Source organism: Heloderma suspectum, chromosome 4 (assembly GCF_057233095.1).
Source record: "Heloderma suspectum isolate Gila_16-S chromosome 4, 16-S_ref, whole genome shotgun sequence".
NCBI lineage: Eukaryota > Metazoa > Chordata > Lepidosauria > Squamata > Helodermatidae > Heloderma > Heloderma suspectum.
In genome coordinates this window covers 247,189,852-247,333,508 of record NC_139461.1, presented here as the reverse complement: position 1 = coordinate 247,333,508, position 143,657 = coordinate 247,189,852, and the positions used below count along the sequence as shown (strand labels likewise).

Sequence of the window (143,657 nt, the reverse complement as noted above, 5' to 3'; positions counted from 1 at the left end):
ACCGCTGTCCTGCCGACCTTCCAGTCTGCAATTCAGCGTCTTAACCACTAAGCCACCGCGGCCCCTAAATGTCCTGGTAACTTCAGACTTACAATCTGTCCAGAGGTTAGCCATATTCAGGCATTCCTCCACATGTTTAGTAAAACGTGGAGAATGGAGAAAGGCTGTGCATCCTGACTCCACCAGCCACCAATGTCATGCTCTGTGCCCCAAGCATTTGTGCACTGAGTGCAGATATCTGCAGAGGGCCCCCTTCACATAAGCAGCCCTCACGTAATGACACTCCACGTGATCTGCAGTCCAACACTATTTGGGCTCCCAATAAGAACATAAGAAGAGCCATGCTGGGTAGACTGCTGGCCTGATCCTGCATGGCTCTTCATGAGCTCAAGCATAGGTGTCCATCCACAGCAGGGATGGGTCCAGGAGTGGTGGTCCTGCTATGTCCTCCTTTGTATTTAATACATTAAATTAAACAGCATTAACCAGAGTTATATTAGGATACTTCCAGATGAAGGGCTCCTAGAACTACTAATTAAAACACATTGTACAGCTATTCTGTCTTTCCCTTATAAATGGATTTTCTGTAGGAAGGAAAAAGACAGAAGTGGGGGGGGGATGGGAGGATTATGAGAGGAAGACTACAGTGTCTGAACACACACCCCCAATAAAATTCTGTGACAAAGGGCTTTTCTACATGAGGCATTTATCATGCACTCATCATTCCCTACTCACAGCTGTTTACAGGTTCTTAAGATGATATTGTGACCCTCCAGTTTTGCTTCTGTGTCTAACCAGCACTTTCGGCACGTTTTTTAGAGCAGGGGAAATGAGGCATTTAATTGTGAAAGAAAGTGCCATTTCCTCTTGCATATTTGTGCTATTCTGCTATACCACAATGCCACCTAGAGGTTGCGGGTGCATAGGGGGGAGAAATGACGAGACAACACAAATAAGAGTTGGGATAAAACGGGGCCACATTTATTGACATATTACAATCTGCGAAGGAAGCACCGGCGGGCACATAGAAAACAAGTAATCATGACAGGTATAGAGTGAGGCATTCGTCGTCTGAGGCATGGCGTCTACTGTAGCCACCCTGCAGATCGATCCACCCAATTCTGGGCTGGGAGACCTTCCCCTGTCACCACCCCTCGAGCCACGGAACCCGAGTGGGTGAGGAGGGTCAGCCTCAAAGGTAAGCCTTATCTCCCAACTCGGGGCCACAAAACCCGGAGCCGAGAGCCTCGGGCCTTACCAGTCACCTGAAATGGTGCCCACGAATGCTCACCTGTCCTCTCCCGCAGTGGAGTGCCCACCCGGAACCGCCACAGGAGGGCGAAAAGCCTCTGCTTAGTCACCCTCCCCCCAACCTACGCAGCAAAACACTCCAAGATGCCCCTTCGCAGATACTCCTACAAGAAAACATTGCCTAGGTCAGAGATGACCACCATCTTCAGGGATCCCAACCATCATTCCAAGCCCCTCTCGGCAGCAGGATGGACCCAATGATGGCAATTCTGGGCCAGTGGCACCAAATCAGCTGTAAATCTCAGGCTTGAAGAATCAGGGCCTTGCCCTTCAGCAGGCATAAATTGTTCCCCCCATGTGCAGAACCAGAATCTGCAGGGGAACCTTCACCAGCCCTTGCTGGAAGAACGTGGACAGGAGGCGCACCAACACATGCCACGTCTGCACAGCCACTGGATGGTGGCACACCGGCTGAGCCCCAGCTAGGCTCCGCCACTTGAGGAGGGACTCTGACTAGCCCAGAGAACCATGCTGTACCCCCAGATGAGCACGCATACCGGTTCCATCGCACCCGGACATCTGAAAAAACAAGAGACAAACATGTGAACCCAGCGTCCTCATGTCCGAAAAGGCCCAGCAGAGGCCTTGCGGAGGCCCAATACGCCTTGGAGCTCCACCTGCCACCAGCCTGCACATTGTCTTATGTGAGCCCCAGAGACACGGCGCAAGCCCAACACCTTCAAGGCCACAGAGTGACTACCCAGAATTGATGTTTGGTCAGGGGAGAGGAGTTACTAAGGCAGAAGAAAGGGCTGGGGAGACTCCTCCAGACCTAGAGAAAAGGCCCCCAGGGTGGTGACCGGACAAAGGTCCAGCACCCTGGCTGGGAACAGCAACGCGCTAACCTCACTCCCGACCTTGTCGGTTTTGGACTTCCTCAGCGGAATAAAGACCACCTGCTGGGGAAATTGCACATCACTAAACTGCAAAGCTTCGTGTGGTGAGGTAACCAAAGGCCACAGAGCCCGTAAACCCAGCAATATGTCTGGCAGCAGAAGGGGTCTGGAGTCTGGAGGTGCCAGGGATCCCCGAGACCAACCCTGGAGCACCTGCCAGACCAGGAAGTCAGCAGTGTTGTCAGCCACACCCTTCATCTTTAGCCCAGAAGGCCAGTGCAGTAAGCCTGCCCCAATAGTCTGGGCAGTCCCTTTGATGTTTAAAAATTGATCGTAGTCCTGAATCAGTTCCAGCTGAACAGGATGCTGAGGCCTTTGCTTGGGAAGAAGCTGAAGCCAAAACTATAGTTACTCTAGCAGGATACCCTATGGGTAGGGTAAGAGAAGAGAAAAAGAGCCTAGACTAGATCTTACTTAAAGGCCAGGATTGGACACATCTCCTGTACTGCCATAGCACTGGGCATCGTACAGGAAGCTGAATAATAAGAAAAACTCCTGCTATACATATAAGCCCAAACAGCTCCCACCAACTGCCACAGAGAAAATCTTAACAATTTGTCATCTACTCTCCAAGACTGTCTCCATTCAAAAGTCACCAGGGGGAGCAATGCAAGGTAAGTTAGAAGCCGCACAATGAAACACAAAATGAATATTAGGACCTGCGTGTAGCACTCTAAATGTTTGTTAACCATTCTGCTACTTAATGCTGAAGCATAGCACAGCAAACTTCTAAGTTTTTAAAAGAAGCTGGTTGACTTTTATTTTCTGATTAACACACGGGCTTATAAATATCCAATTCAAAGATCAGGGGAAAAATTAACAACAGGAATTAGCTGCTGGGTACAGCTAAAACTGGAAGACATCAGCTTTTGCCACCCTCGAGGTGATGCCACCCTGGCTTCAACACTGGCACACCAAGTTGGTGTTCTGAGCTTTCCCTGGCCTGTCCACCTTGAAGGTGGACTGAGGGGCCTGTGATTGTTCCAACCCATTGCCCCTGGTCGGCAACCAGTGAGGCAAATTCTGCTAACCACACCCTCCAAAGCTGGCAATGATATAAGCTGGGTTAGCAGCCCATTACCTTCTAGGAGGTTCTCCAAACGCATGCCACATCTGCCAATCACTGAATGGTGGCATACCGGCTAAGCCCAAGCTGGGATCCACTGCTTGAGGAGGCCCTCCGACAGGCACAGAAAACCATGCTGCGCTCACAGTCGAACACCCACACCGGTTTACAAACACTCCGACCATCTAACCAAGCGCATTCCTCCAGTAAAGTTGAGGAAGCAAGCTGGACCGATGATCATTATAGCTGGCAAATTGTGCCGCATGATCTGGGAAAGGTCCTTGCCTTTCCCACCCACACAGGTTGTTCCCTCCTAGATGCAGCACTGGAACCTGCAGGGGAACACGCACCAACCCATAATGGAACGGAGTGGGAAGAAAGCACTCTCGCTACAAGCTGCGCCGGTCAATCCACGAACACATGCACCGTGGAACAGGCTGCTCCAGGAGCTGCAGCTTGACGTATATGTGCTACGACCAGCTTGAAACAACAAGCTGTGTCCGGACATGAGAACGCATGCACACGGGTTGATGTCCAATACATTGATCAAAGAAAATAAATAAATAAATAAATAACTGTAAGGACAAGAAAAGAGATGCCGAGCAGTAAAGTCCACACTTTAGGAATGGACACAAGACCATAACTGTAAACTACCGGGAGGGCTACTGTTGCAGCTGAATGAGAGAGCAACACCTCAGGGCTCCCTGTCAACCCAGGTACAGAAGGCTCTTGTCCTGTGAGACATGAAGCGCAGCATGGCTTACACTACTTAAATACACAACACTCAACGAGAGCCTCTTAGCGTGGTTTCTGGAATTTCCAGCATCCGGGTATTAGATGAAATGAAACATTGGCACTGGTGCTCAGCCTGCCGTTTGTATGCCTCATGAGAAAAACAGGCGTTACGCAGGAGGTGTGTTGCAAATTCAATACTACTACCCAATCCATAAGGATCGGATTGCGGGAGGACTGTGGTTTAATAACCTGAATGGAGGCCTACCCCTCACACACAAGGAATTTAAGAAAGGATGTAAAGCCTTGAATCAGCCTGCATGGGCAATGCTGTGTATAAGAAAATTTTGAAAAACGGGATTTCAAGAGATCATAGGGCAGCCCTTGGGCGTGTCACCACGCACCAGATTATCCTGTACATTGACCCTAACAGGGTAGTGTTTCATACCTCCCGTGTTACTGCACAGTTGTAACCTTAAAAAATTTAACCAGTTAGCTGAATTGGCACAGACTCCTGCCACTGACTGTGGAGTAAACAAAAAAGGTGGGGGGGGGGCAACCTTGTTTAGCTTCAGCAAAGCAGAAGCTACCTGTTCCTCCCGAGCATGCCCTTGGAGTGAATGCTAAAGCTGCTGCCTTGCAAGATGAGCAAAGAACAACCCTTACAATCATCAACCCAGTGAGGTGGGTTACACAGAGAGCCAGGGATTGGCCTAAGTCACACAGTGAGCTTTACGGCCAATTGGGGACTAGAACCCATATCTCCAAGTCCCATTATGGCACTTTAACCACTGCACCAAGCTGGTACTCTAAGCTGCCAGGGAGGAGTGAAAACAGGAGAACCCCAAACCCACATAGCTACCAGTCTCCCCTCGCGGGCAATGGCTCTACCAGGGGCGTGAGTCGGGATTCTCACCACGCCCTACCCAGGGAAGCTGGGTATCAAGCCCCAGACTTTGTTAAAAATAAGGGGGCTCTGTGATATGCTCAAAGGCCCGAGTCTGAAACTTAGGCAAGGCGGAGGGCCTTCCCCCTTCCCCCCTGCTCACTTTTCTTCTCATTTCCTTTTGTCCCTTTTCCTCCCTGTCTATGGACCTTGCACTCCGACCTGAAAAATTAAGACCACAATTTGAAGCTGCCTCCCTGCGGAAAGGAGACCTTCTATGTGGGGTGGGAATGGATGGAAACAACCCTTTGAATTGTAGAGGGGGATCTATGTCTTCACCTCCCCACCCAAACACAACTTCCCCTGCAGCAGTGGGGCCACATGCACATGTCTCCATTCCTTCCTATGAGGGTGAGAAGGAAGAAATCTGCTCACAGTGCATAGCTCTGATGCTATGTATTCATTTGGCCAAATAAAAGAAAACCCTTATCTCTTCTTCCAGAGATCGTCTAAAAGATCTCTCTGGAAGAGAGGGAGAGGCTAATAAAAAACAAAATACGTGGACTTCCCATGCAGAAAATAAGGCCACCAAAAATCATAGAATCATAGGGTTGGAAGGGGCCTACAAGACCATTGGGACCAGCCCCCTGCTAAATGTGGGAAGCCTGATTCCCATGCGGTCACCCAGCCAAGTACAAACCTGGGCTGACCCTGCTTAGCTTCTGAGATCAGGAAAGATCGGGCACATCCAGCCCTTTGACTGATTGCTTGGAGGTGTGGGGAAAGAACTCCGCTGCATGCTTCTTCTTCTTCTTCTTCTTATTATTATTATTATTATTATTATTATTATTATTGCACTGCAGGCCGTTCAGGAGGCATGGGCGAACCCCCCCACCCCTCTCTGGGCTGGCAAGGCCGCTCTGCTGCCACCCACAGCAAAGGCAATTCAGGCTGCTTCGTAGCACTGAAAACTCCCCTTCCCTCTGCAGGGGCGGCAAGGCCACTTAGCTGCTGCCCACTGAAATCCCCAGCCCTAAGGGCCTCACTGGAGGTGCAGGAAGCGCCCGTAGCGCAGCACGTCCATGCTACTCAGGGATGATTGCTAGCTGGTAGGCTGACCTGCTATACTGGCCAAACAGGCCACACTACCCGCAAAATGGGAAGAACCCTCAGGGAATGAACCCCATTGGCTGCAGCCACTCCAGGATGCGGGGGGGGGGGAATTCCCCCAAGAAAGGCAGCAATAGAGGGGCCTCAGTCAGCGGCAAATGGGCTGCTCTGAGGCTCAGGAAAAAGCCCGTGAAAAGGCGGCAATTTGGGCGAGGCGGGAGAAAACTCCCCCCTCCTCCAGTTGGAGTGGGAGGCCGTCGCTGCCACCGAGAAAGGTGGCAATTCCAGGCTGCTCGGGGCGAGGGAAAACTCCCTCGTCGGGCAAAATGGGGCTCCACAGAAGGCGCAGGAAGCCCGGAGGGAGCAAGCTTGTGAAAATCCCACTGCTGGGCCGGCAAGGCAGCGCTGCAGCCGCCTGCTGCAAAGCGCAGCAGAATCCGGGCCATACAGGGCATGGGAAACTCCCCCCCCCCTCGATAGGCATGGCGAGGGCCTGCAGTCAGCGGCCCTAGGGGCAAGCGGGTGGGGGATGCAGGGAACTACTCCCTCCCCCCACTCGAGAGTGATGGCCCCACGAGGTCCGGGGAAAAACAAACACAAACAAACAAACAAAATAGGGTTGGCGGAGAATTTCTCCCCGAAACTTCGGGGGGCCGAGCGCCAACGTGTTCGGCCCCCCGAACAAGTTTCGGGGAGAAATCCTCCGCCCCCCCCCGGGACGGGACTTACCTTCGCTGTATGTCCCTCCCGGCGGCGGGTCTGGCCGGCGGTTCGGCGGGTGTTCAAGCGGGGCGGGAGCAGCAGCCGGTCTTTCGACCGGCTGCCGCCACCGCCATTGCAATGAAAGAAAGAAAAAAAAAACGCCCCCTGATAGGCTACGTGACGATTCACGTAGCCTATCACGGCTAGATTTGCAAAGTCAGCCGTGATAGGCTACGTCAATTGTCACGTAGCCTATCACGGGTGACTTTAAAAAAAAAAAAGTGTGTACGGATAATGGCAGCCCCCATAGGGAGCCACCATTCCCGTTCCTTATTTGGTAGCTGTAGTCTACGTAAAGATTTACATAGACTACGGCGAAAATAAGGGCAACGCTATTTGCGTTGCCCTTATTTTCGCCGTAGTCTACGTAAACATTTACGTAGACTACAGCGACTAAATAAGGAACGCGAATGGCGTCTCCCTATGGGGGCCGCCATTAGCGTACGCGCTTTTTTTTTTTAGTCACCCGTGATAGGCTACGTGACGATTGACGTAGCCTATCACGGCTGACTTTGCAGATCTAGCCGTGATAGGCTACGTGAATCATCACGTAGCCTATCAGGGGGCGTTTTTTTGGTTTTTTTTAACTTTCGCGTTCGCGGCCGGGCGAGGCGGGAAGCCTCCTCCCCGGCCTGAATTTCGGCCGGGGCGAGGCGGGAAGCCTCCCCCCCGGCCTGAATTTCAGCCGGGGCGAGGCGGGAAGCCTCCCCCCCCCCGGCCTGAACTTCGCGGGGGGACCAGCGAAGCGCCTCCCCCCCACCGCGAACGTCCTTCGAGGACAGGTAAGTGACTTTCGTCCACCCCTAAAACAAAAACAGCCCGCCCTAAGAGTGGCTGGCACCCTCCTGTGGCTCGCTGGAGCCCTCGCTGCCGAGCTCCGTTGCTTCCTCCACAACGCTCACTGCCTCCTCCTCGACGCTGCTGCTGCTGCGAGAATGAATCCTGGCCGGCCAGCCCTCGTGGTCGCGCTCCCTCGCACGCTAATAAGCGGTGGCAGCACACGGACAGAGAAGAGTCTAGACAGAGCAGCACGGAAGGTGAGCCAAGGGCCCGCGCGCGTGAAGTCACCCCTCGCTCTCCTCGCCCCCATCCTGAGGCGCATGCGCTCTTCGCTCTGCTCTCCTTAGCCAGAAGAGCCCGAATGAATGAGGAAAGGGGGCGGGGAGGCCTAAATATCGGCCAGCTCAGCCCCCACCCCACCTGGACGTCAGGAGCGAGGGCAAACGGCCCTCGATCTTGTCCCGCCCTTCCCCCCCCACCCGCAACATCCCCCCCCCATGGCCAGGCAAGCCGGACGTGGGGTGAGGGGACTTATGTGGTGGAAAAGCAAGAAAGGAAACTCTCCTCGTGTAGAGCTTGGATCCCAATTCTGTGACAAAAGCAAACATATATACAGCAGATTAACAGCTGATTAACAGCCTCATGTAGAAAAGCATTAAAGCAGGGCCATGGCATGATAAAAGGCTCATCTGGAAGCACCCTTAGATGCCGTTGTGATGTATACCTCCGCCTGCCAATCACCCTACCACCCAACATGCATGGGTGGGCCATCATGAAAAATATCCCCAGATGTCTGTCCACTAACTATTTTTCTGTTTTATATATCTCATACCCTCCAACTGTCCTTATTTGGCTGGGACATCCCAATTATCTGAATCCTGTCTCTAGTAAATAATTTCCCAGAGAAAGTCCCAAGTAGCTGAGAAATACCCTGAGAACATCCCAAGTAGTTCAGCCTTTTGTTTGCATTTGCAGTTGAGAATCATTTCCCCCTTTAGGTTAGAAGAGCAGGCAGGCCCTCTTTTGTCTCCTTTCTGCCATTTCCTCTACTAGAGAAGGAGTGAATATGCAGGTCACATGTATATATGCACTTCACTCAAGGGGTATAGAGTGGGTGCCATATAGACCTTACCACGCTGTCATCCACACTGACAGTAACAGCTTCATCTTGTCCAACCTCTTTGTCCTTCCAGCTCCAGCCCCCAGGCTGAATGTTCTTTCCCCCATATTTCTATTCAGGGCCAGCCTTAGGGGTGGGCAAACTGGGCGGTCGCCCGGGGTGCCAAGCTGAGGGGGGCACCAAGCTGAGCTCAGTGGCTGGTGTTTGTTTTTTTAATGTACTGCCTTCAATGAGCTAGGGAGGCAAAAAGCACGTGTCTGTAACCTTTTTTTGAAGGTTCAACGGATTGGATATTAACTACAAAAATGAACTTCCTTCAATTAGCTTTAAAGGATGTTTCTTTTTCAATTTCCGCTTTGATGTCATCTGCCATACATAAGCCATACAACTTGGTAACCCTGCAAAGCTGTGGGGCTGCCCAAAGGTGCGGGAGGGCAACTGGGGCAATTTTCCCCCAGCCCCCACAAAGCAAGCCCCCCCCACCTTAGTTCCTGTGTGTACCATTGGCCCCTGCCCTGACCCTGCCACATTGCTCACCAGTATTCTTGGTATTTTGTTGAAAGTTTTCATTAAAAAAGGGAAATGGTATATTAGAGTATAAGATGACACTGAATCTCAGCATGCAGTTGTGACATCAGGGGACCTCTCCTGGCCATGATGAAATAAATATTTTATATAGTTGTATATGAAACAGAATAGATGCTAATTTGAGGCTTCAATTGGCTGTAAAATGTATCCTTGGGAGGCTGGAAGGGAGGAAGGGAGGGAGAGAGGGACCTATTTATTATAAGGGAGTCTAAACTCCTCACAGTAACATACAATCATGCTTTATGTCTGGGCAGCAACAGAGATAAGATTGGTCAGGCAGGCCAAGTAGCTGCTGTTGTAGAGTTTGTTGCAAGGAGAGAAGGAACAGGGAAGGCTTTCAGGAGGGATTCTCTGGCAGAGCAGGAGGCCTGTTCTGGTCACAGGAAGAACTCCAGGCCCGCTGGGGAAAGAGTTCAAGGAGGGAGGGAGTTAACAAACACCACCTAAGATTTCCAGGCAAAGTGTCCCTGGAGAGAAATTTTCCGTGGGTGCTACCACAGGGAAAGGCGTAGAAGTGGTGTGAGGCCGGGCCATAAAGGAGGAATCCTTCCTTCCTGAGTAGTGGAGTTGGCCAGCAGCAGGCCACAACCAGAAGACCTGTGAGACTGAGCCCCAGGAACCAGAAAGAAGCTCTGCTAGAATTCGGAGGAGGTACTCAGGAGAAGCACAACCCGATCCCTATTCCCTTATCCCCATGTAAGAAGAAATGAAGCACATCTATCATTCTGCTCAATCTCAGGGCAAGGAGGAGCTGCAGGCAAGAATGTTCCGATGCAGTCCGAGCATGCAATAATTCTCACATGTGCCCCCCAGCTTGGTACACATATGCATGGGTCCTTGTACGGGGCAATAGCATCACACCTGCACCAGGCCCCATAAACCCTCAGGGTGGCCCTACAAAGCTGACCACTGGGGGGCACCAAAGGCACTCCTCACTCAGGGCACTATTTATCCTATGGCCAGCCCTGTTTCTATTTGAAACTTTCTGCCTTCTAGCGGCTTCCTTTATGAACAATTTTCTGGCCAGAGTGAGCGGAATTTTCTCCACAGCATCAGCAGCAGCTCCTCACTGGCCCCTATTACTCCTCCAGGGTCACCATTCCTTTCTTTTTTGGAAAGGGAGTGAGGTTCGGGATCTGTGAGTGCTCCTAGGCAAACGGCTCCTAGCGCTACCAGTCAAAATACATTGTTGCAGCTATTCTCTTTCCCACCTTAATGGACTTCCTGTGGCGAAAGAAAAGAACAGAGGAAGTGATGGGCAAGCACAGGAGGGTTACAAATAGAAGACAAAGATGTCCAGACTCCTGGTAAAATTCAGTGAATGAGACTTCAACTAGAAGTACCCTATGTTTCGTCAGCATGTTATGAAGGTAGCAGCATCTTCTCTTCCTCTTTCACTATCTGCCACAATGGTCGAATTCCAGGAAGGGGAAACGATGTTAACACTGACTGCTGAAGTGAAAGTCTGCTTAATTCTCCTTCCCCACATGCATCACCTTTTCAACTGCTTCTGTTCCTTCTTTCTGCCCCCGCCTGTGTCTTTAACATCTGAATTTATGTGTTGCTCAGAACACTCTTGCTATCCTTTTGCTCTCCCTTGATGTTCCTCACTTGTAAAATGGGGCCAATATCTTCCAGAATCTAAATCGGATAGGCAACTTTGGGGGTGGGGGGGGTCCAAGTACCACTTTCACAGTCCTGCTGCCGCCACCACACTGCTGAGTTTGGCAGCTGTGGCAGCAAAAAAACATTGTTTTTCTACCAGATTTTGGTTGTTGTTGTTGTTCAGTCGTTCAGTCGTGTCCGACTCTTCGTGACCCCATGGACCATAGCACGCCAGGCCTTCCTGTCCTGCGCTGTCTCCCGGAGCGTGCTCAAGTTCATATTCATTGCATTGGTGACGCTATCTAGCCATCTCTTCCTCTGCCGTCCCCTTCTCCTTTTGCCTTCAGTCTTTCCCAGCATCAGGGTCTTTTCCAGTGAGTTTTCTCTTCGCATTAGGTGGCCAAAATATTTCAGCTTCAGCTTCAGTATCTGTCCTTCCAATGAGCACTCAGGGTTGATTTCCTTTAGGATGGACTGATTTGACCTCCTTGCAGTCCAAGGGACTCGTAAGAGTCTTCTCCAGCACCACAGTTTGAAAGCATCAATTCTTCGGCGCTCAGCCTTCCTTATAGTCCAGCTCTCACAGCCATACATTACTACTGGGAAAACCATAGCTTTGATTAGACGGACCTTTGTCGGCAAGGTGATGTCTCTGGTCTCTGCTTCTTACTATGCTGTCTAGGTTTGCCATAGCTTTCCTCCCAAGGAGCAAGCGTCTTTTAATTTCATGGCTACAGTCACCGTCTGCGGTGATCTTGGAGCCCAAGAAAGTAAAATCTGTCACTGCTTCCATTTCTTCCCCTTCTATATGCCAGGAAGTGATGGGGCCAGATGCCATAATCTTCGTTTTTTTAATGTTGAGTTTCAAACCAGCTTTTGCACTCTCCTCTTTCACCCTCAACAAGAGGCTCTTGAGATCCTCTTCGCTTTCTGCCATTAGGGTGGTATCGTCAGCATATCGGAGGTTGTTGATAATTCTCCCAGCAATCTTAATTCCGACCTCTGATTCATCCAACCTGGCATTTCTCATGATGTACTCTGCATATAAGTTAAATAAGCAGGGTGACAATATGCAGCCTTGTCGTACTCCTTTCCCAATTTTGAACCACTCGGTTGTTCCATGTCTGGTTCTTACTGTTGCTTCTTGACCCTCGTACAGGTTTCTCAGGAGACAGGTAAGGTGGTCTTGTACTCCCATCACTTGAAGAATTTGCCACATTTTGTTGTGATCCACACAATCAAAGGCTTTAGTGTAGTCAATGAAGCAGAAATAGACATTTTTCTGGAATTCTCTTGCTTTCTCCATGATCCAGCGAATGTTGGCCATTTGATCTCTAGTTCCTCTGCCTCTTCGAAACCCAGCTTGTACGTCCGGTAGTTCTCGGTTCTCATACTGCTGAAGCCTAGCTTGTAGGATTTTGAGCATCACCTTGCTGGCATGTGAAATGAGCGCAATTGTGCGGTAGTTTGAACATTCTTTGGCGTTGCCCTTCTTTGGAATTGGAATGTAAACCAATTTTACTTTTCCAGTCTTCCGGCCATTGTTGAGTGTTCCAAATGTGTTGGCATATTGAATGCAGCACTTTAACAGCATCATCTTTTAGGATTTTAAATAGCTCAGCTGGAATACTGTCATCTCCGCTAGCTTTGTTGTTACTAATGCTTCCTAAGGCCCACTTGACTTCACTCCCGAGGATGTCCGGCTCAAGTTCAGTGACCACACTATCATGGCTATCAGGGACATTAAGATCTTTCCTGTATAGTTCTTCTGTGTATTCTTGCCACCTCTTCCTAATCTCATCTGCTTCTGTTAGGTCCCTGCCTCCTTTGTCCTTTATCATGCCCGTCTTTGCACAAAACGTTCCCTTGAAAATCAATTTTCTTGAAGAGATCTCTAGTCTTTCCCATTCTGTTGTTTTCCTTGATTTCTTTGCATTGTTCATTTAAGAAGGCCTTCTTGTCTCTCCTTGCTATTCTCTGGAACTCTGCATTCAGTTGGATATATCTTCCCCTTTCTCCCTTGCTTTTCGCTTCCCTTCTTTCCTCAGCTACTTGTAAAGCCTCATCAGACAGCCACTTGGCTTTCTTGCATTTCTTTTTCTTTGGGATGGATTTCGTTGCTGCCTCCTGAACAATGTTACGGACCTCCGTCCATAGTTCCTCAGGCACTCTGTCTATCAGGTCTAATCCCTGAAATCTATTCCTCACCTCCACTGTATATTCATAAGGGATATGATTTAGGTCATACCTGAAAGGTTTAATGGTTTTCCCTACGTTCTTCAATTTAAGCTGAAATTTTGCAACAAGAAGCTCATGATCTGAGCCACAGTCAGCTCCAGGTCTTGTTTTTACTGACTGTATGGAGCTTCTCCATCTTTGGCTGCAAAGTACATAATCAATCTGATTTCGATATTGACCATCTGGTGATGTCCATGTGTAGAGTTGTCTCTTGTGCTGTTGGAAAAGAGTGTTTGCTATGATCAGCGTGTTCTCTTGGCAAAACTCTATTAGCTTTTGTCCTGCTTCATTTTGTACACCAAGGCCATGCCTGCCTGTTATCCCGGTGATTTCTTGACTTCCTACTTTAGCATTCCAATCCCCTATGATGAAGAGGACATCTTTTTTTGGTGTTAGTTCTAGAAAGTGTTGTCAGTCTTCATAGAACCGATCAACCTCAGCTTCTTCGGCATCAGTGGTTGGGGCATAGACTTGAATTACTGTGATGTTGAATGGTTTGCCTTGGATTCGTACTGAGATCATTCTATCGTTTTTGAGATTGTACCCCAGTACTGCTTTTCCCACCCTTTTGTTGACTATGAGTGCTACTCCATTTCTTCTAAGGGATTCTTGCCCACAGTAGTAGATATGATGGTCACCTGAATTAAATTCGCCCATGCTTGTCCATTTTAGTTCGCTGATTCCCAAGATGTCGATGTTCAATCTTGCCATCTCATGTTTGACCACCTCCAGCTTACCTTGATTCATTGATCTGACATTCCAGGTTCCTAAACAATATTGTTCTTTACAACATCGGATTTTCTTTTCACCACCAGACACATCCACAGCTGAGTGTCCTTTCGGCTTTGGCCCAGCCGCTTCACTCTTTCTGGCGCTACTTGGAAATACCCTCTGCTCTTCCCCAGTAGTATATTGGACACCTTCCAACCTGAGGGGCTCATCTTCTGGTGTCATATCTTTTAGCCTTGTGATACGTTCTATGGGGTTTTCTTGGCAAGAATACTGGAGTGGGTTGCTATTTCCTTCTCCAGTGGACCACATTTTGTCAGAACTCTCTGCCATGACCTGTCCGTCTTGGGTGGCCCTGCACGGAATAGCTTATGGCTTCACTGAGTTACGCAAGCCCCTTCACCACAACAAGGCAGTGATCCATGAAGGGGACCAGATTTTGGTAGCAAACTGCTACAGGGGGTTAAAAAGGACAAATGGAGCTTGTGTCAAGGTCAGTTTGTCCTTCTTAACCCTCTGAAACAGTTAGCTGCCAAAATTCAGCAGCAAAACGCTGATATTTTAGAGGAGCTGCATGCAGTCTACAGACCTTGTGTTGCTCACCCCTGTTCTAAATGGTATGAATGTTTAAAACGTGTATTTTATTTTTTCACTTGCTGTGGTCTGTGTGACTTAGCCCACCAGCTTATGTCATCTGAAGTGATTTGCTCTGCACGAAATGTATTAATTTCTGCATGTGACACATTTGTAGTCCAGATTGGGCTGGTCCCACCACCTGAGTTGTAATGGTCTGCCAGGCTCCAGCCCCTGGACTGCCTGACAGCACCTCTGGCCCCACGCAGGAATGTCCCGGTGAAATATTGGAGGGTATGAGATATATTATTTGTTTCTATATTTCCTATTTTTGGACTCTGTGTGTGTGTGTGTGTGTGTGTGTACACACACACACACACACACACATACAGTCAGGGCCAGAAATATTGGAACAAGGATAACTGTTTTGGCAGTTGGCCTCTGTACACCACCACATTGAAGTTGAAAGGAAAGGAAACACACCCAGATGGGAGCGAAGTCCAGACTTTCAGCTGTAATTCAAGGGGTTTGACAAAAGTGGGGCACTAACCATTCAGGAAGGACAGCCAGTGGCATACACACACACCCATTGTTGGTGGCTCATAAGTAATGGAACAAATGGCTGACAAGCAGCTGCATGGCCAGGTGTGGCCTGTTTCCTGGGTACCCCATGACCAATCAAGCAGATAAAAGCCCTGGAGGTGGTTCTGAGTGTTACCTTTGCATTTGGTAGCTGTTCACTGGAACTCCCAACATGAGGTCCAAAGAAGGGTCCATGTGAGTGAAGGAGGCCATCATTAGGCTGAGGAAACAAAATAAACCCATCAGAGAGATAGCAAAAACATTGGGAGTGGCCAACAGAACAATTTGGAACATCCTGAAAAAGAAGGAATTAACTGGCAAGCTCAGCAACAGCAAAAGGCCTGGAAGACCACGGAAGACCACTAAAGTGGATGACTGCAGAATTCTGCTCATGGTGAAGAGGAACCCTTTCACAACATCTAGCCAGGTCCAGAACGCTCTTGCGGAGGTAGGCATGTCATTGTCAACATCTACAGTCAAGAGACGGCTTTATGAATGTAAATACAGCGGCTTCACAACAAGGTGCAAACCACTGGTAATGCTCAAGAACCGAAAGGCCAGATTAGCCTTTCGGTTGGAGATGTGTGTGAGATCTCCTGCTTGAAGAAATGCATTTTTCTGCTTGCTTACTTGCATGTATGTGTGTCACCCTCAGCCTGTAACTATATGTATAGAGTGCTTGTATCTAGCCAGCCTTCCTCATACCCAAAAAGTGCAATATGGAAGGTGGGGTAACTTTGGAAATGGCTTCCAGGTCCCATAGTCCCCTAATAGATGAAGGATGGTAAGGCTGATTCACATGATGATCATTTTTAATGCAGTGGCTGCTGATGCCCATTGAGGCTCGTGGGGAAAAAGCAGGGCTACCAGAAGCAGAGCTGAGGGGGTCATCTGAGGTGGAGCAATCTTTTGAATCTCCAACAGCCAGCAACCCATACCACAGAAAGGGAAAACTGAGGTACATGAACTTTAAGATCATGAGTGCAAAGCGGTAGGGAATTCACACAGCCGCAGAAAAGCAATTCTTTGAATCCACATTCAGAGAAGAAAACTGAATCATGAGTGCAGCTGGCGGGAGGGAGCAGGGAGAGAATCACACAGCCCATGCAGAAACGTTCTTTTGACTTGCCAGTTGAAATGCACCTGCTGACCTCTGTGAAGGTTTTTAAGCAGGAGTTAATAACTTCATTATTCCGGCAGGACTTCCCTTTTTAGAACTCTTGTTCCTTTTGTAGAATGTTTTTAAGCTGTGTTGTCTTTATTGTTGGATTTTTTGTGAAATTCTTTTTAACTTTGTATGCCACCTAGAGTATTCATATATAGGCAGGTTATAAATTGAATTAATCATCATCATCATAATTATTATTATTCTTTGGACACACATTCTCCTGTTCCAGCAGCAACTCTCATTGGACAGAGAGCACTGACTTCAATACAATAAGGGCTCTGCAGGGACACCCCCCCCCCGATCCACTTTGGAGGCCTCAGACCAATTTGGAGCCGGGCCAACCCGCTTCGGCCTCCGGATCTGAAACAAGTTCTGGACAGCTGAAGCAGCCACCCACACTCAGCCACACGGGCCCCCTGGTCCTCCTTACCTGGACTGTGGGGAGCACCATCTTGGAGGGAGTCACTATTTGGGACTGTTCTGCTGGTAATTAAATGTTACGTAGATTGCAGCTGTAAAGAGGCCATCTACTCAACATTACAGGCATAAATGGGCAATTTACGCCTGTAATGTTGCATACATGGCCCCTTTACAACTGCAATCTATGCAGCATTTAATTACCAGAAGAAGAAGAGTCACCGTTTTAAAAGAAACTGGAGACTCCCTCCAGGAAGGTGAGGGCTGCGGGCACTCCCCACAGGTCCAGGCAACAAGCAAGAGGCTCGTGCAGCTGGGCAGGTGGCTGTCTGGATCAGGCCGAAGCACCCTGAAGTGCTTCAGATCAATCCGATGCACTTTGGGATGCTTTGGCCTGACCCCAACCCGCTCTGGAACTGGACCACTTCGGTCCGAATCACCCTGATCCACTTCAGGATTTGGACCAAAGTGGTGCACAGCCCTAAATACAACAGTACATGGGTGTCCAAGGTTGTCTAAGGCAGGGCAATTTCTCCATGTAAGTGGAGCAAGCAGGGGTGCTCTTTCTCCCCTCTGCACATATGGGCTGTACCAGGAATAGCACCATCCAGACCAGTTCCAAACTCTGTCTCCCTTTAATTACATCAGTCCATTAGCCACTAGGGTTTGAACTGAATGTTGGCAGATGATGATGGGGCCAAAGCATCTAAAGGAATGCCTCCTCTCAAAATTATCTACAAAGACCCTGCGGTCATCTTCGGAGGCCCTCCTCCAGGTGCCCCAGGTGAAGGAAGGTAGTGGGTGGCTACAAGATAGAGTGCCTTCTTAGCTGTGACACTCCATTTTTGGAATGCCCTCCCCAAGGAAAACTGCTTGGCACCTACACTGTTACCTTTTCACCATTATCTTCCTTCATCTTATCTTCTCCCAGCATTTTAGATTTTATGGCTGCTTTTATATATTTACCCTATGCTGTTTACTTTTTGGTTTTTGGTCGTGTTTTATTCTTTAAGCTTCGTGTAATCTGCCCAAAGAACCTTTGTTAACGAATGGATACAAAAATATAATAAATAAATGAATAAATAAAATGATCACATGCTAAGCAAGCGACCTTGGGGCTTTGGGTGATGAGTAGTGCAAAGCATGCAGCTAGAGCACAGCTTTGCCCCACCTCTTGTCCCAGCTGCAAAAACAGGTTTACTGAATGTGTGATGGGGCAACCAGATATGGCTGGTGAGCTGCGTTCAGCTTGGTGGTAAGCTGCAAATTGTGCAGGTTTGGTTTAAAAATGTATAGTAATAATCCACAGGAGTTTTTCAGCTGGAATTCTCTCAAAGTTGTCCATATAAAAAGTTTAAAAATAACAATACAATATAGTATCTATGCATCAGACTTAAAACCCCAAACTAATACCTGAGACCCAACAACAACAAAAACAAACCAGTGGAGGCAGCAGCAGTCAGACCAAACATCTCAGCAGGCATGCTGCTGCAAAGTTTATCTTCTCAAAGCTTTTCCTTAAGGCTGTTAACAAAGGCTTGGCTAGAAGGAACTGTCATGCAGCTTTGCGTTAAGGCTCAAATGTTCAATCAATGCCTGAGTGAGGAGTGAGTCTATGCCAGCTGGCCCCGCCCCTGCTATGCTGTCCATCCTGCCAGCTCTACCCTTCTTGACATCCACAAACAATTTATTTTATTTGTATTTCTGTCCTCACAATGGGTAGAATCCAATTAAACTCCTACTTAGAGTAGATCCATTGAAATGAATGGGATTAAGTTAATCATGACTCATTTAAGCCCCATTCATTTCAGTTAGTCTACTCTAAGTAGGATTTTTTTTGGATTCTACCCAAGGAGACTCATGCGGTAAATCTCCCGTGTAGATTGGGCCCAGGCCAGCTAACAACCCATATAAACAGTGCAACATATTAACACCATTAAAATCATAACTCTAAAATTAAAAACACATTGAAAAATACAATGAAACCATCACTAAAACACCAGAAAGCAGATAAAGGACTTGCTTATACTCCCAAAGCTTGTACAAATAAATATGTCTTTAGCTGGCACCTAACAATAGTGTTGGAGACAGCTTCATCTCTACTGGAAGGGAGTTCCACAGCTGGGTTGTCACCACCGAGGGCCGACCTACATTCGCGCCCACCATCACAATGAATTCGGTGTCCCGTCGGGTTAAACGCTCTCGCATTAAAACGTGATTATTCACACTCACCCATTTTCCCTGTTGCAATGCTTCATCGAATGCGCTAGCCCGGTTCACATTTAAGCGCTCTGCTGTTTTCCTGCTGTTTTCCTGCTCACGCTTGTCTGATCTCGGATGCTAAGCGGGGTTGGCCCCGGTCAGTAGTTGGATGGGCGACCGCCTGGGAATCAGGCTTCCTGCATTGAGCAGGGGGTTGTTCTACCCCTTCAAATGAGACTAAGTTTTACCCCCTCCTATCCCCCACTCCTGTTTGGTTTTTTTAAAAAATTAAGGCGTTATCCTCGCAGAATCGGGGCTTCTCCACGATGACTTTTTTTCTAATTCAGGCATGATCTTTGAAGATTCGAAGTTGTGAAGCTTCACATTCAAGATCAGACAAGCGCGCACACATCCAGCTCTTTGCTTGTTGCTGAGGAAATGGGGGCTGCTGAGGAAGCTATGTGATCAGTAGCTGGAAGAAGACATGGGGCCATCGAGAGCTGTGATTGGACAGGAGGAAAATACAAACACCACCGTATATGGACAGGCGGGGGAGGGGACTATGACCGGATACGGTAATGAAGGCGGAAAATCAGAGCACATTAAGGGGAAATATCGGGATATTAGGGTATTGAAAGTGGGAGCACGGAAGTGGGAAATTCTGGTTCCAATTCGAGGCGGGTGGTACTGTGTAGTGTGAAAGGTGGGCGGTGAAGCCTCATTGGAAGCGACAAAAGGCGGTAAGTGTAGATCCAGCCCGAGAAGGCTCTGCCAAGCACAGACACCTACAAAGTGTCACAACTGTACATGTGAAGACTTGCACACAATCAGAAACCCTGGATACTTGCGTGGAAGCCTTTGAATATACAGCTGTACATGTGAAAGCTCACCCTTTGCAGATGTCCACATCAACACATGGATATCAGGGGCAGGCCTAGCAGGGCACACATTATAGGAGCAGAACTAGCTGTCATGGCCCCATTCCCCCCTCACTCATTGGCTCAAGATGAGCTCTAATGTTTGAACAGGGCTTAAATATTTGGACTTAAGCGGGTTCTAAAGGGAGAGGGTCTTTTCAGTGGTGGTTCCCCAACTGTGGAACACTCTCCCCAGTGAGGCCTGCCTGGCACCAACATTCTCATCTTTTCAGTGCCAAATTAAGAATTTCCTCTATTCCCAGGCATTTGTTGGCATATAAGGGCTCTTTAATGCATTGGTTAATTGGTTAGAGTTGTCACTGATGTTCAGTTGTTTGGGGGTGGGTGGAGGATTTTAGTGGACAATTGTTTTTAGCTATTTTAAATTTTGTATATTTTAATTTTTGTGTAAAGCCTTTTTTTTTAGAAAGCCTTAAGCCTTTTTTTTAGAAAGGCACCTTAGGAAGCATTATTAGTATTGTTGTTGTTATTATATCTGAGTCAAAATTGGGCTCATAATCAAAGGGAGAGTATGGAAGAGACAGGAAGGCATATGAACCTTGTTTTGCTGTGTTTTTCCATTTTGGCATCAGCCAGCTTCAAACAGCAGGACGGGATAAATAAATAAATAAATAAATAAGCCCTACACCCACAATAGTGATTGCAACACTGTCCTGCAAGAGAATTGCACAACCATTCCAGGAATAGAGATAAAGGAAGGCAGACACGAACTATGTTCTTTCACTTCTAGCCTGCTAACTTTCTATAAATGAGGTTGGGAACAACAGTATCACTGGAAAAGCACAACACTGAAAAGGAAGCTGTGTTCGCATTGTACAGTGGAGCACTCAGAGCCAGGATGGGTCAAGTGTCCATATGGGTTGGTAAGTCTGCTTGCTGCAACTTAAGGTTAAGATCAGGGACTGTTGTGGGCTTTTCCCAAGTAGCCTTCCCAACGTCTGGGTTGGCGTGTCAACTCGTGACCAGAGCCCTGGGGATGCAGCTTAGTATGAACAAAATTTGGGGAGAGCAGGTGAATAATATTTTGAATATTTATGTTTATTAACCTTTTATGAGTCCTGCCAAGAAATCCTATATCCCAGTGGCTGGCTAGCTAAGGAGGTCTGAAGAGCCTTTTTGCCTAGTATAACAATTTCCCCTTCGTTAATTTGTATTGCTTTATTAATCAGAAGACAACACTTTGAACAGTGAGGGATGTAAGAGGGAGATGATGATGATTTGATGTGTGTGGCAGAACTAGCTGTGTCATAACGTAATGTTCTCTCGATTTTTTTGCAGTAGGTGTAGCTGGACTGCTATTTCTTCAATGCGGTATGTCACTGTTTCCTTGTTTCTTGGTTTCCAAAAGTCATGCTGGGTTTAGAACTTCCTTGTTTCCCATTCTCGTAGGGTTCCGATATGCGCACATCTTCTTTCAGTCATGCTGCAGAGAGAGAGAGAGAAAGAGAAGAAAGCTCTCCATGATGGGGCTTTAGCCATTAACAAGCACCCTAGGAGTCGGATTTCCAAAAGTGCCCTCTACTACTCTCCTTCCCCAATATAAAATTCAGAATCAAAGGCATATGATTTATGGAAAGTATGGTGTCATGCTCATAATTCATTTCTAATTTGCCCAAAATTACTCAGTGGATGTGGGGCATCAACTATATGCAGGCAGGAAGAGGATCACATCAGTACAAACCAGCCCCTGACCTATGAACAGTCTATAGCAGCCTTTCCCAGCCAGGTACCCTCCAGATGTGTTGGAGTACAACTCCCATCATCCCAGCCAGCATACAGCATGTAGTCCAACATATCTGGGGGGCATCAGGGTGGGGAAAGTTATCTTATAGATTGTGCAAACACTCTGCAAATTGCATGTGCATAGGCTTGCTTGTGCACATGCTTCTCTCATGGTTGTTGCAACTCCTAACAATTCTTTGATTAACACCCTTTTTTCATCTCTCTCTCTCTTAATTATCATAACAGCTTCTACCTTTAAGCTGGTTTGTTACTTCACCAGCTGGTCCCAGTACCGGGAAACTTCAGCAAGCTTTATCCCCGACGATATCGATCCACATCTCTGCACCCACATCATTTATGCCTTTGCCAACATAAAAGACAATGAGCTTGTGCGCTTTGAATGGAATGATGACACAACGTATGTGACTATCAATGAACTTAAAGCCAGGTGGGTATAGTAGCGAGGCACATGCAAGCTTTGAAACACATAGGAGAGCCAAAATCCACCACAGCCTCTAACATATGTTGTCTCTGTATGTATAAAGGTTTTTTAAACTAAGTTTAAAGGTTTTTAAACTTAGAATACTGTATTTTAATGGTTTTAATTTTTGTAAACTGCCCAGACAGCGTCAGCTATGGGGTGGTAGAGAAATGTTAATAATAATAATAATAATTAATTAATTTAAAAATTAATAATAACACTGATATAGGAGGGGGCTTGCATACCTGCTGCAGCCCATGTTGGGCAGGGCTTATGGATGTACAAGAATTTCATTTATGTTTGCAAATCATGTGAATATGTTCCATTTGCAACCCTGAACACTAACATGAGCAGGGGAGCATGTTCTCTGAAAAAGCTTGCAAATTCCCGAACTTGCTTCTGAGCTTGAAAGAATGTGCTTTTTTTTTTTTTAAAGTGCATTTTCACACTTTACTCTAGAGGGAGGAGTGTGCATTTTCAGTGTGCTTTTAAAAATGTGCATTTCCAATTCAAAATGCACACTTTTCCCATTCAAACCAAATGAAAAAAGAGGGCAAACAAACATGGGAAATGAGATGAGATGAGCTTCAAACTGGTGTTTGGAGAATCAGGGTGATTGCAAGAATCACTTGTTCGCCCACCCCTAGCTCACCCATCTTGCCAGAAACAATGTTAAACATGTGGCTTGACCGCTCCTGTATATTTTTAACAGCAGATGGCTGCCATGGGGAACCTGATCAGCATCATGGTAGGCAGGACAGGGGTGTTTAACCCTTTCTCATCTGCTGTGGGGGAAACATCACTCCCCTGAAGCTGCTGTTTGCATCGAGGGATGCTCCCACTGGTACCAATGGGAATTTCCCTCCCAACGCGAACAGCAGCTTGGGCGACCATTTTAGTCAAGGGCATGTCAGTGGGGAAAGAGACCCCAGTCATGATTGCCCTCCCCAGCAGCAGCTGTTTAAAAATCAGACACATGTGACATCAAAATATGTGTTTAACGTCACGTTCAGTGGAACCTCCAGACTCAGCATCTTTTCCTAGGCACCAGATGCTATGATTGGTTCTGCCAGTGCAAGCCAGTGCAGTTTTCCATGGTATAATCGAATCAGTAACGCTGATCATCACTATTTGACGGGTGTGTGGGGCTCAAACTTCACATCATGTAGATGATGTTTTATGCTCAGAAATAATCAAAGTTTGTTTCCAATGGAAGAGTTGGGAAAGTGTAAGACTCTGGACCTAATGGTATTTTAAAGGGGGGTGCTCTTTAGATCAGGGCTGGAGGACCTTGTCCCTCCAGATGTTGTTGAACTCCAGTTCCCCTCAGCCCCAGCCAGCCTGGCCAATGGTGAGGGATGATGGGAGTAGTAGTTCATCAACATCAGTAGTTCATCAGCTTCACTTGCTTCAGAATGTGGTGAGCAAGCCCTGCTGAGTCTGAGGGCCCTTCTCATTCTGCGGACTGGGATCCTGGACTTCTGCTCCAAAGCCCTGCCTGCTCCAAATGTACCACTGGTTGCTTCAGTCCTGCTGAAAGACCTTCTGAATAAAATTATGCCCATCTTTTTATGTTGACTTTCTTCATTAGAAATCCCAGCTTGAAGACCCTTATCTCTCTTGGTGGATCCAGAATGAGCCCTGAAATGTAAGTCCAGGAATACCCATTTCATTCTACTCTACTTTTGCCAGTAAAAATCAGATGCGACAAAACCATTGGCTTCCCTCCTGAGGCAGGTTACAGCTTCAGGGGAGCCATTTTCATTGGAACCACAGCCACAGCTCAGGATGGGAAGGGTTAATCTGAAACACTAATTAATTTTCTCTGCCAACAGTAGTAGTTCGCCTGTATATAGGAAGTTTTGGACCATCCTACATGGATAGGATACAAGCTGAATATGAGCCAACAATGTGATGTGGCTGCAAAAAAGGCCAATGCTATTTTGGGCTGCATTCATAGAAGTATCACTTCCAAATCCTGGGAAGTACTAGTTCCCCTCTACTCAGCACTGGTTAGGCCTCATGTGGAGTACTGTGTCCAGTTCTGGGCACCACACTTTAAGAAGGATGCAGACAAACTGGAGAGGGTTCAGAGGAGGGCAACAAAGATGATCAGGGGACTGGAAACAAAGCCCTATGAAGAGAGACTGAAAGAACTGGGCATGTTTAGCCTTGAGAAGAGAAGACTGAGGGGAGATATGATAGCACTCTTCAAGTACTTGAAAGGTTGTCACAGAGAAGAAGGCCAGGATCTCTTCTTGATCATCCCAGAGTGCAGGACACGGAATCATGGGCTCAAGTTACAGGAAGCCAGATTCCGGCTGAACATCAGGAAAAACGTCCTGACTGTTAGAGCAATATGACAATGGAACCAATTGCCTAGGGAGGTGGTGGGCTCTCCCACGCTGGAGGCCTTCAAGACGAGGCTGGACAGCCATTTGTCAGGGATGCTCTGACCTGGATTCCTGCATTGAGCAGGGGGTTGGACTCGATGGCCTTGTAGGCCCCTTCCAGCCCTACTATTCTATGATTCTATGATTCTATGATTCTATGATTCTATGATAACTGCCAATAACCTCTTGACAAGATAATTGGAACTTCTTCTCTTGACGTGCATTCCCATCCCAGGTCCTTAGCCGGGTGAAGGTACACACCAGGGACGTCGAATTTGGCTCTTGGTGGCCATACTCTGGGGCGGTTGCAAAGGCAAAATACCCAAATATCCCCAATACTGGTATATTTTTTCTTAAAGCTCTTACTGCCAGTAACTAAACCTTAGGAGAGGCATTTCAACCTTTGGGAAAGGCCGTGGTTCAGTGGCAGAGCACATGCTTGGCATGCAGAAGGTCCCAGGTTCAATCCCCAGCATCCCCAGGTAGGGCTAGAAAAAATCCTGCCTGAAACCCTGGGGAGCTGTTGCCAGTCAGTGTCACCAGTACTGGGCTAGATTGACTAATCTCCTGACTCAGTATAAGGCAGCTTCCTATGCTCCTATGTCCCGGGGGCGGGGGACTGCACAAAAGCTGGGAAACCACCAAATGATTGGTAGTTAGCGGGAAGGTGCCAGGGGAAGGGAGTGTGATCATCTGGGGAACCCTGAAAGGCTGGATTGGAATCCCAGGAGAACCAGATTTGGCCTGCAAGCCTGCGGTTCAACACCCCTGGTATACACATTGCTCTTGGCTCTGGCTTATGGCTGACAGGAACAAAATGGGTGTTTCTTGCACTACCTGTGCTAATGCACAGGTAAATAATGTAAATTAATAATAAATGCCACAAAATGGCTCCTAGCATGCTAATGCTTCACCTGCTATTGAGAAGCATTCAGGGGTCAAGTAGACACGACAGTGAGAGATCTAGAAGGTCTCCATCACTTGGGAAGGCCTCTATGTGCATAGGGTCTCTTAAGCATAGGTTAGAGGCACAAGCAAATGGTTAGTGCCTGCTCAACATCTACTGGATCTTCCCTCCACTTCAGGCATTTTTGAATCATGGTGATGATACGCAGCTTTATCTCTCCTGTTCAACTGATGCCAAGGAGACTGTGGAAGTCCTGAACGCAGTGATGGTCTCAATGTGAGCTAACAGATTAAAGTACAATCCAGACAAGCTGGAAGTTCTGTTGGTCAACAGACAAGTCAACATGGGATTGGGAATACAGCCTGTTCTGCATTCACCCCTGATGCCATGTTGCGTTATCATTCAAGCATTACTTTTCAGGAGCTTCCTAAGCCAAGGGTTTATGTGTAGGAAGATCAACATTTCACTATATACTTCGCTTCATCGCTCTGTCTGACTGAAACTGCCAACTGAACAACCTATCGCTATTCGGAACTCTCTGGGTGCTGCAGCATTTAAAGATGTACACGTGGTGGTGATGGCGGTGGCAGTCACACTGCAAACTCGCTCTCTGACCACACTTGATCATGGTCAGTCTGGTCTTTGATTGTTTCCACATTTCCTCCTGCCTCTCAATCATCCTTGGAGTGGCACAACCCAGTTTCTTCTTCACATTGCCAGTAGATCACTGCATAATCCCATTGTTTGAAGCATAAATCGTTGGAACTGTTCTGTCTTTAGGTGTTGGATTCTAATTCACTCCCACAAAAGGGGCTTGCGACACAATGTTACAGCGTATCCACACCCCCTAGCACAGGGGTGGGCAACTTGTGGCCCTCCAGGTGTTACTGGACTTCAGCTCCCATGACCCTTCGCTATTGGCTATGTGGGCTAACGGGAGTGGCAGTGCAACGATGTCTGGAGGGCCACAAGTTGCCTGCCCCCCTACCCTAACAGGAGTGCTCCAGGTGAGAGGTGCAGCCAGCCAGCTCTCAGAGAATCCAGCAAGCCTATTCACTCTTCCCAGGGGGGGTGGGGGGCTCCGATATCAGTGGGGTGGTGAATCTGCTCCAGGTTTCAGTCAGAACTCTAAAGGAACTATCTGAAGCCACCCGCCTCCACTGCTCTTCCCCTCCCTGTTTTTTGTTTCTGTTTTTCTGACACTCAGCATTCTGTAGTTCCTGGGGATTACTGAGCATGCTCAGTTCTCATTGGGCTAGTGAGGGTTTGCATACTTCGGGTTTCTTTAATGTTGTTTTGTACTCCGGAAAACCATGGGGTTCCCCAAAGCATGCTGATACCTTCCTCTTGTTTCTTGGTGGTCCTGTCTTCGCTCCATTTCTGTCAGTACAGAGCTACTGAGTTTGCTATTAGAGGGAGTGATACTTTTAATACTTTTTAGTCTGTAGGAACTCACCACCACCACTCCAATGATTAAAGAATGAATCCCTTAGAATGGAAAAAAATGACTGCCTTAGATTTGTATGAATAATTTAAAAAATAATCAAAAACCTGACTAACTTGTGTTTCCCACCTGCATTAGGTTTAGAAATATAACTGCATCTCCTGCCACCCGCATGAAATTTGTGACGTCAGTGGTGCAGTTTCTTCAGACCCATGGTTTCGATGGCTTTGACCTTGCTTGGCACTCCACAGAACTGAATTCTAAAAGACGTTTGTCTAACCTGATTCAGGTACATTCAATCACCTTTATGTCAGCAAAATTAACCAAGAAATGGATTCAAGAGACAATTGGACAAATTTACAAAGGATATCTGAGGGCTTCTATTCTGGTGTCTCATCCGTGGGCTTCAAGCTCCAGGAAGAATTTCCCTCCTTCCTTAGAGGGCAGACCCAGCCCTACCATTAGGCAGAGTGAGGCAGCTGTTCTGCACCTGATTTTGGGTATCATGAAAGGGAAGTAAATGATTAGTTTTTGAATATATTATTGTTGTTGCATTTTTACAGCCAAGGAACTAGGAAGGTGCTTGTGGGATTTTCTGCCTCAGATGCCAAAATAATTTGGCTTGCCTTATTTATTATTTGTTTGTTTGTTTAAAACATTTGCATACTGCTCCCCACCTAACACAGATTCTGGAGCAGTGAATATAAGAGGTACAATTGTAAAAAAAGATACAAGATTAAAACACCAGATTAAAGTTATTAAAAACAGAATGCCAATAAAAACCATGGCTGGTAATTTAAGGCATGCTTCATGAAACAGAGCTGTTTTCAGGCAGCACCAGAAGCAATAGAGTGTTGGCACCTGCCTTACCTCCAGGGGCAATGAGTTCCAAAGAAAGGGGGCCGCCACACTGAAGGCTCTTTCCTGGATGGACTCCAGTTGGGCCATAGGTCGATGTGGAACCACCAGGAGCAAGCCCTCTGATAACCTCAGTGACTGGGCAGGTTGGTAAGGGTGAAAGCGTTTTCTCAGGTATCCTGACCCAAGTTGTTTAGGGCTCTGTACACTAGTACCAAAACCTTAAACCTGGTCTGGTAGTGAATGGGCAGCCAGTGCAGTTACCTCAGCAAAGGAGTTGCATGCTGAAAAGGGGCAGCTCCCAACAACAACCAAGCTGCTGCGTTCTTCAATAGCTCCAGCTTCTGGAGCAGCCTTAAGGGCAGCCCCACATAGAGCACATTGCAGCAATCTGGTTTTGAGGATACTAATGCCTGTACCACTGTGGCCAAGCTATCCCTGTCCAGGAGTTCTATGCCTTGTGTCCCATGCACTTTGACTTGTGGGGCAGGGGTGCCACCTCAGGCAGTAAAGTTTCTTGGGCCAGCCCTAGGGGTATCAGGGTCTGTAGGATCTGGTTGGGATTATACTGGAACAATCAGGCTATAAGGAAGGAACTGAAAGCTGCCAACACACACCAAGATACAAATTATTCCTGCTATTCTGCACAGCCAGTGAACCTGAAAACGAAATCACTCAGCAAGTTCTTAAATCACAATAATACTTCCTAATTTTTTTTAGGATCTGTCTATAGCATTTAAGAGAGAGGATCAGAAGAATCCAAGGACACAAAAACCTATACTGAGTGTTGCAGTACCAGCGGGAAGGGAGGCCATCAATAAAGGCTATGATATCCAGAAAATCGCGATGTAAGTACTTTCAGCCATATTGATTACATACAAAGACAAATGTACACTAGGCAGGTAGTCAGAATGAATAGCATACTCTCTGGGAAAGTGCGCAGCAGGAAAGTACATTTCATATTGGCTCTGGTTTAAATGGTACAGGCAGCAAACAAATGCTATGAGGATTTAGGGCTTATTTGAGCAATCTTTTTTTAGGTCCTCAAAGCAGAATTGTTCTCTGGTTATTCAGACCAAGAAATGTGCAGTCTCCCACCCCCAGGTCTGCTCCAAGAAGGTTACGTGTAGTGTGCCAGATTTCCCATAGGAAGGTCTGGTGCAGACAGCTAAAGGACACTGTGTTTTAACCTTACAGACCTTGAATATACCATTACACAGTGCCTTGATTTTGTATTTTTTCTCCTCCTACAGGTTTGCAGATTTCCTTAATTTCATGACCTTTGATTTTCATGGGTACTGGGGAGATAGTCACAGATATACAGGCCATGTGAGCCCCCTTCACAAGAGCACAGTTGACAGTGGATCTGCATCCTTTTATAATGTTGTAAGTTGCCAATCCAAAGAGCATGTCAAATATTTCTGGGGACGTTTCTTTTCCAGATCTGTTAAAGTGCCTATGCTTTTCCATGAGTACAGTCAAGCTAGCCTGGTCATGCCTCTGATCCAGATATCTGTGACTGGAGCCCCAACTGTGATGCCCTCTTGTCCACTGAATTAACAAGTACCACAGAACAGATTTCGCACATGCGTACACACACGCACAAGCTCCATGCCCAGGGCCCATTCAAAAACTGTTCTTTTGGCCAGCCTTCCCCAAGCTGGTGCCTTCCAGATGTTGTTAGACTACAACACCAATTATCCCTAGCCATCATGGCTACTGGCCATATGCTGGCTATGGATGATGGGGTATGAGGTCCAACACATCTGGAGAGCACAAGCTTGAGGAAGGCTGCTTTTGACATCCATGAAATAGGCAGTTGGTGTTTGTGGCAGTATCACGAAGTTAGACTGGAGAACATTCAGAGACAACCGAAGCTTTGCTATTTATGTGAACATCTGGTTTGTTGCTCTTCAGTAACAGAAAGGGGAGGAGAGGCATTTGTAATATGAATGTGCAGTCTGGCCAATATGGACTTTACATTTGCATTACATACCTTATTGCAGCAAGAGCTATTTTAAGCCTTGTGAGTCGAAATGTCCCATTCTTATATGTCACAATTGTGCTGTCCCAGTGAGGTGGAACCAGAAATAGTAAAACAAAAATTGGCAAATCCCACATTTTTAAAGACACTTCAATTGGCATCGCCAATGATGAGGAATGCTGGGAGTTGAAGCCCAAAATATCTGGAGGGCACCAGGTTAGAAAAGTCTCAACCTGCTATAGATAATAGTGAAGCACAATAGAACTAAGACATGTACAGTGTCCCACATGATGTACACAGTGACTAATCTACCTTTTTTTCTCCAGGATGCAGCTGTGAAATATTTAAAAAGGAAAGGTGCCCCACCTGAGAAAATCATCATGGGAATTCCCACCCATGGGCGGACTTTCACTCTTTCTTCAGTTCTGACTGGGGTTGGGGCCCCAGCCTCTGGTCCTGGAACACCTGGTGCTTTCACAAAAGAATCAGGGGTGTTGGCCTATTATGAGGTAGGAAGGATTTTATTTGTGTTCCTATTTACGCTGCAGAAATGACAATCCCCCTCTGTTTCATAAATCTCAGTCAAGGAGATGATGGACTTATTCCAAAAATTAAGATGGGACACTTCAGCCTGAAGTTCTGTCATGCTCTGTCTTAGAAAATGGTCCATAACTACATAGGTATTTGGATATCTCAATACACACACACATATGGAATATAGATATGGAATACAAATTACATGTGATACATATTCATATAACTCTCTAATGCTCTTCATGCATTACTCATATGGAAAGGTAACATGAAAACAGCTGGGCTGTGGGCCATGTGTTTTGCCCACCCATAAGGTTGCATGGCCCTCCCAGGCCCTCACATGATGGGGCTGAATTTCTGCAGCGGGGAGCCTTTTTATCCACGTAGCCACCCCATCCTGATCATTTTCAAGGGCAGCTCCATGTATAACAAATTACAGTAATCCAACCTGGAGGTTGCGAGAGCATGGATCACTATGGTCAGGCTGTCCAGGAAGGGCTGCAGCTGTTGAAGCAACTGAAGTTGGTAAAAGGTGCTCCAAGTTACTGGGGCCACTCGAGCCTCTAGTGACAATTTTGGATCAAGCAGCACCCCCAGCTGTGTATCTGCTCCATCATGGGGAGTGCGACCCCATCAAGGACAGGTAGGACACCAACTTTCTGGATCCAGGAACCATCAACCCACTGTGCCTCCATCAGCAACCCACAGCTCTTGCTAGTGTGTGAGTCACAGGCAGGCAAAATGGAGATGTCAGGGCAAAACAGAGGTGACTTGCAACAGTTTTCTTTCTTGCAATATTATCCAGACAGTCATATCAAAGTTCTAGCATTCATATTTATGGCTTCCAATTTATTCCTGCCAGATCTGTGGTTTTAATCATGGTGCCAAGAGGGAAAGGATTGAGGAGCAAGCAGTCCCCTATTCCCATAAAGGAAACCAGTGGGTGGGATATGAAGACAAGACAAGTGTTCAGACCAAGGCAAGTATTGACAAAGGTTCTGTTCCCTTTGTTCATTAAATAATTTGGTCTACAGATGCTGGTAAGGAGCTTACAAAAGTTGTGTAACAATGTGACAATCAGCCCTTTTATTCTTAAAATAAGACATAGAGTGAAGGACGTGTCACCACTCTGAGCATTAGAGCAATGTCATTTAGAGGGCTATTTTTCCCCTTTCGAAGATGTATAGCAGGATAAGAATTGGAAGACCCCAGCTCCATACACAAATCATTTCTGTACAAAAAAAAAAACAAAACTAGCAATTAAGTGGCAATAACAGAATCAAAACTATGGCTGGCAGTCCAGGTCTTTTAAAATATTTGCTTATTAGCCTGCATTCAATCCAGTTTTCTATTTTATTGGGCCATGGTACTTGAAATGCAAAGTGGATCACTCTGCAAAGCTATTAAGTGGCTGTTAGACAAGCAATGAGGTTTTATCTTGGATTGCTAAGTGACTAAGGCTGTCATCGTATACACCTATCTGGGAGTAAGTCCCATTGAACTCCATGGAACTTACTTTCCAGTAGCTGTGCACAGGATTGCACTGGAAGACATGTACAAGTAGGGATGTCCTGATTGTGTAAAATCTGCTCTGTCTATGTTTCATGGACTGTCAAGCTCTTTTTGATCCATCGTCTGTTCATAGACGGATTCGAGGCGGGGGGTCATTAGGCAGAAAAATACGCAAGTAATTCTGTAAGAGGGTTCACAACAATTTACATAATATACCTTAGTACATAATATTTAGCATATTGTCCCCCTTCCATTCAAGTTTTCCCCACGTATATTTACCAGTATCAGCAGAAACTTGCATATTTTCCTACGAATAAATATGCGTAAATTTGGGGGAAGTAAAAAAAAAAGATCCAAAAGTCCACAGACTCCACACAGCCTGAGGAGGTTGGTCCGCAGCAGATTTCGCAGGTCAGATTCTTAGAAATCTGAGCCCATTTTAGCCTGTCCCGAGTTTTTCCAGCATCCCTATGTACAAGCCTCGCCATAATTCTGTCCTTTTAGCAGGACAGCATCAGAGAATACAAGACATTTTTTAAAAAATCTCAGCAGAATTGTTTTTGCTACTACATATGCGTGTTATGTGGAACTGGCTGCATTCATAGTGTAGTACATATGAATGTGCTGCTAATGTTGTGTACTATGAACGTGAACGCATGCATACTGTGCCACTATATGAAAATCCACTCGTTAATAAATTACATTTAGAGGTGGCTGGTACCATGTTGAAGTAGAAGGGTGTATTTGTCAAGATTGTGCTTGTGTATTGTTGGTCTTCCAGCTGCTCACACACACAAATGTGTCCCTGTTTGGGAAATTGGTGGCCCTTTTGTGCATCAGGACCACTTCTATGTGTGGGTGGTTGTTGTGCTGTTGATTTTATTGAATCCACTTTTCTCTCCATTAGGTTCAATATATGAAGAATAATCATTTGGGAGGCGTTATGATCTGGACACTTGACCAAGATGATTTTTCAGGTTTTTTCTGCAAAGATGGAAAATATCCACTACTTAGTGCTGTTAAACAAGAGCTGGATAAGTAAGATCCCATTTTTGCAAAAGGACGATCTTAATCTCAGGAGAATCTTGAAGACATGATGAAGCTTCAGCTTTTCTTCTAGGGATGAATACAGATGACCAATTTACATGTGGGAAATCTGGGGAAGTTTACTTGTATCTTAACTTACTTGTTATAAAAAGCTACAGTATGAACAGCCATGGCTACTTTTGTATTATTCCATGGTTAATCTTGTTCCATCCCTACTCACTCTGTTACTATGGTCTGAAGATATCACTTCCATCTATCCCTCCATGCACTGCTGCCATCTTGTGTCACTATTTCCTAGTCCTCTGATTACAGCAGTGGATGGTTAATTCTGTTTTCACTGTCTTAAAAGTTAACATGTACTGATAATGGTGTCATTTGCATTGATTTCTAAATATATACATAATGTTTGCAGTAAAACATTTTTCCGCCTTTTTGGAAGGGAAGTTTTGTTTTGTTTTCTTTACTGAGAAATGATCCACTTATATCTCAGAAATTATGCTTGTGCGTGTATGGGGAAGTGGAGCATATGCTATTAATCTTGTTTTAAGTGCGTTGGATCCAAATTTAGTAATACCTTCAAGTAGATTCCACTGGGAAGTAAGATTTCAATGGGACTCTAAGTATAACTAAAGCTGCCTTTACATGAAAGAAAAAAATCCCACAGTCCCCCCGCTGCGGAGCCTTTCCATGTTTACAGCAGCAACAACGTCATTGCTGAGAGGGGAAGCTGGTAATTTTCAAGGTTTCATAGAATTCAATGAAACTGCACCATCTAGTGACTGTTTTAATAGCGCAACATCCTGACTTAAATAGATAGCTCATTATTTCTGGGATGGAAATCATTATTATTTCTGGGATCATTTTTTGAGATGGAATAACCAGGAAATACCTCTGGATGTGCCCTGGAGGTTCACAATGTTGTCTAAAGGGCCCGCAAACTTCCGTGAGTGAGCAATCTCAATAGCAGGCTTCTTCTTTCCATTTGAAGAAGCCCTCTATCTGGATCCAGCCCAATGTGTACAATGAACATTTATTTACTTTTCCCCCTACAGCAGGGGTGCATAACTTCAGGCCTGGGGGCCAAATCTGCTCCTCCAGTGGGGGGGAGGCAATCTGGACCTCTGGGGTTTACCCCCTTGTCCTGGCCCCACTCCATTTCCCTCGGCCACCAGTTGTTTGCTGATTTCCTGGCTCTTGTGCAATTTGTTCACCATGCTAAAAGGTTGAAATGCCCTGGAGTCGTAATTACTGACAGCAAGAGCTTTAAGCTACAATATGCTGGTATTTGTTTGTATTTTGGCCCCTCCCCTTTTGCCTTAGGCCCCACCCACCACTGGAATGTGGCTCCCAAGAGCTTCTCCAGTGGAGGCTGGTGGCTCCAATGTCAGTGCGGCAGTGAATCTGCTCCAGGTTTCAGTCAGAACTCTAAAGGAGCTTCTCACCTTAGATAGCTCCTTTAAAGTTCTGATAGAAATCTGGGGCAGATTCACCACCCGACTGACATTGGAGCCACCAGCCTCCACTGAGCTTTTCCAAAATGGCCATCAGGCTGAAATAGGTTCCCCATCCCTGCTTCAGTCCTTCATCATTCCATCTATTTAGTGCCATTGGATGTGCCCTATATTCTGAAAAACATAAAAGTAGCTCATTCTACATTTGTGCAGTGCAGTCCTAAGTATGCGTATCCAGATGTAAGTTCCACAATGTTCAGTGGGGCTTATTCCTAGGTGTCAGGGTGGAAACTGAGCCGATAGAACCCCAGAGCAGTTCTGATTCTGAGGAGGATCAGCAATCTGTGGGAGAGGAGCCAGCTCATCCCTCACAGGCACAGCAGCTGGCAGAGATTCCTCCTGCCGGCATTCCTGAGATATATAGTGATCCTAGCAGTGAGAAAGTGCAGGAACGGGGCTTGCTAGATGCTCGACACAAACGCAGGGAGCGACGAGCAATGGAGGGCGCGGAAAGGAGGCATAGCGCCCGTTTGGCGTGCAAGCAATGGCCTCCTCCTGTGGACCCAAGGGAAAGAGGGAGGATCTCTCCCTAGCCCATAAGTTCAGGGTCTTCAAGTGACTCTGCTTCAAACGGGGATCAACTACCTACTCAGAGCATAGGCTACTCTGCTGTTCCTTGCTTAGTCGCTGGTGATTAGCATCTGAAAGAGTCATTAACTGTAAAAGGATTAAAGCCTTGAAAAGAATCCTTTCCTCTGTGTCTTGAGTTGGCTATTGGAGTCTACTGAAAGAGGCCACTAGGGCGCTCTTGACACTAGGTTACTATGCAGAGGATTGCAGTCGTGCCAAATAATCCTATGCATGTTACTTAAGAAGGGCCATTGAGTTCAATGAGGCTTACTCCCAGTAAATTGTACAAAGGATTGCAGCCCAGGCAAGTAATACTGAAAGCTGGATATGTTGCTCTCTTAGATAATTAACTGCAACTGAGGTATGACTGCCCAGCTCTGTATTCAAGAGTTCATTAACATTTTAAGCAGTGTTCATTATCACTTATCCAATCACATTACTGTTGACTCATGATCAGAGATTCATGTCCTCTGTACACGTTGGGGTTACTTCAGAACTATTCCTATAACTACAACTTGTCAAAGTCCTAAACATTGACTTAGATCCAGACTTACTACTGATGGAGACCCACTAATGCTGGAGGAAAGGGGAGGCAATTTTTGCCAATTCCGCCTTCCTCCTGGAGACCCCTGTGGCCCCTGAAGATCTGCTCTGGAGCACTGTGGGACCCTCCACTGCAGCCTGAGAGGCAGTGCAGGAGACTGTAGGGGAAGGCAATCAGTGAAAAGTATACCACCATTTCTTCCAGCAGGGAACTTCTGCTGGATCTTTTCCTGGCTGGCTTTTCCACAGAGGGCTTTTATCCTGTGATTGAGATTGGTTATTCACAGGAGGTTGAGGGTCCTTTACATGACATTGTCACCCTCCAGGGCCTCTCCCCATGCTTTGTGACCATTTCCATGGCTTTATTTGCAATGAGGATAATAACCTATTTTAAAAATGGCAGTTTGAATCTAAGCGTATGATGTTGGAGTTGCACCATAACAGCAGCACCATCTAGTGGCTGTATAGTGAAACATATACAACTTGTAGATAAAGGCAATTCTAGGGGGGGAAGAAGAGGAAGTGAGTGTGAAGGACCTGATCATAATCCCGCAAAGAATCCAGAAGCAGAAGCTCCAGTAAAGTTGCGGAATACAAAGTCTGGTGTGGAGAAGCCCTCAATCTCTTCAGTGAATAGAAGGAAACCTTTAATTCACGAAGCAGCTAGCCTGGATGGAACCCATAATATCTTACCTTCATTTTTCCAATAAATGTTTTATGGGAGGTTTCCCAGGACAAATGGTATTTTGCATCCCACATGCACACACCCTCTACACCTTATTTCCAAATCTGTTCTTTGAACACCTGAATAGGACATAAGTCTACTTTGATCAAATAATCAAAGATGAATGGTAAAACATCAACGAATCTTGTGGCAGCTAAGACACTAACACGTTTATCACAGCATAAACCTTTGTGGACCAGGGGCCACGCCTTCAGATGCATGGAAAGACAAGGATATAGGGAGAAGAAAGTATGGTCAAACAGCTTTTCTACATGAAGCATTTATTGTGTGCTCATGATTCCTTACAGTTGTCTATAGGTTCTTTAGACAACATCATGATCCTCCAGTTTCACGTCTGTTTTTTAAGAGCACTCTCCTGGGATTTTTTAGAGCAGGAAAAAATTGAGTATTATTTCTGAAAGTGAAAGAATAGGTTTTATCTACTTGTGTAATTGCAATATTCTGCTATAGCACACTGCCACATAGAGGCTGTGTAGCGGAAAAGCAGGAAAATAGAGGCTTTGTGTAGAGCTCGGATCTCGATTCTGCAACAAAACCGAAAGCAGATACAGCAATTAGCAGCCTCATGTCAAAAAGGTCAGAGTTCTGCTGCAAAAGACTGCTTCCAAATGGATAGCTCCTAGCGCAACCACTCAAAAGACATTGTGCAGCTATTCCTTCTTCCCCTCCTTCACAGGTTTTCTGTGGTAAGAAAAAGCAGTGGGAAAACATGGGTGGGTTACAAATGGAAAAAGACATCTGGACCCCCCCCCCCATAAAATTCAGCGAATGAAGCAAAGCAATTGCATAATAAAAGCCCGAATCTGGAAGCACCTACATTGCCATGCTGATTACCTCTGTTTTCCCCTTTGTGTCTTATACCAGCTTGTGGAAGTGTGTTTTGGATTGCAGCTGCAGTGCAGAGGCAAAGAGTTAGACCTCCACTCCCATACCATGCCATGGTCCTGATCCAAACTGGGTCCCTCTGCAGCTGGTCCCCCTGCCTCAAAAAATATGTTGGGAGCTTCAAACACAGAGCACCCACATCATATAGGGCTGGATGTGCCTGATCTCGTCTGATGTTGTAAGCTAAGCAGGGTCAGCCCTGGTTAGTACTTGGCTGAGAGACCGCCTGGGAATCAGGTTTCCTGCACTGAGCAGGGGGTTGGACTCGATGGTCTTGTAGGCCCCGTCCAACCCTAGGATTCTATGACTCTATGATATCTAGTTTGACCTTGAGGAAGGACTCAGAGATATGCAATGAAGAGAGGCGGGGCCATACAGAGAGCAGAAGCTGTGTTAGGTGGCCTCTTTCTTTCCTGTATGGCAGCCACCATGTGCCAGGCAAAGGGGGGCTAGCTTAACTTCCTGTCTGCCTCTACCTCTACTGGCTGCTGCACTGCCACTGCTCCTGTTCCTGGGAGTACTGACGACTTTCACATGGGACAGAGGTCAGTTAAGTTTCAGGAATATAGTTATACATAATTGAGGTACTAAGAGGTAATTGTTATATAATGAGATCTCCCAAGACATCATTAGCACTTCCAATATATATTATATATATAGGAAGTGCTAAACATTACTTGAAAAAGTAATGTTTAGCAAAAGAAAACCAAGAAGGCAAGATGGCTGTCTGCTGAGATACTGGACGCTGCCCAAGAAAGGAGGAAAGCAAAAGGCAACAGTGATAGGGGGAGATATGCCCAATTAAATGCAAAATTCCAGAGGGTAGCCAGAAGAGATAAGGAATTATTTTTAAACAAGCAATGCGCGGAAGCGGAAGAAGATAATAGAATAGGAAGGACAAGAGACCTCTTCCAGAAAATTAGAAACATCAGAGGTAAATTCCAGGCAAAAATGGGTATGATCAAAAACAAAGAGGGCAAGGACCTAACAGAAGCAGAAGAGATAAAGAAAAGGTGGCAAGAATATACGGAAGATCTGTATAGGAAGGATAACAACATCGGGGATAGATTTGATGGTGTGGTCAGTGAGCTAGAGCCAGACATCAAGAGTGAGGTTGAATGGGCCTTAAGAAGCATTGCTAATAACAAGGCAGCAGGAGACGACGGTATCCCAGCTGAACTATTTAAAATCTTGCAAGATGTTGCTGTCAAGGTGATGCATGCCATATGCCAGCAAATCTGGAAAACACAAGAATGGCCAACAGATTGGAAAAAATTAACTTATATCCCCATACCAAAAAAGGGAAGCACCAAAGAATGTTCGAACTATCGAACAGTGGCACTTATTTCACATGCCACTACGGTAATGCTCAAGATCTTGCAAGGTAGACTCCAGCAATTCATGGAATGAGAACTGCCAGATGTACAAGCTGGGTTTAGAAAAGGTAGAGGAACTAGAGACCAAATTGCCAATATCCGCTGGATAATGGAGAAACCCAGGGAGTTCAGAAAAACATCTATTTCTGTTTTATTGACTATTCTAAAGCCTTTGCCTGTGTGGATCATAAATTGTGGCAAGTTCTTGGTGGTATGGGAATACCAAATCATCTTGTCTGCCTCCTGAGGAATCTGTATAATGACCAAGTAGCAATGGTAAGAACAGACCACGGAACAAGGGACTGGTTTAAGATTGGGAAAGGAGTACGGCAGGGTTGTATATACTCTCACCCTACCTGTTCAACCTGTACGCAGAACACATCATGTGACGTGCTGAGCCTGATGAAGCCAAGGCTGGAGTTAAAATCACTGGAAAAAAACATTAACAATCTCAGATATGCAGATGATACCACTTTGATGGCTGAAAGTGAGGAGAAGCTGAGGAACCTTATGACAAAGGTGAAAGAAGAAAGTGCAAAAGCTGGGTTGCAGTTCAACCTCAAAAAAACCAAGATTATGGCAACCAGCTGGATTGATAACTGGCAAATAGAGGGAGAAAACGTGGAGGCAGTGACAGACTTTGTATTTCTAGGCACAAAGATTACTGCAGATGCTGACTGCAGCCAGGAAATCAGAAGATGTTTACTTCTTGGGAGGAGAGCAATGACAAATCTTGATAAAATAGTTAAGAGCAGAGACATCACACTGACAACAATGGTCTGCAGAGTTAAAGCAATGGTATTCCCCGTAGTAACCTACGGCTGCGAGAGCTGGACCATAAGGAAGGCTGAGCGAAAGAATCATAGAATCACAGAATCATAGAATAGTAGGGTTGGAAGGGGCCTACAAGGCCATCGAGTCCAACCCCCTGCTCAATGAAGGAATCCAAGTCACAGCATCCCTGACAGATGGCTGTCCAGCCTCGTCTTGAATGCCTCCAGTGTGGGAGAGCCCACCACCTCCCTAGGTAATTGGTTCCATTGTCATATTGCTCTAACAGTCAGGACGTTTTTCCTGATGTTCAGCTGGAATCTGGCTTCCTGTAACTTGAGCCCATGATTCCGTGTCCTGCACTCTGGGATGATCAAGAAGAGATCCTGGCCTTCTTCTCTGTGACAACCTTTCAAATACTTGAAGAGTGCTATCATATCTCCCCTCAGTCTTCTCTTCTCAAGGCTAAACATGCCCAGTTCTTTCAGTCTCTCTTCATAGGGCTTTGTTTCCAGTCCTCTGATCTTCTTTGTTGCCCTCCTCTGAACCCCCTCCAGTTTGTCTACATCCTTCTTAAAATGTGGTGCCCAGAACTGGGCACAGTACTCCAGATGAGGCCTAACCACTGCTGAGTAGAGGGGAACTAGTACTTCCCGGGGTTTAGAAGCTATGCTTCTATTAATGCAGCCCAAAAGAGCATTGGCCTTTTTTGCAGCCACATCACATTGTTGGCTCATATTCAGCTGGTGATCTACAACAATGCCAAGATCATTCTCGTTTGTAGTGTTGTTGAGCCACGTATCCCCCATCTTGTATCTGTGCATTTGTTTTCTTTTTCCTAGGTGCAGAACTTGGCATTTATCCCTATTAAATGTCATGCTGTTGTTTTCTGCCCAGCGCTCCAGTCTATCAAGATCACTTTGAATTTTGTTTCTGTCTTCCAAAATATTAGCTGTCCCACCCAATTTTGTGTCATCTGCAAATTTGATCAGCATTCCCAGCACCTCCTCCTCCAAGTCATTAATAAAAATGTTGAAGAGAACTGGGCCCAGGACTGAGCCCTGCGGTACCCCACTGGTTACCTCTCCCCAGTTTGAGAAGATCCCATTGATAAGCACTCTTTGAGTCCGATTCTGTAGCCAACTGTGGATCCACCTGATCGTTGTTTCATCTAGCCCACTTTGAACTAGTTTGCTCATCAGGATATCATGGGGCACTTTGTCAAAAGCTTTCCTCAAGTCAAGGTATATTATGTCCACAGCATTCCCACGGTCCACAAGGGAGGTTACCTCAACAAAAAATGATATCAGATTTGTCTGGCAGGACTTGTTCTTGACAAATCCATGTTGGCTTCGAGTAATCCCTGCATTGTTTTCAAGGCGCTTCCAGATGGATTGCTTTATCATCTGCTCCAGAATTTTCCCAGGGATTGATGTCAGACTGACTGGTCTGTAGTTCCCAGGTTCCTCCTTTTTACCCTTTTTGAAGATAGGGACATTAGCCCTCCTCCATTCATCTGGCACTTCACCCGTCCTCCATGATTTCTCAAAGAGAATAGACAGTGGTTCTGAGAGTTCTTGTGCCAGTTCCTTTATTATTCTAGGATGCAGTTCATCTGGCCCTGGAGATTTGAACTCATTCAAAGTAAGTAGGTGTTCCTTGACCATTTGCCTATCAATCTCAAGCTGCAATCCTGCCCCTTCAGCCTGTACTTTGCATTTGTCAGGGGGTTCATAGACCCTCTTTTGGGAGAAGACTGAGCCAAAGTAGGAATTGAGCACTTCTGCCTTTTCTTTGTCATCTGTTATCATTTTGCCATCCTTAATAGCTGAACAACCATTTCTTTCCTCTGTCTTTTACTATGCACGTATCTGAAGAAAGCCTTTTTGTTGCTTTTAGCATCCCTCAGCTTGTTCTCAGCTCTAGCCTTCCTGACGCCATCCCTGCAATTCTGTGCTACCTGCCTGTACTCTTCCTTTGTTTCTTGGCCTTCTTTCCACTTCCTATATGTGTCCTTTTTTGTTTTCAGGTCATCTCTAAGCTTTTTGTGAAGCCACATTGGCTTCTTCTGTTGTCTTCCACCTTTTCTTCTTGTTGGAATTGTTTGTAATTGTGCCTTGAGCCGGTTGGCCACTGTATGAACAGAATGCTGGACTAGATGGACCCTTGGTCTGATCCAGCATGGCTCTTCTTATGTTCTTCTGACATGTGCAATAAAACTGTAAAAGTAACCACAGATAATATAAAACAGATCTCAAGAGTATTTTTTTAAAAAGTCATAACAATGATTTTAATTCTGTTAATGTACACAGCTCACATACATAGTTGTTATTGGACTCCACCTCCCATCAGCCGCAGCCAGCCAATGGTCTGGGAGCTGTAGACCAAAAACATCGGAAGGGCCACATTGCTATATACTTTGGTTCTCCCAGGAATGGAAAAGAGCTTAGGCGGAAGATGGATATTAAATAAGAACAGGAAGTACAGGGGGTTCTTCCCAGCTTTGTAATCTAACTAACAGATTTAAATACCAGCAAATCAAATGCTGGTTCACATCACCAGTCTTGCCTCTCCTTCACTTGTTACTGTTGTTACATCCTCCTCTCCAGCTAGAGAAAATTGACCTCTCCACAGCTGGATGCCTGACACAAGAAAAAGTTAAGCTCCTTTCTCCAAGCACCTGGCGGTAGAGCACTGTTAACTTTCTCCAGCCAACAACAAGATGGCAGCAGTGGCAAGGAAGGGTAGGAGGAAGCCAGCCAGCCAGCCGGGGTGGGGGTGGGGGTTAAAATTGCCAGCTTGACATCTACATTTGTTTCCTTGGTATGCCTGTCTGTTATTTCTATTGTGAAACCAGTCTCACAGCATGGCTGAATGATGTGCTGTGATCCCCTTCTTTATATTATCTCGTCACCTATGGAAATCATGAACAGTCATTTTTGACAAGCAGTTGACAGATCTTTCTTTTGCCATGCCTAGATGGGGGGGGGGGGAAGACAGAGATAGCCAGGGCCAGCCCTACCATTAGGTAGAGTGAGGCGGCTGCTTCAGGCAGCAGACTTCGCATGTCATAAAAGGGCAGCGCATTCCTAGTTATTTATTATGATTATATTTTTACTGCCAGGAAAAGAGGAGAGGCCCTTGTGAGATTTGCTGCTTCAGGTGTCAAAATATCTTGACCGGCTTAGGGTACTATGCACCTTGATTTTTGCTGCTGCAGCTCAGGCAGCAAATTGCCTTTGGCCCCTGGGGCCTGGCTTCATGGGTGATCTGCTGTGGATTGGGACCATTTGGAGGTCTTTTGCAGCACATGACATCGTGGCCAGTCTGCATCCACCCCAGAGTTTACCTGTGGGAAAGCCGCATTTTTGCAGAGTACTTCTACTCCATTCTTTTTTTCTTTAATTCGGCTCTCTGGCAGTTCAGCTGCTGTGTGCCCATCCCTCCACTTTAAATTCAGTATGATCAAGTGTTCCTAGGGGTGTGCCTTTCACCTGGCCATGACCTCAGTAACCTAGGTGACCACAGTCAGTAGCCTGCCTTTCCAACTCATCAAAGTGCTAGAGCGCTCTCCCGTGCCTTCAGAATCGCGCCTGACTTTTCACCAGTGGGAGTAACTAGTCTCCCTTTCCTAGCCTGTCCCTGTTGAGAGGCTTTTCTCATGCTTGTGTAACTTTGTTTTTCTGATGCTTGTGTTACTTCCCAGCTTCTCTGCACGGAGGGAAAGGGCTGGCTAGAGTTGTCTCCCTCTGTTAGTGCTGCTGCTGCTGCTGCCTCTGCTGGCGGCCTCCTTTCCTCCCTCTCCACATTCTTTAGTTTTCACTGTATCGCCGTATCGATACAGCAAAATACTGGGGCTGCTGGTTTCTGCTCCTCTGGCCACCTCCTCTCGCTAGACAGCCAGTACATGAAACAGCGGAGCTCCGGTTTTCTCAGTGGGAAAAAGACGCTACAGATTTTCAAGGAGGGGAAAGCAGGCAACAGAGGCTGCAGACTGAGAATGGGTGAAGCAGCGAGATCACTGCATTGACTCCTTGGAAGTGCGCAACTGGGGTTTTATGACTGGGCAACACAGGCTGCAGACTGTCAATGGGTGAAGCGACTAGATCACTGTATTTACTCCCTGGAAAAGGAGAAAGGAGTTGGGAGCTCTAACTCCCTGACTATTGGCTGGAATGGGGCAAAATTGTGCTGGTGGGGTGCTCTCATGGGGAGCCTTCAGATGCTGTTAAGGATAATAATGTGGTAGCAGGGAGAGCCTAGACAGGGGCAAGAAACAAGCCTCTCTCACTGGTTGAGTAGTACCTTCCAGGTTGATGAAGTTCAGTTCTACTCTCCCCACCCAGCCCGAAAGTATGTTCCTTGCAAGCACTGTGTGACTTGCGAAAACCAGATTTTTAAGGTACAGTACACTCAGCTTTTCTTGCTTCATGTGTACTTGACAGACCAAACCTGATCCCATGAAAATCTAGATAATGCTCCAACACACATTTTTAATACAAATTTTTACTGAATTTCAGTAATATTAACAAAGCAAAACAAGACCAAACCAAAATAGAAACTAAAACAAATTCCATCAGGATTACATCTTCTTACCATACAGTTATATCTTAATGGATATACAGAGGTCACAGGTAATTCTTGTCAGTGCTACTAGATATTTTATCAGACGGACTCAGGATTATTCTTCATCTATCTTCTTCCTTATAAAAGCCATAGGGTTTTATAGTGCAAGGGAATCAAATATTGATATTCTGTTCTATTTGTATATGTAATAAAGTCAAACCATATTGCATAGAATGAATCACGTTTGCCTTGACCCCTGGCCCACCTTCAATTTGTGTGATATTTTTTCCAATAATTTGCCAGATCATGGCATACCAATAATCTAATCCCTGGAAAGTGAATTCCTTCCAAAACCTAGCTATCGTGGATCTGGCAGCTACAAGTAAATGAGTAATCAGCTCCTTACTGTTTAAATCACTGGCCTCCCCTATAAACAAATTTAATACTGCTAGACTTGGCATATGTAGGATATTTTGGTTTGTAATATGGCCAATTTCTGCTGCCACTGCCTGCCAGAATGGTTGGACTTCTGCACAATCCCACCACATGTGTTTAGCACAATCCTGACTCCTGGCAACCCCTCCAACACTGAGGAGAAGTTCAGTGTGTCATATAAGTAAGAGATGACTTGGAGTCAGATAACACCCATGGACTATTTTCAGTGGCATCTAGGGATGTACAAAATTCACTTACCTTTTTACAGGTGTGAGTTGTGGTGGGGGGGAGGCGCTCCATCCCTCCCCCCAGAATCCTCCCTGGCCGGCTCCACAGAGCCGCCGGCGGGGGCCATCTGCAGCCGGAGTTCCGGCTACGGCCGGGCTGTTGCAGACGCAAATGGTGGCCACCGTAGCGGCCGCCATTTGCATCCTGCCAGGCTGCCGTGATAGGCTACATAAGTATTTATGTAGCCTATCACGGCAAAGAGCAGGGACGCAAATGGCGGCCGCTATGCCGTTTGCGCCGCTGCTGTTTCTGTGATAGGCTACGTAAGTATTTATGTAGCCTATCACGGTAAAGGCAGCCACGCAAATGGTGTAGTGGCCACCATTTACATGGCTGCCTTTACTGTGATAGGCTACGTAAATAATTACATAGCCTATCATGGAAAAAGCAGCGGCGCAAAAGGCGTAGCGGCCACCATTTGCGTCCCTGCTCTTTGCTGTGATAGGCTACATAAATACTTAAGTAGCCTATCATGGCAGCCTGGCAGGACGCAAATGGCAGCTGCAGCAGCCAGCCGAAAGACCAGCTGCCCCAGGTAAGTTTCATTCTGAGGGTATTCCGCAGAGTGGCAGGGGGGGGAGGCCGTTCCACCACGGGTTTCGGTGGGCTGAATGCCAGTGCATTTGGCCTCACTGAAATCCATGGCGGAATTCTCCTCCATCCCTACATCTCTCTAGTTTGGGCTTATATTGATTTATATGGAGACTTATCCCATAGTTGTTGCCAATCATAGTCATCTACTATAAAGTTCCAGTTTGTTTCCCACCAATTTTTTTTGTGGAGTAGTTAAATCAAATGTGAAATGCAGGAACTGTTTGTATGTTACAGAAATAAATCCCCGGGTCTCTCCCGAGTTCCCTACCATTAATTTTTCAAACACAGGCTTCTAGTGGCCTCATTTTTCACTGTAGGGGAACTCAAAAAGGACCAGAGTTGGCAACTCAAAAGCCAGGGCAATGTTACGTTGCCCAACTTTTCTTTTAAAGCCTCCATTTTTATTGGTTGACCCTCCTCATAAAATTGGTGCAGCCGATGGAGCCCTCTTTCTTTCTATTCAGCGAAACTTCCATTCAGTCCTGGCCTTGTTACGGAAATTAGGGTGACTTTCCACTGGGAGTAGTGGCGACGTCCCCAGGGATAATTTCGTAGGGATGTACAAAAGTCACTTACCTTTTCGAAGGGTGACATTCGCGGTGGGGGGGAGGCGCTCCGTCCCTTCCCCCGAAATTCTGGCCGGGGGGGGAGGCGCTCCGTCCCTCCCCCCCCAAATTCTGGCCGGCCGGCTCCACTCCGCAGGGATTCTGCGGAGCCACCGGCCAGCTCTGCCAGCGGCCAGACATCCGGCCGCTGGCTAGCAGGGACGCAAATGGTGGCGGCCGTAGCCGCCGCCGTTTGTGTCCCTGCAGTCAGCCATGGTAGGCTACGTAAATGTTTACATAGCCTATCACGGCTGATTTAAAAGAAAAAAAAACGCGCGTACACAAATGGTGGCGCCCATGGGCGCTGCCATTTGTGTTCCTTATTTTGGCACGTCTTAGTCTACGTAAACATTTACGTAGACTAAGACGGCGAAAATAAGGGGAACGCAAATAGCGTAGCGTCTACGCTATTTGCGTTCCCCTTATTTTCGCCGTCTTAGTCTACGTAAACGTTTACGTAGACTAAGACGGCGAAAATAAGGGGAATGCAAATAGCATAGCGTCTACACTATTTGCGTTCCCCTTATTTTCGCCATCTTAGTCTACATAAATGTTTACGTAGACTAAGACGTGCCAAAATAAGGAATGCTAATGGCGGCACCCATGGGCGCCGCCATTTGCGTACGCGCGTTTTTTTTCCTTTTAAATCAGCCGTGATAGGCTACGTAAACAGTTACGTAGCCTATCACAGTGTTTTTTAAAAATCTAGCCGTGATAGGCTACGTAAATCTTTACGTAGCCTATCACGTTTTTTGGGGGTTTTTTTACTGGAAATGGCAGCGGCGGCAGCCGGTCAGAAGACCGGCTGCCGCTGCCGCCGCACCGCCACCGGAGCTGCCGCGGCCAGGAAGATCCGCCCAAGGTAAGTCCCGTCCCGGGGGGGGGGCAGACCATTCCGCCACCGATTTCGGGGGGCCAAATGCGCTGGCATTCGGCCTCCCCGAGATTTGTGGCAAAATTCTCTGACATCCCTACAATTTCGCTGCTCTGGCAAGTGGTTTGTGTAAACCTATTTCAACTAGGCACCTAAGGTTAGTTTTATTTTTTAGCAATAGGTGATCGCTTAACAATATTCCCTTTATTTCTATGTTTTCCATTGAAACCCATTGCTTTCCCTCATCTTTTAAAATTACCGGGATTGCCTGCTGAAGTTGACAAGCATCGTAACAGAGTTGCTAGTTTGGTATCCTCCAACCCCTGTGCTGTGCTTGCAGGTGGAATAGAGCTGCCCTCATCCTTGGGCATTTTGTGGCAAAGATAAAAGAGTTAATTTTTTTCTGCCATTTATTTAAATGCTTCTGAGGGATATAAACTCGGAGTGTTCGGAAGAGGAACATAAGCCGAGGGAGGACTGTCATCTTTACTGCCGTCAGTCTATCCATTATGAAGAGCTTCATTAACCTCCATCGCCTTATGTCCCTGTTGATGTCTTTCCAGACCTTTCCATAGTTTGCTTTGTAGAATTTGTTTAAATTTTTTGTAACTTGTATCCCTAGATAACCAAGCATAGTATGGACTATTGGGATCTCCATCAGATCAGAGAATTGGCGTTGTATTTTTGGTGCTGTGTTGAAAAACATGGCCTCTGATTTTAAGTAATTAATGCGTAGGCCTTAAGAAGCTTCGAAGATCTTGCCTCAATTAGAAAAAAAAAATAATGGAGAAGTCCTGATTCTGCGAGGATAACGCCTTAATTTAAAAAAAAACATCAGGAGCGGGGGATGGGGGGGGTAAAACTTAGTCTCATTTGAAGGGATAGAACAACCCCCTGCTCAATGCAGGACGCCTGATTCCCAGGCGGTCACCCATCCAACTACTGACTGGGGCCGACCCTGCTTAGCATCCGAGATCAGACTAGGGTTGGCGGAGAATTTCTCCCCGAAACTTCGGGGGGCCGAGCACCAACGTGTTTGGCCCCCCAAACAAGTTTCGGGGAGAAATTCTCCGCCCCCCCGCCCCCTGCACCCCCCCCCCAGGACAGGATTTACCTTTGGTGAATGTCCCTCCTGGCGGCAGGTCCGGCCGGCGGTTCGGCGGGTCTTCGTCTGGGGCCTTTCGACCAGCTGCCACCGCCACCATTCCAATAAAAGAAAAAAAAAACGCCCCCGTGATAGGCTACGTGACGATTAACGTAGCCTATCACGGCTAGATTTGCAAAGTCAGCGGTGATAGGCTACGTCAATCGTCACGTAGCCTATCACGGGTGACTTTTAAAAAAAAAAGCCCGTACGGATAATGGCGGCCCCCATAGGGAGCCACCATTCCCGTTCCTTATTTGGTCGCTGTAGTCTACGTAAAGATTACGTAGACTATGGCAAAAATAAGGGCAACGCTATTTGCGTTGCTCTTATTTTCGCCGTAGTCTACGTAAAGATTTACGTAGACTACGGCGACCAAATAAGGAACGCGAATGGCAGCTCCCTATGGGGGCCGCCATTTGCGTATGCGCTTTTTTTTTTTTTTTAAGTCACCCGTGATAGGCTACGTGATGATTTACATGGCCTATCACGACTGACTTTGCAGATCTAGCCGTGATAGGCTATGTTAATCGTCACGTAGCCTATCACGGGGGCGTTTTTTTTTTTTTACTTTTTAGTTCGCGGCCGGGCGAGGCAAGGCGCCTCCTCCCCGGCCTGAATTTCGGCCGGGCGAGGCGGGAAGCCTCCCCCCCGGCCTGAACTTCGTGGGGGGAGCAGCGAAGCGCCTCCCCCCCACCGCGAAAAGCTTCGAGGACAGGTAAGGGACTTTCGTTCACCCCTAGATCAGACAAGTGCGCGCAGAAAAACAGCAGGAAAACAGCACAGCGCTCGAGTGTGAACCGAGCTCGCGCATTCGATGAAGCACTGCAACGGGGAAAATGGGTGAGTGCGAATAATCACATTTTAATGCGAGAGCGTTTAACCCGACGGGACACCGAATTCATTGCGATGGTGGGCGCAATGTAGATCATCCCAGAATGTGCTGTGGTCTGACTATGCTAGACACAGCAGGAAACATGTGCCTTAGATACAATATATTTTAGGAGATAGACTCATGTGTTAACCAATCAGAATGCTGTTGCTACTTATGCTTTGTATAATCTGCCTGATAGATATTCTGTTTATTCCTTTCTATAAGAGGAATGCTAACCACTGTTCCAGGAGTCAGTCCAGGAGTCAGTTCCAGGAGTCAGTTTGCGGGTCCTTTACACAACATCATCAACCTCCAGAATGTCTCCCGCACCTTTTCCCATTTATCCCGCTTTCAAAAAGATCTGGAATATTTTAAAAAGTGGGATATCAGCAGTGTGAAATGACGGCATAGAGATATGAACTTGCGGAGGAAGGACTTCCCTCGATTCAAACCACATGTCTGCCATGTAAAGCAGCTTGAGCACATTTTTTATTGCAGGCTGATTGGAGGGAGAAGATGGTAAAATGCCTCCCTGCAATGAAGGGAGACAGATCTGATCCCCCACACCACCAAGCTCAGAATCAACCTCCTCTGTTCATTCGGACCACCACATTAAGTTAAATGGGGCTTCCTCCCAAGTAAGCGTGCCAAGGGTTGCAGACTTATTGACTAAAGCATAAAATTTTAATGTGCATCTTTGAAAAATACGCATTTTGAAATGCACATTTTTTGGACATGATTACAATGTTTGTTAATTTGCAAATATTTCTCAAACAATTCTACAGCTCATCCTCGCTTTCAGGATTGCAACAATGACATTTCTGGATTATTTGCAAACATAAACCAAATTCTCATAGATCCCTATTTTTAGGCCCCAGTGGCTAGGGCACCAGGATTTTTGCATCCCTGCTCATGGTAATATTGGCATAGAATAATATGGCTCATGCACAGTGCTTTGGGGCAACCAGGAATTTTAGGTAATTGAGCCCCAAATAATGACTTTGTTTTCACTATGTAACCAACAAAGTCTTGTGTAATTGAAAAGCCTACGCTTTGATATTTTGAGTTCCTCTTCCTTGTATTATGCACATGGTATTGTGAAATATTAACCAAGACAGAGGACTTCAATTGATGTACAAGGTGCCTTTTTGTTTCTTCTCTCTCAGATCAGCACCTTCCTGATAAATGGAGTCTGGGATGCTCCTCAAGATGTGCCCTATGCCTGCAAGGGGAATGAGTGATAATATCAAGAGCTTTAACATCACAGTATGGGAGAAACAGCTGATGTACCAATGTTGTTAAGTACAGGTTCCCATTCTCCATTGCAATGTAAACTGATTTGGCGTCTTTCTTTTCATCTAAAAGGCTGAGTGGCTGAAGAAGAACAACTTTGCAGGTGCTACGATTCAGTCTCTTGATTTGGATGACTTCACTGGCACTCTCTGCCACCAGGGCAAATACCCCTTGATCACCACCTTGAAGAATGCTCTTGGACTCCAGAGTGCTAGGTCGTAGTAGCCACAGGAAGAGCTCACAAAAAGACTGTGAAAACCAAAAGTTTATAAATCTGATGAGACAAGTCGCTATGACTTTGACCCACTGCTGTTGCTTATCTTAGAATGTATCTTCCAGATTTGGATACCAAGGTCGGTTAAGCAATTTTAAGCCTATTTAGAACATGGTCATGGCATTATGAGATGTGAATATGATCACAAGACAAGGTCGACACATTTTTTATATTGGGGGGAATCAGAGAATGAGAACAGCTGGATCTGCATGGAAGTCGTTTTGAAGAACTTTGCAGCAATCGTAGTCTTCAACGGGAAAAGAATGATGCGCATTTTAAAGCAGGGTTGCAGGGGAGAGAGAATCAAGCTATAGAGATCATAACACAGGGCTTAGACAGAAAGTCCAGCGGTGTGGAACCTGGTTAACAGCAGCTCTCTCCAGGGTCTTTCTCATCACCTGATTCCTGACCCTGACTGGAAGTGTCAGAGTCTGCACCAAGAAGCTTCTGCATGCAAAGCATGTATTTTGCCACTGAACGAACGTCCCTTCCCTGCTACACAGAGCTGTTGATCAAGCAACGTACAGCTCTGCAAGCCAGATCCATAACAGAAACAGCCACGGGGTCCTTAAATTCTGGAAGGAATAGAACACGGCTATGCCACAAATGGGCCCACTGTCTACAGTGCCTTGCAGAAGTATTCACTTCCCTTTGACTTTTCCACATTTTGCTGTGTTACAGCTGGAATTAAAACAGATTTAATTAGTATGTCATGTCACTGATCTACACAAAATAGTCCATAATGTCAAAGTGGGGAAAACATCTATATATTTTACAAAATGATTAACAAATAAAAAACTGAAAAGTCTGGATTGCAGAAGTATTCATCCCCCTTGCTGTGACATCCCTAAGTAAACTCTGGTGCAACCAACTGCCTTCAGAAGTCACATAATATAACTAGTTGAATGGAGTACACCTGTGTGCAATTCAAGTGTCATATGATCTCAAATATACCTGTTTTTGGAAGGCCCCAGAGTTTCTTGGAGAGCATATCTAAACAAACAGCATCATGAAGACCAAGAAGATATCAAAACAAGTCCAAGATAAAGTTCTGGGGAAGCACCAGTCAGGGTTGGGTTATTAAATAATATTCCAAACTATGAACATCCCCCGGAGCACCGTTAAATCTATTATTACAAAATGGAAAGAATATTGCACAACCACGACTCTGCCTAGAGAAGGCCATCCACCAAAACTCAGTGACCAGGTAAGGAGGGTAGTAGTCAGAGAAGCAACCAAGAGGCCATGGTAACTCTGAAGTAGCTGGAGAGATCCACAGCTGAGATGGGAGAAAAAGTCCATGAGACAACTATCACCCAGACACTCCACAAAGCTGGGCATTATGGAAGAGTGGTGGGAAGAAAGCCATTGCTGGGGGGAAAAAACATCAAATCCCATTTGGATTTTGCCAAAAGGAACGTGGGAGCCACAGCAAACATGTGGAAATGTTCAGACAGATTCATTGGTCTGAAGAGACCAAAATTGAACTTTGGGGCCTTACTGCAAAACGTTATGTGTGGTGCAAAGCCAACAGTGCTCATCGCCCTGAGAACTCCATCCCCACGGTGAAGCATGGTGGTGGCAGCATCATGTTGTGGGGATGCTTTTCATCAGCAGGGACCGGGAAACTGGTGAGGATTGAGGGCAAGATCAATGGAGCCAAATACAGGGCAATCCTAGAGGAAAACCTGTTGCAGTCTGCAAGGGACCTGAGACTGGGGCGGAGGTTCACCTTCCAGCAAGACAATGACATACTGCCAAAGTTACAATGGAGTGGTTTAAAAACAAGAACCTGAATGTCTTAGAATGTCAAAGCCCAGACCTAAATCGAATTGAGAATTTGTGGCAAGACCTGAGAATTGCTGTTCACCAACAGTCCCCATCCAACCGGACAAAGCTTGAGCAATTTTGCCAAGAAGAATGGGCAAAAGTTGCAGGATCCAGATGCACAAAGCTGGTAGAAACGTACCCAAAATGGCTTACAGCTATAATTGCTGCCAAAGATGCTTCTACCAAGTATTGGCTCAGGGGGTGAATACTTATGCAACCAACAAATGCCAGTTTGTTTTTGTTTAACTTTTGTGCCACAATAAAAAAATATTTTGCACCTTCAAAGTGTTAAGTATATTGTATAAATCAAATGGTAAAAATGTCAATTAAATCCATTTTAATTCCAGGTCGTAACAGAACAAAATGTGGAAAAGTCAAAGGGGGGTGAATACTTATGCAAGGTACTGTACATATGGCAGCCCCGTAGAGGGTGGGTGTTTCCAGACAGAGGGGTCCCAGTGCTGTTATAAGGCATTGTGCAGCTATTCCATCTTTTCCTCCTTAATGGATTTTCTGCAGTAAGAAAGAGACAGAAGAAGCAGTGAGAAAACATGAGGGGGTTACAAGTGGATGATTGACTCTGGACTCCCCATAACATTCCATGAGACATGCCAATTGCACATTAAAAGCATTGAGTTGGATCCAATTAGGGCTTTGCACACGTGGCCAGCCCTGCCAGCCTGAGTCCGTGCACACCCAGTCCCGCTGGCCACAGTCTACACGTGGCCCCTACCATGCTCAGCCATAATGTAGCACTTCTGGGGCAAGCCCCGAAACCAACAAAAATGCTTGTTTCTGGAAGGGGCAGGTCGCACCCTTCCAGAAAGAGTGTTTGCACTTGTTTCAGGGCTTCCTCCTGGAAGCACTACCTCCAGGGCCTGGCAGGGCTGGCTGTGTGTGCAAGGACCCAACTGGATTCAACCCTTTGTCTGAAAGCACCCTTTCAGTTCTTCATACTTGCCTGGAAAAAAATTTAAAGGATCTCAAGTAATAGTTATGGATAGTAATGAGGTATATTTGGCTTCACAAGTGGTGCAGGCCTCAAGTAGAATGATACATTGTGGGTGGGTGTTTTTTTATTTTATTTTTATTTCAGTAATACAAATTACATACAACGAACACCCATAATAACAACAACAACAAAAACAAAAGGGAAAAAAGAACAAAGAACAAAGGGGAGAACAAAACCTCAAAAAAAAAACCAACCCACCTAACATATACACAGGATGCTTCTTACTATCTGTTACAATATGAAATAATGGGTTACATCAGGAATCATTGCCATTTAGGCTATATAATAAAACTATCAAATCTTAAAATCTATTAATTTTGTATTTGCTACTTTCTTGGTGACAAATCAGTCAATATGTCTTTCCAATACTTCAGCTGATGCTCTGGAGGATTATATAAGGAATTTTCTTTATTTATAAATAAAACAAAGAGCCAAGTTTCTTCAAAATTATCCATATATCTTTCTCCTTTTACATATTTTAATTTACTTGTCAGTTTTTCTAATAGAGCTGTTGTCCAGATTCTCTTTAACCAATTACGCTCTGTAAGACCATTTAAATTTTTCTACCTTTGAGCAATTTCAGATCTAGCCACAGCAAGGAGGAATCCCATCAAGTTGTTATGTCTTAATTAATCATTTTGTCCAGAAAATATGGTCAATAATAATAGCTCGCTCTGGAAATGTATTATCTGGTTCGTCATTTGTGACAGGAAAGAGTTCACGTGTTCCCAAAAGGATTTCACTATTGCACACTCTAGCCACATATGTTTAAGTGACCCTCTTTCACTGCACACCCTCCAGCAAATTGTGCATATTTTTACAGAAGCGTGAGGGTTGAACAGGGCATAAATGCCATCTATGCGTCACCTTGAGCCCATTTTCCTTTGTCGAAGGCGAAGCTGATACGGATCTATATGGAACGGAGGTCCAGATCTTGTTCCATTTCTCCTCCGAGATGTCTATATCTAAATCGGATTCCCATACAAGTTTAGAACTGCGTGGTATCCCAAATTTAGCTTCAATTAACCAATTATATATGCCCGAGACTTGGCCTCTAGTAACATTAGTAGTGGTGACACAATCATTTTCACAAGTAGTCAAGGGCCTTTGTTGTTCAGTCATTAAGTTGTGTCCGACTCTTCGTGACCCCATGGACCATAGCACGCCAAGCCTTCCTGTCCTCTGCTCTCTCCCGGAGTGTGCTCAAGTTCATAGTCAAGGGCCTTAATGATCCATTAGTTTGATAAAGTTTTTTTTAACCAAATGAAATAATTTGGTATTTTTGGTACCACAAGGCCTCTAAATTCCCTAGTTTATTATCACGTTGGTCTATAATTAAGGGCTTCCCATTGACAAACAGATCTGTTAACCTGTATATTCTCCTGTCTTAACCTGTCTTTCCACTGTGCAAATTGGTCAAATTTATCTGGAAAAGAAAAATCTGGATGTGAGAGAAATGGAATTAAAGGTGATGGCTGAGGGGCTATTTTTACCCATTGGTCCCAAGTTTTCAAGGTGCATAATAGAAATGAATTATTAATTTCCTGAATGTATTTGGCTCTCCAAGGTAGAAAGGGCAACATATTATAATTTGGACCAGTACCATTAATTTCCATAGATATCCATTTTGCCATATCATCCTCTCTAATCAATTGTATCATATTACATCATGGGTATTTTTAATGAACAAATGTTTTTAAAACTGCCTGTGGTTTTTGATTGATTAGCAGCCAAGACCTTTCTCTGCTCACACTGAGATGGATCATACAGAAAAGAGGGAAAAGCTCAATTTGGAGAATTATGGTGGATCTTCTCTGTAGCATAGATCATATACATGAATGCAGAATTCACCATATCAAGCACAAACTCGGGTAGAACTGAATCCACATTTTGAGTCAAACAGGAAAGTGGCTATCTGAGAGAGGAACTGTCACCCAAGATGGTTTGTTTTCTGCTTCTCTTCGACTGCAAGCCCCTTTCAAGCCCATCTTCAATCCCACCAGCCCCTGGTAGTGGTAGTGGAAGCTCCGGAGACAGCCCCAGCAGTGGCTCTGGGGGCTACCCCAGCAGCTCTGGGTGTAGCCCAAGTAGCTCTGGAAGCAGCGGGTTCTGGGCTGGCAAAGCAGGAGACCTGTATCCCGATCCAACCAAGAAGAACAGCTTTTACCACTGTGTGAATGGGAGTACTTTCCTGCAGCACTGTCAGACTGGACTTGCCTTTGACTCCAGCTGCTCCTGTTGCAACTGGGCATGAAAAGCCCATTCACTTGCTGACCTAGAATTCTACATTGTGGCAACAGTGAATTAAAATTCAGCAAAACCCATGGCTGTTTCCTCCATGTCAACGTACTTATACAGCATATAGGCTTTCACCCAGTGCTCCTAGAGCATTTTAGGATGTGGCTGAAGTGACATCTGAAATGTAGCTCATAATTACAAGGGAGTTTTCTTGTAATACTGGCTTGGTGTTTTACTGCTAAACCAGAGCTGCCAGAAGCAGTACCCAAAAGAGAAAATAACATACTGTGCAGGGTGTCTGTGGGGGGTGGGGGTGGCAACATTGCCCTGTGTGGGTGGTTGTCTCACCCACACTACCTCCAAGATTCCCCCAGTCTCCCACGTAGCTTGCCATGTGGCTTGCACAGAATGGATGCATCTGAGTGCCATGAGGCTTGCAGAGACTGGATGTACCTGAGAATTCACAAAGCTCCAGGGTGGCCATGCCCAAAGGCAGTTGACCCTACATGAAAAAACTTTTACCTTTCATATAAAATAACAAGGAGGCTGGTGGCATCTTACAGATTAACAAATTTATTATGGCATAAACCAGCCTTCCCCAGCCTGGTGCCCTCCATATGTTTTGGATGACATCTCCCTGCATTCCTGACCATTGACCATGCTCACTGTCACTGATGGGAGTTGAAGTCCAGAACATTTGGAAGGCACCTAGTTGTCATGGTCCAGCTTACAAGGCCTAAAGAAGAAACAAGGAGGCAAGAGAATGAAATTCACTTCCTGGTTTGGAAGAAATGTGAAGATATTCTCTTTCTCTCCCCACATGACTTCACATAATTTTTCAGGTTCATTTTCATACCTAGAGAATGAATGGAGGGGAAACATAATGTCCAGCTGTTAGCAAGCCCAGAAGTGGAAAATTCTCCAGATATAACATGCAGTCCATTCAGATCCTCTAATGTTCACAGAAGAAAATACAGGCACTTGTGTCTTTGCAACATATACTTACTCCAAGGATCACACACACATTTACACACCATGAGCATACAAATCTGCAGGCTCTTCTTGCTGTCTGTGCATTGCACTCATGTCCTTTATCACAGTCTGTCTTGGGCTAGATATACACTAAGAGCAAAGGGCTGGATGTGCCTGATCTCATCTGATCTTGGAAGCTAAGGAAGGTCAACCCTGGTTAGTACCTGGATGGTTAGTACTTGGATGGGAGACCACCTGGGAATCAGGCTTCCTGCAAGGAGCAGGGGGTTGGACTCGATGGCTCTTCCAACCCTATGATTCTATGATTCTACTGCTTTATAGCAGTACTGAAGTGCACTCATAACAGTTGGGACACATTAAACATTGCTTTTGTAGTGTCATTTCCTGCTTTTTATTCCACATTATCCAAAATACCACAACAAATGTGATTGTGTGTCCTACAAGGTATAAATGTGCAAGAGGGATATAGTGTTGCCATGATGGGATCGTAATGATATGACACAAAGTGTAGATCCAGCCTTGCATTCAATGCACTGTCTTCTGAATCAGGGCATGTTGGTAAATCCAACATGACAGGTTTTCCTTTAAAAAAAAATCAAGAACGTTTAATGAAATGTTTAATCTCAGAATGGATCCGTCTGTGCTTTATTATTTCCATAAGAATGAATGCCATATATATATATATATATATATATATATATATATATATATATTCATTCCAAATATGTGCCACCTCCCAACTGGGGGTCAAACTAAATGTTTGGGACGAGAACCATGCTTCGATCTGCCACAATGTATTAAAGCTTAACAGAACCCACTGAAGAAGGGGGGGTAGCAAATGGGGTAGGGTTACAACACTGGCAGATGGACTTAATCCTCCCCCTGCATGTTTTTTCCCCCAGTCCAAATCATGCACATTCCTGAAACTGCTATTTGCCCCATGGGAGAAAACATAAAGGCACAATATATGAGAAATTTTTTCAGTCCGTTTTTGATCAGGTTTTACCCAGTTCACATTTTCCAGACTGGACATGCACACAGACACAATCTTCAGTCAAAGTCGGTACATTTCTGAGTTTGCAGTGTGATTTGAAGACCTCTCAAAAATGTATTTGACAGCATGCATACATTTGAAAAATGTGCATGAAAAAATGTGTACTTTTGAGAATTGGGAGAAAAATCGTACATTTCAAGATGTGCACAATTGATGCATACATTTATGAACAGATTTTCATTCAAAAGAAAAAAAACAATGCTCGCAATCTGATACAGACCTCCTACTATCTCATCTAGTTTGGCCCTGAATCCAGATTGCAGCCAATTGTCAGAATGCTAGAGTATGTGCTTGAAAGATTTGGCCCACAACAACAACCCTCTTTGTTCCATAGAACCCAATAAGATCCACCGAGATCTGAGCCCATCCTATCTGCATACCCCACCCTTGAACTGCTTCTTGATCACAATAGGATATATTTCCTAGTAAGTCAAGGAGACTGTTTCCCGGAACTAAATGAAGAGCTTCATATTTTTAATATTCAAAATGAAAATCACTTATAAACAGAGATTATTTGGGGATAGGCTGAAAGCACAGAGCTTTCATATTCTTTAATAGGAACTTTGTTATCTGGATCAGGGGCATCATTAGAAGAGGGCCCACCTTGGCACGAGGCCCCAGATGTTTTTGAGCTGTAACCTGGATCTTTTGAGCTGCCCTAATTGCCTTTTTTTTTTTTTACATTTTCCCATAGACTTTCATTGGAAAACAAAACGGCCATATTTTTTTTAGCATGTATGACAAATATATGAAATTTGGAGGCTTGGAAGCCCCCATGAAGCTGATTGAATATGCCAAATTTCAGGCAGTTAGTTTGTGCTAGTCACAGTTAAAATTTGCTGTTTTCAAGAAAATCTGTCAAAGAAAAGAGCTATAATTTTTTTGTGCTTCCACATATGTGCATAGAATTTGCGGACCTGTCAGCCCCCATAGAGCTGACTGAGCCTGTCAAATTTCAGGCAGTTAGGTCCAGTGACTTTTGTGCTAGTCACGGGTAAATTTTACTATTTTCAAGAAAATATGTCAAAGCAAAGAGCTATATTTTTTTTGTGCTTCTACATAAGTGCATGGAATTTGGGGACCTGGCAGCCCCTATAGAGGTGACTGAGCCTGCCAAAGTTCAGACAGGTCCAGTGGCTTTTGTGCTAGCCACAGGTAAAATTTGCTTTTTCCAAGAAAATCTCAAAGTAAAGAGCTATAATTTTTTTTGTGCTTCCACGTAAATTCATGGAATTTGGGGACCTGGCAGGCCCTATGAAGCTGACTGAACTTACCAAATTTCAGACAGTTAGGTCCAATAGCTTTTGCGCTAGCCATGCTGTGAAGTTTCCTTTTCTCAAAGTCTAAAACAAAAAGTAAAAACTCTCAAGCCACCCAGGGGTTTAGGGATCCTAATCAGAAGTTGTTTAAGGTGACCATTTGTGTTGTTGTTCAGTCGTTCAGTCGTGTCCGACTCTTCGTGACCCCATGGACCATAGCACGCCAGGCCTTCCTGTCCTGCACTCTCTCCCGGAGCGTGCTCAAGTTCATATTCATTGCATCCGTGATGCTATCTAGCCATCTCATCCTCTGCCGTCCCCTTCTCCTTTTGCCTTCAGTCTTTCCCAGCATCAGGGTCTTTTCCAGGGAGTTTTCTCTTCGCATTAGGTGGCCAAAATATTTCAGCTTCAGCTTCATTATCTGTCCTTCCAATGAGCAGTCAGGGTTGATTTCCTTTAGGATGGACTGATTTGACCTCCTTGCAGTCCAGGGGACTCGTAAGAGTCTTCTCCAGCACCACAGTTCGAAAGCATCAATTCTTCGGCGCTCAGCCTTCCTTATAGTCCAGCTCTCACAGCCATACATTACTACTGGGAAAACCATAGCTTTGATTAGACGGACCTTTGTCGGCAAGGTGATGTCTCTGCTTCTTACTATGCTGTCTAGGTTGGCCATAGCTTTCCTCCCAAGGAGCAAGCGTCTTTTAATTTCATGGCTACAGTCACCGACTGCGGTGATCTTGGAGCCCAAGAAAGTAAAATCTGTCACTGCTTCCATTTCTTCCCCTTCTATATGCCAGGAAGTGATAGGGCCAGATGACATGATCTTAGTTTTTTTAATGTTGAGTTTCAAACCAGCTTTTGCACTCTCCTCTTTCACCCTCAACAAGAGGCTCTTGAGATCCTCTTCGCTTTCTGCCATTAGGGTGGTATCGTCTGCATATCGGAGGTTGTTGATAATTCTCCCAGCAATCTTAATTCCGACCTCTGATTCATCCAACCCGGCATTTCTCATGATGTACTCTGCATATAAGTTAAATAAGCAGGGTAACAATATGCAGCCTTGTCGTACTCCTTTCCCAATTTTGAACCAATCGGTTGTTCCATGTCTGGTTCTTACTGTTGCTTCTTGACCCTCGTACAGGTTTCTCAGGAGACAGGTAAGGTGGTCTGGTACTCCCATCACTTTCAGAATTTGCCACAGTTTGTTGTGATCCACACAATCAAAGGCTTTAGCGTAGTCAATGAAGCAGAAATAGACGTTTTTCTGGAATTCTCTTGCTTTCTCCATGATGCAGCGAATGTTGGCGATTTGATCTCTAGTTCCTCTGCCTCTTCGAAACCCAGCTTGTACTTCCGGTAGTTCTCGGTTCGCATACTGCTGAAGCCTAGCTTGTAGGATTTTGAGCATCACCTTGCTGGCATGTGAAATGAGCACAATTGTGCGGTAGTTTGAACACTCTTTGGCGTTGCCCTTCTTTGGAATTGGAATGTAAACTGACCTTTTCCAGTCTTGTGGCCACTGTTGAGTGTTCCAGATTTGTTGGCATATTGAATGCAGCACTTTAACAGCATCATCTTTTAGGATTTTAAATAGCTCGGCTGGAATACTGTCATCTCCGCTAGCTTTGTTGTTAGTAATGCTTCCTAAGGCCCACTTGACTTCACTCTCGAGGATGTCCGGCTCAAGTTCAGTGACCGCACTATCATGGCTATCAGGGACATTCAGATCTTTCCTGTATAGTTCTTCTGTGTATTCTTGCCACCTCTTCTTAATCTCATCTGCTTCTGTGAGGTCCCTGCCTTCTTTGTCCTTTATCATGCCTGTCTTTGCACAAAACGTTCCCTTGAGATCTCCAATTTTCTTGAAGAGATCTCTAGTCTTTCCCATTCTGTTGTTTTCCTCGATTTCTTTGCATTGTTCATTTAAGAAGGCCTTCTTGTCTCTCCTTGCTATTCTCTGGAACTCTGCATTCAGTTGGGTATATCTTCCCCTTTCTCCTTTGCTTTTCGCTTCCCTTCTTTCGTGAGCTACTTGTAAAGCCCCATCAGACAGCCACTTGGCTTTCTTGCATTTCTTTTTCTTTGGGACGGATTTCGTTGCTGCCTCCTGAACAATGTTACGGACCTCCGTCCATAGTTCCTCAGGCACTCTGTCTATCAGGTCTAATCCCTGAAATCTATTCCTCACCTCCACTGTATATTCATCAGGGATATGATTTAGGTCATACCTGAAAGGTTTAGTGGTTTTCCCGACGTTCTTCAATTTAAGCCGAAATTTTGCAAGAAGCAGCTCATGATCTGAGCCACAGTCAGCTCCAGGTCTTGTTTTGACTGACTGTATGGAGCTTCTCCATCTTTGGCTGCAAAGGACATAATCAATCTGATTTCGATATTGACCATCTGGTGACATCCATGTGTAGAGTTGCCTCTTGTGCTGTTGGAAAAGAGTGTTTGCTATGATCAGCGTGTTCTCTTGGCAAAACTCTATTAGCTGACCAGGTCACTATCCCTAATCACTGGTGTAGGGTTTTTTTGAGGTGCAAAAAAACCTCTCTTCCCCTACTTTTCTGCTCTTACATGCCCACTGTTGGAAGCTTGCCTGCAATGAAATTTTGAAGTGGGAGAAGGAAGGGAAGAAAGAGCTCCATGTGAAATACTGGTATTTCACACAGCATCTGATTTTACTGCCCCAAACTGGAACCTTTGGCTTCTGCAGAAGTTTAGTAGCTTCAGTACAACAAAAGATCTAATCAACCTTCACAAACTTCTTTCTCGCCCTCCACTTTAATTTCTCCTAAATAGATGTAGGACTTGAATTATTCCAAAAGGAGGGTTAGGACTATGTGGCATCATGATCGAGAAACTGCTGGGGCTTATGGACTTGACCACGCTCAGGGAGAGAGCGCAGGACAGGAAGGTCCATGGGGTCACGAAGAGTCGGACACGACTGAACGACTGAACAACAACACCAACAGTTTTAAAAAAGCTAGGAAAAACCCTCTGCCACCTCACTTCATAAAGTTCATTTGCAATCCTTACAAACCCTCCACAGCCTCCTAAATTCCTCTGAAGTACCACCTCTCTGAAACGAGCCACTTGGCTTAGGGAATTCTCTCTACCCCCCAACCCCATGCACATTTCCAATCACCATGCTTCTTCTCCCCTCCCCTCCCCTCCCCTCCCCTCCCCTGTCTTTCTTTCTTTCTTTCTTTCTTTCTTTCTTTCTTTCTTTCTTTCTCTTCTTTATTCCACCCAGAGCATATCTTAGGGAATTCTTAAAGGAACTTATCTTCAGCGGGCAAGATAAGTTCTGAACTGTATTTGACTTTATACAAACAGACAAGAGGGATGTTTTTTCTCCTTCACCTCACTCAAGCCTTTGAGAAGAGTGGGTTCCCATGGTTGCAGAGAAACAAATCTGGGGCTGTTTTGTTTGTCAGTTGCCATCATCCAGCAATAGGAAGGGCTGCAGGCTGCAGCTCAGTGGTGGAGCACATGCTTGGCATGCAGAAGGTCCCAGGTTCAATCCCCAACGTCTCCAGGCAGGGCTACAAAAGAATCTTGCCTGAAACTTTGGAGAGCCGCTGCTGCCAGTCAGTGTCAACAATTCTGTGCCAGATGGGCCCAGGGTCTGACTCAGTATAAGGCAGCTTCCTATGTTCCTATGAACACAAAGCATTAATTAAAAAATAGGAGATTTGGTTTGTTTTTTAAGTGGAGGGGAGATAAATATTGCTCATTTATGCAATCCTATGTATGCCTACTGAGAAGTCCCATTATGTTTAATGAGGCTTACCCTCAGGAAAGTGTGCATAGGATTCCAGCACGAGTTACTATTGCAGGGAGGTTTGCATCTTGATGTTTTGCATGTTTACTCAGAAATAAGTCCTGAGTTGTGAGCGTAGTACTGCAAGCTTAACACAGTGCCTACACAATTCCATCTAACGAATTAACTACCCTCTCAGCTCAGTCCTATGCATGTTTTGTCATTTGTGGGTTTGGTTTTTTTTTTTTTTTTTCATGAACTGTAGCTTCAGTGGTGAGGGAAAGGCACTTAGTACATGCTCAGAGTTTCTCCATAAATGAGCCCTAGTTTTGAAAACAGACTCATTGGTTGAATCCTGGTGAAGTCTTGGCACAAATGATCTTATGGGGAGGAAGATACAATGAGAGCTTGTGCATAACAAGGAGGAGGGAGAGAGGAGTTGCACGAAACAAGACATCTGTTTTTATGAGGAGTTGCTGCAGGCTGGTAGGATGAGGAGGGATGGTTGCATGGAGGGGAACAGAAATAGTTAGGGGGAGAATCGAAGTGCCCAATGGTAAAAGAACATTCTGCACATGCTCAGAGGCACTCTATATTTAAGAACATAAGAAGAGCCATGCTGCATCAGACCAAGGTCCATCTAGTCCAGCATTCTGTTCACAGTGGCCAACCAGATGCCCACGGGAAAACCCACAAGCAGGACATGAGTGCTGTATCACCTTCCCACCCATGTTCCCCTGTTGCTAACTTTGGTGAAATATAAATAAATTCTAGTCATTCTACATTTGCATGCATGTATATCCTTCAGAAACTCTGCAGGTTTCTTGCCTGGGGGACACCTCTAATGACCTGTGCATTTTCATACAAATTTACCCTAAAACTATTCAGGAAGAGGTGACTGGAAGGGAAAGCAAATCACTCCCTCTCCCAAATTGGAGAACTCCCCTTCCACATGAACTGCTGCACTTTTCCTTGTGCAACTTTGCTGGTTTCTTACTTAGGGACACCTCTAGGCTGTCTGTAATTTTCAGAACATGGTCCACAAGGAACATAGGGAGATAAGCATGTTCTCTTTTGGAGGTCTCAAAATGTCAAGGCCACCCTTGCACAAAAACCCTTGTAGCTATCTGAAATTTGACAGACATGATCTTCTCTGACAGAGCAATGAATCCTGAAATTTTTATCCAATTCTTCCAAGGAAATTAAAATCTTATTGGCAGTTCCCTTTAAAAGAAAATCAAAATATAAACCCTGCACCTATTTTTCTGACATTGGGCAGGTGTAATCCCCTTCTAGGGGGCTACTATGCCTGAAAATATCATCCAGTTCTGACCAAGTTACAGTTTTTTTCTAATTTCCCATAGTAGTCAACAGGAAGCATAAAGATTCATTTTTCCAAACATTAACTCAGGTTTGGTGCTGAGCTGAAGTGGTCTGACTACAAATTGGCCAGAGCAGAAGTGGGATGTTTTCCAAAATGCTGAATCAGGGTCTGAGTTGAAGTGGGGTGGGGGGTCAGTGCACACTTCTTATGTGTGCAAGTATGTATGTATGTAATCTATACACACACGCAAGCACACTGCATGCACACACACCACACACACATATATATATTAGATGTGCACTTAGACTCGTGTATATATATGTGTGTGTGTATGTGTGTGTGTGTGTGTGTATATATATATACACACACACACACACATACACACGCACGCACACACACACGCACACACTTCTCTGTGTGTGTGTGTGTGTATATATATATATTCAAATTTGTGTTATGGGCCTGTGCCCCGGATCTTTTAAGAACCTTGCAACGCCCCTGATCTGGATCCTTTGATTGTGTCAACAAAAATTGTAGTATATACTAGCAATACAAACTACAGAAGCAACAGCAATGGGGAAAAGTACCAATGCTGACTGGAGGATAAAGGCCAATAATTGGAGACAAACAGAAAATGAGCTGAGAGCCAATATTTGGCTGAATTAGCACACTATGCACCCTATGCATTTCCCCAGTAGCTTATAACTAGTGCAGCCATATCTGTACATATGTGTATATAGAGGGCCTCATCCACAGAACTGTGAACACATTAATATGTGAACATATTATGCATCTGCTCTTGGAAATTATTTGGCCTTACAAAGCAGAAGCTACTTGTAATCATAAACAGCGAACAGGTGGTATGGGATGGGGAGAGCATCTGGACACAGCGCCCATATCTCTTCACCTGCTTTCCAGTAAAGATTGACACTTGCAGAGGTGGGGGGAGAAGAAATGTCCAGACATCCCTTGTTCCTAACCTGCTCCGACAACTAATAGGTACTGTGAAGACCTTCACTCACAGTTGATTCAAATGTGCAGAAAGAAATAGCATGTGGTTCAGTCCTTCCTGTAGTTTAATACTTTGGACTGCAGATAGAGAGATCGCATGGTTGCATGTTCCTCCATATAAAAGATTCTTCTCTACACAAAGAAGAGCTAGCACGTCAAGGAGACAATGAGACTATTCTTTCTGAACATACATCTGAACATACTCCCTTGTGAAGGGAGACTCTTTAACAAGTAAAATGGAACAAGCCTTTGCTGAATTTTAAATTCTCCATGGGCTTGATAAAGTCCAAATATGCCATCATTCTCATAGCTGCTTCACACAATAGCTTCCCAACACATGTACTCGCATGTGCATTCTTCATGCATGAAGGTTTAACATTTCCTCATGTAGGAAGAGTTAACTAACAAAAAGCTGGTTGAAGAACAGAAACCAGAGAGCAGGATTAAATAGTCAATTCTTGGAGTGGAGGGTTGTAAACAGTGGCATCCCACAAGGATCTGTATTGGGACTGGTGCTTTTTAAAGTATTCATAAATAATCTGGAATTAGGAGTGAGCAGTGAAGTGGCCATGTTTGCTCACACCACCAAATTATTTAGGGTAGTTGTTGTGGCAAAGGGGCTTGCATAACTCAGTAAAGCCATAAGCTATGCCATGCAGGGCCACCCAAGACGGACAGATCATGGCAGAGAGTTCTGACAAAATGTGGTCCACTGGAGAAGGAAATGGCAACCTACTCCAGTATTCTTGCCAAGAAAACCCCATGGAACGTATCACAAGGCTAAAAGAGATGACGCTGGAAGATGAGCCCCTCAGGTCGGAAGGTGTCCAATATACTACTGGGGAAGAGCAGAGGGAATTTCCAAGTAGCGCCAGAGAGAGTGAAGCGGCTGGGCCAAAGCCGAAAGGACACTCAGCTGTGGATGTGTCTGGTGGTGAAAAGAAAGTCCAATGCTGTAAAGAACAATATAGTTTAGGAACCTGGAATGTAAGATCAATGAATCAAGGTAAGCTGGAGGTGGTCAAACATGAAATGGCAAGATTGAACATCGACATCTTGGGCATCAGCGAACTAAAATGGACAAGCATGGGCGAATTTAATTCAGGTGACCATCATATCTACTACTGTGGGCAAGAATCCCTTAGAAGAAATGGAGTAGCACTCATAGTCAACAAAAGGGTGGGGAAAGCAGTACTGGGGTACAATCTCAAAAACGATAGAATGATCTCAGTACGAATCCAAGGCAAACCATTCAACATCACAGTAATTCAGATCTATGCCCCAACCACTGATGCTGAAGAAGCTGGGGTTGATCGGTTCTATGAAGACCTACAACACTTTCTAGAACTAACACCAAAAAAAGATGTCTTCTTCATCATAGGGGATTGGAATGCTAAAGTAGCAAGTCAAGAAATCACCGGGATAACAGGCAAGCATGGCCTTGGTGTACAAAATGAAGCAGGACAAAGGCTAATAGAGTTTTGCCAAGAGAACACGCTGATCATAGCAAACACTCTTTTCCAACAGCACAAGAGGAGACTCTACACATGGACATCACCAGATGGTCAATATCAAAATAAGATTGATTATGTCCTTTGCAGCCAAAGATGGAGAAGCTCTATACAGTTCGTAAAAACAAGATCTGGAGCTGACCGTGGCTCAGATCATGAGCTTCTTGTTGCAAAATTTCGACTTAAATTGAAGAACGTAGGGAAAACCACTAAACCATTCAGGTATGACCTAAATCATATCCCGTATGAATATACAGCAGAGGTGAGGAATAGATTTCAGGGATTAGACCTGATAGACACAGTGCCTGAGGAACTATGGACGGAGGTCCATAGTTCCTCAGCAACTAAATCCATCCCAAAGAAAAAGAAATGCAAGAAAGCAAAGTGGCTGTCTGATGAGGCTTTACAAGTAGCTGAGGAAAGAAGGGAAGCGAAAAGCAAGGGAGAAAGGGGGAGATATATCCAGCTAAATGCAGATTTCCAGAGAATAGCAAGGAGAGACAAGAAGGCCTTCTTAAATGAACAATGCAAAGAAATTGAGGAAAACAACAGAATGGGAAAGACTAGAGATCTCTTCAAGAAAATCGGAGATCTCAAGGGAACGTTTTGTGCAAAGATGGGCATGATAAAGGACAAAGAAGGCAGGGACCTAACAGAAGCAGATGAGATTAAGAAGAGATGGAAAGAATACACAGAAGAACTATACAGGAAAGAACTTAATGTCCCTGATAGCCATGATAGTGCGGTCACTGAACTTGAGCCGGACATCCTCGAGAGTGAAGTCAAGTGGGCCTTAGGAAGCATTACTAACAACAAAGCTAGCGGAGATGACAGTATTCCAGCTGAGCTATTTAAAATCCTAAACGATGATGCTGTTAAAGTGCTGCACTCAATATGCGAACAAATTTGGAACACTCAACAATGGCCACAAGACTGGAAAAGGTCAGTTTACATTCCAATTCCAAAGAAGGGCAATGCCAAAGAGTGTTCAAACTACCATACAATTGTGCTCATTTCACATGCCAGCAAGGTGATGCTCAAAATCCTACAAGCTAGGCTTCAGCAGTATGTGAACTGAGAACTACCGGAAGTACAAGCTGGGTTTCGAAGAGGCAGAGGAACTAGAGATCAAATCGCCAACTTTCACTGGATCATGGAGAAAGCAAGAGAATTCCAGAAAAATGTCTATTTCTGCTTCATTGACTACGCTAAGGCCTTTGATTGTGTGGATCACAACAAACTGTGGAAAATTCATAAAGTGATGGGAGTACCAGACCACCTTACCTGTCTCCTGAGAAACCTGTACGAGGGTCAAGAAGCAACAGTAAGAACCAGACATGGAACAACCGATTGGTTCAACATTGGGAAAGGAGTACGAAAAGGCTGCATATTGTCACCCTGCTTATTTAACTTATATGCAGAGTACATCATGAGAAACGCCGGGTTGGATGAATCACAAGATTGCCAGGAGAATTATCAGCAACCTCAGATATGCAGATGATACCACCCTAATGGCAGAAAGCGAAGAGGATCTCAAGAGCCTCTTGTTGAGGGTGAAAGAGGAGAGTACAAAAGCTGGTTTGAAACTCAACATTAAAAAAACGAAGATCATGGCATCTGACCCCATCACTTCCTGGCATATAGAAAGGGAAGAAATGGAAGCAGTGACAGATTTTATTTTCTTGGGCTCCAAGATCACCGCAGACGGTGACTGTAGCCATGAAATTAAAAGACGCTTACTCCTTGGGAGGAAAGCTATGGCAAACCTAGACAGCATAGTAAGAAGCAGAGACATCACCTTGCCGACAAAGCTATGGTTTTCCCAGTAGCAACGTATGGCTGTGAGAGCTGGACTATAAGGAAGGCTGAGCACCGAAGAATTGATGCTTTCGAACTGTGGTGCTGGAGAAGACTCTTACGAGTCCCCTGAACTGCAAGAAGGTCAAATCAGTCCATCCTAAAGGAGATCAACCCTGAGTGCTCATTGGAAGGACAGATACTGAAGCTGAAGCTCAAATATTTTGGCTACCTAAAGCGAAAAGAAAACTCCCTGGAAAAGACCCTGATGCTGGGAAAGACTGAAGGCAAAAGGAGAAGGGGATGGCAGAGGATGAGATGGCTAGATAGCATCACTGATGCAATGAATATGGACTTGAGCATGCTCCGAGAGAGAGCGCAGGACAGGAAGGCCTGGCGTGCTATGGTCCATGGGGTCACGAAGAGTCGGACACGACTGAACGACTGAACAACAGCAACAACAACAACAACAAAGGATTGTGAAGAGTAGGGGTATATGAAACCCCACTTACCTGGCTCCGCTCGGGTCCACAGGTGGGTGGAGGTGATCCGTTCCTCCTCCTGGAATTCTCAATGGGGGGAGGCAATCTGTTCCTCCCCCCCGGAATCCTGCCCAGCCAGTTCTGCTCTGTGGCCAGTCTGTGGAGCCGCCGGCCAGGCCAATTCGCAGCAGGGCCTCCACCCACTGCCAGGCTGATGCGGACGCAAATGGCGTCCTGCGTAAGGGACGCCATTGGCATCCCTATGCTAGCCCGTGATAAGCTACGTAAATATTTATGTAGCCTATCATGGCTAAAGCAAGGACGCAAATGGTGCCCGCTACGCCATTTGCGTCCTCGCTTTAGCCGTGATAGGCTACATAAATATATACATAGCCTATCACAGGCAAGCATAGGGACGCAAATGGTGGCCGCTACGACGGTCACCATTTGCGGCCGCAGCAGCCCAGCAGCAGCCAGAGCTGCCACCGCCGCTTCATCTGCTGCTGCTGGAGCTGCTGCCGCATCCACCACCAGTTAGGTCCGTCCCAGGGGGATTCCGTGGGGTGGCGGGGGGGATTCTTTAGAATCTGGCCTCACTGGAGTCTGTGGCGGAATTCCCTGACATCCCTAGTGAAGAGTGTACAAAATTATGCATCTTATGGAGAAAGTGGATAGGTAGATGTTTTTCTCCCTCTCCCATAATACTAGAACCCAGAGTCATCACATAATGGTAGTTGGTGGGAGATGGAGGGCAAATGAAATGAAGTACTTCACATAGCACATAGTTAAACTATGGAATTCACTACTACAAGGTGTAGTGATGGCCACCGACCAGGGGCCAATCTAAATGGAAATGCTTCCGCATTTTCACAGAATCAAATTAGCTCTTTCCATGATACACACAGTGCTGTATCCCTCCGCTTTTGCGGTGTATACGGGAACTGAAGCTGCATTAGCTGGGGTGGGGTGGGGTGGGCGAGTCTGCCACAAGTAGAAATGAACATCAGCAATTGCATAGGTGTGGGGCAAACAATGAGCAAAGGCTTGCTCCTCCTCCCTCGCGTATTCAATGAAGTGCAATGGAGGACTTGCTTATGAGTAGACGTTCATGACAAACCCCACATACCCCACATACACACACATTTATGAGGTGGGTAGGCAAGCAGGCAGCTGCTGCCACCTGGAGACTGAGCGGGAGTGCAAGAGGAGCTGAGAGCAGAGAGTGCAGAGCTGGCGAAGAGGGAGAGCACGTTGTCTTTGATGTATACTAACTGCCCAATCAACAGGCTTCCCCCCACCACCAAAAAACATGGGGTCAGTGAAGTGCTTCTGAGTACATGTTCATGAAAAACATCCCCCCTGGCATCCCCCTTTTCTTAGCTGTGCAGCTTCGAATCAACAGGCATCCACCGTTTCTTGGCTGTGCTCCTTTGAAGCTGTGCAGTTTCAAAACAGCAGGGCTGGCTCCCCTGCCCCCACTCCCAAGCTCAATGACTATTTAAACTGAGAGGCACCGACTCCTTCTAGCCACACAGTTTCAGAACGGCAGGGCTGCTCCTGTCTCCACTCCCAAGCTCAATGGCTATGTAAAGTGAAAGGCAGCAACTGAGCCCCTGTCTGACTCCCCCCCACCCCCAAGCTCAATGGCTATATAAAGCGAGAGGCAGCAACTGAGCCCACATTCACAACTGTGCAGTTTCAAAGCACCAGGGCTGCTCCTGTACTCAGCAAAGTGGAACTGAAGGAAATGAGTTACTTCTGGGTAGACACACTTACCCCTCTGCTCTCCCCTCACCCCTGCCCCATGCAACTTTCCCTTCTGCCAATCAGCGCTGCTTCCACCAGCCTGCACAGAAGCCAGCTGAGGTCACACGGACTCCCGAACAGCACTGAAGGAAACAGTGGTGTTCGGGAACATCCAACAGGAAAATCCAACACAAAATGAGTTTGAAAAAAAAAAATGAATTTAAGGCAAGAAATGCCAGGCTAGCTGTGGAGAGCAGCATGCATCACCTGACATGATCAACTTGTGGGTGCAGTAGAACCAGAGTAAAATCCCCATGTAGATGAGTCCCTGGATGGTTTTAAAAGGGGATTAGACAAATTCATGATGAAGCTATTAGTGGCTACTCATCCTGAAGGTTAGATATTACCTCCTCCAACGTCAGAGGCAGTATGCCTATGTATGCCAGCTGCTGAGGAACAGAAGCAGAAGGGTGTTATTGCACTCGTGTCCTACTTGTGAGCTTCCTGCAGGCAGCTGGTTGGCCACTGTGTGAACAGAATGAAGGACGTAATGGCCCCATGGCTTTTCTTATGTTCTTATTTTGTTTTTTCTCTACACAAAGGTTATCAGGAAAGTCATAAAGAACCATATGAATGGATTAGTAGAGCTGGAAAAGAAAACACACGAATATGAGTCTGTCCTCCTGCCTTTCATTGTACTGACATTCTGATAGTGGTTTCAATAAGTGATAGCACACATGAGAGCCTTACTGTGAAGCAAGGGCATCGCATGGTATAAACAGAATTGCCCTTGGAGGGTTCTCTCAAACTTTCCATTATGGTGTGAAGTGGCTTGATTGCTTTGGATAATGCAATGGTTCAACTCAGAAGTTAAGCCATCTGGCTTCTAAATTAGTCCCCTTAACTTAATAACCCAGAATAGTATTTCAAGGTTACAAAAAGAAAAAAGAAATATAACAACTTGGAATAGATATCCAAAATTTCCCAACTCTATTCTATTACCAGGCAATTGGAATATATATTTTGGCAGCCAACAATGATTGCATATTAGACAGTGTTCTTTCCTATGAACAAGGTATTAACCAAGATGCAAGAGATAAAAATAAATAATCTTTCCATAGTTTAAGACAAGGCTGTTTTACCCCAATCCAACAAGGGGCATGCAGATTCCCAGCTGCATCAGGGTCCATACAAACATAAGAATGTATGTTCTAGATGGAACTATGTGCAGCTTGCAATTTCCTGAAGGTCCCTGTTCACCAGCCTCCCACACCAAATTGCCAGACTGCTTTTTAAGTCCCCATATTCCACAGTTTATATTGTACTTTGGTGATTCAGTCAGTAGAGGAGGGCAAGGCTACTAAAATGAGAACCGAACACAAATCTAGTTGTGGATCGGCTATACCTTGTTACAGTTCCTCTCCTTTAGCTCATAGTCAGGAAAGTATATCCAAACTATTTCAATTACATTTATTTCACATCATGTTTTTAGGATCCAGGTATGAAAGTGAACATAAATCCAGATACTTTCATCACAACACAGTTCCAGACTTGTTATAAGAGAGATAATTGTTTGAAATTCATCAGTTAATTGTAAATGTCCTTTCAATTTTAACTCTTCTCTTAAGAGTTCAACTAGAGCTATCCCAGAGGTTTTTTCTCAGGCCACACTGAATTCAGCCACAGTCTGCCCTTTAAGAGCTCAAGAGCCAGGCCGTGAGCTTTTGTAGAGACAAAAGACCAATGTTGACACCAAAAAGAACTGTGGCTAAATAGAACAAAGAGATCAAAATATGACTCCACAGAAGCACCCTCATAAGACTATGTGAATTTCCCCAAAAATGGAAAGGAAAGGAAAATAGAAAGGAAGTAAATAAAGTCAAATAAATGTTCGCCAATGAGAAACTCTCATTTCACTCCTTTGTTTTTCTTATAGGACTATGTCATGAACAACAGTACTCCATCTACTTCAGATTTACACTCCCAGAATTCCCTCAGAAGATGGATCCAACTGAATATATGCACTCCAATGCCTCTATCCTCTACCCTCCCTCTTTTCATTTACAATTCAAATTCAGGAGTCCTCTTTGGAGTATTGAATTTGTAGGTACCTGAAACCCTCAGTTCAGCTGTTTAATTGATTCTTTCAAGCTCATATACAGCCAGAGAAACTGAAAACATTTGTTAAGATACCAGCTTGGACCACCATCTTGAATTCTGGGCTTCCAGATGAGAAGTTGGCTTGTGAACAATGATTTTCAGACTGTTCGGTGCTTTTTAGTCCAATTGGTCTAGAAAAGCGGGTTCCCTAAAATTAACGAAAAACATCTCTTGCTTCATTTTCTAGCCATTTGTAAGAAATATAGCCTAGAATACATTTACAGTTCACTTTCAAATAACTTTATCTACAGCAGTTCCTTCTAACATTCCACAATTATATTCCTTGATAGCAATACAAATACTGTTAAAATTATTAGAAACATACTAGCTACTATCAATTCCATTTAGAACAAACACATTCCCAAATTGGCTCTTATCACTTTAGCTCTGACATTTCCATGGTGGAAGACGAAAACAGAATGAGATAGAGAGAAAATGCCACGTGACAAAGGTGAGGTGGAAATATCTATTTATTAATCCATTAACTACCAATTAGTTTTTATTAATGGCCTTTATGGTTATCTTTCTTGATAAGGAGCCATGTGATAAAAGGAAGATTTTTTTTTATACAAGGCAGTGGGAGACTGAGAAAGAGTGGTACACAGATTCAACCATGGCTAGGCTGATTCTCCTTACTGGTAAATCTTTACAACTTATTTATACATAATGTTACTGAATGATGAACTATGTGGCTTTATTCTTAAACTCTTCATTGAATGGGCTAGTCCGAACTGTGACTGAGCTGCAATTCTATATACACTTACTTCGGAGTAAGCCCTGTTGAACATAGTAAGTCTTCCTCCTGAATAAACATACACGGATATGTACTGTGGCTGTGTACAATACAGTGCCATAGAATCCCAAGAGGGTTTGTCTGTAACAAATGGGTTATCATGCTGGCTCAGGATTATGGGTGCTGTAGTCCAACACATCAGGAGGACACCAAGTTGGGGAAGGTTGATTTTCAGAATGCCACTTGATAGCAGGAATGTCAACATGTGAAGTGTCTAGGTGCTTTGTTGTAGTAAGCAAAGACATTGCCCCCTTTTAGCACTGTGAGATCAAAATTTCAAAAGCAAGGGACAAGGTAGAGTTTTGGTAGGTGAAATTGGAGATATACATTATGTGCTATGGATCGCTGACTTGATGTTCAAAAGAAGGGGCATCTGTTACATAGCATGCTGGATATTATGTTCTCAGGTAACAGTCAATCTTTTAAAATACTAGGCATCAGCAATCTTAGTTCCTCCAAACTGATACCCTTTACCTGCAGAAGTGGACACAAATTAGACCTTTCAAAATAGGAAGAACCTTCAAAAGTTGTATTTGGATTCTGAATAGAGAAAGCTTTTCCTATGTGGTACCAATTTAAACCTGTGATATATTACACTTAGGATGCAGTCCTATGCAAGTTTAGACAGGAAAAATTCCTACAGCCATGCTGGCTGGGAAATGCTGAGAGTTATAGGACTTTTTCCTGTCAACATGCATAGGGTTATGCCCTTATTCACATTTGCCTTCTGCTGCATATGGTATTGAAAGTTGCTCCTTTTTCAATCAGGCTAAATATTTAACACTTAGATTAGGCCAAATAAATTCTGACCTGAACTTCCAACAGTATGTTTACTATATATTCTCAATATATGGCCATTTTTTCTTATATAAAAAATCAGGAAGATGTTATTATGAGTATAAAAGATTTTTGGGTTCAACATTTATTTAAATGCCTTTGCCTCATAAGCCAATAAAATCAATGTGCTCTTTTACATTTTTTTAAAAGGCTTAGCTCTTTATTATTTGTTTCTTTCATAGGTCTGGTACTTTTACTGAATGCTCAGCTGGGTAAGTAATGAATGGGCAAAGTATAAGCAAAGCAATGGACTGATAGGGTGGGGTTGGACAACTCCTGTGTCACTTTAAAGCCACCTCAGGGGCTTTCTTACTGGGAAGTAGAAATCTCCAAAATAAGTAAATAAGGGTGCAATCCTATGGATGTTTAGACAGAAAAAAGTCCTACAATTCCCAGTATGCCTCAGTCAGCATAGCTGGCTGGAGGAATTCTAGGAGTTGTAGGACTTTTTTCTGTTTAAACATGCACAGGATTTTGCCCTAGATCTAATTAAAAAGTATGAATCTGCCTGTTCTCAAGGGATGGCGTAAAATTAAGTGAGATGATGATTTGTAAAATAGTTCTACACCTATCACTGGAAATATAGTATTGAGGGTCTGTACCCCCTATACCTCTTTAATCTTATTAACATTCTTTATTGGTGCTAACCTCTGCCTTAGGCACAGCAAAATATTTTAAAATTCATGTTCTGCCAAGATTCTTGTGAGACTGCATATAATCCAGAATGGTGATAAATATTTGTATTGTCAGCTGATTTCATTGTTTAGCTTTTTCATTCTGCCTAAAGAACAACTCTGTAAAATTTAGAAGTTGGCTGTTTCGCTGACAAAGCTCGGTCCAGTATTATTTAGTCTTAGAAAATTCAATCATCCAACTACTAAATCTCCACCCTGAGAGCTAATTCACATGAACTCGGTGATTCCACCAGACAGGCCGCTTAACAAGATCAGCCTCGGATGGCCTTCTCTCTGTCCCATCAGCCAGGACAGCTAGACTGGTGGGGATGAGGGAGAGGGCCTTTTCTGTGGTGGCCCCCACTCTGTGGAACTCCCTCCCTAGGGAACTCCGCCATGCCCCCTCTTTAATGAGCTTCCGTCGTGCATTAAAAACGTGGTTGTTCAGGCAGGCATTTGGGGTGGGTTAGGGTATTTTAGAAAATGTTTTTACTGTAGAATTTTATTGTTTTAAACTGTTTTATTGTATGTTGTACATCGCCCAGAGTGGCTGGGTGACCGGCCAGATGGGCGATTAATAAATTTAATAATAATAATAATAATATTAAAGTGATTGTATGATTGCTTCAGCACACACTACTCAATCCACGTTCACTGCACCAACACTGCACCAATCTTCAGTTAGGTCAGCCACTTAATTGATTTATTTACAACATCTGTATACTGCTCCACATCTAAAACAGATGCATCTAAAACACTTATACATCATAATTTTAAAAAGAGGTCATAGAATCATAGAATAGTAGGGTTGGAAAGGGCCTATAAGACTATCGAGGTCAAAAGAGGGCATATATTTGCATTACATTTGCAGATGCTGATGTACAGGTAGAAATACAAATTTTGAAATAATTACTATAATTTAACTAGAAATCGAATTCATCTCATCATAGTGGGGAGGACTGTGACCAGGTGACCTGTGTACCTGCTCAGTCTACCGCCCATGTGCTAACTGCCAATGTGCAACTTCATGGCCCCTGCCCTCCCAGCTTCTTATGGTTCTTTATCTTTAAACTGGTCTTGGACTGACTTTTGTAAAGTAGGACACATAGCCACTTTATCATCAACATGTTTTCAGCAGCTTTATGGAGGTACTGAAAATGTGGGCTCATCTGAGAGCTGAGCACACACTAAAGTTATGTCACAGCTCCTCTTCCTGGATCCACAGACATATCACTTGGACTCTTGAACTGGGCATGGTGTAACCGAGCTAATCCATATCCTTTGTTATTGTTGTTGTTCAGTCGTTAAGTCATGTCCGACTCTTCGTGACCCCATGGACCATAGCACGCCAGGCCTTCCTCTCCTCCGCTCTCTCCCGGCGTGTTCTCAAGTTCATATTCATTGCATCAGTGATGCTATCTAGCCATCTCATCCTCTGCCGTCCCCTTCGCCTTTTGCCTTCAATCTTTCCCAGCATCAGGGTCTTTTCCAGTGAGTTTTCTCTTCGCATTAGGTGGCCAAAATATTTGAGCTTCAGCTTCAGTATCTGTCCTTCCAATGAGCATATCCTTTGTACTTGAAGCCAGTTTATATTTTCATGGATCACTGTGGTTTGTTATGCAAAGTAGTATCCTATTACCTCCTCCACTTTGCTCTTGATCACAGGCTTTGCCTACCAGCTGACATGCTACTTTACCAACTGGGCCCAGTACAGACCAGGTCTTGGACGTTTCAAGCCTGATAACATTGACCCATGCCTGTGTACCCAACTGATCTATGCATTTGCTGGCATGAAGAACAACGAGATCGCCACCATTGAATGGAATGATGTGACCCTTTACAAATCTTTCAATGGTCTGAAGAACCAGTAAGTAGCCCTATGCCAAGCTGTTCTTGGTTTGATATGGTCTGTTGACCAACTCAGAAGAGTGCCTCTTCAAAAACCTCTGCACAATTGATATCAGAAGCCTGAGATTATATAGTACGGCAGGCAACCAGGAGCCTTTTATATGAAGCTGCTATGGTCAAAAACAAACATAGAATGCACCAGACATCACCAGGGACTTGATTACATACAAAATGCATTAGTGTCCCAATTCCAATGAAAGTAACTGTATCATTGTTGTGTGGAAATGCAACTTTATTGTAACAAGTAAGTGTGAAAGCACACCCATGACTTGGATCACAATGATTATAGGCTAAATTCTTCAAAGAGTATCATCTTCATCTATGGTGATTAGTACAGCAATACGCTGGTGTGTAGCTCTGGGCTTTCTCCTTGGAGCTTTGGTTAGATGTTACCCTCCAGTGAGTTATAGCAACTGAGCTCATTAAAATGTTCCATTCTGTCAGACCAAGAGCCCTTTAACTTGTTTTAATGGCCAACCATCTCCAATATATATTTTATTGCAAATCATACATATCCCGTGCGTGATAAGATCAGCCCTTCTTTTGGGTTGGATCTCCTAAGAAAACAGGCGGCACGTACAATATTTTGAGATTGTCTGTGCTTGCTGCTGCACCCATGTCCAAGCTCCACTTTTCTAGAAAAGAAAATTTCACTGTAAATTTCCAGTATTTTCTCCTTATGACAATGTCCTGAACTTCTCCTGCTCCAGGAAAGGGGGGGGGGGGGGAATAGAAAAAATAAGTCACTGTGAATAGCCTTATTGAAGTTATCCCTATAGAAGTTATTGTGTGAGACATGGCATTGTTGATATTTAAAGAACAATAGCTTCCCTTTTGCCTCATGAAAATAATCATAATGAGGAAGCTGAGTAAAAAAATATGGAATTGAACTTAAGCTCTCTTAATTCTTTATTCACAGGAATGGACAACTGAAGACTCTCCTGGCTATTGGAGGCTGGAATTTTGGAACAGCACCGTAAGCTCCAATAACATTTTTCTTAGGAAGACACAGTGGAGGGGTTTGACTCAAAAACTCAGGATGTGAATGTTCATCACTATAATTTGGGATTTGAAAGGAATTTCCTCAAACAACTCACTACTGACATAGGACATTTTTCAAACTCCTCCAGGCATGTGGACTTGGCTCACTTACTTGAGCTGTCTAGTATTTGTTCTTTGATACCTGCCTATGGGAACCTGAGTGTATGATTGTTGAACACCATTTAAAGATTGTGAGGGCTGGTCTTAAGGCGGGGGGTAGGCTCCGGTCTTGTAATAGAGGGTTGGAATGGGTGGCCCTTTGCACTTTTTTCTGAATTCATGGATCACTGTCTTGTTGTGGTGAAGGGGCTTGCGTAACTCAGTGAAGCCATAAGCTATGCCGTGCAGGGCCACCCAAGACGGACAGATCATGGCGGAGAGTTCTGACAAAATGTGGTCCACCGGAGAAGGAAATGGCAACCCACTCCAGTATTCTTGCCAAGAAAACCCCATGGAACGTATCACAAGGCTAAAAGAGATGATGCTGGAAGATGAGCCCCTCAGGTCGGAAGGTGTCCAATATACTACTGGGGAAGAGCAGAGGGAATTTCCAAGTAGCACCAGAGAGAGTGAAGCGGCTGGGCCAAAGCCAAAAGGACACCCAGCTGTGGATGTGTCTTGTGGCAAAATGAAAGTTCGATGCTGTAAAGAACAATATTGTTTAGGAACCTGGAATGTAAGATCAATGAATCAAGGTAAGCTGGAGGTGGTCAAACATGAGATGGCAAGATTGAACATCGACATCTTGGGCATCAGCGAACTAAAATGGACAAGCATGGGCGAATTTAATTCAGGTGACCATCATATCTACTACTGTGGGCAAGAATCCCTTAGAAGAAATGGAGTAGCACTCATAGTCAACAAAAGGGTGGGGAAAGCAGTACTGGGGTACAATCTCAAAAACGATAGAATGATCTCAGTACGAATCCAAGGCAAACCATTCAACGTCACCGTAATTCAAGTCTATGCCCCAACCACTGAGGCTGAAGAAGCTGAGGTTGATCGGTTCTATGAAGACCTACAACACCTTCTAGAACTAACACCAAAAAAAGATGTCCTCTTCATCATAGGGGATTGGAATGCTAAAGTAGGAAGTCAAGAAACCACCGGGATAACAGGCAAGCATGGCCTTGGTGTACAAAATGAAGCAGGACAAAGGCTAATAGAGTTTTGCCAAGAGAACACACTGATCATAGCAAACACTCTTTTCCAACAGCACAAGACGACTCTACACATGGACATCACCAGATGGTCAATATCAAAATAAGATTGATTATGTCCTTTGCAGCCAAAGATGGAGAAGCTCTATACAGTCAGTAAAAACAAGACCTGGAGCTGACTGTGGCTCAGATCATGAGCTTCTTGTTGCAAAATTTTGGCTTAAATTGAAGAACATAGGGAAAACCACTAAACCATTCAGGTATGACCTAAATCATATCCCTTATGAATATACAGTGGAGGTGAGGAATAGATTTCAGGGATTAGACCTGATAGACACAGTGCCTGAGGAACTATGGACGGAGGTCCGTAACGTTGTTCAGGAGGCAGCAACTCAATCCATCCCAAAGAAAAAGAAATGCAAGAAAGCCAAGTGGCTGTCTGATGAGGCTTTACAAGTAGCTGAGGAAAGAAGGGAAGCGAAAAGGGAGAAAGGGGAAGATATATCCAACTGAATGCAGAGTTCCAGAGAATAGCAAGGAGAGACAAGAAGGCCTTCTTAAATGAACAATGCAAAGAAATCGAGGAAAACAACAGAATGGGAAAGGCTAGAGATCTTTTCAAGAAAATTGGAGATCTCAAGGGAATGTTTTGTGCAAAGACGGGCATGATAAAGGACAAAGAAGACAGGGAACTAACAGAAGCAGAGGAGATTAAGAAGAGGTGGAAAGAATACACAGAAGAACTATACAGGAAAGATCTGAATGTCCCTGACAGCCATGATAGTGTGGTCACTGAACTTGAGCCAGACATCCTAGAGAGTGATGTCAAATGGGCCTTAGGAAACATTATTAACGACAAAGCTAGCGGAGATGACAGTATTCCAGCTGAGCTATTTAAAATCCTAAACGATGATGCTGTTAAAGTGCTGCGCTCAATATGCCAACAAATTTGGAACACTCAACAGTGGCCACAAGACTGGAAAAGGTCAGTTTACATTCCATTTCCAAAGAAGGGCAATGCCAAAGAGTGTTCAAACTACTGTACAATTGCGCTCATTTCACATGCCAGCAAGGTTATGCTCAAAATCCTACAAGCTAGGCTTCAGCAGTATGTGAACCTAGGGATGTACGAAAGTCACTTACCTTTTAGCGAAATTGATTCAAGGTGGGGGGGAGGCGCCCCATCCCTCCCCCCCCGAAATTCTGGCCGGCTGGCTCCGCACCGCAGGGATTCTGCGGAGCCGCTGGCTGGTTCCGCCAGTGGCCGGACATCCGGCCGCTGGCTAGCAGGGACACAAATGGCAGCGGCCGTAGCCGCCGCCATTTGCGTCCCTGCAGTCAGGCATGATAGACTACGTAAATGTTTACGTAGCCTATCAAGGCTGATTTAAAAGAAAAAAAATGCACGTTTGCAAATGGCGGCGCCCATGGGGTGCCACCATTTGCGTTCCTTATTTTGGCACGTCTTAGTCTACGTAAACATTTACGTAGACTAAGACGGCGAAAATAAGGGGAACGCAAACAGCGTAGACGCTACGCTATTTGCATTCCCCTTATTTTCACCGTCTTAGTCTACGTAAACATTTACGTAGACGAAGATGGCGAAAATAAGGGGAACCGCCATTTGCGTACGCGCGTTTTTTTTTTCTTTTCTTTTAAATCAGCCGTGATAGGCTACATAAACATTTACGTAGCCTATCATGGTGTTTTTTAAAAATCTAGCCGTGATAGGCTACGTAAATCTTTATGTAGCCTATCACGTTTTTTTGTTTTTGGTTTTTTTTTACTGGAAATGGCAGTGGCGGCAGCCGGTCGGAAGAGCGGCCGCCGCAGCTGCCGCCGCTGAACCACTGCCAAACCGCCGCCGCAGCCGCCGCCGCCAGGAAGATCCGCCCAAGGTAAGTCCCGTCCCGGGGGGGGGGGCAGACCTTTCTGCCACCGATTTCGGGGGGCCGAATTCGCTGGCGTTCGGCCTCCCCGAGATTCATGGCGAAATTCTCTGACATCCCTATGTGAACCAAGAACTACTGGAAGTACAAGCTGGGTTTCGAAGAGGCAGAGGAACTAGAGATCAAATCGCCAACATTCGCTGGATCATGGAGAAAGCAAGAGAATTCCAGAAAAACGTCCATTTCTGCTTCACTGACTACGCTAAGGCCTTTGATTGTGTGGATCACAATAAACTGTGGCAAATTCTTAAAGAGATGGGAGTACCAGACCACCTTACCTGTCTCCTGAGAAACCTGTACGAGGGTCAAGAAGCAACAGTAAGAACCAGACATGGAACAACCGATTGGTTCAAAATTGGGAAAGGAGTACGACAAGAATGCATATTGTCACCCTGCTTATTTAATTTATATGCAGAGTACATCATGAGAAACGCCGGGTTGGATGAATCACAGGTCGGAATTCAGATTGCCGGGAGAATTATCAACAACCTCAGATACGCAGACGATACCACCCTAATGGCAGAAAGCAAAGAGGATCTAAAGAGCCTCTTGTGGAGGGTGAAAGTGGAAAGTGCAAAAGCTGGTTTGAAACTCAACATTAAAAAAACGAAGATCATGGCATCTGGCCCCATCACTTCCTGACATATAGAAGGGGAAGAAATGGAAGCAGTGACAGATTTTATTTTCTTGGGCTCCAAGATCACCGCAGACGGTGACTGTAGCCATGAAATTAAAAGACACTTGCTCCTTGGGAGGAAAGCTATGGCAAACCTAGACAGCATAGTAAGAAGCAGAGACATCACCTTGCCGACAAAGATTCGTATAATCAAAGCTATGGTTTTCCCAGTAGCAACGTATGGCTGTGAGAGCTGGACTATAAGGAAGGCTGAGCGCCGAAGAATTGATGCTTTCCAACTGTGGTGCTGGAGAAGACTCTTACGAGTCCCCTGGACTGCAAGGAAGTCAAATCAGTCCATCCTAAAGGAAATCAACCCTGAGTGCTCATTGGAAGGACAGATACTGAAGCTGAAGCTCAAATATTTTGGCCACCTAATGCGAAGAGAAAGGTCACTAGAAAAGCCCCTGATGCTGGGAAAGATTGAAGGCAAAAGGAGAAGGGGATGGCAGAGGATGAGACGGCTAGATAGCATCACCGATGAAATGAATATGGACTTGAGCACACTCCGGGAGAGAGCAGAGGACAGGAAGGCTTGGCGTGCTGTGGTCCATGGGGTCACGAAGTGTCGGACACAACTTAACGTCTGAACAACAAATATTATTTGTTCTTGGTAATACATTCCGTTATTGCAGAGTGGAGTGGTGTGCATGAGTGCTAGTTACAGCTATTTCTCCTAATTCTCCACTTGTCTTCTCTTACCTAGATTCAGTGCAATGGTTTCCACTTCTGCAACCCGCCAGACTTTTATCAACTCAGTCATCAAATTCCTACGCCAGTATGAATTTGATGGGCTGGACTATGACTGGGAGTACCCTGGTTCCCGAGGCAGCACTGCTCAGGATAAGGCCCTCTTTACTGTTTTGGTTAAGGTAAGCTGGTTAGTCCATCACCTTCACAGTTTACAATTAACCATGTTGAAATGAATACTAGTTACATGGTGGAACACATGCAGCAGGTTAATTAGTGCCAGCACTATTATCAAGGATAATGCTAGCAGAACATAAAGCACATCTATGGATCTTCTCTAGATCTATGGATGTCAGATTTTTCTGGAAGGACTCAGTTCCGGTTAGTCAGTGAAAGCAAAATCAGCTTTGCAAGAGGCTAGATACAAGACAATTGAGTTAAAAATTACGACCTGAGCAAAAACAAATGAACAAAAAACACCCCAAAGGGTAAAACTTTAAATACTAGCTGGGATCCAATCAGCCATACAGCTAGATCTGCATGGCTAAGGGGGCTTTGGGCTTGTATTTCTGAACCAGCAGTTCCCCATTCCACATGACAAACCACTATTTCATCCCCACTAAACTGAGAGGCCTGCTGCTCAAAGGAGAAAGGTAAACAATCCCATTGGGCATCTCCAAGCCTTTCGGCTGCTGCTGCAGTTCAATTCTGAGTCATTGTTAACATGACTCAAGGAGCTGGTTTGCATGTCACAGCTACGGTGTGTTTAAACCCTGGGTAGCCACGAATGAGAGGGAGTGAGCATGTGTGCTGGCTCCTGCCCTCCCACTGAGCAAAGGACCCGGGGGTACTCTGTCCCTGGGTTATTGTCCATGTTGACCATGATGTCCAGTGCAGAATTGTGGGAGTTAACAACCCAGACTTGTAACCCATGGTTTGTTCTTTGGGATAATAACAAAAAAGTAGATGAGTCAGTGAGCAGTCTGTGCTGGGTCTGGAAAAAAAGACAGAAAGCTGACTTTGCTCTCTACAGGAAATCCTATGATGCTATGGGTTTCCCTAGAAATCTAATGGAGAACAGGAATCTTTTGGGGTGGTAATGCTGTGAATCCCCCATCTTATGCTCAGACTGTGTATAACTTTATGTCACAGAAATGCCATAAGTCTTATGTGACCTCCTTTTAAAGAAACTAAATCCTGGGTGAACACTGGAACCCTTACAACTTCTCACTGCACAGAACTGGGGTGCACACAAGTAACTATATAAACAGGAATTTCCCTCTATAAAGCAAGGTAGGAGGATGATATATGGTGGTACAGGGGTAATTTATACAGCACTATTTTTCATAGGAAATGCGGGAAGCCTTTGAGCAGGAGGCCCAGCAAACGAACAGACCCAGGCTCATGGTCACTGCTGCTGTGGCTGCTGGACTTTCCAACATTGTGTCAGGCTATCAAATTCCTCAACTTGGCCAGTGAGTGCTGTGATTTCAGATGGACTTGTGGATGGTGACCCTAGGCAAATGTATGGTGGCCAGGTGCCCTACTTTACAGAAGACAGTCCTCTATTTTGGAGAGGTGTCAGATGGCAGTCCTCTATTTTAAAGTGTTCTCTGTTTGATGGCCTGTCCAGTCCAAATCTGGTTTAAAGACACAGAACTACAAGAAGGGAAATCAGGGAGGGGCACTGAAGTTGCTTGTCAACAGTTAGCACATGGACAGCACACTGAACAGACACACAGGTCACCTGGTCAGTCTTCCCCACTATGGTGAGATGTCTTGTATTTCTATTTAAATAATGGTTATTTCTAAATTTGCACCTATACCTATACATTTGCATATGCAAATGTTATGCAAATTGGTGCCCTCTTTTGTTCTCCTTTTTTGGTGATGCATTTCCTCTTTCTTGGCACTGTGTAAGTGGCCATCCTATAGGTAGCTGCTTAGAACATTACTTCATAGGGAACAGCAATTTTGCTGAAGCAATAAATGGAAAGAGAATGAAAGGGGTGCCACAATCTCAGACCCCATCTCTGTCCTTTCCCAGAAGCCTGCTGATTTTCTCCATGGCTCCCTAAATCAGAGATCTCCATGGTACTTCGGATGCTATTCCAGTGAGCACTCTAGATGACAAGCAGTCTATCATGGCTGTACTATATGGTAGTAGCAGCTCTTTCAGGCTAGAAAACCTGGCCATAAAACCCTGAAATTGTCCATGCCTGATGAGACGTGGGGGCACAGCCCTGTAGCTGCCATGATTGAAACATCAGCAGGATAGAGATGAGAGCCATAGGACTGGCTCTTACACTTGTCCATCCTTTTGCAAAGCCTCTTGATCAGCTAGACCCTCAATGTTTGAGGCATTTCAGAGAAAGCAAGCTAACCAGATCACTGTGAAACAAGGGGAAGATGAGGCAGTACAAAACCCTACCCCATAGAATCAGAAAGACTGGCAAGCAATTCTGCCCAGGAGCATTAAACAGGCAGTGCTACATGATCTGTGATAAGGGCAACTGACTGGCACAGCTGCATGAATAGGAGCAAAGGAAGAAGGCTCCATCAGGCCGCAACAAGCTATCTGAATAGTGCCTAGGGCAGCCAGGTGTTGTGCATTTCAACTTCCATCAGTCCCAGTCAACATACCCAATGATCAGGAACCCGGGAATTGTAATCCAAAGCATCTGGAGGGAGGGCTCCAAGTTGGGGAAGGCTGGCCTAGAGCTACAAACTGCGTAACTTGTGCAATCCATTACCCCTTCTTTAAAGTGAATATAAATTCCCTTACTGGACAATCCTTTGTGCAGGGTTCCAACCTACATACCATTAACAGAGCCTCTTATATTAAAGGTTACAAACTTCCTTTACAGTGTGCAAATGCTCTGAATTCAAAACCAGGTTAAATGTATTATTTCATTCCCAGCTTAATTGTTTGTCGATACATTTGGAGAAAGCATGCCAGTATGCATCCAATGAGTTATCAATTAATAGAGAAAAATATCCCTTTTCTGTGTAAGATTCAAACAAAATTGCTATAGAGATAAGCACCATTTATATCACAGTTCAAATTGCTACACTGGCAAACTAGCAAATTGGTCACATATGAAGCAGACACTGAATTCCATTGTGCCCCACTCCTTGGTCCCACACAGGTATTTGGACTATTTCCATGTGATGACCTATGACTTCCATGGTTCCTGGGAAGGATACACTGGAGAAAACAGCCCTCTCTATAAAGGTCCTGCTGACACTGGTAGCAACATCTACTTCAATGTTGTAAGTACATTTGGATACTCTTGGTCACTCATATCAAAATGAATGTGTTTCAACAAACCATCATAGCATAAGAAGAGCCCTGTTGGATCAGACCAAAGGCCTATCTAATCCAGCACTCTGTTTCACACAGTGGCCAACCAGATGCCTATGGGAAGTCCACAAACAGGACATGAGGGGAATAGCCATCTCCCACTGTTGCTCCCCAGCAACTGGTATTCAGAGGTTAACTGCCTGTAATCCAGCATGACTGGTACCCCTTTATAGTCTTATCCTCCATGAATCTTTCTAATCCCCTTAGGAGAACAAATAAAGTCAAAGTTCTTGACTCAGAAATTCCTTATTGGGAGGAGGGGAGGCAAATAAAGAAGAAGAATCATCCTAGAAGAAAGTAAACTTGGTTCAAGTAAACTTTCACCTGTAAGTCCTTGGAGAAACTCTCATCTCTGTTTTCTTTCTAGGACTATGCCATGAACTATTGGAAGAACCATGGTGCCCCAGATGAGAAGCTCATTGTTGGATTCCCAACTTATGGACACACTTTCATCCTCAGCAACCCATCCAATACTGCCATTGGTGCCCCCACATCTGGGCCTGGGCCTGAAGGACCTTATACAAGACAGTCTGGATTCTGGGCTTACTATGAGGTATGTGACACAGTTTTTATGTGTGAAATTAGAGGAAGGTTTTGCCATCATCATGCAGCAAAGGCCTGATCTTATTCCACTAAAATCAATGGGAACTTTGCCTCAAGACTTCATAAACATCACAGATGGAATGCATTCAATACTTATAGCCTGGCAGGGTAGGGTATCCTTTCATATAGGAAATGGGTTAACAGGAGTTAGGTTGGCCCATATATCTCCCTTTACAGCAGACAGTCCTCTATTTCAAGGGCTCTCAGATGACAGTTCACTATTTGAAAATGCCCTCCATTTGAAGGGCTGACCAATCCAATCCAATCCAATTTAAAGATAAAGAATCACAAGAAGGGAGAACAGGGGTTTGAAGTTGCCAATCAACACTTAGCACCTGGACAGCAGACTCAGAAGGCATACAGGGCCCCATCTACACCAAGCTTTTACTCCAGGGTGGGTGCAAGTCGAGGTCTGTCATGATAGATGACACAGTTGCGTCCGGTCTGCAAAGTCAGCCATGATAGGCTACGTAAATCGTCACGTAGCCCATCACGGGTGACTTAAAAAAAAAAAAAAAGCGCGTACGCAAATGGCGGCCCCCATAGGGAGCCGCCATTCGCGTTCCTTATTTGGTCGCTGTAGTCTACGTAAATCTTTACGCAGACTACGGCGAAAATAATGGCAACGCTATTTGCGTTGCCCTTATTTTCGCCGTAGTCTACGTAATCTTTATGTAGACTACAGCGACCAAATAAGGAACGTGAATGGCGGCTCCCTATGGGGGCTGCCATTATCGGTACGCGCTTTTTTTTTCTTTTTTTTTTAAAGTCACCCGTGATAGGCTACGTGACGATTTACGTAGCCTATCACGGCTGACTTTGCAAATCTAGCCGTGATAGGCTACGTTAATCGTCATGTAGCCTATCATGGGGGCGTGTGTTTTTTTTTTCTTTTATTGGAATGGCGGCGGCGGCCGCTGGTCAAAAGACCGGCGGCCGCTCCCGCCCCGGACGAAGACCTGACAAACCGCCGGCTGGACCCGCCGCCGGGAGGGACATTCGGGAAAGGTAAGTCCCGTCCCGGGGGGGGGGGTGCGAGGGGTGCGGAGAATTTCTCCCCGAAACTTGTTCGGGGGGCCGAACACGTTGGCGCTCGGCCCCCCGAAGTTTCGGAGAGAAATTCTCCGCCATCCCTGCACAGAGGGGCATTTTCATTTATTTAATCACATTTTCGCACATTTTTGCAGCTTCGTATCTTCACAACAGTTGCTTTTGGACTCAATACTCAAAGCCTGGGGAGGGCCTGGGGGGAAGGAACAACATCGCTCCGGGCACCAGTTCAGAGTTATGGCTAGGTGCGTAGCACTCATGTTTGTGAGTACGAATCATCGTGAGAGTCTCAGGCTGGGGAACTGACAAACTGATGGTTTTGAAATGAAGGAGCACAAAATACCCAATTTTTACCTTAAACGGGGTCAGAAAGACACAGCAGAGCCCCTGAAATATAAAACAGCAACTGAAGTGTTGCACCCCCACACTCATGGGTCTGCACAGCTGTGCATTTCAGTATAATGGCAAAAAAAGGCCACAGCAAGTCTCTTAGGGAAGTGCGCAGTACATCGCGAGTGTATCGTAGGGCATGGCGATTCGAAGCCGCATTGCCGCACAGTTGCGAAGGGGTGGGGGGGTCAAAGCGGTGCCATATAGATGGGGCCCAGGTCATTTGTTCACTGTTTTCCCCAATATAGAGATAAGTATTGTATTTCTGCTTAACTTATAGTTATTGTTTCTAAACATGCATATACATATAAATTAGCATATGCACATTTTATGCAAATCTGTGTCTTCTGTTTTCTTTCTGTTTTCTTTTTCATTGGAGATATGCGTAAGTGGCCATGCTAGCAAGAATGGATAAAGGTTAGCAGGAGTTGATAGAAAAGCTTTGATTTATTATGGGTTAACTGATAGCCCATTTAAATTATAGGCATTAATTTTGCAAATAAAAATAATTATAATGTATTAGCTATTGCTGAGATTTCATGGGAGCATAAACCAGTTAATTGCTATGGTGCCACAAGACCACTATGGCTACTCTTCTGGAATTATTCTTCCAGAAATATATTGTAGATTATAAGCTATTGGCAGTAATTGTTTCATTTTATTTTTAATTTATACTGTGCCTAGTGCAGCACTGGGTGTAATTCAATGCAGAAGAACCATGCACAAAACAAATCACCGCACCTTTTCAGTTTAGAAGCAGCATATGAAATCTGAATTCTGAATTCATAGCAAAGGCTTTAAATTCCTCCCTAGAAGGTAAACCTTGTTTCACTGTATGCACTCATTTATGGACAGTAGATTACAGGTTCCAGCAATAGATCACAGAGAACACTGAAATCTTCCAGCAGACATCAGCAACTTAAGAATCATGTTCAAAAGCTAGTAAAAATGCTTGAACTCAGATATAAACACTGAGGAATGCAATTTTCTGCCATCTATTACTGAAAAGCATTTTAAATACGTTGTGTCTCCTAGCCATCAGGCACATTTCAGCTAGTGATATTGTGTGCTCTTCCCCTTCCAGATCTGCACTTTCCTGAAGAACGGAGCCACTCAAGCTTGGGATGGTCCTCAGGATGTCCCTTATGCTTACCAAGGCAATGAGTGGCTTGGCTATGACAACATCAAGAGCTTTAAGATCAAGGTATGGTGAGACCTGATCTTACAAGCATATACATTCATTCTAGTGCACCAGCATCTCTTTTTCTGTAGGTTTGGGACTGAGTTTTTATTTACTCCTTCAAAGGCTGAATGGCTAAAGCAGAACAACTTTGGAGGTGCCATGGTTTGGGCCATTGACTTGGATGACTTCACTGGAACTTTCTGCAACCAAGGCAAATATCCCTTAATCACCACCTTGAAGAACGCCCTCGGACTGCAAAGCACCAGTATGTAATAGGAACAAAGCACTTTTTTAAATGAACTGTCATTTTCCAGTTGTCAGTTATCATATTCTAAGTGACAATACAACACAGACTTGTTGGATCATTGCTGTAGTAGTCCTGGGAAATACTTTTGGAAAATACACACAAATGGCTTAAGCATGCAAGCAGTATCACACACATTACAGGATGCACACTTCTCACAGCATTTCCAATTTCTCGATACATTCCTGAGATCCTCAGTGGCGCAGAGGTCCTGGTTCAAATCCCTGCATGGCCATGAAAGTTACTGACTGGCCTTGGGCAACCAACTCTCTCTCAACCTAATTTCATTTACATAATAAATGGAAGGATCAATGTGCTAAGAACTATAAACCACTTTGTATTATTTATTTATTAATTATATAGCACATGGTGCTTTGCAGAGTACAAGAGGATAGGTTCTTGCCCCAATGAGCTAACAATCTAAAATTTGGCACAGGGGAAATACAGAGGGAGGGAAGGCTAAACTGGGGGAAGAATGTGCAGTTATTTCAGTTAAAAGTACTTAGGCTTATTTACATCAGAGCAAACTTCCCCAACCTGGTGCCTTCCAGATGGCTGGATGGGGTATGCTGGAAGTTGTAGTCCAACACATCTGGAGGATACCAGGTTGGGGAAGACTGCATCAGAGCATGAGAACTAGGTGGCTGAGCCAAAGGCTTCACAGAAAAGGTGGATTTTGAGGAAAGATTCAAAGGTGTCATACAACTCCAAGCAAATGGAGCAGCAAGGACTAGAGCAATAGCAATCAACAATCAATTCTGCTTTTGTGAAGCAGCTTTTGGGAACTATAGCCTGGCACAGAAGTCAGGCTTGCTAGACAGTAGACCTTCACCTTATCTCCTTTTTTGGCAGGCTGTGGGGGAGACATTTAGGAACACCTTTTTGTTCCACCAAATTTTTAGGATTTCATAAACTTTCAACTATAAATTAGGCACAAACAATGAATTAATGTAATGCTGATCCTGTATATAAGTTTGTGATGTTCTTTTCTGTTTCAGGCTGCATAGCTCCTGCTCAGCCTAATCCTCCAATCACAGCTGCTCCCAGTAGCGGTAGCTCTGGCAGTGGCAGCAGCAGCTCTGGCAGTGGCAGTGGCAGCTCTGGCAGTGGCAGCGGTTTCTGTGCTGGAAAAGCCAACGGTCTGTATCCTGTGGCCAACAACAAAAATGCTTTCTGGCACTGTCTGAATGGAAACACTTATCAGCAGCATTGCCAATCTGGCCTAGCCTTTGATGCAAGCTGTGAGTGCTGCAACTGGCCATAAAATCAGATTCTCCAGCTCTCACTTGAACACGAGCCTGGCGCAAATTCCTTTTTAAAGTTAGTTCATGACAGCAAATAAAGAAATCAGAATGTGCAAGATAAACCCTAGTGTGTTGTCCTATTTCATTATAACATTTTGGAATTACATTGTTATATCTTTAGTTTTCACTTTAAACACATTGATTTAGTATTTGATGAAAAAGATGTCTAATCAGGCATAAGCACTGGAAGCCTCTGAGCTGGAGTGAAATGTTATCTGCCCACACTCTTAATCTGGTGACTGTGCACTAAACTGGAACAGTAGATAACAGAGTATAGTGGCAATCCTAAGTGCTCTTACCTGAGAGTAAGTGCCATTGAACACAGCGGGGCTTATTTTTAAGTAAACATGCATAGGATTGCACTGTACGTTAGATAGCAGTAGTGTATATGTTGCCTCCCCTTCATGGATCACTGCCTTGTTGTGGCGAAAGGGTTTGCGTAACTCAGTGAAGCCATAAGCTATGCCGTGCAGGGCCACCCAAGACGGACAGGTCATGGCGGAGAGTTCTGACAAAATGTGGTCCACCGGAGAAGGAAATGGCAACCCACTCCAGTATTCTTGCCAAAAAAAACCCATGGAACGTATCACAAGGCTGAAAGATATGACGCTGGAACTGGAAGATGAGGTCCTTCCTCAGGTCGGAAGGTGTCCAATATACTACTGGGGAAGAGCAGAGGGAATTTCCAAGTAGCGCCAGAAAGAGTGAAGCGGCTGGGCCAAAGCCAAAAGGACACCCAGCTGTGGATGTGTCTGGTGGTGAAAAGAAAATCCGATGCTGTAAAGAACAATATTGTTTAGGAACCTGGAATGTCAGATCAATGAATCAAGGTAAGCTGGAGGTGGTCAAACGTGAGATGGCAAGATTGAACTTCGACATCTTGGGAATCAGTGAACTAAAATGGACAAGCATGGGTGAATTTAATTCAGGTGACCATCATATCTACTACTGTGGGCAAGAATCCCTTAGAAGAAATGGAGCAGCACTCATAGTCAACAAAAGGGTGGGGAAAGCAGTACTGGGGTACAATCTCAAAAACGATAGAATGATCTCAGTATGAATCCAAAGCAAACCATTCAACATCACAGTAATTCAAGTCTATGCCCCAACCACTGAGGCCGAAGAAGCTGAGGTTGATCAGTTCTATGAAGACCTACAACACTTTCTAGAACTAACACCAAAAAAAGATGTCCTTTTCATCATCGGGGATTGGGATGCTAAAGTAGGAAGTCAAGAAATCACCGGGAGAACAGGCAAGCATGGCCTTAGTGTACAAAATGAAGCAGGACAAAGGCTAATAGAGTTTTGCCAAGAGAACACGCTGATCATAGCAAACACTCTTTTCCAACAGCACAAGAGGCAACTCTACACATGGACATCACCAGATGGTCAATATCGAAATCTGATTGATTATGTCCTTTGCAGCCAAAGATGGAGAAGCTCTACAGAGTCAGTAAAAACAAGTCCTGGAGCTGACTGTGGCTCAGATCATGAGCTGCTTCTTGCAAAATTTCGGCTTAAATTGAAGAACGTAGGGAAAACCACTAAACCATTCAGGTATGACCTAAATCATAACCCTTATGAATATACAGTGGAGGTGAGGAATAGATTTAAGGGATTAGACCTGATAGACAGAGTGCCTGAGGAACTATGGATGGAGGTCCATAACATTGTTCAGGAGGCAACAACGAAATCCATCCCAAAGAAAAAGAAATGCAAGAAAGCCAAGTGGCTGTCTGATGAGGCTTTACAAGTACTGAGGAAAGAAGGGAAGCGAAAAGCAAGGGAGAAAGGGGAAGATATATCCAACTGAATGCAGATTTCCAGAGAATAGCAAGGAGAAACAAGAAGGCCTTCTTAAATGAACAATGCAAAGAAATTGAGGAAAACAACAGAATGGGAAAGACTAGAGATCTTTTCAAGAAAACCGGAGATATCAAGGGAACGTTGGATGAATCACAGGTCGGAATTAAGATTGCCAGGAGAATTATCAACAACCTCAGATACACAGACGATACCACCCTAATGGCAGAAAGCAAAGAGGATCTAAAGAGCCTCTTGTTGAGGGTGAAAGTGGAGAGTGCAAAAGCAGGTTTGAAACTCAATATTAAAAAAACGAAGATCATGGCATCTGGCCCCATCACTTCCTGGCATATAGAAGGGGAAGAAATGGAAGCAGTGACAGATTTTATTTTCTTGGGCTCCAAGATCACCGCAGACGGTGACTGTAGCCATGAAATTAAAAGACGCTTGCTCCTTGGGAGGAAAGCTATGGCAAACCTAGACAGCATAGTAAGAAGCAGAGACATCACCTTGCCGACAAAGTTCCATATAATCAAAGCTATGGTTTTCCCAGTAGTAATGTATGGCTGTGAGAGCTGGACTATAAGGAAGGCTGAGCGCCGAAGAACTGACGCTTTCGAACTTTGGTGCTGGAGAAGACTCTTACGAGTTCCCTGGACTGCAAGGAGGACAAATCAGTCAATCCTAAAGGAAATCAGCCCTAATTGCTCATTGGAAGGACAGATACTGAAGCTGAAGCTCAAATATTTTGGCCACCTAATGCAAAGAGAAAACTCCCTGGAAACCCTGATGCTGGGAAAGATTGAAGGCAAAAGGAGTAGGAGACGGCAGAGGATGAGATGGCTAGATAGCATCACCGATGCAATGAATATGAACTTGAGCACACTCCGGGAAAGAGCAGAGGACAGGAAGGCCTGGCGCGCTATGGTCCATGGGGTCACGAAGAGTCGGACACGACTTAACAACAATATGTTGCCTCCCTTACAGTGGTCCCATTGTTGCTACCTGTGGCTTGGCTGGCAAGATCAGGAGCATGGCCACCGTGAAACTAAGTTACAGGCACATGTGAACTACAGCAGTTGTGCTGGACAGACATCTATTCCCCCCCCCCATTACACCCAGAGTCATGATCCTAGAGCACTGTTCCCAAAGTGTGAAGTGAGCCCCCTTGGGTGGCACAGGGCATCTCAGGATGAGCTTGAGGTTCCAAGAAAGGACAGGTTTATCCCTTGATCAACCAAGATCTGGACATGTTGAATGCCGGTGAGGACCCCACTGATGCATCCTCACTGATTATGGAAGAAGGGAGATTAAAAGGAACTGGAGGCATTCAAGATGAGGCTAGACAGCCACCTGTCAGGGATGCTCTGACTTGGATTCCTGCATTGAGCAGGGGTTGGACTCGATGGTCTTGGAGGCCCCTTCCAACCCTACTATTCTATCATCCTATGAACTGCTGCTTTATCTTTACAATGTTTCCCTGTGCATGGTTTGAGGAGGAGGTCAAAGACTAAGGTCTCTTTCAAATATTACATACTAAGTACCCATCGGTACAAGGTTATTTTTCTGAATTCACCACAGAACAACTACTTAAAGCAAACTTCTTACCTCCAAGTTAGCCTCAGTTTGTTATGACCAGAGAAATATAGTGAAAAGTTCTGAAGACATGAGGGAAGGAGCTGGTAAAGGATACCATTTCTTTTTCCATCAGGAGCGTTGCCCTGTGACAATGCAAATACAAACAGGGTCTACAAGAGCATCTGCTGTTCCACATACACAACAAAACTACTAAGAGCACAATCCTCTGCACTTTTACAGAGAAAAAAGTCCTATATGCTAGCTGGGGAATTGTGGGAGGTGTAGGACCTTTTTCTGTGTAAACATGTATAGGATTGTGCACTGAGACATGTATGTAATCTATGCTCCTTTGGAGTGCTTGCTAACAAATACATCTGTCACTTTGCTGAACTACTTCTTCAGTATATGGAGCTGCCCTTTATACTGAATCAGGCCTATGCTTTCCTTGCACTGCAGAAAAGGTTTTACCTAAAAGTTTGGCAAAACCCATTTTTAAAAGGATCTTCTTCACTGCTGGTGAATTGTTCTATATGGGGAAAATATTACAACAAAATGCCTGTGGGAGCTTCAGGATCTTATATAAACTTCCTATATTTGCTATCAAAGGAGCAGCAACACAGTCAAAACATTTTGAGCAAAAATCTTAATATAAGGCTGCAGTCCTATTTACCTCAGAGCTTTGGGTACTACTATGCACTTTGATTTGCAGGGTGGAGAGGGCAGTATTTGCTGCTCTGCCTTGGACAGCAATATGTCCTGGGCCAGCCCTTCTCAGGTGCGATATAAACTGAATAAAACTGAGAAACTGGTAGAGTTTAACAAAATGCTGTACTTTCATAAACACATCAAATACTTTGATGTCATAATTCGACCAAAGTGATCCCAGCGTTACAGTTCTAGTCTGTATGATGTAACACTTGGAGATCACATTGCCCTTGAAAGCCTCTGTTGATTTGAGGGGTGGGGGCAGTGATCAGACAGTTACTATTCTGATCCTTATTAGTTTTATGCTGGTCAACCCCAGATCATCTGAAACACTGTTTGTACCATGTCAGGTGAGTAATATCCAGGTATGCATGTAAATACTGTTTAGGCTGCAATCCTATACCCCAGGGGTCCCCAACACACCCCATGGTACCCGCAGGCACCTTGAATGGTGCCACGAAGCTCTCTACTTCCTGCCCCTTCTAAATTTTATTCATTGGGCTTCAATGTTGATTTTTAAAAAGCAGTGTTATCTCTGTTCTTCAGTAATACGAAAATTAATATTGCTGAACAATCCCACTTCCAACAGCAGAAGTGTTTGGTTTTTCAAATGAAAGGTGCCTGTGAAATAAGATTGCCAATCCAGTCATGTCCAATGATGGGAAGGTCGCACCCTCCCCACTTCCACTGTATTGAAATTAGCTGCAACATAAGAAGATCCATACTGGATCAGACCAAGGGTCCATCTAGTCCAGCATTCTGATCACACAGTGGCCAACCAGCTGTCTGTGAGAAACCCACAAGTAGAACATAAGCTACAGATGATCCAAAGGGAGAAAAACACTCTGCACATGCTCATAGCCCCTCTCCTTTTTTTAGTATTAGTTCCTATACCCCCAGGACTAAGCTCTGTGTTCGAAAACAGGTCCTAGAGCTGAGCTTGCCTCAGGGATTTGAAGGTACTACCCCTCCCTCCAAATCATTTTAAGATGTGTGTGTTGGGGGTGGGGGGTATATAACACACACTCCCTCTCTCGATTTGTTGCCAGTCACCGTGGACAGCCACAGCTACATGGGCCAGTGATCTGATTTAGCAATAAAAACTGTGAAGGGAGAGAGAGAATTAAAGATACACACAACAAAATGCCCCCCCCCTTCCTGTGGGGGTGTGTACACATATGAAAAGTAGGTCATCGAACCCTCCCCAGCGCTGCAAAGTAATAATAATAATACTAATGACGACAAGAAATCCATCCCAACTTTTCCCGCCCTGTATGGGCAGCATTTTTTAAAGCCACCAGATCCGACGCTCCGGCGCGCCGCCCATTTTGTCCGAGCCTTTGTCAAGACACCGGCCCAGCTCCGTTCCCATGGCAACTAATGGGACTCACACACATGAAGAGCGTCCTCAGCATGTTCTCCGGGCAACGCCACCTGGCGTGGGAGCTCACAGGTGAGACGGGCAGGGATTGGCCGGAAGGCGCGTGAGGCGAGTAGCTCTCTTGGGCCGGCCCTGCTGAGAGGCCTGTTCTTCCCCCACTGGGCGCCCACCCGATAGCGCGCCCTGGCCCGGCTGGAGCAAGGCGTCGCTCTTCTGTGGGGCACATTACCCTCGCTCTGGAAGGGCTGGCAGAGCTGAACCAAGGGCAGCTGTCTCATATTTTCTCCAGGCTTCCTATGTGGCACAGCTGATAACCTACTATGCAGTTCTGTCCTGAGGGTGGTGAACGTGGCTGGAATTTGTAGAACTGGCAAATTTATGGGATAGGGCTCATATTCCTTACTGTTAGCTGCACCCTGGGGTAGTAAGCAACAGTGGTGACATCAGTGGGACTTAATGTAATTCACAATCCCCATGTCCTGGTGTCCCTCCGTTTTAGACAAACCGTGGCCTCTCTGTGGCCTTAAAAAATATGGATAGCTAAGGGAGGTGTTATCGTGTTACTCAAAAGTTAAAAGTTCATCCTACCCCGCTGCTCACCCTGTAATTCAAATACTGGGTGAAAACAGACAGGTATAGAACACCAGCCTGCCAAATAGTTCATTGGCATTCACTATAGAGTTTAGAATTCTAGCATAATATTATGGGACCTCTGACAACAGATGTAAGTTGTTTGCATTCCTGGGAAACAGACAACATAATTTTCTTCAGGACAGTATACAGTAAAAAGAACTCATCCTCAAGGCTTTCTGAGATATGCCCCCCCGCCCCAGTTGATTTGAACAACAAGACTCAGTTCTGAGAAATGTGAAGTATCCTGAACTTCTGGGCCTCCAGTGTGCCTCTCCCTCATTAAATTACCACAGCCAACACCCATACTTGTTAGTCAGAGGATGTGGCTAACAGGCTTAAGCCACTGCACATAGAATTTTAGAGTCGGAAGGGATCTTGGAGATAACATTCAACCTCTGCTCTTGCAACTACAGTATCCATTAATTCTAGTCCTGCCCTCTGGAGCAACTGTTCCATCTGCTGGATGACAGTCCTTCAGGTAATTGAAGACAGCTATCATATATCTTGAGTCATTTTCACACAATGAAAGGAGATTAAAAAAAAAATTTCCACAGGTCTCTTGGATGGCTGAACTCAAGCACTGAGGGCCCAATCCTATGGACTGTGTCCTCAGGGACTTTTGAGATTCCTTTGCCCTGCCAGGCTGAAACCAGCAGGGAGGGAGGAACGGTAGAGGCAGTCTTTGCCTCCCTGTCCTCCTATCTCCTGCTTTTTTGTTACACAGGCTTTTCAGCCTGTCTAGTGAAGATGCTTGGGGGGGGGGGAGGCTTAGGAGGCTCAAGATAACTTGTATCCTAGCCTCTCCAGTCTCCTCCCCTCCCACTAGAATACTCCCTTTCCTCCTCCAAGATTGCTTTTCTGACCTCGGAGGGTAGCCATCACGGTTCTTTCCAAGCCAGCTGTGAGGGGTCAGGGAAGGGGGGGGGTAGATCTTCAACTCTCCCTTCCAAGGTCAGAGTGCTGTCTTAGTCTTTGGAAGGGTTTTTCCAAGCAATCCTATGGTCCCTGGGATGTTCACACAGGGACCATAGGATCGCTCTCTAAGCCAGCTTAAGTATATGGTGTTATGTCCATATGAGGTAGAGACTGAAGTTTGCTGTAGCTCCCTGCAATATTTGGAGCTATCCATGGGCTTGTCTTGATCTGTTGTAAATGTTATTGCTGTGACTAACAGATTGCTTAGAAATTATGGCTTTCATTAATGGGTTTCCTGAGCAATCCTTTGGTCCCTGGGACGCTAACTCAAGGACCATAGGATTGCCCTCTCTGAAGAACTTCTCAATGTTTTAATTCTCCATGTTTGAGATTTCTGTTATTTAAATTTGTTCACATTTCACAATAAATCCAGATGCCATTCTAATGCTTATATATTAACAGTTGTTTCAAACATTGCCACCACCTTGCATAATCATTTAATTTCATTGCTTATATAAAGTTTGATGTCCTTCATTGTATCCATTCTGCCAGGATGATTCATCCTGAATTAGTGGCTTAGTGGTTAAGACGCTGAACTGCAGACTGGAAGGTCAGCAGGTCAGCAGTTCGAGACCCAAGTGCTGCATGACGGAGTGAGCTCCCGTCTTCAGTCCCAGCTTCTGCCAACCTAGCAGTTCGAAAGCAAGAAATTGCAAGTAGATAAATAGGTACCTCCTCGGCGGGAAAGGTAACAGCGTTCTGTGCACCTCGGTGTTCAGTCATGCCGGCCACATGACCACGGAAGCGTCTTCGGACGGCGCTGGCTCTTCTGCTTAGAAACGGGGATGAGCACCGCACCCTAGAGTCGGACACGACTGGTTGGGGACACCTTTACCTTTTACCATCCAAGCTGGCTCTTGTAGCATACAGCCTGAATTCATACAGGAGGTGTTTCAAAGACAGCAAGGCACTCTTTTCGCTAGGACATCCCTATCCTCTCTCTGCCAGAAGGCAGCCGTGCGGACTACACATCCACATACTAGTTCCGTACCAATTTCTGGCAGTTGTATGAACCAGAAGGAACTGAAACGGGATAGCAGCAGCCATACAGGTCTGGGCTCCAGGATCAGAAGTGCTGGGGAGGTATTTCCAAATCCCAGCAGGTAGAGCCACCTGGAAAGGCCTTCAATGGTTCCTTGCCAATGGCAGCAAATGAGCAACAGCTGACTTCATTTTATGTTGCACAGAAGAATGACAGGCTAGTGCAATAGATAGAGGATCCATCTCACCATAGATTTTTTGTACCCATAATTTTACAGCACATGCTGTGAGGCAGATAATATTATAAACTGGCACTCATTATTATTCTTGGGCTTTGCAGAGGCACAGAAACAAACTTCATTTGGAACATGTCGAGAGAAGAGAATTTTCCCCTTTTTTCATGCACCAGACCGATTAGGCAATGAGCATGTACCAATAAGAGGTGACCCTCATCGTGGACCTGGAACCTATAACCATGGAGAGGTTAGCTATACACTCTTTGACTTAGCAGTATGTTCTCTCTATAGATCATTACTTTGAAGTAAAGGAAGGAAACTGAGTACTTATACTATCAATTGGACTATTTCCAAATAGGAGCCCACCTATCCCCCATTGCATCACATGCATTCTAATTAAAAGCAACCATCCCTGCCTTGAAAAATTTCTCAAAAAAGAGCTAGTGTGGTATAGTGGTTAGAGAGCAGGGCTAGTGTCAGGGGTGGGCATAAATGGGCACATGCTGAGGGTCCACAGCCTAGCAGGGGCCCATTGACAACAGCCCCCATGAGTTGCTCCTCCTCTTCAGGAGTTGCTCCTCCTTTTCACCACTGCAACCTGCTTGTTCACCTATCTCTTGCTCTCTGATGGTGAGAAGGAGGAGCAGTAGATGCCACTGCCTACATGCTCACTGGCTCTCTGCATGTCAGGCAAGCAAATGGTAGCAATGATGAGAAAGAGGAGGAGCAATAGCAGCTGGCTGTGAGAAGGTCAACTCACTGAGGGCAAGGTTAATTGAGGGTGCTTTGCCCAAGAGCCCTCAAAAACCTGGAGCCAGAACTGTTAGAGAGTGTTGGACTGAGACCTGGGTTCAAATCCTCACTCATCCATGAAGCTCACTAGGTGACTTTAGGCCAGTCAAAGTCTTTCAGCCTCAAGTACCTCATGTTTATGTTGTGAGCATAAAATCACATGAGAACCAATGTACACTGGAGGAAGGGTGACATATAAATAATAAATGGTAAAATATTAAAATCTCTTGTTTGTGTTAACTAAGACTGCCATCCAGAACTGAATTAATATAGGTTTAAATCAGTTTATTCCTATTCATTTTAATCAGGCTAAATGTGCAAGTATCGAAACTTAACTAATTGATGCCAGGCAATGGCTAAATAGACACATGAGAAGGATAAGGGAAGTGCCACCCTGTACATTCTTATCCTGCCAGCTTCAGAGCCAAAATTACACATTGGAATTGAAATTCTAGAAATAAACAGAGTGAGTTCTGTTTTTTCAGATAATTTGAAGTATTTTATGGAAATGAAGATGTTAAAATATGTTATCAGTTTTATTGCGGGGGGAGGAATATTCTGCCACAGTGTCGTCCAGATTTTCCCCTTCAACTTTACTATGAATTTTTCTTAGATGGGAGAAATGTTTGTATTTCTTAATGTCTACATATTCTGCGGGGATACACACATAATATTAGTGATGAGCCAAGTAACATACCCCATTGCTAAAAGCATTCTGAGGGAGGCTGTTTTGTTTTCATTACTAGGCACAAGTACATGTGAAGGCCAATGAAGGTAGAACTACACATTGCATGTGGTTCTGTGCCCCTTTCCCTGCGGGCTTTCTTTTTACAGTGAAAAGTGCAGGAGGGGAAGAGGCTGCTTAACCCATTCTATGCCAGCCTTCTGGTCTCTCAAAATCCACTCTCTCAACCTGCTTTTCTCCCCAAGGGGTTAAAAATATACTGGTCCCCATATCTCCCCCTACACACACACACACACACACACACACACACATATACAGGTGGGAAAGCAGCTGGGGGGGGGGATTTGAGAGAACAAGTAACTGTCAACTGAACATGAAATGGCCCTCTCCCTTCCTGCCAGTCCTCTGCTCAGTCCAAAGCCATCTGCAGCTGCTTTGTACTATAAAGAGAAAGACCTCAGGTCTGTGAAGAAACAGTCATAGATCTACACCTCACATGTAGTTCTGCCCTGTGCATGTACAGAGTGCCTTTTGTACATATCTGAGCAATGAGACCACACTCTCCTTGGGTTAGGGATAGGATATACAGGCTCTGACATCTAGCCTGACTTGAGCTGTAGGACCTCTAGAAGTATCATTTTATCGGTTGCTGTCATTTGGAATAACATTAGTTATTTTCTTTTTTAAAATACATAGCGGAGCACCCTTCTGTATCTCCTGGCTCACAGACCAGAGAGTACTAAAGGTTACACTTTGGGAGCAAGAACAACCCCACGTTTTGGACTAATGAACAAGGTAAAGGCATCTTTCATCATATTTGCTGTTCTAAAAATTCTGATCTTATGAATTGTAAAATTATGCTGCAGTATAGACAGTCATTATATATGGGGGCAATCTGTACTAATGTAGCACATACATTCATCAAAGGCGGAACTATTATGGCTGTATGGTAACATTTTTAGGAGCAATATAGGAGTTATGTAATTCTGTTAAATGCAATCCCATTGGTGGAGCTATCTTGAATTCAGTCAATGAGACTGCTACAAACACAGACATCCTTAAAACTGTGGCTAAAAGCCATAAGTAGTTGCTCTGGAATATTCCTGCAGTAATCCTGTTGATTTATCTAGTATCTATCTTGAAGTAAGCAGTTTATGGAATGAGATATCTGCTAGTTTTTTAAAAGAGTAGCCTGTATTTGTTACAAGTAGGACTGTTGCCCAATTAAAGAAATCTTAATTGATTGATCATATAGGTTTTAGTTTACTGATTGATCCATTAAAACTGCATAGATTTGCATATGAGAAAAGAACAACAGTTCTAAAGGGGGGAAACACGCTTTCTTTGCTTTTAGGTGAAACACACAGGTGTCACAGCAGAGATCCTCTAAGAGAAGGCATTCTCTGATCTCTTTCATACAGGAGGCAATGCCTCTTTTAAGATTGTGCTTTCCTTCTGCAGTTTTTAAAAGTAGTATTAAAAATAATTTTTAAAATTTAAATCTGCTTCCTGATTAATCCAGGGCACATTTTAGTTGATCAAACTGTGGCTTTTTAACCTATCTGTCCAATTAATTGACAAAAACATTGTTTTAAACAACTGGTTACAAGTATTCGTTGCCTTTCACAAAGCAGAGTGACTTAAGTGGCCTTACTTCATTATTTTGAGATTCCTGATGTAAAATTCCATTCCTCAGAGTTGTCCCTCAATGCAAACAAGCCCTGGGCCCCCATTGGTGGGGCCCATTATCTAGATAAAATATTCCTGGAATGAGCTATGTATGAAATACAAGCCTTTGTCAAAACATAAACAAACATCATAGATTCTCAAAGTCATTATTAAAAATGAGACCAAGGCCTGAAAATGGTATTGGCCACATGCCAGGTCCAGCACCAGAGCTACAGCTTTTGTGATGCTACTATGCTGGTAGTTGCCTCTTCTCTGCAAGATGACATGTGCACCATGCTACTGGCAGGGAGGCACTGGAGTCAGTGACAGTCACAAACTTCAGCATCCTACAGGGCCTCTTAAGCCAATCACAGTCACAAAAGAGAGCACAGTCCTACACCAGCCTCAGTTTAAGTGTTCCCTAACAGGGTGCAAACCTGGACAATTTTGTCTCCATCAGTACAGTTAGGATCAGCATGTTCTTGCAGACTCTGTAGGAACTGTCATGAATATACTGATTGTATTGAATTGATTTATTAAATTGTATGAATTACATAAGTTTGTAGCAGACTAATAGAAAGATTGTGTGTATGTATATATCAGTAATTATAGATTTTTAAATTTCTATTGTTTCTTGTTCTGGTTGCTGGGGGCGGAGGCGGTTGGTATCTGGAGTCTTATTTCTGGTTCACCTTTGCTTTTTCCCAGCAAAAGATGAACCATGAATAACATTCTTCAGTTATGGGAGCAGTGTGCTGGTCACTCCCCCATGGCTCTATTCCACATTGTTCTAGTAACGTAAGACTATAGAAATCACAATGGACAGGTGGGATTACATGGGAAGGAGGGAATACTTCTTTTAAGATGATGTGCTGCAACACCTGCAGACATCATCTTAGATTGCTAGAGTGGCATGAGGTAGAACATAGGAGAGTAGCTCTCCAGAATGCATAAAGGGAGGGACCATAGCACAATGGTAGAACACATGCTTTTTATGCAGAGCAAGGGCTGGGAACAAAAGATCTCTGGCTCAGACCTTGGAGAATCATTGCCAATTAGAGTAGACAATTCCCTGGACCAATGGTCTGACTCAAGATAATGCAGTTTGATATGTTCAGCATAAATATCTGCTCTTAGTTCTAGTAACTTCAGTATTTGTACTAATATGCTTGCTCAGTTCCTTAACTGGCAAAGGGCTGCACTCCTAAAGACACTTACTAGGGAGTAAGCCTCACTGAACATAGTGGGACCTCTGACTAAATATGCATTGGATTAGGCTATCATGAAAGAGGTTAAAGGGAATTTTCAGCATCATTTTTGGTGTATCCATAAAACAGAAATATCAACAGAACATTTAAAAAACATCAGTTCTGCTTAGGGGGAAGATAAGGATCAGGCTCGCATACTTAGCTTAGAACTGGAGGCTAGCCATTTACAGATTTTTCAATGAATGATGTGACTAATAATTTCATCCTATATGCTCAATTTATAGCACATGACTCCTTGCCCTACAACGTACCAGGAAATATGGATCAAAGACCACAAGCACAAGCCTAGCGATGTCCCATTTCGCAGTAACTCGCCACGATTTTCAGAGCAGCTTTTGGACAAAGAATTTTTCCCTGGGTACCATTTTTCATTTCTTGAACTACAAAGCTGCCTATTAGGATGGTAGCCTGAAAAACACAGGGTGGTCTTAACATAAGTTCTAGTGTTGCCAAGGATGATGTACAGAACAATCCTATTGGTGCAGGAGAGAGAGATTCCATGGCAGGGCCACTGCTGCAGCCAGGGCAAGAGGTGCAGGAGGCTTCCCCCCCTTGGGGGGGTATGTTTTTGTTTCTTATTATTTAGGGCCTATTTGGGGGGTATGCCAGTGGAATAAGGTGGCTTAAATCCTGTCAATCTTAAGCAATCACCAACATGCCCACAAAATGTCACCAGCATAACACCCCAGTGGGACATCTATGCTCACAGTTTCCTGCAGGTGTTCTGGGGGTCTCTGGTAATGTTACTGCCATCCTTCAGTAAGGTTAATGCCATCTTTGACCAGAGCAGCACTTAAGCCACTTCCAAAGGCCCCTCAGCTTTAGGATCACTCCCCAAATCACCCAGACCTATCATGAAATGCAAGTACCTCCACGACAGCAAAGACTGATTTAACAGGGTCTGATTGTCATTATACAGGGTTGGCCCTGGACTCAGCAATTGATGATCAGCAGCATCCAATATTGCTGCATCACAAGTTGAGTAGAATTTTTCATTTGAACACAGTACGTTGGCAAAATAAATTAATAGAACGAAGTGTAAAAGTTTATTTTGTTAAACTTTTCATAATGAGGCATAATTTTTTGCAAGGCTTTGATGATTGCTAATAACTGAAGTTCATTGACTTTTTTCATCATGAAATTACAAGGATCCCCCATCTCTACCATCTCTTGTCTATTCTTTGGACAGCTTAGCCAACTTGATGGAGTAATTTTTGAATGGAAAAACATGTAGCTAATGTTTCTTTCAGAATAACTCCTACATTTACCAGTCCAATACAACCATGATGGAGTAAAAGACATAAGAACATAAGAGCCATGCTGGATCAGACCAAGGGTCCATCTAGTTCAACATTCTGTTCACACAGTGGCCTACCAGCTGTCGACCAGGGACCCACAAGCAGGGCATGAGTGCAACAGCACCCTCCCACCCATGTTATCCAGCAACTGGTATACATAGGCTCACTGCCTCTGGTACTGGAGGTAGCACATAGCCATCAAAACTAGTAGCCATTGATAGCCTTTTCCTCCAGGAATTTGTCTAACCCCCTTTTAAAGCCATCCAAATTGGTGGCCATCACTACATCCTATGGTAGCAAATTCCACAGCTTAACTCTGTGCTGTGTGAAGAAGTACTTCCTTTTATCTGTCCTGAATCTCCCACCAAGCAGCTTCATGGGATGACCTGGGTTCTAGTATTTTGAGAGAGGAAGAAAAATGTCTCCCTATCCACATTCTCCACACCATGCATAATTTTATACACCTCTATCATGTCTCCCCTTACCCCCCCTTTTTCCCAAGCTAAACAATCCCAGCTCTTGTAAGCTTCTCTCATAGGGGAGATGCTGCAGCCCCTTGATCATTTTAGTTGCCCTTTTCTGTACTTTTTCCAGCTGTACAATATCTTTTTTTAGGAGTTGTGACCACAATTGGACACAGTATTCCAAGTGTAGTCGCACCATAGATTTGTATAGGGGCAGTATGATATTGGCAGTTTTATTCTCAATTCCTTTTCTAATTATGCCTGACATGGAGTTTGCCTTTTTTTTACAGTGGCCACACACTGGGTTGACATCTTCATTGAGCTGTCCACCACAACCCCAATATCTCTTTCCTGGTCGGTCACTGCTAGCTCAGATCCCATCAGGGTATACTTGAAGTTGGGTTTTTTTGCCCCAATGTGCATCACTTTACACTTGCTTACATTGAACCACATTTTCCATTTAGATGCCCATTCTCCCAGTTTGAAGAGATCCTTTTGGAGCTCTTCACAATCCCTTTTTGTTTTAACCACCCTAAATAATTTGGTGTCATCCACAAACTTGGGCACTTCACTGCTTACTCCTAATTCCAGATCATTTATGAACAGGTTAAAAAGCATTGGTCCTAATACAGATCCCTGTGGGACCCCACCATTTACTTCCCTCCATTGGGAGAATTTACCATTTTTTCCTACTCTCTGCTTTCTGTTCTTAAACCAGTTACTGATCCATAAGAGGACCTGTCCTCTTATTCCATGACTGCTAAGTTTGCTCAGGAGTCTTTAGTGGGGGACTTTGTCAAAGCCTTTTGGAAGTCCAAGTAAACAATGACTACCAAATCACCCCTGTCTACATGTTTATTGACACTAAAATACAAGACAATACAAAATGACATATGTATCTCCATGGATTAATGTGGCCCATGTAAACTGCACTGTATAAGAGCCCATATTAGTTCATTGCAGACATGACACATGTTTGGAAGGACTTCTCTCTCTCCCAATATCTCTCTGTAGACCTGGAACATATGACCCAAACAAGATGCCACACAGGCACGTCACCTGGCCGGGGAAGTTTGGACCCCCAGACTGGTCTTTAGTACCAACACCAGTGAAAAGAACTCTCAGAACTGAGGTATGAAATTTAGATACAGTTATCTAAATGGTCACTGTGACTGTTGTTGTTCAGTCGTGTCCGACTCTTCGTGACCCCATGGACCATAGCACGCCAGGCCTTCCTGTCCTGCGCTCTCTCCCGGAGTGTGCTCAAGTTCATATTAGTGATGCTATCTAGCCATCTCATCCTCTGCCGTCCCCTTCTCCTTTTGCCTTCAGTCTTTCCCAGCATCAGGGTCTTTTCCAGAGAGTTTTCTCTTCGCATTAGGTGGCCAAAATATTTGAGCTTCACCTTCAGTATCTGTCCTTCCAATGAGCACTCAGGGTTGATTTCCTTTAGGATTGACTGATTTGACCTCCTTGCAGTCCAGGGGACTCATAAGAGTCTTCTCCGGCACCACAGTTCAAAGGCATCAATTCTTTAAAGTTATATCTTGGAATCACAGAAATACTCCATTTCAGCAAGAGGTATCAATTTTTTTTCAGGGCTGTAGTCATACAAGCAGGACCCACTGCTTGCGCAACAGGATTTAGTGCTTCATAAAGGAAGCCCTGAAATGAGTGGAAATGCTTGTTTCCAGATTGGGACAGATTTGTGGAGCTCCATTGTGTGAACTCTGCTAACCTGCCCTGATATGGAATCAAGCCTTTCTGCCCATTTCCAGTTCCTCTCTGAAACGCTAAATCCCAGTTGTGCAAGTGATAGGTCCCACTGGCATTTAGGCAGCATTGGTTACTGCTCTAAATTTGGGCTGAATCTACGCACAGCAGTTATACCATTATCATACTGTTATCATAACTATTGGTACACATGTCACCAATGGACACCAATAGTTATGATAACGGTTTGATAACGGTATATCTGCTATGTGTAGATTCAGCCTTGATAATTCTAATGTTGGGGTGGATTAATGTCATTCTTTAATCTTTGAGTACCTGCTCACAAGACGCAACAGTGGTAGTGTGTGGCTGCCAGCTGCTTGAGAGGGCAGGTGGTCTGTGCATATAATACCAATTCTGCATCAGCAACGTAGGTTACGTGTTTGTTTCTGAGCTCAAAGTGCTCGTTTTAACTTTTAAAACCCATGATGGTTCAGGACCAAATTATTTGAAGGGCCAGTATGAGCCCTAGGATTAGCCTTCAGTGGTATTGCGGGGGTGGGGAGGAGGATTAAACTCTGCTCCCCATGCACCACAGTCCTGATTAGGGACACCCATGTTTATGATTAAACTTTAAACCTTTTAGAAGGCAGTTGCTTATGTTTCTTTCTGGGAGATTCCTTTGTCTGAAGCAGTTTGTCTTTTGGACATGGAGATATTAGACTGTAAACTGTGCTGAGATGTTTACCTATTGTGCAGTATAACATTTGTAGAATATTTATATTTGTATTTATTTTAGCTGCTTTCGGACAAAGAATTCAGGAAGCACCGGAACCTAGTGGCCTACCTGAGTTTATACTACAATGACTAATTCTTCTGGTTGGAGTCTTTCCCCTCCTATGTACTTAAACTAGTCATTTGCCTGTTTGTTAGACAGGACTGGGACATTTGTTACTTCCTTTGTTACTTTGATTCAATAACCAGGCTCCTTTGTAAACAGCTTGTTTGGTATCCCTTTAAATGCCTCTTACCTTCCCATTTTTATTGTCTAGTTCAAAACTCTCGACAAAACTCTCACAATCATGCAGCTGAAAGGGCAGATTTAAATGTCTTAACCATTGTAATGACCATTGTAGCCCTTCAGTTTCTCTTCCAGCTGCCACGTGAGTCAATCCTCTGTTTGCAATGGGTTAGGCTAGGAGAACTCTTAAGAGAAGCTCAGATTTCCACTGTGTCATTTTCAGTTGTACACCAGTTGCACATCAGCACTTGAGGTCACAGTGCCCACGAAAACGGTGTCAAATGGGAGATGTTATTACTAGAACAGTACATCCTGGTGAAATACCAAGATATAGAACTTTTTGCCCCACAACATGCTAATTGCAGCACAAGGAATACTGGAAGCATATACCATGTAAGTCTGCCATGCTCATGTAACGTGATGATAGGTGACCTGGCATGTGATGCCTTACACTGTAGTGCCTGCCTTTTTTATCTCTGGCTGAGAGAAGGACCACACTGTATGAGTAGTTCTATTGTATATATTTGCAATATTCTTTTCTTGAACATAGTCCAATTGCTCAGGCTGGAGTTTGAAGTGGAAGACCAGAAGGAGGGGCTTCTTTATCCTCATACTGTTTTCCCACTGAAAATCTCTCTCTCTCTCTCTCTCTCTCTCACACATGCACGCACGCACGCACGCGCACGCACACTTTTTACTTCTGCTGAGGAAAGACAGAGGCTTGGTTCAGACATAACAAAAAACATGGTTTCCCACTATAAACCTCAGGCTTGGGCATTCCCTACTTCCTTCTCCTCCTCTTTTTCATACCTGTCAGGAGGAGACACTTTTAGTTTTAAACTAACCACAGTTCCGGGTGATGTCTAAACTTGGATTAAGAGCATGCCAAGATCTGAAACCATGGTTTAATCCTGGTTTGTTCCCCAAGTTCTGACATCACAATTCATTTAAAATCCAAACCAGAAGCTTTCCATCTCCTCCTTGGAAATGCAAAAGAAGAGGAGTGGGAAGAAGGGGAGTGTGTGAGCCCAAGACTCTCCATGGCTTGTTTTTGTAGCAGAAAACCATGGTTTCCTGTTTTGTCTGAATTGAGCCATAGGCACTATACTCAGGAACATAGGTTTGCAATGTTTTTCATAAACTTATACTCTTATTGTGAACAACTAGAGGCTCATCCATACACTCTGTTCCCTGATGTACTCTGCAACATGGGAGGAAACATGTAGGTAATAGGAAACCTATTGAGACTAAGTCCTTCGTACACAGCACTGGTGAATAGTATAATACTAGACCACTCCAATCTGCCATCTGCTGCTGTTTCTGCCTTCTCTGTGGCATTAAGATTAAATATTTCTATGCACCCCACCCTATAAATGGCTGTTTACAATTTCCTTTAAGTATTCTTGATTTCTCCAGGCAGTTGGTTTTCACTTAAAAGTTTCACACAGGAGCCTTATGATTCCAGTAGATCATTCCCTGTATTCCCTAAATATGAATCCCCTTGTATATCTTGGAAGCTAGTGGATTCAAATTAGGCCATAGAACCACTTGCCTCATAATAAAGTAGAAATAGTTTATCACTTGGCAAAGGAAACCCTCAGACTCAGATAAGTTCTAGTAAAAACCCTGGACGTCCATGTTCTTCCACCCATCCAATCCCCATCTTATTGTTGTAATTAGTAATTTACTGTTAATGGCCAAATGTCTGTATTTGTATTACTGTACTGAAATAATAAAATACAGAAACCAATCCTGTGTCCCCAATGTGTCTGTTTCGTTTTCAAGGGACAACAGTGATCACTTTAACAGCAGGAGTTTTATGGGTAGTTTATCTGATGTTGAATGTGTGGTGCCCCTGCAGCTCCATTCACATTGGTATCATATGATCTATTGCTCCTAGCTAGAGAGCTACATGTATCCTTGTTTTTATAAATTTACTTTCTAAGGACAGATGACGACAAATGGCTAGAAGAGACACATGCAGTCCTGACTTATGTTGTTCAACTGTTCTTCCAAGTTTTTTTTTAAATCAGAAGCATGAAATAAATATCTTTACTGTCAACACCAGTGTGCTGTAATTTGAAATTATTTATGGTAAAGTGATGTTTATTGCATGGATTCCATTACATTTTTCACAGTGAAACAAAAGCATGTGAACTCCAAATTCTTATCTCAAAGAATTTTATCTAATGGTGTCCTTCCATCAGTGGAACAGACAATGCTGCAGCCCCCTGCATTACCTCCAGATCTACTCTGGAGGGTTGGGGACCACCTGGAGCAGATTCCAGGGGGAGGTACACCTGGCTTCAGGGGGAAGGAGGGGAAGAGAAACTCCTGTTGTGCAAGTGGAAGTCTGTGTACATAATGTTAGATGTAGCCCACAATGTAGAGAATCAAATTAACAGAAAAGGGAGAAAACCAGAATATATTGCTATCTGAAGTAGACATTTTTAATGTGTGCAGATGGACTCATGATGGAGAACTCTGATCTAGATGATTACATTCTCATGGGCCATGAGTATCCCGGTTTATCTGTTTGCTTGCTGTGTACAGGTAATATGCATGGCCGCAGATATGGGTGTGTTTTGAATTCAGATCTTATCTAAAATTCATGTGAAAGCTTAGATTTGACACAGCTCATCTTTCACAACACACTGCTTGCTTGCCTGCTTCTGTAGTAGGAGAACAAATTCAAATCAGAAGCATGTCAAATATGTGCTGGACCTTATGGGCTTTTCTGCATGAGACTTTTAACCCACCACTTTTGTGAGACTTCTGCTTCTGGATTCTTTCTGGGATTAAGATCAGCTCCTTTACACATGTTTTTTTCCAGGGGATTTCTTTCTCTGCCTTTCTATATGTTCTGTTACACAACCACTAGGTGGTACTAGGAATTACACTATGGTTTCATGCCGCCATTCAGGATATACCAGACTATCATTAAAAAGAAAAATGCTATAATGGTTGCAAACAACAGGGCAGGCTCTGGAGGATAACATTGTGTAAAGTACCCATAATCTACCATGAATGAGGAATTATGAGCGCATAATAAATGCTTCATGTAGAAAGGCTGTATGTTTATAAAGTATGTAAAATACATACAACAGAAAACAAAACATAGCCATGTATTACAATAGGGGCAATCTAGATATGGCTTTAAACACATCATTGGCCCTTATATGTTTCATTGTTGTTTACTCAGACTGGGTTCAGATGATCACAGGGTAAAAGAAGACATTGTGGCTTTCCTCCCTGAGAGTGCTGCATGCGTGACTGTGTCCTGCATAATTGCCCACGATGCAGCACAAGTTGCTGTGTTGTCTGAACCTAGCGCAGTGCCCAGCAGGGGTGGCTTCTTACCTATGCCATAACCCCTACTACAAGCCATGGGTTATGGCATGGGTAAGAAGCCACTCCTGCCATGCACTGTGCCTGCTTTGGACCACACGACAACCTGCACTACATCACGGGGAATTCTGCAAATCGTGGCGCTCATGGAGGTGGGGGGAGAAGCCACAATGGCTTCTTTTACCCTATGATCATCCAAACACCCAATAAATAGCAGCCAAGAGGTTAGGGTTGTAATCTGGATTGGGATTGCAGTGTGGGTGGGGAGTGGATTTAACCCTGTGCCTTTATCACAGTCCCAACTCCCAAGCCAGATCCTCTTGCAGCTGTTACTGCCCCCTGTGGAAAAACAGCCATAAGCACCAATGTCTAGATCACTGCTAGGATGGGCTAGATCAGCCTTCCGAAATCTGGTGCCCTGCAGATGCTTCTCCTTTCTGTCTCTTCATTTTTCATTTTAGAGTTTACAATAGTATTCTGCAGTCCCAAGGAGCTGACAATTGGCAGTGTACAAATTAAAGATGATGTTGATTGGTTGAAGACTTTTAAAATAAAAGCCCATACTTTTTTTAGCTTAAAAAACAGTCTCATTCATTCAAGGTGATCCTTGAGAGAGGCAGTTATGAAACCTGTCTGAAGAAACCTCCGTTGTACCCCAATCCAAACAATAAGACAAAGTATTTAATTTGATTTTTTGCTGATGTTCTAAACTGGGTTATCTGCTGCAGCCTTCATTTAATTTTAATTCAACGTTATTTGTTGTATTGCTTGTTTTAATTCATATTGTGAGCCACTTTGGAAACCAGACCTGAGAGACAGGATGTAAATATTTTAATAAATCATACAAATGCTTTTGTAGCACATGGTCTACCATAAATCCACTTGAGACTAATCCCAACATTTGAATCTAAAAGGAGAGCTTAGAAAATAAGAGGTTAAACTCTCACATGATTAACCTTTCATTGAATTCTAATTTCACTGGGCATTGGATTGATGACTTAATGGTGTAAATGACTTTCTTCTGTCTTCACCCTAGTTTGTTATAACTTCAGTTTCCTAAGTTATGCTTTAGCTTATTAACAAGGACATTGGTTCCTTGACCACAGAATGTGCCAGAGAAATCATCCATGCCAAGAGTCCAAACCATGGCTCCACCATACTGTTCTCTCTTCAAGAACTCAGCCTGCAAAGAAAAAGTTAAAATAAACTTATAAATAGTCTACAGAGCAACACTTACAGAGTACCAGTCCCATAATGATTCTTATTTAACATGCCTCTTTTGTGTCTTTTCTAATATCAGGCAACTGTAAATTGCTCCCAGCTACTGTGGCTGCTAAGCAGCACATTTACTTTATTGTTTGAGTATAAATAATTTAGACTTAATAAATGTACGGTGGTTCAATAAGGCATTTTCTGAATATCTAGAACGCACCACTCCCTGGTAACATAAATAAGATTGTCTTCCCTAAGAGGGAACCCTAATGACTAGCTAAAGAGCACTCAGAACTGCTAACTCGATAACTGCAATGTATTTCTTGCTGCTAAATCATTTAGGGCTTTTCTACATGAGGCTGTTAATCCACTGCGTCTACTTTCATTTTTGTCACAGAATTGAAATCCAAGCACTATACAAGTGCTTTTCCTTTCCTACCTGTCCATTATATAAACTCTAGGTGACACTGCTACAGTGGAATAACACAAACACACAAGAGGAAATAGGCCTTTCTTTCACCACCAGAAATAATACCCCATTTTCCCTGCTCTAAAATGACTGTTTACAAACAGAAGCACAACTGGTCATGACATCATCTAAAGTCCCTGTAAACAACTGTGAGTAGGGACTGATGAATACACAGTAAATGCCTCATGTAGAAAAGCTCTTAATTTTGCCCAGAGGAAGAATAAGAACCGTATTTCTTTTTCCTCCCAGGATGAAATAAGGATGAAACAAGCAATTTTCTCTCAATCTTTTGCACTGCATGATAATCACTCTTAATAGTGAGTTCAGCTGGTAAGTGCCAACAGGACTGTAATCAAAACAGGGCAACTGAGAAACAAGGGGGAGGTATCAGCATGCTCAGGAGAACCCCAAGCTTTGAAGAAGTATAAAAATATTTAGAGGGAAAAAGCTAAGGTGGCAAAACAAAAATACACCCCAGAACAGCCCAGCAATTATTATGCATGCTCATGGTCACAGAATGCTGAGTGTTGGAGTGGGGGTGGGGGTAGAAAACAGGAGCAGGGAGTGGAGTATTCTGGAAGAGGACATGTCTGGCTGGATAGAGGCCTGAACAGGAGCACTCCATGCTGCAACATTTTGTTGCAAATCCCTCTTTTTATATTCTATTTGTGAAGAGGACAGCTTATAAAGGTGTTCCGATCCTGAGCTGTCAAAAATCAGCCATTTCAGTAAATGTCATCTGGCTGAGTCAATTTATACCTCTTAAGAGCATGACTCAGTAAGTTTGGTTAGCAGTTACAACTTTCTCAAGTAATAAAGGATCTTCATACTCATAGGATATAATTATTACATGAAAATGACAAGAACACACTTTTAACTGAAAACTCCTTTCGTCATCATATCCAACCCATTCTCCATCCTTGAAAGCATAAGGAACCTTCTGTTCTTCAATCCATGCCTTGGTAGCTCCTTGTAAAAATGTGCACACCTGTTCAAATTACAGAGATCCAACTCAGACAGAGAACAGAACTCAAGGGGTGGGTGGGGGACAAAACAAAACAGTAAGCCTATAATCCTAAACTTATTTAATTCCAAGCTTCCCTGATGGAATCAATGGTTGATTGCAATTAAAGAGTATTGTGTTGTGTGGACTATAGTCTTAACCTAAAGCCCTGTTTCGAAGAACAAACCTTTACTGTATATGGTAAAAAAAGGGGGGATTCTTCTGATTTGTGTTAACAGCATGAGTCTAAGCATGTTTACTCAGAAGGAAGTCCCACTTAGTTCATTTAGGGTATTTCCAGACAAAGGGCTCCTAGCGCTAATAATCAGAAGACATTGTGCAGTTATCCCATCTTCTGTAATGGATTTTCTGTGGTAACAAAAAAAGACAGAAGACATGGTGGAAAAACACAGTGCATGATGACGTCTGGGCCACCCACCCACCCCCGTAACATTTAGTGAATGAGGCAGGGCGTTTGCACATTAAAAGCTTCATCTGGAAGTGGCTTTTACTCCCTAGAAATGGTGCACATTGCAGTCAGTAAAAACAAGACCTGGAGCTGACTGTGGCTCAGATCATGAGCTTCTTGTTGCAAAATTTCAGCTTAAATTGAACGTAGGGAAAGCCACTAAACCATTCAGGTATGACCTAAATCATATCCCTTATGAATATACAGCAGAGGTGAGGAATAGATTTCAGGGATTAGACCTGATAGACAGAGTGCCTGAGGAACTATGGACGGAGGTCCGTAACGTTGTTCAGGAGGCAGCAACGAAATCCATCCCAAAGAAAAAGAAATGCAAGAAAGCCAAGTGGCTGTCTGATGAGGCTTTACAAGTAGCTGAGGAAAGAAGGGAAGCAAAAAGCAAGGGAGAAAGGGGAAGATATATCCAACTGAATGCAGAGTTCCAGAGAATAGCAAGGAGAGACAAGGAGGCTTTCTTAAATGAACAATGCAAAGAAATCGAGGAAAACAACAGAACGGGAAAGACTAGAGATCTCTTCAAGAAAATCGGAGATCTCAAGAGAACGTTTTGTGCAAAGACGGGCATGATAAAGGACAAAGAAGGCAAGGACCTAACAGAAGCAGATGAGATTAAGAAGAGGTGGAAAGAATACACAGAAGAACTATACAGGAAAGCTCTTAATGTCCCTGATAGCCTTGATAGTGCGGTCACTGACCTTGAGCTGGACATCCTAGAGAGTGAAGTCAAGTGGGCCTTAGGAAGCATTACTAACAACAAAGCTAGCGGAGATGACAGTCTTCCAGCTGAGCTATTTAAAATCCTAAAAGATGATGCTGTTAAGGTGCTGCACTCAATATGCCAACAAATTTGGAACACTCAACAGTGGCCACAAGACTGAAAAGGTCAGTTTACATTCCAATTCCAAAGAAGGGCAACGCCAAAGAGTGTTCAAACTACCATACAATTGTGCTCATTTCACATGCCAGCAAGGTGATGCTCAAAATCCTACAAGCTAGGCTTCAGCAGTATGCGAACCGAGAACTACCGGAAGTACAAGCTGGGTTTCGAAGAGGCAGAGGAACTAGAGATCAAATCGCCAACATTCGCTGGATCATGGAGAAAGCAAGAGAATTCCAGAAAAATCTTCTATTTCTGCTTCATTGACTACACTAAAGCCTTTGATTGTGTGGATCACAACAAATTGTGGCAAATTCTGAAAGAGATGGGGGTACCAGAGCACCTTACCTGTCTCCTGAGAAACCTGTATGAGGATCAAGAAGCAACATGGGTAAGAACCAGACATGGAACAACCGATTGGTTCAACATTGGGAAAGGAGTACGACAAGGCTGCATATTTTCACCCTGCTTATTTAACTTATATGTAGAGTACATCATGAGAAACGCCGGGTTGGATGAATCACAGGTCGGAATTAAGATTGCCGGGAGAATTATCAACAACCTCAGATACGCAGATGATACCACCCTAATGGCAGAAAGCAAAGAGGATCTCAAGAGCCTCTTGTTGAGGGTGAAAGAGGAGAGTGCAAAAGCTGGTTTGAAATTCAACATTAAAAAAACTAAGATCATGGCATCTAGCCCCATCACTTCCTGCCATATGGAAGGGGAAGAAATGGAAGCAGTGACAGATTTTATTTTCTTGGGCTCCAAGATCACCGCAGATGGTGACTGTAGCCATGAAATTAAAAGACACTTGCTCCTTGAGAGGAAAGCTATGGCAAACCTAGACAGCATAGTAAGAAGCAGAGACATCACCTTGCCGACAAAGGTCCATCTAATCAAAGCTATGGTTTTCCCAGTAGTAACGTATGGCTGTGAGAGCTGGACTATAAGGAAGGCTGAGCGCCGAAGAATTGATGCTTTCAAACTGTGGTGCTGGAGAAGACTCTTACGAGTGCCCTGGACTGCAAGGAGGACAAATCTGTCAATCCTAAAGGAAATCAACCCTGACTGCTCATTGGAAGGACAGATACTGAAGCTGAAGCTCAAATATTTTGGCCATTTAATGTGAAGAGAAAACTCTCTGGAAAAGACCCTGATGCTGGGAAAGACTGAAGGCAAAAGGAGAAGGGGACGGCAGAGGATGAGATGGCTAGATAGCATCACTGATGCAATGAATATGGACTTGAACACACTCCGGGAGAGAGCGCAGGACAGGAAGGCCTGGCCTGCTGTGGTCCATGGGGTCACAAAGAGTCAGACACGACTGAACGACTGAACAACAACAAATGGTGCACAGGATTGCAGCCTGGCAATCTGGTCCTGTACAAGTTTATTCAAAAGTCATTTCCACTGAGTTGTGGCACTGCTCCCAAATAGGCAAGCCTAGCATCCCAGCCTAAGACTGTGGGCTTCTCCACACAAGGCTAAAATCCTGCACCCTTACTGGGGTTTCTGCTTCTGGATTCCTTGCAGGATTAACATTGCCACCTTTAGATGTGTTTTTTCCAGGGGTTTTCTTTCAGGGCAAATTCTATGTTTCATTATATAGCCACTAGATGGTGCTGAGGTATAGCTGTGATATAGCGGGATTCCAGAAATTCACCAGAAATTTATCACACTTCAGAACATGATAAAATCTCTTACTGCATTTCCCCCATTGAGAATAATGCCACTATAATGGCCAGAAAGCACAAGAGAGGTTGACGACATCGTGTACAGGACCCGCAAAAAACGTGACTGACCAATCGCAAGCACACAATAAAAGTCTCGTGTAGAAAAACCCTGTGTTTGTTTCTTTGCTTATATCCTAGCCTTCCTCCAAGAAGCTTAGAGCAGCAAACACAGAGTTATCGCAGTTTGTCCCCACAATAACTTTATGAGATAAGTTAAGCTAAGCAAGGATGATCTACCCAAGCAAGTCACCCACTGGAGCTTTCTGGGTGTGGGAATTTGCACCCATGTCTAAGAATATAAGAAGAGCCATGTTGGATCAGACCAAGGATCCATCTAGTCCAGCATTCTGTTCACGCAGTGGCCAACCAGCTGTCGACCAGGAACCCAGAAGCAGGGCATGAGTGCAACAGTGCCCTCCCATCCATGTTCACCAGCAACTGGTGTACATAGGCTCACTGCCTCTGGTACTGGAGGTAGCACATAGCCATCAAGACTAGTAGCCATTTATAGCCTTTTCCTCCAGGAATTTGTCTAATCCCCTTTTAAAGCCATTTAAACCCCCTTTTAAAGTCTCCTACAACCCAACACAATTCACTACATTGCACTAGCTCTTTGTCTCCAGTACTTTACTATACACGCGTAATAAAATACCAGTGCAGAATTTACCTCATAATATGCCAAAATACCAGAAGCTTTGGTGTAGCTTCCAGGAGCACCTCCACCAGAGGCTGGAGCACCAACTCCAGTATTTGAACTAGAAAGTCTGAATGTTCGTCCATATGTTGGAAATCCCATCATGAGTTTCTCAGCTGGGGCTCCATTGTCCTTCCAATATTTCATGGCATATTCCTGCAGTATAGACAGCAAACAGGCACATTATTATGCTATCTTTCCTCTGTGGGTTTGTGGGTTTAAAAACTGAAAGCAAGCTACAGGGCAAGGAGGAGGAAGGGCAGCTAAGCACAAGAGGCTACTTAAACCTTTCCCTCTCTGGATCACCCAGCCCAAGCTGTCTTTTCACTGGCAAGAGCAGGAAGACATGGGCTCTCCATGTTTTTACATGTATCTTTCTCCTTGTGGGTGAAAAAGCAACTTCACATTAGGGATGGATGAGAATTTTGTTTGGTTTGTTTGTTTTCGATAAGCACTATTGAATTTGACCAGTGAAGGTAGATGGGAATTTCATTTGGTCCGTTGTTTGATAAGAACTTACCAAAATTCTCAAATCTCTTCATAAACAGGATGGAAAGAATTTGAGATTTAAACACTCATAAGTGGGAGAAAGTAATGCTCACAGCTTTGTCCATCCCAACTTCAAGTGGATGGATTTTTGAACTGAAAAGGGACTGGAGTAAAAAACAACCTTTCCATACCCTCCCTTCTTTTGCTCAATCTGCCCTGGTAGCTTTAAGTAAAAAAAAAAAACATGGAGGAAAGTTTCATGCATGTTCACAACAAACTATGAATTTTGAGCTCCCCCTTCTGTGCATGTTCCTCTGAAGGAAACATGCACAGAATCTCCTCTGAAGGAAACATGCACAGAGTGATAAATCTCACTCCCCTGCAGTGAAAGGGTTAAAAGCTAACTGTTGTAACCTGCCCTAAAGTGCTCTTTTCCTCTCCTTAGCTCTCTTAGATCACTGTTGAGACTTTGTGCTTCTTTGATGTTCTGTGGTTTCTCTATTATGTAAAATCACTTCTCTGCGTTATTGCAGTAATGATCTCGCCTTCTCATTGCGAGCAGGGGGAAGGAGAAAGAGGAGGGTGGAAGCAGTAGGCAAAAGTGCACATATGGGGAAAAATGGGGTGGGGAGCAGTAACTCCACAGTAGATTGCTGGGATGGGGCGAAATTGGGGTGAGGGGAGCTGGAAATGGGGAACACTGCAACCCTATGCATTTCTACTCAGAAGTAAGCCCCATTGGGTTCAATGGGGCTTCCTCCTCTGTAAGTGGGTTTAGAATTGCAGCCTACATCTCCCAGTGGAGTTCTGAGAAACAAAAAGAGGAACATAGTAATAATAATACGGAGGTGGCATTGGGGGGAAGCTCTGGAGGACTGGGGGCCGATCTACATCGCGCCCGCCATCACAATGAATTCGGTGTCCCATTGGGTTAAACGCTCTCGCATTAAAACATGATTATTCACACTCACCCATTTTCCCCGTTGCAGTGCTTCATCGAATGCACAAGCTCGGTTCACACTCGAGCGCTGTGCTGTTTTCCTGCTGTTTTCCTGCGCGCGCTTGTCTGATCTCGCCATCTCAGATACTAAGCAGGGTCGGCCCTGGTCAGTAGTTGGATAGGCGACCGCCTGGGAATCAGGCTTCCTGCATTGAGCAGGGGGTTTGTATCCCTTCAAATGAGACTAAGTTTTACCCCCTCCTATCCTCCGCTCCTGTTTTTTTTTTAATTAAGGCATTATCCTCGCAGAATCGGGGCTTCTCCGCGATTTTTTTTCTAATTTGGGCATGATCTTCGAAGATTCGAAGTTGTAAAGCTTCAAATCTTTGAAGACCATGCCTGAATTAGGAAAAAAAACATCGCAGAGAAGCCCTGATTCTGTGAAGATAACGCCTTAATTTTTAAAAAAAAAACATCCGGAGCGGGGGACAGGAGGAGGTAAAACTTAATCTCATTTGAAGGGATACAACAACCCCCTGCTCAGTGCAGGAAGCCTGATTCCAGTTATGAGGGCGGTAGCCAGAAGAAGACATGGGGCCGCTGAGAGCTGTAATTGGACAGGAGGGAAATACAAACACTGCCGCATATGGACAGGCGGGGGAGGGGACTACGACTGGATATGGTAGCAAAGGCAGAAAATCAGAGCACATTAAGGGGAAATACTGGGATAATAGGGTATTGAAAGCGGGAGCACATAAGTGGGAAATTCCGGTTCCAATTCGAGGAGGCTACTGCGTAGTGTGAAAGGCGGGTGATGAAACCTCATTGGAAGCGAAAAAAGGCGGTAAGTGTAGATCCAGCCTGGGTTTACAAAGAAGTCTTCAAATTCAGATTTCAGCTTGCCCATTTTGGAAGGGATTCTCCTTCTCATTTCTTACTTCTGAGTAAACATGCACAGAAGCAGGGGAATGTTAAAGATTGAAAAAAGGCTACCTAAAGTGATTGAGTGTTTGACTGCCCCCACTAATACAGTAATGTGAGGGGTCACTGCTATGAATTTAGTCCTGCCACTATTGCAGTTTTAGAAGGGAAATACATTTTTAAAAATTGGGTGGGGAGGGTCGGACATAGAGTGGGGAGGGTGGCGGTGCTAACACACACACTGGCCAGAGAAAGCGGAAGGGGCAGAACAAGGTGAGAGGGGGAAGGTGGGAAAAGGGTCTCTAAATGATGACGTGGATGAGACTCTACCCAGTAGCCACCCAAGCAATTCACAGTAAACTGCCTCCTTTACCGAGAGCCCCAGGCTAGCTTTGGGATAATCCGAGTTTTCAACCCCTCTGTGTCCCCTGACAGAGCAGATTTGACTCCAGTAAAAACCGCAACGAAGTGGAGAGTGAACTAAACCCATTGCTGTGGAGATTCCCCCCAGTTCTCACTGTATCCAATGGAAACATTTCCACTGGAATTTACCTATGGCTATGTTTGGGTGTCACAGTAACCATGATGGGTTAATAAGCTACGCACAGTAGCTTATTTTTTAAATAGTCCACGATTCCCTGCCACACAAATGGGCTACTAAGCTACTGTGTGTAATTTGACTCACACACATACATACACACACCCTGCTCCCTGTCCTGCTACAATCCTCCTGCCTGAGCAGTGGCACCTTTCACCTCTAAAGAGGTGGAAGTTTGCAGTTGGTAGGCACCCGATCCAATATAAAAAAACCACGCAACTACTCACCAAGGAGCAAAAATCCTGAGTGCACCAAAAAGCGGGGTGGGCTGGGGTGGCTATAATGCCTTGGAGATTTGCAGGATTGGGACCAAAATTCATACACAGCTGTAATGTTCTTTCGCTCATTCGCTAAAGCGCTATAGTGCTTTTTTGCTAAAGCACTTTAGCAAATGAGTGAAAGAGCACTACAGCTGTGTATGAAGTTTGGTCCCACTCCTGCAAACTCCCAAGGCGTTATAGCCACAACCCCCTTTTTGGTGCACCCGGGATTTTCCCTCCTTTGTGAGTAATCTTGCACAGTTTTGATGGTGCATCATGTGCCTCCTGACTAGGGGAGGCTGTGTGTGAAGTTTGGTCCCAAACCTGCAAACTTAAGGTGTTCCCAACGGCACATTTCCTCCCATAGATACTACTGAAATAGCTGTTTCTTTAACACAGAGAACACCCACAAAGAGCAGAGCGGCAATGATCTGAACCGCTCTTGCAGCACAACACTGCAGGTGACCAAAATAACCCACTGTGCCTGCCAGACAATGTGACAACGCACAGTGGGTTAAATAACCCCTACTACAAACCATGGGTTATCAGAGTGTGTTATTTGGGGCAATTAAGCCATCATGGATTTAAAAATTCCTGACAGATGACACGATAACCCATGATCGGTTAAATAAACCATTGTGAGTTATTTAACCCATCATGGGTTATCATGTTGTCTGAACCCAGTCTTCAAGTTTCAGATCTGATTATATGTTGTTGTTCTTACACAGTTGTAGAAAGGAACTGGGTCATAGGCTTCTAAACCCTTATACAGAGGGCTGTTGTGTCCTGTTTCGGGTGCCCAACTTCCATGGAAATCATAGGTCATCACACTGATAAAATCGAGAATCCTGAGTGCAAAATAAGAAATGGATGGAAGAGTACGAAATTATTTCTTCCAACATTATGAAATCGATGAGCTAATAGCCACATTGTTCGTCTAATAAGAATAACAGTTATTCTGATTCACAGACAGATTAGTTGTTTTAGGGCACAATCCTATGGTGGCTAGTCAGCGGCTAGACAGCCATAGGATAGGTCAGTTCCCAGAGAACCAACCCCCACTCCCTCCCATGCCGCCTCGTACACAGCATGGATCAGCAGAGCAGCACAGATGGGAACAGCGGAGCAGCGAAAACGGGGCATTTCCAGGGGCGGGGCAGGGAGGTTGGAAATGCCGGTACAACACATTCTATGTGTCTTCCGGCCACCGCTTCCCGTGCTCCGAGGTCCTGAAGCTAGACAGCTGAAATCGGCTGTCTAGCCATGAAAGCAGGATGGGGGGAGTGAGGAGGAGATCTGCTCCTTACCACTCCTCCCACCCTGCACTGGATAGGCGGTCGCCGCCAGGCTTGGAGGCAACCGTCAGTCCAGATAGGATTGCTCCCTCCGAGTATTAGTTATTTTAGGGTATTTAGACAAGATTCCATTTGAATGGAGTTGATGCTCCTTAAAAGCCCTCAGAGCTCATAAATGTTTTTAGAAATATCCAGGAATTTGGTCTAAATGGAATTATCTATCCAAAGCCTACAGTAGAATGCAACTGCATAGACATAAAGATAAATAAATACCATCTTATAAACTGTAGTTTGTGAGGGGCTACTAAACCAAGGCATCAAACCCCTGTAGGGATCACTTTCAAAATTAGTGAGGTGTGGTAGGATCTTCAGGAGAGCTGTTGTAGTGTAATGGCTTGTACTCAGGCTCAGCATCAGCACATGGCACACCTGGACAGCTGCTGAAGCCCCAGAAGGCCCACCACTGTGCTGACATCTATCCTGAACCCATTGCACCAGATGCTATTATAATTTCCCACAATGCCCGCATCATAGTGTCACTCTGAGGAATTACGGGAAAATGAAATGGCAGCTCTGACCCAAATGTCTAGTGCTGGTCTCAGTGCTGCTTCCCAACCCTTCTGTCACCACCAGCCCACCACTACCACCAGGTGAAGCCACCAAGGCCCAGTGGTCAACAATAGGGCCCACTGACATAGAAAGTGGCCCACAAGAACTTTCTGGCACTGCCCCCTCAAATCTGGAGCTAGCTTTGTCCCAGTGGACAGGCTTAGACATAAAGGTAAGCCATCATTTACTGCTGTGTACATGAGCTGCAACAAGCCTCAGATATGCATGCCTCCTGCTCACTTCCCCTGGTGCAACCATGAGAATATGACAAGCAATCACTTCCATTTCTAAACTAACCACAGCCCCCATTACATCCAAACTCAGGAAACTGTGGTTTGTTTAAGCTATGGTTCATGAACATGGTTTGTTCTAATCTAGAACCATGGTTTGCCTGATATGTCTGGAAACTCAAACTATGGTTTCCACTAGCAATATTAGCATCAACTATGGTTTGGTGCCATGTTCAGAGCCGCCATACTTGCTTCAGTAAAATAAAAACTGAACCTAAACTTTCCCATACTTCGGGGTTTGAGTCCTTCATGGAAATAAGGCAGCAGGAAGGGGGGAAAAAAACAGTCATTCCATTTGTACTGCTTTCTCTTGAGCTCATTAGCAATTTGTAATCAGATCATTCAGAGCTAGTATTCTACAGGGAAACTGCTGCATGGTAAACCACTTATCAGAAATCATGTGACTTACTTTCCCAGGGCAGCAACTTCATATCCAGCATCCACAGTGTTTTTGTTAGAAGGTACTGCTGCTGAAAGCAACAGCCGTGGCCGTCCTGTTCTTTTGCCCTCTTCTGCAAAAGCATCTGACATTTCCTTCAGAGGGAAACAGCAGTAACAGTTGGTGTTGCTCATGTGCAATGGAACAGAACACATTTCATAGGAAAGCTGGATTTGTTTTCAGATTGGAAATTTCCCTCCAGATAGATCATAATTATAAACATCTGCACACAGAGTTAGTCTCTCTCTCTCTGTATGTATGTATATATGTATCTTCCTAAGAGGGGAGGGTGCATGTGCATCCATGATCACGTAATTCAGCATATATGGCCTAGTTATTTGTGCTGATAGTTGATTCTTCAGTAATTCACAGTGTGATCCTACTTACAAGTAATTCCTGTTAAATTCAATGGAACTTACTCCCAAGTAAGGACTGTAGCCTTACAGACCAATCTGTATGGAAGGAGTTGGGGGAGAATCCATGGAGAATTTACCACCGTTTCCTATGCCCTGTTGGCTCAGTTCAGCCAGGCTTTTTTTTTCTTTTTTGCATTCTCTGCATTCACTTTTTTTCTTCTTTTCTGTCCCAGTGACCCAACAGGATGAAAATGAACTACACCATGTCCTGAATTTGTGTAGTTCTTGGGCCTTTTGTGGGTGGTGCTGGAGGAACAAGAAGGCTTTGGATCCTGAGGATCCAAAGCTGTCTCCAAAATCTTCCTTTCGCACCACCACTTGTGGTACATCTGTGCCTGTGGAGCTTTCTGCAGGTGTACCTGTAAGGCCTTAGGCCTGTAAGCAAGCTAACAGTAGTTGAGAGAGGCTTAGAGATCCATAATGCTCTCCTCTTTGGTTCATTATTAGGTGCACTTTTCTTGCTAGGTAGGCCTCTTGGCTTGTAAGATGAGTCAAAGGTCAATATGGCCGCCTCAGCACATTCCCTGCTAACGAGCTCTGGTACCGTTTATCTTATCAGAGTCTCGGATGTTCCTGGGAAGTGGAAATCTGTTTGTCTTAAAGCTACAGGTGTCTGTGCTGGGAACTAAGCACTGTTAGGCTACGCTGGGAAAGTTGGAGATGAACTCTAATTAACTCTTGCTGCTGTAATGCTACCTCACTGCTAACATGTATGATATAAAGCCCATTTAGCACCACAACTCTTTGTTCAGAGAAGCTGTCTGATCCAACCATTGGGCACGCCTGTGTACTGTAAGTACTCAATAAAGTCTCCTTGTAAGTAAACCTGGATCTGGCTTATCACTTTCTCAGCACTTCCAAACCTTAGCAGCCCACAGCCAGGGCATAAAGTACCAGAGTCTCCTTTGTGGCATGTGCCATCCCACTAGCAAAGCAGCACTTGCGAGCATTCCAAATATCCCTCAGCTGGCACCTATAGCCAGTTACCTGGGAGAAACCCCCTCTGAATTCAGTGGGACTTGCTTCTGAGAAGACATGCATAGGATTGCACTGTTACTCACATAAGACCCAACTTCTTGTAAAATATAAGGTGCTGGGACTCAAGCCTACCCTTACTGTTGATGTGGAAGCCTACCTTGGCATCCTAAATGTATGGAGGGTAGTTGAGATTACAGAAGCACTCTATATATGCTGAAGAGGTCTGCTCTTTTCTATTCATATATTCCAAGGCTAAATCCTGAATTTGGAAATACAGCTAAGCCCTGGACCATATTAATTCTGCACAGACCATTAATTTTAGACATCAATAAAATAATACTTTTAGGGAGCAATCCTACTGGGATAGGCAGCCACCTCCGAACTCAGAGGCGACCACTTATCCAATGCAGGGCAGGAGAAGCGCAGAGGGGATTGTCTCCTCCACACTTCAGCCACCCTGCATTTGCGGCTAGACAGCCAATTTTGGCTGTCTAGCTTCAGGACCTCGGAGCACGGGAAGCAGTGGCCGGACGACACGTTGGATGTGTCGTAACAGATTTCCAACTTCCCCACCCCCAGGAATGCCCCATTTTTTCGCTGCTCCACACTCCTCTTCCGAGTGCAGAGTGCGGGGCCATTCCATGCTGCCTACGAGGCACTGCGGGAGGGGGTGAAGGTCGGTTCTCAGGGAACAGCCCTCAGAGCGCAGGCTCCGAGGTCGGTTGCTGGGAACCAACCTACCCTGTAGCTGTCTAGCTGCTGACTAGCAGCCATAGGATTGCACCCTTAGATATCAATTATCAATAACATAATGTAACTATGTAATTCACTGTTGTTATTGTTTTTAGGATGGTTTTCATAATTTTGTGTTGAAACAAGCACAGTCCGTGAAATCTCCTAAGGATTCCAAGAAGACCCTTTGCTGAAGTTTGGATGATAATCAATATGCTTTCAGTTTCTCACCTGAGTAAAGATGGTAAAGCGATGCTTATCCTCTGGGGGGCTGCCTCTGGAACCTGGATATTCCCAGTCAAGATCCAGACCATCAAACCCATGTTTGCGGAGAATATCTATCGCTGATGTGATGAACATCTGGCGATTCCCAGGAGAGGATACCATAGTAGTAAATCTGGAAGGAATAGTTAATTTTCATTCCCCCGTGCTGCACTTCACTCTTATTTTTACAAAGCATAATGAACATCTAGTATAAATTGATAGAGTATAAACTGATCAGGAGAGAGAGGGAAGTTTACACACTGCAGTGCCCTTCCATCCTTACCTCATCTTAGGAGTAGTCTTATAAGCACATAAGAAGAGCCATGCTGGATCAGAACAAGGGTTCACCTAGTCCAGCAGTCTGTTCACAACCAGCCAACCAACTGCCCAGGGGAAACCCACAAGCAGGACATGAGTGCAACAGCATCCTCCCACCCATGTTCCCCAGCAACTGCTGCATATAGGCATAATCCCTCTGATACTGGAGAGAGCACATAGCCATCAGGGCTAATAGCCACTGATAGCCTTCTCCTCCAAGAATTCATCTAACCCCCTTTTGAAGCCATCCATTTGAGTCCCAGAAGTAGAAATGAATGGGCAGCCAATGAGCGAAGGCTTGCTCTGCCTCCCCTCCTCTCCTCCCTCACGGAAAAGTGATATTGTGAATGACCGAGCAGCAGCAGTACTAATAATAATAGCAAAACCATGGCTGCTCTTGCATCTCCTTTCCTCTCCTTTCCCCCTGTAGATGTGGCTGTCTGAGGGAGGTGGGGGCAGGGAAGGAAGAGAGAAACAAGCAGAGAGAGAGGTTTACAAAGCACCGGATCCTTTGTACTAATAATAATAATAGCAGATGCTGCTCTGGTCCTGGTAGTGAATGACTGAGAGCAGCAGCAGTACATTCAGAGGCTCAGTTCACCCATCCCTACTTCTGAGTAAGTATGATTACCCAGCACTCAATGAATGAATATTTTAAGGAAGAGGCAGTGAGTGAGCCCAGATTCGCAACAACACTGTTTCGTAGCAGCAGGGCTTGGAGCTCAATGGATATTTAAAGGGAGAGGCAGCAACTGAGCCCACGTTCACAACACAGCAGTTTTAAGAAAAAGGGCTGGCAAAGGAATTTTCCCGACCCCTCTGCTCCTGTAGGCAAAGTGCAACTGAAGGCAATGAGTTACTTCTGGGTAGAACTTTGTGAACCGAGAACTACCGGAAGTACAAGCTGGGTGGCAGAGGAACTAGAGATCAAATCGCCAACATTCACTGGATCATGGAGAAAGCAAGAGAATTCCAGAAAAACATCTATTTCTGCTTCGACTACGCTAAAGACTTTGATTGTGTGGATCACAACAAACTGTGGCAAATTCTGAAAGAGATGGGAGTACCAGGCCACCTTACCTGTCTCCTGAGAAACCTGTACGAGGGTCAAGAAGCAACAGTAAGAACCAGACATGGAACAACCGATTGGTTCAACATTGGGAAAGGAGTACAACAAGGCTGTATATTGTTGCCCTGCTTATTTAACCTATATGCAGAGTTCATCATGAGAAACACTGGGTTGGATGAATCACAGGTCAGAATTAAGATTGCCAGGAGAATTATCAACAACCTCCGATACGCAGACAATACCACCCTAATGGCAGAAAGCAAAGAGGATCTCAAGAGCCTCTTGTTGAGGGTGAAAGTGGAGAGTGCAAAAGCTGGTTTGAAACTCAACATTAAAAAAACAAAGATCATGGCATCTGGCCCCATCACTTCCTGGCATATAGAAGGGGAAGAAATGGAAGCAGTGACAGATTTTATTTTCTTGGGCTCCAAGATCACCGCAGACGGTGACTGTAGCCATGAAATTAAAAGACACTTGCTCCTTGGGAGGAAAGCTATGGCAAACCTAGACAGCATAGTAAGAAGCAGAGACATCACCTTGCCAACAAAGGTTCGTATAATCAAAGCTATGGTTTTCTCAGTAGCAATGTACGGCTGTGAGAGCTGGACTATAAGGAAGGCTGAGCGCCGAAGAATTGATGCTTTCCAACTGTGGTGCTGGAGAAGACTCTTACGAGTCCCCTGGACTGCAAGGAAGTCAAATCAGTCCATCCTAAAGGAAATCAACCCTGAGTGCTCATTGGAAGGATAGATACTGAAGCTGAAGCTCAAATATTTTGGCCATTTAATGTGAAGAGAAAACTCTCTGGAAAAGACCCTGATGCTGGGAAAGATTGAAAGCAAAAGGAGAAGGGGACGGCAGAGGATGAGATGGCTAGATAGCATCACCAATGCAATGAATATGAACTTGAGCACGCTCCGGGAGAGAGCGCAGGACAGGAAGGCCTGGCGTGCTATGGTCCATGGGGTCACGAAGAGTCAGACACGACTTAATGACTGAACAACAAGAACTTTAGCCCTCTGATCTCCCCACGTCCTGCCCCACTTGACTTTCCCTTTGGCCAATCAGCGCCACTTCCACCAGCCCACACCAAAGCCAGCTGAGTCACACAGACTACCAAATTGCACTAAAGCCACTGTGATGGGGGGGGGATCACAAAATGAATTTGGGGAAAAAAAACAGGTTTAGGGCAAGAAACGCTGCACTAGCTACATGCATCATCTGACATGATCAACGTGGGGGCGGACTAGAACAGGAGTAGAAGCCCCATATAGATACTGCCCTAGCCTCTGAGAAATTTGTATACCAGGTCTATCCTTGTGTTGTTTCGCAGTGGGTAGACCTGGGCCAGATCTACGTTTCGTGTCATATCAATACGATTCCATCCTGATGACACTATATCTCTCATGCATTTATAATTGGCAGCACACACACTGACTTCTGTTGCAGTATTTTGGATAATATCAAATAAATATTAGTGCAGGGGTTACCTGCTCAGCTTCCAGGCCACTGCTAGACTCTGCTCTACAGGCAACATACATAGATGCAGGTACCTTCAGGTTTCTTTATTTCTACAATACATGAGAACTCCTAACTAACTTCTGTGGAGCTGCATGGCACACTGTCTCAGCTCCACGGCTGACACTAAAACAGAGATGGGGAGAGGTTCCACTTAGGCCCCTGCAAGAGCTAAAAATGGCAGGTTCTCTTCAAGACATGTGTGTGTATGCGCACACACACACACACCACAACAACCCATTCTAAGCCTTAATAAATTGCACTGCTACTACAATCAATTTCACAGCCCCATCTGCATTTCCCTAAAACACCAACAACACTGGACTATGCCGTGAAGTTTTCATACTGCTTCACTGCTCTACGCACCCCTCCTCAAAATGGGAATAACAACACTGGGCTACTTTGCAGGAGTTGTGTAACCCACACTTTCTCAGCCACAGCCCTGCCTCCTGCAATATGGGTATAATAAGGATGAACTTTATCTGCAGACATTGTCAAGGTAATTTTTAAATGTTTAAAACCTCAGAAAAAAATATTAACAAGACCAGAGTTAGAAAGATCATGTTCTCCGGTCTTTGCTGCTACCTTTTGTTTTTTGGTAGACACACTACTGCCCAAACGCAGCTGCAGGAAATTCCTGGATTTCTAAATAATTTTTTATGAGGCTGCAATACATTCCAAAAGGACAGGAAGTCCTGGCATGCTACGGTCCATGGGGTCATGAAGAGACGGACACAACGACTGAACAACAATACATTCCTAACAGGGAAGATCCCAAAAATGCTTAATGCATCCAGTAATTAGTCTATAAACCATTGCTGTGACTTCATTCATTGGCTAAAACCACTGGAAGGTTGGAGCAGACTAATTTCTCCAGAATGAATAGGCAGAATAGTGGCTGCACATTTTGGGCTGCTTCACACCAGGCTTTTATCCTGCAATTGAGATTGCTCCTTCACGGAAGTTTGCAGGCTCTTTACATGACGCCGTGACCCTGTTGCACTAAATGCCCTTTGTTCAGTTTTTAAAGAGATCCCAGATAATTAGTTATCAAATTAACCCACTGTGTTCCACTTCAGTTTCCACCGTGAAAAGAGTTATAGCGGCAAGAAGAGGAGCGAGATCAGTGAAAGAGAATGGAAGACTCAGATATGGGGAGAAGGAGTGGGGAAGGGGAGGGGGGAAGGGGAGCATGTGAAAAAGGGAGTCGTCATGATCCTGCATTTAAAGCGGAAGCAGAAAGCCCCATTTTAAATGCAGGATTTTAGGCTGGTGTAGAAATGCTCTTTGCCTCATTATCTTGGGTTCTACAAGACCTACAGACTTGCTCTTTAACAAAAAAATATGAAAACTGGGAATTGGGAGATTATGGCTCACACCAGAGGTTAATTGCCCCTCCTTGCCCCTTCCTGCAGATGCCCATGAGCACAGATGAAATCTGAAACGGCTATCCTCCTAATGTGACAGTCATCTCTGCCTTTAGCTTTTAGCACTTCCCCAGCCTTTGTGGGTGAAAGCAGGGGGGTTTAAGGTGCTTTCGCAGACAAACAATAAGAGCCCAATCTTATGCATGTGTAGCAGAGGGGTGGGGGCAGTTAAGCCACAAAAAGCCAGTGTACATAAGGCATGCCTCTCCCCTTGTGATTCTGGCACTGGCAGGGATTGTCCTCACAAGCAACACCCCATCCCCACTTCCCAGATGGGCAATGTTCCCCACACCTCAACTGTAGGCTGGAAAACAGCTCATTGAACTCAGCCAGGGGCCCACGCCAGGTTGAACTGGACCTGAAGTCGGTGATTTGCATCATCACAGCCAGAGAGGGAGCCCGTCATACTACTGCCCATTTGCTTTACAAGGCAGGTTCCCCACAGACTAACAAACCAAAGGCCTAACAGGCCGCAGTGCTGCCTGACTTGGCCTGCCAGAAAGCTGGCCTCTAGGGTGTACAAAACCCCGCTTACCTGGCTCCACCAGGTTCCGCAGGTGGGGGGAGGCGCTCCATCTCTCCCCCCCTGAATCCTCGACAGGGGGGCGCTCCATGCCTCCCCCCAGAATCCTGCCCAGCTGGTTCCGCTCTGCAGCCAAGCCGCAGAGCAGCCGGCCGGCTCCGGCCGCCCGCAGCCAGACATCCGGCCGCTGGGCAGCCCTGCAGGGACACAAATGGCGGCTGTCATAGCCGCCGCCATTTGCGTACGCTGGGGTTCCCCCCCCCCGCTGTGATAGGCTACGTAGCCTATCACGGCCTCTGCAGGGGTGCAAATGGCGTCCCTGCGTTAGCCATGATAGGCTAAGTAAGTATTTAGGTTGCCTCTCACGGCTGAAGAGGAAGAAGCGAATGGCGGCCGCAGGACAGCCGCCATTCGCAAAGCAGTGCGGACGGAAGCAGGTAAGTCCTCCGTTTCGCGCGCCTTTCGTGGGGTGGGACGGCGGGAACTTCGTCCCACGCACCTTTCGTGGGGGGGGCAGGGGCTTCGTTACGCGACAGTTTTCGGGGGGCCAAATGCACTGGCATTCAGCCTCACCAAGATCCGTCGTGGAATTCTCTGACATCCCTACTGGCCTCGCCGCTCCTTGTAGGTCCACATTCTACCATTTGCATTTCAGCCACTCTCAGCCGAGCTCAATGGAATCCCATACTCCCCACCCCACCTCCAGGTTTAATTTACAGACCTCCGTGGCTGGGCCTCACCCACCTGTGTTGTGGGGAACTGGAGATTAGAAATAGATGAGGCAGGTGTGCGCAGCACGAAGTGCTGTTGCTGCTCCCAAAACGGAGCTACTTTGGCATGGAGGAGCCTGGTTGTGCTGCTGCTGCCTGCTACTACCTTTTTGCCTTATGAGGAGGCACGTGGCTGGAAAGTGGAAGTCAAGATAGACGGGGCAGGTGCAGCACAGCAGCGGCTGCTCTCAGGATGATGTCATGAGTCATGACTAGGACCCCTTGCCCCTATAAGTGGAGTCTTCTTTTCTCCTCTTGGGCAGCCATTTGAAGGGTTTTGGATTGTTCTGTAATTACTTAGAGAAATATAACCCATACACAGTCTCTTTCTACGAACAGAATAAGGAGAAAGGTCTCACTTCAAATTCTCAAAGGTTCCTCCTCCAACAGCCAGCAATGTGAGCAGCTTCTTATTCCTAAAAAACAAAAATATTTTCTGTGAAAAATGCATACTTTGTGAATATTAAGAACAAATTAAATCCTCTCTGCCTAAAAATATATATCTATAATCTGTATTGTACAATTACAACATTTTGTAATTGTACAATACAGCTTTTGGAACCAAACAGCCTTTGGGCAATACATTTTCAAGTGCTTGGGTGGAATCCCATTGGTTCTGTTACTGCCACAGGGGAAAATAGAGCAGCCATCGGTGACACAGCCCAAAGTGGGCCAGAATATAAAAAACTTCTTCCCTGCCCTTGGGTTTTCCAGCAGTTCCAGGAAGGGACAGGGAAGCAGTTCCCTCCTTCTTCCTTATAGATGTTTCCAACGTAACTTTTTCTTTTCTCATGGACATCTGAATGCTCATGAGCTTTTCTAGATGAGGCTGATTAACGTGCTGTTTCTACTTCCAGTTTCATTGCAGAATTAAAATTGTAGCTCTACACAAAGGTAATTTCCTTTCTTGCCTTTCTATACTTTCCACTACATAACCTCTAGATGGTAATATGGTACAGCGGAATAATACAACTCCACTGGTGGTGGGAACTGGTGCTTTGTTTCACTTTTGAAAAAAAAAAATACTGGATTTTCCCCACTTCAAAAAACTTCTGCAAAATTGCTTTTAAAAAATGGAAGTGAAACTAGATGGTAACGACAACTTCTAAAGCACCTGTAAAAACTGTGAGTGAGGAATAACAAACACACAATAAGAGCCTCATCTAGAAAAGCTCAATGTCTTAACAGCTTCCTCCAAATGGCTCTTTCGCACATTACACAGCAACAAACACAGATCTGCTACCAAGGGTGCTTTCAGACAAGGCTTTTATTATACAATCACCCAGCCTCCAGATCTTGTTGCCTTCCACTTGTAACCCTCCTCTGTTTCTCACTGTGAGCTTTTATACACAAGGCTGTTAATCTGCTGTTAATCCACTGTATCTACCTTTGGTTTCATCACAGAACTGAGATCTTAGCACTACACAAGAGCATTTCCTTTCCTGCTTTTCTGCTGCATAACCTCTAGGTTGCACTGTGGTATAGCAGAATAGCACAAATAACAAAAGGAAATTGCGCTTTCTTGCACTTTCATAATTAAATGCTGCATTTTCCCTGTTCTACAAAACCTCGCCGAAAGTGCATGTTAGACACAGAAGCAAAACTGGAGGGTCACAACGAGGTCTAAAGAACCCGTAAACAATTGTGAGTAGAGAATGATGAGCACACAATACATGGCTCATGTAGAAAAGTCCTTCAATCTTTTTTCTTACCACAAAAAAAATCAGTTAAAGAAGAAAAAATGGAATAGCTGCACAGTGCATTTTGACTAGTAGCAATAGGAGCCCTCCATCTGGAAACACCCCAGGCGTTAAGCTCTACAGGAGCCACAGCCAAACTCAACTCTCTGATGAGTATCAGTATTTTGCCACATTCACACTGTACATATTTTTAGATGAATGTTTGAAAAATCTTGTTTGCATACCTAAAACACACAATGTGTGAAGATCCCAATAAGGTACTTCCTGTTTTGCGTCTGAGTTTGATGTTATTGTCACTCAAGAAGGCAATGCCATCATTATAAGAATTCACTTATTTTGGAAATTACTTGCCTTTCCTTTAAGGCATTAAGTTGCCTGTAGAGTGTTTCATCATTCCATTCTGTAGTGGTAATTTGGCTGTTGTTCATGCCAGCAAAAGCATATATCACGTGAGTACACAGAGAGGGCTCTATATTATTTGGTGTGAACGTGGCTGGCTTTTCCCTGTACTGATCCCAATTAGTGACATAACACACAAGTTTGTAGGCAGAATCTGGAAAGAGAAGGCAGAAAGTGATGCTGGAAATGGCTAAGACTACATGCGGTTTGTAATACACTGATTTCCATGGTTTCCTTGAAATCCTCATCATGAGGCTTGCTTTCCTCCAGGGCAGAAACACCACCGCCACACAAAATCAAAGGTATAGAGTCAGCATGTTGCCATGTTTGGGGAAATGATGTGCTAGGAACAACATAAAGCGTGCTGTCTTGAACTTCCTAAAGGCTCAACAAAAATCCTAATGGCTTGGTTTTGCTCTTGCTGACTCAGTTGCAAATAGCAGGGCCAGATTAAAGGAACTCTGCAATGCTTTTGAATGGCCTTTCCCAACCTGATGGCCTCCAGCTGTGTTAGACTACAACTCCCATTATCCCCAGCCAGCATGCCCATCTGGAAGGCACCAGTTTGGGGAAGGCTGCTTTAGCAGTTCAAAATAAGGGGCTTGCTTTATGGAGCTGTGGCATTACTGAACAAGACACTTGTAGAGAAGGGGCATTTGGCAACTCTAGCTGTAAACTGGGAATGGTCTAGAGAACTGAGGTGGGGGGGAGGAATATGGCCGTTGCAGAAGACAGTGACCCTGGGCCACCATCCTAGACCTGTGCATTCATTCCACACCTTCGCACTGCAGTTTTTCTGTAGCTCCCCACTACTCATAAAACTGCACACCCATCATTCTTTCATATAGCTGCTGCTCAAGGATTGACATGCCTCAGCCCTTTTCAGAGGAGCCCCCCTTTTTCTATTATTATTCTCTGCACTGTATTTCAGCTGTTGCAGAGAAAGAAGCAAATAATGAGCTAAAAATGCCCAAGTCTCCTGCGAGGCCGTAGGTTTGGCCATTTTTGTATAGGTGCGCTTTGGAAATCCTTGTTACAGCCTTCTCTAGGAATAGCTCATTGAAAACAATAGACTTGTATTTGTGTGACAGCAGTGTTGTGCCTTTAGCTTATATTCAGTCCAGAATGGCCATGAGATTCACCTAGGCTAGGGGGAATACCTTAAAACCAGCCTCTGGATTGGACTGATGAATTAGGAGTGCCACCAGACAAGGTTGTCATTGCACCCTCACCCTGCCTCATTCACTAGGCCAAGGGTGCAGAACCTCTTTCAGTCCAAGGGCCCAATTCCATTTCAGAAAAGCTTTTGAGGGCCACATTCCAGTGGTGGGTGTGGATAAAGGGAAAAGGGGCAGGGCCACAGGCAGAAGGGGCAGGGCCAAACACCACAAATACCAGCATATTTTAGCTTAAAGCTTTTACTGCCAGTAACTGAGCCGTTTCAACTTTCAGCTACGGCATTCCAACCTTCTAGAATTGGGCAGAGGGGGGGACTGCACAAAAGCTGGGAAACCACCAAACTGTCCGTGGTCAGGGGAAAGGGAGTGTGGCCATCTGAGGAACCCCGGACAGCTGTATTCAGATTCCAGGAGGGCCAGTTTTGGCCCATAGGGCTGAGTTTCTGTACCCTCAGTATAGACGATGACATCCTCTATGTGTACCCCCCTCCCGTGTTTTTCCGCTATTTCTTCAGTGTTTTTCCTTATTGCAGAAAAGCCGTTAGGGAACAAGGAACCGCTGCACAATGCCATCTGATTGGTAGCACTAGCAGCCCTCCATCTGGAAGCACCACAAGTTTTTAGACCTAGTCTCCCACTAGGAAGCAGAAATGAAGGCATTCATACCGAGCTGCAGATTCAGCAAAACAGTGAAACCTGCAAAGCAAGAGAAACGAAAATGTTCCGCGTAAGGAACAGATGTTAAGAAGTCATCATAACTATGATCTATTCTTCCCACAATGTTGACAAATGACAAACCAGTTAGATGAAGCCTGGCAAACTATGCATCACAGGGCCAAACTAGATGCAACATTAAATGCATCTTTGCATTGAAACTGCAGGTTTTTAAAAATGCAAATTGTGTCAGCTCTGTGGCTGATCAGATCAGAGCAGGCATGGAGGGGAATTTAACCCTTTCCTCCCCTGCATCAATCCTGAGGAACAATACATTTAACATCATGTCTAGTTTAGCCCTGGATTTTAAAAAAAAACAAAAACAAAACTCCTCTAGCTGGGGAAAATGGAACTTTTACTGTCCTACACAACTCTGTGTAGAAACTGTGAGTTCTAATTCTACAGAAACAGAATTTCTTATTTTCTCTAAGATGTAAGCCTATGCAACCTCTCTGCTCCACATGTAGATGGGGCTGGCACTGCTGCAGGCTCCAACCCTCTGCTCTCGCAACCCCCGTGCACCCAAGCGCCACATGTCGACGCACAGTGGCCTGCGTGAATGGAAAAGAATGGTATTGTCAGTACAACACACTTTTCTGCTATACCAGCTAACATTTTATCCCCAAAAGACACAGGGGCCTGTATCTTTTATCTCTTGGAGAGAAACGTAGCTGGTTTCTTTTACCTGGTATGAGTAACTCCTTGGGAAAAGAACCATAGAAGTATATTTTATATTTTATTTTTTTATTTATTGCATTTATATCCCGCCTTTTTTCCTCTTGCAAGGAACCCAAAGTGGCTTACATTATCCTCCTCCTCTCCGCTTATCCTCACAACAACAACCCTGTGAGGTAGGTTGGGCTGAGAGTCTGTGATGGGCCCAAAGTCACCCAGTGAGCTTCCATGGCCGAGTGGGGACTAGAACCCGGATCTCCCGGCTTGCAGTCCCAACACTCTCACCACTACACCACACTGGCTACCCCCGTCATTTCTATGACATTATTTTTATTTATTGGTTATAGTGAAATGCAGAAAATATTCAGCTTACTCACCTGCCCACAGTAGTAGCCTTCCCATACTGACTCCTGCACCTAGGCAAAAACTAGGGATGGGGTGGCAGGAAATAGATTGACAGAAAAATGAATGGATCTGCATTTATACAAAACCTGTGCATTCTTATAAATTAATAACACACTTCTGAGTGATGGAGAAACTGAGTGTTGCAGACATGCTGTATCTAGTTCTCCTTGCAGCATAGAAATACTCTCTTACCTGGATCAGGAGACAACATCGTAGCCAATTACATTGAATATTCTTGTATGTTGGCTGTTAGATATTTGATTGTGACGACATCTACATGAATCTGTAGTTAGCTTTCTTGAACTAGCTGATTATTCTGAATCTACAGTATCCAGTAATTTTACATGAAGTATGTTAATAATAAATAGTTAGTTCCACACAATCAAAATGCTTCATTATGAACCCAGCCGTGTGTGTATGTGTCTCTCTCTTTGAGTTGTTTGTGTGATTACCAGTAAATACCTTACAGTGGCATCTATATTTATTAATGTGTTTATTTACAGCATTTATATACCACGCCACATCTCAACAGACTCCGGAGTGGTGAATAATAAATTATAAATGATAAAAGAAATAAAACACCATATGGAGGGAGCAATCCTATGGCCGCTAGTCAGCGGTTAGACAGCCATAGGATACATAGATTTCCAGGAACCGACCTTCCCCCGCTCCTGTGCTGCCTTGTAGGCAGCATGGAATGGCTCCGCACTCTGCGCTCGTAAGAGCAGTGCACAGCAGCGTAAAAGGGGCATTCCCGGGGCCAGGCCGGGGCAGGGAGGGTGGAAATGCCAGTACGACACAGCCAGTGCAGTTCCCTCAGCAAAGAAGTTGCATGCTGAAAAGCGGCAGCTCCCGACAACAGCTGAGCTGCTATATTCTGGACTAGCTCCAGCTTCTGGAGCAGCCAGTTTTGAGGTTACTAGCACCTGTACCACTGTGGCCAAGCTATCCCTGCCCAGGAGAACCAGTAGTTGGTGAACCAGCCAAAGCTGGTAGAAGACACTCCAAGCCCAAGGCCACTTGGGCCTCCAGGGACAGTGATGGATCTATGAGTACCCCAAGACTACGAACCTGGTCTTTCAAGGGCAGTGCAACCCCATGCCAGACTCGGGAACCACTCACCCACAGGGCTTCCGTCTTGCCAGGATTCAGTTTCAGTTTATTGGCCCTCATCCAGCCCATTACTGAGTCTAGGCGCTGATCCAGGACTTGCATAGCCTCCCCTGAGTCATCTACAGGATTAATAACCAAACACTGCTTTCCGTCCCCATACAAGGCAGCAAATTCTGCTTCTAGCTACATTTTAGGTAACATATATTCTCATAAATGCCAGTTCCACCCATTCAGCATGAGATTCAAGACACAAAACAAAGCCTTGATACGCAAATAAAACCCCACTTAAACGGTTCTTCATGGAACTACAAACCTGACACAATCCTGCAGTTAAAACCGCACACCTTCTGTGGCGTTGTACTTCTGCCTAGCACAGGTACCAGATGGCACCTTCTCCTGTCCCCTCCTCTATATAAATTATGCTTCCTTGCTCTCCCCGCCCTGCATTTTTCTCTTACTGGAACTCTTCATATCCTGGCTGAGGCAATTGCTGTAACTAAACAAACAAAGCTCAAAGCTGAGGTCAAGAAGAAAGGAAATATGTGACAAAATACATTGTGCAAGAGCTGTCAACAGAGACATTTACATCCTTCCCTGTCACTTATATAACTGGTCCAGGAAGAGATGGTTGGCTCCACACAGGTTTGTCCACTTCCCCAAAATGTTCTTTACAAATAAAAGCTTAAACTGTCTGCATCTATATACCTGATATTGTTCTATGAGATAGTGCTATTCAAATATATTCCAGCATCATCTAGTTCAGTAGTCTTCAATGTTTTTGGACCCAGGACCCATCTTTAACTACAACCTGCAACATAGGAGACATTGTTAAATTGTTAATCATACATGTCCCTGGACAGACGAAGGAATTTTGATAGATGCATCTTGTCATATAGGTAGGGATGTACGAAACCACTTACCTGTTTCATAAGTGGCATCCACGGTGGGGGGGAGGTGCTCCGTCCCCCCCCCTTGGAATCCTCCCCGGCCAGCTCCGCTCCGTGGCGACTCCGCAGAGCCGCCGGCCAGGTGCATCCACAGCTGGACATCCGGCTGCGGCAGGTCTGTGGACGCAAATGGCAGCCGGCGTAGTGGCCACCATTTGCGGCCGCAGCCTGGCAGCAGCCAAAGCCACCACTGCCGCTGGACCCGCTCCGCCGCCGGAATTCCGGGGGGCCGAATTCACTGGAATTCGGCATCCCTGGGATCCGTGGCAGAATTCTCTGACATTCCTACATATAGGGCAAAAAAAAAAGCTGTATGCTGCCCCCTCCAGGATGCAGGAAAAAGAGGACTTGCAAAGGGTCCAGGGCATAGCAGGACCCTAATCCTAATCTCCTGCCTCCATTACATGACCCAACACACAGGCTGGGAGGGCAACTGGACTGAACAATTACCCAATTAATGCCCTATGCCACACCAAACTCTGTAAGCTGTAAACAATAATGGTGTGGCCATATTTAACCCATATAATTTGACTACGAGGCTTTATACATGAGGCTTTTATTGTGCACTCGTAATTCCTTACTCATGGTAGTTTGTGGGTCCTTTACACGACATCCTCCTCCTCCAGGGCCTCTGCCATGCTTTGCACCCATTATCATGGTATTTTTCCTAATGAGGAAAGTCTAGTATTTTTTTCTGAATGGCATGATAGAAGCCTTGAGTATCTGTGCAATTCCACTATACCCCAGTGCCACCTAGTGGTTATGTAATGGAACATAGAAAGGAAGAGGGGGGGGGAAACCTGAGGAAAAAACACGTGTAAAGGAGTTGACTTTAATCCCGCAAAGAATCTAGAAGCACAAGCCTCAGTAAAGGTGCAGGTTAAAAGCCTCATGTAGAAAAGCCCTTTGTGTGGTTATTTTCACCTCCCTCACCATCTGCTACCCATAAGTGCTGTTGGAGCAAAGCCGCACCTATTGGAAATTCCATCTTGTAAACAGCTATTAAATAGGACTCCTTGGTACCTCTCCTCCTTTACATCTGCTCATCCTCTGCTTCTTCTTTAAAATATGTAAACAAATAATGGTGTGGTGTCACTGCAGTAAACCATCTTAGGTGAGGGATAGATGCATCCCAACCCACAAGCTCAAAACTAGTCTAAGCCTCAACTAAAATGGGTTTTTCTATTAATCAAGCATTGTCAACATATTAAAAATAAACAAATGTCAATGGTTTTAAAATCTAATTCAGTAGCCTCAGTGCCTAATTTCATATCTGAACATTGTGCCTATTTTGCAGAATGCAGCTGTTCATACACAGCTGCACACTCCGGCTTCTAAACACAACCTTGATCCTAAATAGTTATTTGTGCAATTTTCAGACATTATGTATGAGCATAGGTTATTTCCATTAAAGAAGAATGTTATGTGTGCAATGATCCTAAGATTTTCCACTTCCGTGTTGTCCCAGGGATTTGGCTGCTTGTACTTGATGCTAGCGGAAAGCTATGATGGCTGGGAATCAGGGCTGGCGCAAGACATTTGCTGCCTGAGGCAAAGAACAAAATGGTACCCCCTCCAATTCCAGGTACAAAACCCTTTCTTCAAGACAGAACATCTTTCTTCAATGCCAATGATGGGACAGCATCCTTCTGCCGCACCTGAAGGCAGCAGGCTAGCTTATGAGGTGTAGGGAAAGCACATGACTTAGGCCTGGCACAAAATTATACTCTGGTTATTTGCTCCTAACAGCCCGCTGCTCCCCAGATCTATAGATCAGGAGATGTATTCTATGAAAATTAGTGTCAAGACAGGCATGTAGGAATGTGGGGAAATTCAGGCAGACAGTCACTGACATAGCTCAGACTTTCAATATGGACGGCTATCAGAGAATAAGATCACGGACACCTGACCTACTATGAAACAATCCTACTGCTTTTAAAAGAGCAGGAAGCTTTTCTTTTCTTTTTTCAAAGTTGTCCACACAAAGCACCTTTCTGGACACAGTGTAGAAACTGCAGGAACATAACACAATAAAGGCAAATGGCTGGTACTCTGAAAACAAATAAAGCAGCAGATAAAGGGAAAGATAGCACATTACTCTCCCCTTCATGAGCTGCGGAGGCATAATTTGTATGGTTGTATTAGCCCTGTACTGGCACAAGAGAGTTCAGGTGCACCGTGCAGCACACAGAACAAGTGAACCTCCCCAGAGCTAATTCAAATAGTAAGCGCTTAGTGTGGCAGAAGCTTTCATGGACTAGGGCCCACTTCAGATGCACCATCAGATGCACCATTTGGCAGAGTGAGAGAGCCGCCTCAGGCAGTGAGTGCTGTAGGGCAGTGAGTGGTTCTATGGGGTTAGAGAACAGGGCCGGGTATGCCATGTGGAGTGCTCTGTGGTCCCTGAGCTAGCCTTTTGTCCTCAGGTACAGCAGAGGATGCTATCCCATCACCAAAGCTGAAATAGACTTCACCTCTGGCTGAAGTGGGTTTTAATTGATTGGGTGCTCTGTATTTCTTTTATTGTTGTATTTTCTTTGTTATTTTTATATATTTCTTTTTAACGTTACAATTTTGAGATTTTGTTTTAATCTATATTTTATTATTGTTAACCACCTTGAGCGCCATTTCAGATAGAAGTGAGGGCTATACAATAAACAAACAAACAAACAAACAAACTGCCCATTCAGGCAGCTTCAGGACATGCAACAGGGGCCGCATCTATATGGCACCGCTTTGACCCCCCAGCCCATCGCAACTGCGCAGTGATTTGGCTTTGAGTCAGCGTGCCCTGTGATACACTCGCAATGTACTGCACACTTCCCTTGCAGACTCGCCATGCCCTTTTGGGGGGCCATTTTACTGAAATGCGTAGCTGTGCAGTCCTATGAGTGTGGAGGTGCAACACTTCAGTGGCTGTTTTGTATTTGAGGGGCTCTGCTGTGTTTTTCCATCCCTTTTTAGGTAAAAAGTGAGTGCTTTATGCTCCTTCACTTCCGCACCATCAGTTTGTCAGTTCCCCAGCCCAAGACTCTCGCGATGGTTCACACTCACAAGCGTGAGTGCTATGTGCCCAGCCATCGCTCTGAAATGGTGGCCGGAGTGATTTTGGTCCTTCCCCAAGACACACACACACACCCAGCCCTTGGGTACTGAGTCCACAACTGTCACGAAGATACAAAGTTGCAAAACTGTGCGAAAGTGTGATTTAATAGATGAAAACGCCCGTCTGTGCTTCTGTAACTGTGCAACTGCAAAGGGATGGGGGAGTAAAGGGACATCACAGAGTGACGCAGGCACTACACATGCCTACAACACACCCACTGTAAAATGCAAAGTCAGTTCGGGGAAGGAACAGACAGCCTGCAACCATGGGGGAACCCGCAGCAAACCCCCCAAATCACAGTAAAACAACTCCTCGGAACCCCACTTTTTCCGGGCGAAAACCACGGATGGCTGCAAAGTTGTGACTATGTCATCTATCACGAGGGACCTTGACTCGCACCCGCCCTGGAATAAAAGCCCGGTGTAGATGGGGCCAGGGAGGGGGCACCATCTTGCTCTTTGCCTCAGGCAGCAAAATGTCTTGAACCAGTCCTGGATGGTGCATTCCGATCTAGTCCACAAAAGCTTATGCCATAATGAAACACCCTTGTTCCCTGTTCTCACATCAAGGCTCACTGCTTGCATTCACCCCTCCCAATTACAGTGGTGATGCTATGGCTGGAACTCAGGGCCAAAGTCCAGGGCCCCACAGCCCCCCAGTAACCACAAAGAGAGCAGAAAGGGATGGGGCAGTGGCAAATAGGCCCATCATCAGCCCCAGTTGGGAAAGCAAAGCAGACCAAACCACAGGCTCAAGGATCACTCCTCAAGCGGGCGGCTTGGTTGGAAGCAATGTCCCATGCCCTCTCCCTTCTCTGAGGGGGTGGGGCTTCAGGGAGGGGCCTCAAGGGAAGCCTTTGCAGGGTGGGTGGGCAGCCCTGGCAAGGCAAATTCATCTGCAGGCTGGAGGTTCCCCCTCTGTGCACTGTAGCCAGCTGTGCTCCATAGCCAGCTGTGCTCTATAGCCAAGCTCTAATTGCATTCTGGAAGGGAAGTTGAAGCAAGTTTCCAGCTGCTTTGGATCTTCTGGCCAAGGCTAAGCCAAGCTGAACTTCCCCTTGCTGGAGGTTGCTGGGAGGGAGAACCCAGCAACCTCCCAGAAGCCCCCTGATTAGGGCTAGTGATTGGGGCCAGATTGTCTTTCTCCTTGCCTCAGCAGCCACAGGACAACTGACAACTTGGGATGCACTTGTTTTTAAGATGATGTTTCCACTTGTCTGTTGTTCCCTCCAAATATTTTGCTACACAGAGTGCTTCCAGGTGGATGGGTTCTACTTACTATAAAGCACAGAAGGCCCTATTGTAGTCAACCTTGGATTCTTGATCTCTGGAAACTGATATGCATCTGGTATTTAATGTCTTCTGAGTTGTGAAACACCGAAGGAGGAGGTCTTTCCCAATATGTTCTTCAGAGGACACTGCTGATTGAAGACAATCCAGGTAAACATGTTATGTAATAATAACAAAGTAAACTTAACTATTGGGAAAGCCCGTAGCTCAGAGGCTGAGCACATGAGGTGCCATCCCTGACATCTCGTTACAAAAAGGATCAGGTGGAGGTGATGGTGAAGACCTCTGCCTGAGACCCTAGAGTGGGGGTCCCCAACCTTTTTGGATCCATAGGCACATTTGGGAATTTGAGAAACTGCTGTGGACACCACCACAAAATGGCTTCCATGGAGGATGTGGCTAGGCACATAATGGCTGCTGTGAGGGCCTGGCTAGTCAAAAGTGAACTAAAGAGGTGGGGAGGGGGAAATAGCGAGGCTAGAGGCTGGGAGGGAGCGGGAAATAGCAAGGCAAAGGGGTAGAGGGGAAAGAAAGAGCAAGACAAGAAACTAGAAAGGGAGACAAAAAAGTATAGGGGTGGGGAAGGGTCAGAAATAATGAGGAAATGAGTTGGGGGAGAGAAAGGGGGCAAGGAGTGAAGAGCTTTGTGGGTGCCACATTAGGGACCCCTGCCATAGAGCAATGTTCTTCACTGGAAGGCCAGGGGCTACTGGCGGCTCCCAGTCACTTCAGTTATGGCTCTCCACCACTCGCTCCCTCGCTCTCTGTCTCTTTCTCTCATTCACTTATTCTCTCTCTCCTCTCTTTTGCTATACCTGCTCACTCTCAGCAGGAGCTTCCTAGCACTGCCTTGATGTCAGCTTTAGCAGTGGGCCAGCTGCTGTGATTTGGGCTACCAAAAGAGACTTTGGGGGTGGGGAGTCAGGAGACCTGCCACTTCTCAGCTGTAAGGTTTGGGGGGAGAGGAGAACACAGGCGCAACCAGGTAATTAGCTGTGGTGCAGGAGAAGCCCAAGAGACAAAGAGCAACATGACTGGCTAGCTGCAGTGGTGCACGGTGCAGGCACTGGAGGGAAAATCAAATGTGTGGGTAAAATGTGGACCTGCACGAGGAGATTTTGCAGCATCGAGTAGAAGAGAGCACTCTCTCAGTGATGAGAAAGAGGTCCATCCCAGTCCAAGAATCAAGTGAGCCTCTTGAAA

General features: G+C 44.9%; 4 protein-coding genes and 1 long non-coding RNA gene across 10 annotated transcripts; 3 read left to right on the top strand and 2 right to left on the bottom strand.

Moving 5' to 3' along the window:
* Window positions 1-20,377: 20,377 nt before the first annotated feature.
* On the top strand, window positions 20,378-34,775 carry LOC146348462 (chitinase-3-like protein 1). Of its 2 annotated transcripts, XR_014790643.1 has the most exons (11): window positions 20,378-20,566; window positions 20,982-21,014; window positions 21,672-21,873; window positions 23,498-23,554; window positions 26,789-26,939; window positions 28,229-28,356; window positions 28,762-28,894; window positions 29,819-30,001; window positions 30,889-31,005; window positions 32,446-33,972; window positions 34,070-34,775. XR_014790643.1 is itself a non-coding variant. In XM_084853165.1 (10 exons), the coding sequence occupies exons 1-10, from the start codon at window positions 20,542-20,544 to the stop codon at window positions 32,578-32,580; spliced, it is 1,164 nt and encodes a 387-aa protein (XP_084709291.1). In that variant the 5' UTR covers window positions 20,478-20,541; the 3' UTR covers window positions 32,581-33,980. The 2 variants fall into 2 exon arrangements, 1 of the variants encoding a protein (XP_084709291.1); XM_084853165.1 differs by lacking the exon at window positions 34,070-34,775 and having other exon boundaries at window positions 20,478-20,566; window positions 32,446-33,980.
* A 37,957-nt stretch (window positions 34,776-72,732) lies between these two features.
* LOC146348461 (acidic mammalian chitinase-like) lies at window positions 72,733-90,005 on the top strand. The gene is made up of 11 exons (XM_084853164.1): window positions 72,733-72,757; window positions 73,932-73,961; window positions 76,089-76,290; window positions 77,251-77,307; window positions 81,864-82,029; window positions 83,198-83,322; window positions 84,997-85,120; window positions 85,579-85,764; window positions 88,339-88,458; window positions 88,561-88,702; window positions 89,740-90,005. Exons 1-11 carry the CDS (start codon window positions 72,733-72,735, stop codon window positions 90,003-90,005), a joined length of 1,443 nt encoding a protein of 480 aa, XP_084709290.1.
* LOC146348460 (uncharacterized) lies at window positions 89,634-95,810 on the bottom strand. The gene is made up of 3 exons (XR_014790644.1): window positions 95,523-95,810; window positions 93,457-93,569; window positions 89,634-89,889 (listed from the first exon to the last, which is right to left on the bottom strand). It is a non-coding gene; the product is annotated as an uncharacterized LOC146348460 (long non-coding RNA).
* Window positions 95,287-109,306, top strand: CIMAP3 (ciliary microtubule associated protein 3). Its single transcript, XM_084853166.1, has 6 exons — window positions 95,287-95,584; window positions 98,442-98,584; window positions 100,511-100,609; window positions 102,975-103,108; window positions 105,527-105,644; window positions 107,025-109,306. Exons 1-6 carry the CDS (start codon window positions 95,512-95,514, stop codon window positions 107,094-107,096), a joined length of 639 nt encoding a protein of 212 aa, XP_084709292.1. The 5' UTR covers window positions 95,287-95,511; the 3' UTR covers window positions 107,097-109,306.
* Window positions 109,307-109,320: 14 nt separating this feature from the next.
* LOC146348458 (acidic mammalian chitinase-like) lies at window positions 109,321-137,463 on the bottom strand. Of its 5 annotated transcripts, XM_084853160.1 has the most exons (12): window positions 137,426-137,463; window positions 137,122-137,231; window positions 135,972-136,021; window positions 134,872-134,901; window positions 132,980-133,181; window positions 131,288-131,344; window positions 125,271-125,436; window positions 122,884-123,008; window positions 121,005-121,128; window positions 117,046-117,228; window positions 113,147-113,263; window positions 109,327-111,777 (listed from the first exon to the last, which is right to left on the bottom strand). In XM_084853160.1, exons 3-12 carry the CDS (start codon window positions 135,994-135,996, stop codon window positions 111,643-111,645), a joined length of 1,164 nt encoding a protein of 387 aa, XP_084709286.1. In that variant the 5' UTR covers window positions 135,997-136,021; window positions 137,122-137,231; window positions 137,426-137,463; the 3' UTR covers window positions 109,327-111,642. The 5 variants fall into 5 exon arrangements, with proteins under 5 accessions (XP_084709285.1, XP_084709286.1, XP_084709287.1 ...); XM_084853159.1 differs by lacking the exon at window positions 137,122-137,231 and having other exon boundaries at window positions 109,321-111,777; XM_084853161.1 differs by lacking the exon at window positions 137,426-137,463 and having other exon boundaries at window positions 137,071-137,155.
* Between the last annotated feature and the right edge of the window lie 6,194 nt (window positions 137,464-143,657).

What these genes read in the sequence shown, in the direction of transcription:
- LOC146348462 (XM_084853165.1), top strand. Translation starts at nt 20,542, where the DNA reads ATGGGTCAAGTGTCCATATGGGTTG. An exon ending in ACTGCTATTTCTTCAATGCG is followed by an intron (nt 21,015 to 21,671) that starts GTATGTCACTGT and finishes TTATCATAACAG; the next exon opens with CTTCTACCTTTAAGCTGGTT. An exon ending in GGGTGTTGGCCTATTATGAG is followed by an intron (nt 30,002 to 30,888) that starts GTAGGAAGGATT and finishes TATTCCTGCCAG; the next exon opens with ATCTGTGGTTTTAATCATGG.
- LOC146348461 (XM_084853164.1), top strand. Translation starts at nt 72,733, where the DNA reads ATGGCTAGGCTGATTCTCCTTACTG. An exon ending in TGGAATTTTGGAACAGCACC is followed by an intron (nt 77,308 to 81,863) that starts GTAAGCTCCAAT and finishes TCTCTTACCTAG; the next exon opens with ATTCAGTGCAATGGTTTCCA. An exon ending in CCTCGGACTGCAAAGCACCA is followed by an intron (nt 88,703 to 89,739) that starts GTATGTAATAGG and finishes TTTCTGTTTCAG; the next exon opens with GCTGCATAGCTCCTGCTCAG.
- CIMAP3 (XM_084853166.1), top strand. Translation starts at nt 95,512, where the DNA reads ATGGGACTCACACACATGAAGAGCGTCCTCAGCATGTTCTCCGGGCAA. An exon ending in GAACCTATAACCATGGAGAG is followed by an intron (nt 98,585 to 100,510) that starts GTTAGCTATACA and finishes TAAAATACATAG; the next exon opens with CGGAGCACCCTTCTGTATCT. An exon ending in AAAGAACTCTCAGAACTGAG is followed by an intron (nt 105,645 to 107,024) that starts GTATGAAATTTA and finishes TATTTATTTTAG; the next exon opens with CTGCTTTCGGACAAAGAATT.
- LOC146348458 (XM_084853158.1), bottom strand. Translation starts at nt 136,074, where the DNA reads ATGCAGATCCATTCATTTTTCTGTCAATCTATTTCCTGCCACCCCATC. An exon ending in TTTGCTGAATCTGCAGCTCG is followed by an intron (nt 133,182 to 134,871) that starts GTATGAATGCCT and finishes TTCTCTTTCCAG; the next exon opens with ATTCTGCCTACAAACTTGTG. An exon ending in CTTAATGCCTTAAAGGAAAG is followed by an intron (nt 131,345 to 132,979) that starts GCAAGTAATTTC and finishes TTTGTTTTTTAG; the next exon opens with GAATAAGAAGCTGCTCACAT.